The following is a 144,179-nucleotide window of genomic DNA, read 5'->3' as shown; positions in this document are numbered from 1 at the left end:
CTTGTAGGCCGGGCACAGTGGCTCATGCCTGTTATCCCAGCTACTTGGGAGGCTGAGGCAGGAGAATCACTTAAACCCGGGACATGGAGGTTGCAGTGAGCTGAGATTGTGCCATTGTACTCCAGCTTGGGCAGCAAGAGTGAAACTCTGTCTCAAAAAAAAAAAAAAGAAAAGAAAAGAAATAATCCTTGTCATCTAGAACTACTTTGGTAGGGCCCTTCACATTCTAAAATTCTTTACTATGTTTCTAATCCAAGGCAGCAGTGCCATGGTTAAGAGCACATGCATTTCAGTGTCAGAAACTTGGGCTCACGTCCTAGTTCTGCCACCTACTTGCCAAGTGTTGTTGGACAAGTTACTTGACTTTGCCCAACCTGTTTCATCTTTGCTGGGCTGCTGGGAGGTTTCTGTGGTATGATGCAGGACACAGCACAGCACTTGGGACCTGGAAGGTGCTTAGTACCATGGCTATCATTGTTATTATTATTAAGAAATTTATTGAGGCTGGGCATGATAGCTTACATCTGTAATCCCAGCACTTTGGGAGGATCACTAGAGCCCAGCCTAATTCGATACCAGGCTGGGCAACACAGTGAGAATCCTCATCTCTAAAAATAAAAGTAAAATAAAATGTGGGCACAGTGGGTCACGCCTGTAATCCCAGCACTTTGGGAGGCTGAGGCAGCTGGATCACTTGAGGTCAGAAGTTGGAGACCAGCCTGACGAACATGGTGAAACCCTGTCTCTACTAAACATAAAAAAAATTGGCCACGCGTGGTGGCACATGCCTGTAATCCCAGCTATCTGGGAGGCTGAGGCAGGAGAATTGCTTGAACCTGAGAGTTGGAGGTTGCAGTGAGCTGAGATTGTGCCACTGCACTCCAGCCTGGACAACAGAGCAAGACTCAGTTACCAAAAAAAAAAAAAAAAAGTAAGTCACTTAACATCTCTGGGTTAAGCAAGATGCAGTGGCTCATGCCTGTAATGCCAACACCTTGGGAGGCTGAGGCAGGCGGATGGCTTGAATCCAGGAGTTTGAGACCAGCCTGGGCAACATGGCAAAACCCCATCTCAAGAAATACAAAAATTAGCTTGGTGTGCTAGTACATGCCTCTAGTCTCAGCTACATGGGAGGGTGAGATGGGAGGATCTCTTGAGCCTGGTAGGCAGAGTAAGCTGAGATCGCGCTGCTGCATTCAAGCCTAGGCAGCAGAGCAAGACTCTGTCTCAAAAGCAAAAACAAAAATAGATAAAAGAAATCTCTGTGTTGTATTAATGTTAAGCTATTGTTTATTGAGCAATTACTATTTGCCTGGTACTGTGCTCTCATCATCATTCATCCAATCCTTAAAACACCCCATGTGTAAATGTTCTGCAGTCAGCAGCTCTCTGCAAACCTACCCCCAAAGACTGAGGAAGCTGAAAGGCCATAGAAAGAGCCTGACAAATCCAGTTTCTCAGAAAGAAACATTTAGTAGAAACTTATTAACAGAAGCCAAGTCTCGGGATGGTAGATCCCCTCAAGGTTATCCCCCAGATCCAGGGCTTATATGCCATAGAGAATTTGCTTAAGGGCATGATATGGTTTGGATTTGTGTCATGGCCTAACTCTGATGTCAAATTGTAGTCCCCAATGCTGGAAGACGGGCCTGGTGGGAGGTTATTGGATTATGAAGACAGACTTTTCCCTTGCTGTTCTGGTGATAGTGAGTTCTCATGAGATCTGGTTGTTTAAAAATGTGTAGCACCTCCCCCTTCTCTCTGTTCCTCGTTCTCCTGCCGTGTAAGACATGCCTGCTTCCCCTTTGCCTTCCGTGGTGATTGTAAGTTTCCTGAGGCCTCCCTAGCCATGCTTCCCGTACAGCCTGCAGAACCATGAGTCAATCAAACCTCTTTTCTTTGTAAATTACCCTGTCTCAGGTAGTTCTTTATAGCAATGCGAGAATGGACTAATACAGGGCAGGATTTTTGTTTGTTTGTTTGTTTGTTTTTTGTTTTTGAGACACAGTCTCTCTCTGTCACCCAGGCTAGAGTGCAATGGCACGATCTCGGCTCACTGCAACCTCCACCTTCCGGTTTCAAGTGATTCTTCTGCCTCAGTTTCCCAAGTAGCTGGGATTACAGGTGCCCGCCACCATGCCCAGCTAATTTTTGTATTTATAGTAGAGATGGGGTTTCACCATATTGGCCAGGCTGGTCTTGAACTCCTGACCTTGTGATCTGCCCCCCCCCCCCCCGCCTCCCAAAGTGCTGGGATTACAGGTGTGAGCCACCGCACCCGGCTGGGGCAGGATGTATGTGTTTATGCCTAAGGACAGGTTTTTTGTTTTTTTGTTTTGTTTTGTTTTTTGGAGATGGAGTCTCGCTCTATCACTCAGGCTAGAGTGCAATGGCACAATCTTGGCTCACTGCAACCTCCACCTCCTGGGTTTGAGCAATTGTCCCTGCCTCAGCCTCCTGAGTAGTGGGATTACAGGCGCGTGCCACCACACCCAGCTAATTTTTGCATTTTCAGTAGAGATGGGGTTTCACCATGTTGGCCAGCCTGGTCTCCAACTCCCAACCTCAGATGTTGTGCCCGTCTCCGCCTCCCAAAGTGCTGAGATTACAGGTACGAGCCACCATGCCCATCCAAGGACAGGATTTATAGTTAGTACATGAAAGGAGAAATCTTAGAGGCATTCCCAGAACTAGGGTTAATCAGAAGTCAATACGGCAGATTAGCATCCATGATGGAGTTACTTTAGCCTCCACAGTAAGTATCACTTATGCACAGAGAAACATAGGCACAGAGAGTTAATCATCTTGTCCAAGGTCACACAGCCCGTAAGTGGTGGAGTCAGGACTGCAGCACAGCAGTGATCTATTTTAGTGGATACAAGGGATGAGACTATGGGATCTCCAGGGTCTCTGTCAGTGACAAGCAATGTCTCTGTGGATGTTAGGGTTCCAAGGTTTTCTGAAGCATTCAACATTATCTCCCTAAAACTGTGCCTCCATGTGAAGGTGAGCATGGACCCACATCAATGCAAAAAGTGGAGAGGGTGTCTATGTCTTGGCACAAGACTTTCAGTCCTTCTCAAACTAGGAAAGGATGATCATTCCACATCCCTTTCTCACATACAGTTAGATTGACAAGAGGCTTTCTTCCTAGAATATCTCTGAAGATAATGATATGTAATTTATGGCATGGTTCTGAGGAAGCCAGTAAGGTCGAGAGCTCAGGACTGCGCCTAGAAGAGAAGCCCCATGAGAGAGCAGCAGCAGAAGGGCTCAGGGCTGCCTAGCAGAAAGCCTTAGTTCTGCCCAATATTCTTGGCCCAGTTCTTGTGTGCAAGGAAAAGCAGAAGGTGCAATCTGAAGAGTGTTAGTAACTAGTAACTATCAGTAGCTAAAGGCCAGTAGGCTGGCATAGGGGACATGTTATGAGGGCCCATTGTCTGGATTCCAACATACCTGGATTTTAGGGGTTGATGGAACTGTTCTGTATCCTCATTATGCTAGTTTGCATAACTGTATTTGTTTGTCAAAACTGGCAGAGCTGCACCCTAAATTTTACTTTATGTAAATTATGCCCCAATTAAAAGAAAACTAAAACAAAATCCTGCCACATATCTGATCTCATTTTATCCCCATATCTCTATCACCTAGGGCAGATTCTCTGCTTTGTGCTGGGGGAAGGTAAGGCTGGTGGAGGGGAGTGGAACTCAAGTGGCTTTGGGACCCTGGCCCCTTGCCTGGAGCTATTTACATTCTGATTTGGTGAAGCCTCCAAGACTTTAGCCCCTGCAGTTACTTCTCTCTCCCACCCTCTCTTTCCCATGAATATCCAATGTTTTAAGTCATCAGTCTAAATAACACCAATAATTGATAAATTAATTTGTTAACCAGGTGTGGTGTGGCTTACACCTGTAATCCCAGCACTCTGGGAGGCTGAAATGGGTAGATCCCTTGAACCCAGAAGTTCAAGAGACCAGTGTGGGAAACACAGCGAAACCCCATCTCTATAAAAAAATTTTAAAATTAGCTGGGTGTGGTGGCGCATGCCTGTGGTCCCAGCCACTCAAGAGGCTGAGGTGAAAGGATGGCTTGAGCCCAGGAGGTGGGAGAGTGAGATCCTGTCTCAAAAAAAAAAAAAGGTTTGGCAATGGGTGTCTGAATTATGCAAAGCTCCAGAGAGCCACCTCCTTTCAAAGTCCCAAGTTTTGTCACAGGGAGGAGACAAGGAATACCTGTTTGGAGGAACCAACTGCCCCAGGCATGTTCCTCTGAAATAAAAGGAACTTGGAATTTGCAGGCAAAATATTCTTGCTTTGATAAGCAAGAAGCAGGGTCAAAGCTGGGCAATCTGTCACACTTCTCAGCAGTGACTTCTGACAAAGATTCTTTGCTTGGCCATACCTTTTTCAGGCTTCTGAATTTTCTGCTAGGCCCATCTGTGCACTTCCTTGTAAAATCTGGTTTTAGCAAAGAACCCTAAGTCCATTTATCAAGAAGGTCCTATCCTCGATATCATCTTCAATATCTGATCAGGTTCCTCATCCTCCATTATTCCCCAGGCAATGTTTAATCACCCTGGCCGGTCTTCAGCAAGAATCCTATTAGGTATGTTTGGCCAGAATCTCCCTTACCCCTGATGTTTCTTCTTGGTAATTTTCTACCCACTGATCCCTATAGTGCTCCTAGGCTACAAACTCCCATTGAGCCCAATCTCTCTACCCCTGTGCAAGACCCAGTTGCAGTGGTCCCTATACTTGGTAGTCCTGAATAAAGTCTTCCTTACCATGCTTTAACAAGTGTTATTGAACAATTTTTTCTGTTAACACTTCTAAACTGTCTGTTGAACTACATTTTGCCATTTGGAGAGCATCAGAATGGAGACCTTGACATAATTATATTTTAAACAGAAGTTATTGTTCCGGGCTGGGCACGGTGGCTCACGCCTTTAATCCCAGCACTCTGGGAGGCCAAGGCAGGTGGATCACCTGAGGTGAGGAGTTTCAAGAGCAGCCTGGCCAACATGGTGAAACCCTGTCTCTACTAAAAATACAAAAAATTAGCTGGGCGTGGTGGTGCGTACCTGTAGTCCCAGCTACTCAGGAGGCTGAGGCAGGAGAATCGCTTGAACCCGGGAGGCAGAGGTTGCAGTGAGCCGAGATCGTGCCATTTTACTCCAGCCTGGGCAAGAAGAGTGAAACTCCGTCTCAAAAAAGAGAAGAAGTTATTGTTCCATTCAACCTCAAACATCTCCATTAAAGATCTGTGATTTTTTTGTTTGTTTGTTCTTTGTAAGTTGGGCTTTGACTATAGGATGGGACATATTATAATGGGTGAAATATTATTCCATTATATTAAAATTTCTCCTGTATCATATAAAATCTATTGTATATTATTAACAGTAGCCAAAGTGATCAATCAACTTCCATCAACAAACTTACAATGCATATTAGGCAACCAACCCTGGTGTTAACAAAACATCCTCTGCTGGCTTTTTCTTACAAAAGCTATGAACAAATGTCTTTGGTTTTCTGACAAAGGAGTCAAATTAATTCAAGGACTTCAAGTAAGGTATAGACTAAGCACAGATCAGCCCTTGACATTAATCTCCTTCTCTCCATCATGACCCCTAAGTCCTCAGGATTGTCTAAACCCATTTGGAGAATAATTCAAAGCTAGGCATTATTAGCAGGGACTGCCCTGCCAAGCACGCTGTGTGGAACAGGACCTGAACCAACAGCTTCTTTGTTATCCATCAACCCCAGGATGGGTTGCTCTTACCTCCAGGTAGGGAAGCTCTTCTTAGCTCCCTGGCAAAGGTGAAACAATCTTCATGATTTGTTTCCAGGTACTTCTAGGTGTGAATTAACATTTATGCAGTCTGTAAAATATGATGAAATTAAAATAAACATTTGTGAGGTTCAGTCCCCAAGTATTGTTTTAGAACATTCAGGCTGCTATATGACAAAATACCATAAACCAGGTGGCATATAAACAACAAACATTTATTTCTCACAGCTCTGGTGGCTGAGAAGTCTAAGATCAAGGCACCAACAGATTCAGTATCTGGTGACAACGCATTCCTCATGGACATCACCTTCTCACTGCATCCTCACATAGTGGAAAGGGCAGATGAGCTTCCTTGTGCCTCTTTTATTATTCTTGTTTATTTTACTTTTTTTATACAGACAGGGTCTTGCTCTGTCACCCAGGCTGGTCTCAAACTCCTGGGCTCAAGCAGTCTTCCCACATTGGCCTCCCAAGTGTTGGGATTACAGACATGAGCCACCTCGCCTGGCTCCTTGTGCTTCTTTTATAAGGGCACTTATCCCATCTATGAGGACTCTGCCCTCCTGACCTAATTATCTCCCAAAAGGCCCCACCTTGTAATACCACTGCACCATTGCTTGGGGGGATAGGATTTCAACATATGAACTTTGGAGAAACACAAACATTTAGACTATAGAATATTGCCTGCCTACCATGTGCCAGGTACCATGCTAGGTGCCAGGGATATGACTAGGAACAAAATGGACAAGGTCTCTGGCCTCATAAAGCTCTTCGTGGTCTAGTAAGGCAGTAGCCAATAAATAAACAAACACCAAATAATAATCGATGTCAGCCGGGCGCAGTGGCTCACGCCTGTAATCTCGGCACTTTGGGAGGCTGAGGCCAGCGGATCACGAAGTCAGGAGATCGAGACCATCCTGGCCAACATGGTGAAACCCCGTCTCGACTAAAAATATAAAAAATTAGCCGGGTGTGGTGGCACGTGCCTATAGTCTCAGTTACTCAGGAGGCTGAGGCAGGGGAATTGCTTGAACCTGGGAGCTGGAGGTTGCAGTGAGCCGAGATCGCACCACTGCACTCCAGCCTGGCCTGGCAACAGAGCAAGACTCCATCTCAAAACAAACAAACAGACAAACAAATAAAACTATGGCAATAAATGCAGCCTACCTGACAAGGTAAGAAGGCCTCTTGGAGCAGCTAAAAGTGAGCAGACCACTCCAAAGCCAGGGTGACAAGCATCCAGCCAGGGGGAGCTGCAAGCACAAAGACCCTGACTGGAAGGAGGTGAAGGGAGGCCAGGGCAGACCTGGGGGTGGTGATGAGGTGCGGGCGGTGACAGCTGAGGTCAGAGAAGTAGGCAAGGGCCAGATCACACAGGACCTCACAGGCTGGTAAAAAGGTGACGTCAAGGTCATTGAGGGTTAAGCACAGAGCGACATGATCTGATTTATCTTTGTAAACAATCATGCTGGCTGTTTGAGTGGAGAACAGATTAAAATGGGAGAAAGTACAGAAGTAGGAAACCAACTTTTTATTAATTCAAAAACTTTTTATTAAATTCCTACTACATGCTAGGCTCCTTGACTAATATGAGATGGTAGAAAAGGAAGAAAATGAATAAAGAGAGCGAGCTCTGTTCTGGAGGGAAAGCCAACAGGACCTGCTCATGGTGAGAATTCAGGGACCCTGCAGAGAGACAAAAGCAGAATTTCACTCCCAGGTTTCTGGTTTTGGTAACTGAGAGGATGGTGGCACCATCTTGGGAAAGAGGTGGAAAACCAGGTTAGGGAGGGGTGGGAGGATGCAAGAATTGTTTCGGGGTCAGACGTGGTGGCCCACGCCTGTAATTCCAGCACTTTGGGAGGCCGAGGTGGGAGGATTGCCTGAGTAGAGACCAGCCTGGGCCACATGGGCAAGACCCCATCTCTTAAAAAAAAAAAAAAAAAAAAAAGTTGTTTTGAAGAGGTAAGTCTGAGGTGCTATCTCCTAACAGGAGATAGTTAATACTACTGCCTCAGAGGTAGTCTGAGATGATATCTCCTAACAGGAGATATCAAGTGCTATGGATGAATGGAGGGCTTCAAGGAAGGTCTGAGCTAGAAGACCATCAACATATACATGACAGTGGACATGAACATCTAGAGGAAAGAACTGAACCCCAAATATCTCCAGCAAGCAATCAGGTAGAAGAATCAGCAAATGTGGCAGTGAGATGAGAGTAAAACCCCTGAGTGCAAAGCCTTGTATACCTGAATAAAGATACCCCAGGATGCAGAGGGACTAACTTTGAGGAGCTTACAGTCAATCTAGTGCAGGAGAGAGACATGCAAACAGGAAGTCACAAAACAAAAATAGTCCTATGAGAAGGAACGCACCAGGTGTAATGGGAACAATAGATGGGCACCTAATCCAGCCTTGGAGAATCCAGGAGGACTTCCAGGAAGAGGTGATGGATAAGCCCCAAGGATGAGAATAAAATGGAGATAAGTAGGAGGAGTTTGGGGGAGATAACACTCAAGGCAGAGAGTGCAGCACGTGGAAATTCCTGCAAGCAAAAGAAAACATGGTCCTTTGTGGGAAAGGCAAGAAATTCTACACGGCTGGAGTGTGGAGGATGAGAGAGCAGGAGCTGAAAGATGAGGCTGGCACAGGAGTCAAATCATGGAGGTCCTTAAGCACCAGACTAAGGAGGCTAGGCTTATCCCCAGGTCACTGGGAGGGAGTGAAACATTTTATCGACTCGGTGAAGATACTTCATTCTTGCCAGATCACTCTGGCTACTGGTGGAGAATGGCAGGTGGCATGGAGACTCATCTGGGGGCTATGGCCCACGAGAGATGGCGGAGGCCTGAATGAGGCAGGATCTGCAGTGGAAACAAGGGGTGTGAAAGGCCTGGGACATAGCAGGCTTGCTGAGTGACTAGATGAGGGATTGGTAGGTGAGGGAGGGATGTTGAGGTTGAAGAGGGCCAATAAGTAGCATCCAGGTCTCCTACCCCGAATTTGGAACCAGTTCAGACAGAGACACAGTCAGACAGATGGAGACAAAAGTAGTAGCTTCATTATTGATAAGGCTTAATTGGAGAACAAGGTTCAGCTTGTGTGGCTTCCCTGACATTTCTTTTTTTATTATTTATTATTTATTTTTATTTTTTTATTTTATTTTATTTTATTTTTTATTTTTTGAGATGGAGCCTTGCTGTGTTGCCCAAGCTGGAGTGCAGTAGCACAATGTCAGCTCACTGCAAACTCTGCCTCCCGGATTCACGTCATTCTCCTGCCCCAGCCTCCCAAGTAGCTGGGACTAGAGGCATGTGCCACTACGCCTGGCTAATTTTGTATTTTTAGTAGAGACAGGGTTTCTCCATGTTGGTCAGTCTGGTCTCCAACTCCTGACCTCAGGTTATCCACCCAACTCGGCCTCCCAAAGTGCTGGGATTACAGGTGTGAGCCACTGCGCCCGGCCTTCTTTTTTTTTTTTTTCGTTTTTCTTTCTTTTTTTTTTTTTTTGAGACAGTCTTGGTCTTGTCATCCAGGCTGGAGTGCAGTGGTGTGATCTTGGCTCACTGTACAACCTCTGCCTCCTGGGTTCAAGCAATTCTCCTGCCTTAGCCTCCCATGTAGCTGGGATTTCAGGCGCCTGCCACCACACCTGGCTGATTTTTGTACTTTTAGTAGAGACAGGGTTTCGCCATATTGGCCAGGCTGGTCTCGAACTCCCAACCTCAGGTGATCTGCCCGGCTCGGCCTCCCAAAGTGCAATGATTATAGGTGTGAGCCACTGCACCTGGCCTCTTTTTTTTTCCTAACCTTTTTTTTGTTTTAGTTTTGTCTTTATTTTTGTTTTGAGGCAGGGTCTCACTATGTTGCCCAGGCTGGCCTTGAATTCCTAGGCTCAAACTATCCTCCTGCCTCAGCCAAGTAGCTGGGACTACAGGTGTATACCACTGTGCCCAGCCTCCTTAATATTTCTTGAATTAACTGTACCCACACAGTCATAGCAAAACTGGGCAAACATAAGCCCCCTCCCCAAGGACAGCCCCCCACAGAGGGGAGCCTCCTCCCCAAGGACAGCTCCCTACAGCTCAGGGAGAGAAGGCTGAGCCACATGGGACCGGTTTCTCCTTGCAACTCACCAAGTTGATGATTCAGTCACTCACCCACCAATGGGAAATGAAGGAGAGGGCAGAGAGGCCAGAAGTATTCCTCCCATATTTTCCCTTTCCTGTAGAGTAGATTGGAAGTTCTCAGCCTTCTCTAAAAATGTGAGAAGAGGAGGAAAGGGTCCCTCACTGTGCTTAGAGATCTTCCATTTGGCCTTCTAGATCCAACCACTCTGGGCCATGGGTCTAAGTTCTTGTTCTTGGACTCTCTCCACACACACACACAGTCCCCCAACCCCCCAGTTCTGGTCACCACTCTGTCCCCTCTCCCCTGTAGGCTTCCGGGTGAGAACAGATTCCCAATGGTACTGTGCAATCCCTTGAAGTTTCTTTAGAGCCTGCCCACATATTTGCAAACAACCTCTTTATTTAAAACTCAAACGATCCTAATTTGAGTGTGTCAGCTGGTTCTTGTGGGGAACCTTGATAGTCACACCCCTTCCCCCAAATAAAGAGAAAGCAAGCACAACTGACATGGGAAATGATTAGGACTGTCTTCCTACGGGTTATGGCTTGAGAAGTTTGCTGCTCAGGAAAGATAGGGGATTTATTGAGATAGCAGTTGTCTTTTAATAGCTCTACTATTTTGGTGAGAATGATGCTACTCAGTTAAAAAAAATCATTGAAAATCCCACCTCTCGGAAACAAACACTATTAAAATGCTTTCTCTGTGTGTGTGTGTGTGTGTGTGTGTGTGTGTGTGTGTGTGTGTGTGTGTGTGTGTGTGTGTGTGTGTGTAGATGAAGATCTCCTTATGTTGCCCAGGCTGATTTCTAAGTCCTGGCCTCAAGCAATCCTCCCACCTCAGCCTCCAAAGTGCTGGGATTATAGGTGTGAGCTACTATGCCCAACCAGCTATTAAAGTTTTTGATTAATACTATTCTACATATTTCTCTACACATATATGCTCCTACAGATATACTCGATTTTACATGAATGAGTCATACTCTAAATGCTGTATCAAAACCTGCTTTTGGCACAAATGTTCTCAGGATCTCTTGAGGGCTGTGTCACAGGAAATAAAAAAAGAAAGAAAAAAAAGAAAACTTTGCTTTCTCTCACTCATCCATAAGCCTTGTGTTTTGAGTTTCCTGTGGAATAATTCAAGTAAATGTGTCCAGAAGTAAATTGCATATAACAATCTAGAACTAAAAAGAGAGGTGTGGTCTTGGGGTCACCATCAGAGAGCTGGTCACCAAAGCCTCAGGAGGTAGAGGATCCTAGCAGGCAGAGGGTGGAAGACAGAGAGGCAAGTGCCAACCAAAAGGTCCCTGGAACGCAAACAGTGATGGTGGGAAGGAGAAAAGCACAGGAATTCTTGGCCTTCAAGAGAGGAGTAGCCAACAGCGTAGATGGCCAACATCAGGTCAAATAAGATAAAGGCTTTGGATTTGGCAATAAAGTGATAGCTAGTGGCCTGGAAGAGTGATTTTAGTCAAGTGGTAGTGTGGGAGCCAAATTCTAAAAGAGCTAAAGAGATAATGGAAGGAATCCACCTGCTCACACCACCGCTAGTCCACTCCCTCTTCATCACAGCTCTCAGACTCCAATGTGCATATGAATTACCTGGGCATAATGTTATCATGTAGATCTGATTTAGTAGGTCCGGGTGGGGCCTGCGGTTCTGTATTTCTTACCAGCTTCCTTGTGATGTGTTTGCAGTTCAGCCCTGATAAGCTCACCTGGGGCTTTACCAAAGATACTCAAGTGTGGATGAAAATGAGTTCCTGCAGTCCTAGATGCACATCAGAGAAACACTGAAAAGGAACACTAAGGAAACTTCTCATCTGCCTCGTTCTTTCCTGTGTGTATGTGCCTCACTCATGAAAATCCCTACATTTGGGTCATTTAAAAGTTTACTTTTTTTTTTTTTTTTTTGAGACTGAGTCTCGCTCTATTGCCCAGGCTCACTGCAACCTCTGCCTCCCAGGTTCAAGTGATTCTCCTGCCTCAGCCTCCCGAGTAGCTCGGATTAAAGGCATGTGCCACCACACCTGGCTAATTTTTGTATTTTTGGTAGAGAAGGAATTTCACCATGTTGGCCAGGCTGGTCTCGAATTCCTGATCTCAAGTGATCCTCCCGCCTTGGCTTCCGAAAGTGCTAGGATTATAGGAGTGAGCCACTGTGCCCGGCCTAAAAGTTTCTTAAATCCCAAATGTATGAGACTTTTCTAGTTAACTTTTTGTTATTTTTCTACTTCAATTGCACTAGGTCCAAGAATACACTAATATTACAGTCCTTTAAAACTTGTTGAGATTTGGCGGGGCAGGGTGGCTCACGCCTGTAATCCCAGCACTTTGGGAGGCCGAGACAGGCGATCACCTGAGGTCAGGAGTTCGAGACCAGCCTGACCAACATGGAGACACCCCATCTCTACAGAAAATACATTAGCCGGGCGTGGTGGCTCATGCCTGTAATCCCAGCTACTCGGGAGGCTGAGGCAGGAGAATCGCTTGAACCCGGGAGACGGAGGTTGTGGTGAGCCGAGATCACGCCATTGCACTCCAGCCTGAGCAACAAGAGCGAAACTCCGTCTCAAAAAAAAAAACAAAAAACAAAAAACAACTTGTTGAGATTTGCCTTATAGCTAAGTACATGGTCAATTTTTGTAAATGTTCCATGAGTGCTTGAAGACAACATATTCTACAACTGTTGGGTGCAGTGTTATGTCTATTAGGTCAAATTTCTTCATCAGGTTGACAGGTCTTCATATTCTATAGATTCCTAAAAGGAGATGCGTTAAAATCTCCAGTCTCCCTACCAGGAAAGCCTTTCCTCCTCACCTCAGTCCACCTTATTCACGATAAGCAAAATGTTATGTGGTCTTTGGAGACCCAGCCCTTACCCTAATGCAACTGACAACCTAAGAAGACTTCCCTGGTCACCAACACCTCCCTAACCCCACCTCATACCTGGCACTCCTTTTTCCTCCTCTGAGCTCTTACAGCATTCACTGTCTGTACAAACAATTTGACACTTACATAATTTGTCTTCATCACAATTATTTGAGTTGATAATTTACTCCTGTCAGGTTTTAAATTCCACGTGGGTAAAGATTATCTTATTTTTCTTTCATAACAGTTTTATTGGAATATAATTATTGACATACCATAAAATTCACTCTTTAAAAGCATACAATTCAATGGGAAACTATCTTATTTATTCTGGCATCGTCTATAGCTGTGGTTCTCAGTCTTGGGTGCACACTGGAATTACCGGAAGAGCTTTAAAAAATCCTTCAGTCTGGAAAAAAAAAAACCCTTCAGTCTGGATCTCCTCTTCAGAGGTTCTGGCTTAATTGGTTTGGGGTGTCGCCTGGGGATGGGAATTTTTTTAAGCTCCTAGGATGATTTTAACTTGTAGCCGGGGTTGCCCTAGAGTGCTCTGTTCATAGCAGGCACCCAACAACTGTTTGTTGTAATCATCAATTAGCTTTAACTTCTAGTATCCAGTTAATTAACTCACTCAAAAGTGGCCGTCTGTCTCCCCAATAGCCCATCAACTCTTATCACATAATGGTCTGCTTATATCTGTCTCCCCAACTCAGCAGGAAAGGAACACTATGAGACAAAGCATATAGAAAAGGTAAGTTCACTTGCAAAGATGTGCAGACTTCAGTAGGACTGGATCACTGAATAAGAAATACAACAGATATTAGACCGCGCACGGTGGCTCACGCTATAGGCGCGAGCACGTGAGCACTTTGGGAGGCCGAGGAGGGTGTATCACGAGGTCAGGAGTTTTGAGACCAGCCTGGCCAAGTTGGGAAACCCTGTGTCTACCAAAAATGCAAAAATTAGCCGGGCGCGGTGGCGGGCGCCTTCCCCAGCTACTCGGGAGGCTGAGGCAGGAGAATCGCTTGAATCCGGGAGAGGGAGGTTGCAGTGAGCCAAAAAAGCGCCACTGCACTCTAGCCTGGGCGACAAAGCAAGACTCCACCTCAAAAAAAAAAAAAAAGAGAGAGAGAGAGAAAGAAAGAAATACAACAGATATTAAAGGAAAAAATGTCAAGGAAAAATTACCACATTTACATTTGTCTTTTCAGCATGGATGACATGCTCACGTTGAGGAATGTATGTCACAAGAATTGTGTGTGACATATCCCCACATTTCCACATTCAAAAGTCAGGGATAATATGGTATTCATCTGGGAATCAGTAACTCATGGGAAAAGCTCAAGATGTCATTCACTTTGGAGAGCAGATGTAAAGGAGTAGTATGGGTACTTTGTCTCAGGGTGGAAAGTGTCTTTCTTATGGTTTTCTTCCTTCCCATGGGACTTGTTGCACACTCTTAAAATGGCGGCAGGGCCGGCACGCTTGCTTGCACAGCTGCGAGCTGCATGAAGGCAGGGATGGTTTTGGTCTTATCCGTTATGGCATCCCCTTGTGGCACATGTTAAGTGTTCAATAAATATTGGTGGAATGGATGTGATTACACTTCATGCCACAGTATATAAATATGATTTTAACTGGACAGGGAACTGCAAAAGTTTCCCATATTGATCCTTTTTGCAATCTTAATTATGGTACTCTGAGCTGGGATATTGCCTAAACTGCCTGGGCTACAACAAACTCCGAAGGGGCTTTTACTTCCACGTCCATAGTAGTTGAGGGTTCGCGTTGTGTGAACGCTGGAACCTCACGTGAGTAGCTGAGTAGCGAGGATGGTCACTCCCGGATAAATGAATACAGGATTCTCGCGGCTGGGAGCGGTCGCCCGGCGAGGTCGGTCATTCTGCCTGTCCGGTAGCACCACGAAACACCTGCCACTGACACCTCCCCACCAGCCCCCGAGGGTTCGCACGGGCATCCCGAGCCGCGCCCCCTGGTCCGCCGCAGCCAGATTCCCTCCCGGGCGGGTTACGCCCCTAGGCGCAAAACGGAACCACTCCGTATGAAGAAGACAAAGTATAACCAGTCACACCAAAGAGAGGCAGCATTATTTAGACAGCCGGCTACTCCCCCAGAGACTCCACCCAGTCCCCTGCGCCCGGCGTCCAGCACGCAGACGGTGCCCGGCTCCAGGAGCTCCAGCTCCCTCCACGTGTCCTGTCTTCCCAGCAGCCTCCTCTGCCGCCTCGGGAGGAAAATCTCCTGACAACTCGCGGTCTGAGGACTACGACTCCCAGGAGGCGCCGCGCCGCGGCTCTCCCCGCCCCGCCTCCCCGGGACGCGCAGGCGCCTTGGGCTCCGTCAACAAGCCGGGCTGGCGACGCCTGGATGCGGTTTCTTCCGGGATTTGTAGTTTTTCTGGAGCTACCCGGGCCGTTTGTCAGAGGGACAAGAACTACAAGTCTCGGCTGCCCCAGCGCTGCGAGCCTGGTCACGTGGCGGGGGCCGACCGGGCGTGCGTGCCGCCGTTGATCCGGTGCTGCAGTGAGGAGGTGGTTCTTACCCGTGTTGTGTGTGTGTGTGTGAGTGAGAGAGCGAGTGAGTGAGTGAGTGAGTGTGTGTGTGGGGGGGACTCGGCTTGTTGTTGTCGGTGACTTCCCCCTCCCCTTCACCCCTTCCCCTCCCCGCCGCCGCTGCAGTGGCCGCTCCCTGGGCCGTAGGAAATGAGCGATAACGATGACATCGAGGTGGAGAGCGACGTGAGTCCTGGGGCTTCTTCCTTCCCGTGCGGGTTGTCAGGCGGGGACAGCGGCCGGGGCTCTCAGCGGGGCGACGGCGGGAGGGGGCCGGGCTGCCGCCGCCTCCTTCCCCTTCCCCTCGGGGCCAGGACTGCCTCCGTCGCGTTCCCGGCTCGCTCCCCTCCGGCTCCTGGCCGGAGCGGCCTCCTGGGACTGGAGGTTGGGGGAAGACACGCGGCTTCTGGGACCCCCACCTTCTCCCGTGGGGGAGAGTGCTGCGGCCTCCCGCTCCCACCTTCCCGGGCTCAGGATCCGGGGGACAAGGATGGGGGGCGCCCGGGATCCCATTGTCCGGATCCAGGGGAAGGGGACGGCGTTCAGGACCTGCCCCTTCGGACTGCGATCCTCTCCTCCCGTGACCCGCGGATCCTGGGGGACGAGGAAGGGCGGAGAGGGGTTGGGGGTGCCTAGATGCCCGAGCTGGGTCTGCAGGGAGGAGACAGTGCTCGGGACCCCTCTGGCCCAGGTCGGATCCCGGAAGGAGGGGCGGCGCTCGGGACCCCTCTACCCCGCTACCGGATCCCGCCGAGGGTGGAAGGGTGGGGGCAAGGGGTGGGGAGGGAGGAAGGGGTGTCGGGCTGACTCCCCACCCTCCGCTTCCTCTGCCGCCGGCATTTTCTTTCTTATTATTGAATGTTAAGTGTAAAAATAACTTCTATATTTTCTATTTTTTTTTCTCTCTTATTCCAGGAAGAGCAACCGAGGTTTCAATCTGCGGTACGTCTCCTACTCTCCATTTCATTTTTATTTCCGTTCAGTTCTATTTCTTTTTGGGGTCAGAGAGAAAAAGAGATCGTACTATTACTTTTAATATTGTAGTAAACTCTAATGTTAACCACTAAGGTGAGGTGGGGCCTGGTTCTGGAGGGTGGGGGTTGCAAATCCCATTATTCTAGATTCTCAGGTGATAAGTTCAGTGATTCTAGGTGAGTAAGAGGAGCTGTATGCAAAGAATTGAATTGTTCTGTAGTTTTCAGATAGGGGATCCAGATGCCACTATGTAAGTGGAAATGAGAAATGCAGCATTCTGAAGTCAGTGGTAGTATTATTTCAGGGCAAAGTGGTCAGAAGATTTACTTAGGAACAAGTAGATTTTAAACCATATCTGTATAATTGTGTGAAGCTGAAGCCACATGCAATAATCGCCTTTAACCAAGTCATGTGACTGCTATAGACCCGTAGAATCTAGCACAACATGGTATTCTAATGCAAAAATTGGAAATGTAGAGGAGCCAAACGTTACATCATCAAAGTGTCACATAAAGTTATTATGGTCTGATTCTCTGTATTTGAAGAAGAGGTATAAAGAAAATTAAAAAATAGCTGAAGAAAAGTGGCATTGCAGAGACAGCTTTGCTGAAAGGTGATGGATGAGACCATATAATGTTATAAATAATTTCTTAGGGTTTTGATATTAATGTTCTCAGTAGATGGTTCTGTGGATTTAGATAAGCACTAATTTCATGTCTTTGGAGTCTGGGACAGTAATATGGGTGTTTTATGAATAGATTAGAGGGAAAAAAGAATACACACAGAATAAATCAGAATCAGAGAGGGGAAGAGAAATAAGTATATCAGAGTGTTTAATATTTGATAGTAGGGAGCAGTAAGAAGTGTGTAGAATGGGGGTAAAAAACTCAAATGCCCATGAGGGCCATAAAGAATAAAGAAGGAAGAGATGAGGGCTTGGGTACTGGAGAGCAGTGCCTCTTCTAAAAAGTCAGCACTACTGAACTCCAGTGGTTTGTTACGTAGGAGTGAAGGGTCAGTATTGCCAGATCTTCCTATTTTTTATTTTATTTTATTTATTTTTGAGACAGTCTCACTCTGTCGCCAGGCTGGAGTGCAATGGCGCTATCTCGGCTCACTGCAACCTCCGCCTCCTGGGTTCAAGCGATTCTCCTGCCACAGCCTCCCAAACAGCTGGGACTACAGGCGCGTGCCACCACACCCAGCTAATTTTTATGTTTTTAGTAGAGACGGGGTTTCACCATGTTGGCCAGGCTGGTCTCAATCTCTTGACCTCGTGATCTGCTGGCTTCGGCCTCCCAAAGTGCTGGGATTACAGGCATGAGCCACCGCGCCCAGCCGATCTTCCTATTTTTTAAGAAAGATTAGAAATCTAAAACTTTATGTTATTTTTCTGATTTTTAAAACGATGTGTGGAACAACTGTTTGGGGGCTTGTTAGAATTTGCAGGATGTCACTTTGATACCTCTGGTATAAGAACTTGATAACCACAGGATAAAGGCAAGCCATCTCAGTTATACCTGCTCTTCATTAGAGCAAGCAAAGATTGTGCAGGTTGTCTAAGCAGACAGGCATTAAGAAAACTTATTTATTGAGAGCTGATATTTCCATAAAATCCAGGGATGTAGTTGTTCCAGAAGTCCTAAAAATTATCCCTGAGTAATAGTCATTAAAGATAATTTGTTTTATTTTATTTATCCTTGAAGTAGTCTCATATACTTATGCATATATTTGAAAATTGAATTCCTTTTTCTCATTTGCTTTTATCCTTCGTGTTTGGGGCCTAGTCTGTTGAAAACTTTTTTTTTCCCTGCAAGTCTCCAGTTGTAAAATCTGTGCCAGGGCTTGATCAGAGTTGGAGGGTAAGGATCGTTTAGCCTTCCTTTGCAGAATTGTCCTTTGAATTGAAATTATACTGACTTCCCAGTAAGAGAAAGTTGTGTTTTTTTTTTTTTGTTTTTTGGTGAAATTTTGGCTCACAGTTCTTGAAAGCTTTCTGCTTTTCAAAATTTTCATCCATATGATTGTTGATGTAAATTTGTTTATTAAATTATTACAATGTTTCTGCTTTCCTGGAATGCTAATCTCATTGTTTTGTCTGGATGTTTTTAGTTTGCTATTAAGGTGCCTAGGGTTTTTCCTTTTGATTTTGGGGGTAGGCAAGGGAAGTTGGTTTGACACTTTGTTTTTAATTTAACACATCTATTTGTTGAGATTTCTAAGTATTACTCTGCACAATGTAATTACAACAGCATGGAGAGAAAAAGCAGATGTGTTATAGACAAATTTTATAGTATATCAAACAACTATTGTGACTGTGTAGGGTAAAAAGATTCCATTTTTTCCCCTCTGTGAATGCATCTGCTTACTTCTCAATATTTAATATAGATAATAAATATATTTTTTAAAATTTAAGAGGGAGCTATTCTTAAGTTTTGCCTTAGAAAAAAGGTTTAAAAAAAGATGTGGACTGTGAACAACCAAATACTTAGGTATTTAGGACTACAGAAGAAGTTGAAAAAGTTATTTGAAAAAGGTTCTGTGGATCCTAATATAAAACATTCATGTATGTTTTATAATGTCACTACAATATCTAGGCCTTACTACATGAGAAATGTAAGATACTGAGAACAGAGTTAGGAAGTTAGGCTAACTCTAACAGAAAGTGAAACTGATTTGGCAAATATTTTTTTCTATTGCTTCAGTACAAATGGAAAACAGCTTCTGCAGTGACCAGTAAGCTTTGTTAAAGGAAGTAACCCCAAAGAGTATTCTTATTACTAAATTCAATACATCGCAAAATCCCACTGATGTTATTTTTATATTTTGGAGGGAAGAGGTTGCATTTTAAAGATAAATTTCTGAGACAGGTATATCATATTGCAAGGGCTTCCTTTTGCTTTATTTCTGTTTGGGAAATTTCTTTAGGAAAGAGTGAAAATATACAAGAAATGTATGGGTTAGTGTGTTGGTCAGGAAATGCAAGTTTTTTTCCAGTGACCATCCTTGATGGCACCTGAGTGAGTTGCAGTTGCAGTATACCTGTTAGGGGTTTGAAAACAGATTTGTGCAATTCCACTTCTGGACCTTTCTGGTATGAAATATTTTTAACTTCTCAGAGCTCTTTGCTTCTTTAGGAATATTCAGAAGAGAACGAACTTGGTAGCCTCCGAGATTGGAATTCACTCAGGAAACTACTGTCTGTTTTACCTGCAGTCAGTTGCATGGCAAAAGTGCTGCACGATGCATGTACTTTTTCTCCGCTTAGAGTGTTGACAGTGATAACAGAAATGCCAGAGTTAGTTCCTAAATGTGCCTGTGTTAGAGTAAAAGTTGTTCTTATGTCTAAAAGAATTTTTCCAAGATGCCAGTAATGGTGAAATAGTTGGTCAAAGAATTCAGCTTGGTTTTTAATTAAAATTTCCTGACCAAGGCATCCTTCTCTGAAATGGCTATAGTATGAGGCCCTGTTTGGATTATAGCATTTGCCAGTTCTTTTAGGCACCAAAAGAAAAAAGTTTGAAAACAAATACATACATTAGATAATGTTGGAAATGTATACCAGGCAATCAGCTACAAGCAGGACAGGTATTGGAAAATTGAAATCCGTGTCTTTCTCTTAGGGAGCTTGGTGAGTTTATCCCATCCTACCTGCCCATTATTTTATGTTATAATTTTTGGGTTGATTAAAATGAGTATTTTAAGTTGCTTAGAAATTGAGCTTTATCCTATCTTGTTCTTATCTGTCAGAAGTAAGAAATAGATCTTTTCGGATGAGATTTTTGGGTCTGTGTATTCTCGTGTCCTTAGTCTCTAATAAGAATAGCTTGATAAGAATCATAAGCAACATAAGCTTCCCTCTAAAATACAACCTTCACATTTTGTAAAGGTAGTAAATATTTAGTGGGCAACTAATTCCCTATATGCCGAGAATTTTCCGTATTAGAATTGAGATGATTCCCCTTATAGGTGGGGTTAGCTGTCAGGTAGCCTGCAAGACATGGCATTGTTCTGGAGAACCTTGTGCATCCTGGAATAATGAAGCATTTATTTCCCCATGCTATTTGCCCAGAACTTGGAGGAAATAAGATTACTGACTGATGTGATGCCTTGAACAAAGATGCAGTCTCTGTGCAGTAAGTTGGAAGGAAATAATTTCAAGAGATTTCCCTCAATTTTGAACAGACCTCCTTAGCCTAGATGACTTCTTGCCAACGTAGCAACTTCTTGGCTAGCAAAATAATGTTTGCCTTCAACATCTAACAACACTTAAGATACACGTGCTTGGTAGTGTCAAAGATGGACAAATTGTAGGTGAAGATTTTTATTCTGGCTACCAGTGTGGAAAGTTGGGTAGAAATATAACTGAGAGATTGAATAAAAACTTTAGCAGAGATGTCAAAGCTGGAAGTGATTTGGTGCGGGAGTTTCTGTTGAGCATCTGTGGACCACTGCATAGCCCCTTAGTATTTCTGTTAGGGATGCCCTGGAGGAAGGGTTTTCTGGCAGACATCCAGACGTACAAATCCAGCGTACTAGAAGAGTGGGCAGCGTCCAGCCACTGTTCCCATAGGATGTGTAGGGGAGATGTTTGGGAGCCTGCTGTACAGTCCAAGAATACCTCTGTGGTCTAGAATAGGGCCTAATTAATTCCACAAGGGGGCTTTCTGTACCATTCATTTTCATTATTGAACATCATTCTCAGTACAGGCTCATCTGAGTAGAGTTTTATTTGTTCAAGACAATTGTTTGGCCCTGTTTTTTAAAACCAGTTTTGCATTTCTGGGAGGATATTAGATGCCTTACACTGGGAGTCTTCACCCAGTTTTTCTTCTTCAACTCTGAAATCTTGGCCCTCTCAAAAAGGGTTGCCAGCAAGCGAAGACAGTTAACAAGGCAGTGATAAAGCCTGCAAACTAGTCCTCCAATGGGGGTGGGGATGAGGTGCGGGCAGTGTTATCGGTCTGGGTGGATCTGTGGTTTGGAAATGTTTCCCACAGAGAATTCTCAGCCTTGTGTAAAGGTTTTTCTGTTTTTCATGTGCTCTTTCAAAACATTAGTGATAACATTTAATTCAGAGTTGCCTGGAATTAGGCTTGTTAGTTCTGCATGTTTTTAACTTGTTCTTTCAAATCAAGCTTGGGGAAGAGAAAAATACATCCTTGCCATTGTCTCTGAGAGATTTAAAATTGACTCCACTAGTAGCTCAGGGATGGACATGGCAGCAGGGATTGGTGTAAGATTCCACTCTTCTGCTAGTTAAATTGGGCCTGGAACCGCTACAGAAATTCCATCCACTACTTTGAGAACAACAGTCCCCAGCCCAGGCTTTCTACCAGGCAGTGGACTGCTGCCTTTCCTTGTTGAGCCAACTTCTCAAACTTGGCTGGCTCCCCAGATGAGAAGCCAAGATTTCTGCTCATGATCTACAGCCAAGTTCACTTACAATCCTCTAACCGAGAGACTTGTCCATTTGAGTCCTTTCAGAGCTCAGTGAATGGGAGGGGGTAGTGCATTGTGGGGATGATTTTGGTGTTAGATTATACTTAACTCCACCCCTTTAGTGCAACCAAGTGCAACTTCATTCTAGTCGTTTGAGATTTGCAGGGCTCTCCCAGAAGGAAAACAGACAATTAGAATTTTATTTGTATCAACAAGAGGGGTTGTGGGTAATTCTGGTGCACAGCTCTTAGCTGGGAGGAGGGCCAAGAATCAGGGTGATTTAGTAGACAGGAGTATCTTGGGCTGCTCTGGAGACCAAAGATGGGCGATTAATTTGCATGTAAATAAACCACCTTAGGTAGTATATAGCAAACAGGAGCGGCAGACACATGCCAAATGTTGTCTTTTGGCCTTTAAGCTCCTTAGGTATAGTCCCAGCCCAACTTACCTTTATGTAGATGATCAGAGGGAACAACAGTAAGTTCAAAAGGACTAGATACTTAAATAGGTTCAATTCTGTCGTGCTATTTCATGCTACTGTTAGAAGGCATCTATAATTTTGCTCTAAAGTTGTATGATACAGAGTACCTACCTCTAGCCTCAGGTTACGTGGTGTTCCAAACTTGACTGTCCTCTCAGCTTCATATTTCATATGTCACTATAGTTCAGTAAACATTCATTTTATAGTGAATCCAGACTTAACAAGATTAGGACAACTTTAGAAGTGCTCCAGGCATCTGCCCTCAAAAGAGAGATATGCTATGGAGAACCATGGTTGTCATGGGAACCACATGTCCAGTTCAACAGAGCTGTAGGTGAGGTATTATGTTTAAGAGACCAGGAAGTAACTCAGATGACCACAGGTGCGCCCAGCCTCCTCTTCCTCTGTAATGACTAGGACTTTTAGGATTAAATAACAGGAGAATTTCAAGTCCTTTCATTCTCACAACTCTTGATAGATTTTTGTCTGTACATCTTCTCTAGTACAAGGATTCATGTGAGGCAGCATTATTCTTGTGCTAAGCCAAGTTATTTACTCTTGTTCCATTTTTTGAATTTCTGGCCCTCTCTGTGTGTAGATTTAAGCTACCTGAACTTCCCATGTACAGACTGGCTCTCTAGGTTAACTCAGTGCAACCTTGTGCATTCAAGGTGAATGTTCAGAGCATAATTTCCATAATTCCTAGAGTGTAGGTGCAATGAAGTTCTCCTTGCTTTGGGTTGTTTGTGTTCCATTTGGAGGGAGACCCCTCTAATGGGGACCTGCTGAAGTGCTCTTACCATGCTGTCCAGCGCTGTCTCTTCTGCCTGAAGCCAGAGCATTTTGCCATTCCTGATTTGGTGTTGGCAGTTTTGGTCCATCTCCAGCTGACTGTTCTTTGTGATTCCAAGCAGGCTAAGACTTAGACTTGGATATTTAGATACTGCCAATTAGCCTGACCTGCCACAGGTACCTGAGGGAATTTATTCTGAGTATGTGGTATCAGAAGTTGTGCCCTCTAAGAACTGCCTGTCTGGCACTGCCTGTGTGCAAGGAAGCCCTTGGCAGGATAGCACCTTGGATCTACTTTTAAAAAACAGGAACTCAGAATTCAGTTGTCATCTTATCAGCTCTGTCATAATGATCTCAAATTCATGCATCTAGGTTTTATAGACATTTTAGTTTCTGTTGTATTATTTGGTGAGAAGGTCTTACACTAGTGCCTTTTAGTGGGCTTGGGACTCACGGTGATGGTTTCACATTAAAGAAGCACCAGTGACTTAACTCTTTCTTCCTCTGGACACCCATCTGGGGAATCTCTTACAGTGGAGGTGATCACATCTTAAGAAGGGGCCACTGGAGCTTTCTCTAGTCACTTCCTAACCACAGACTGGTGGCTCTTCTGTCACATAAGCAAGTTGGGGGGGGGGACCACTGATGTTACAGGAGAGTCACACTTTGTCCCCCTGAATAACTTTTATTTTACTTATGCATGAGCTGGATGCATCGAGCTACTTTGGATGTTCCTGTCGCAAGCGTTGCTCACCCCTTTCTCCCCCTTTAGCAGAGCCTAATTCTGGAGACTCCTAACTGCCCACCTCGAGAAATCCTTCCCAGTCCACTCGCCAGGGACATTGCTGACAGCGTGTACTTCCAGGCTGTACCCCACCCACCTTGTACCAAGCAAAAGGAGTGACATTCCTAATGTGTTCTTTCTCCCATTCTTCTAGGCAGACAAACGGGCTCATCATAATGCACTGGAACGAAAACGTAGGGACCACATCAAAGACAGCTTTCACAGTTTGCGGGACTCAGTCCCATCACTCCAAGGAGAGAAGGTGAGTTTCCTGAGAAAGCTGAGTAGCTGGCCACTACTAGCTTGGAACTTGTTGCAGAGCTTAGCAGAGCACTCACCTATTGGGAAGGAAATGTAGTCAGAGATATTCAGGTAGCATGGTTGCCTTATTTTTTGACTGTTTGGAGGATCACTGCACACCTTACCTACTCCAGTTTATCCTTAACAAAATATGTCAGATATAATGGAGCTATTTGTGAGATAACGATAGGAGTTATCTTTCAAAATTTGTATTATTTGTAATAAATTCAAGAAATTATAACTATACACTATAGTATAAAGAGTGGCCAAGAGTTCGTTTGGGATAACAGCAAAGATTCCAGAGGTCATTAATACCCTAGACCTCCATGAGAATTTCTTTCCTATGGTTCAAAGTTAATACTTATTGTAAATGAGCACTTGCAGAAATGTATGTAATGTATGTGAAAAACAACCTGGGCACCACTGATTTTCCAGCCCCAATAATTGTTATTTCCAAGGCATATAAAGAGCATTTTAAGCTGTGGGACAAAAGACTTGAGTGAAGAGACATGTTCATGTGAAACAGAAAAAAAATAACCATTCTTCCCCACTCCCTTCTGGAACCTAGCGTTTTCCCTGGAGGGCTAGGCACCAGCTGTTTCTACATTTGAAAAACAAAATTAGAAGCTTTGAGTAAAAGCCTATGGGTTAGGGTCACTCCCTGGAATTTGGAGAAAACATCTGCACAGCTAGTTCCATCCTTGACAGAGAGTGTAGTTGTCTGCAGCAATTCACTGGAATAACTGGCAAGCTGGGAAGAGGACCTGTGTTTTTGCTTTAGTGATCCAGTGTTTTATAAAGAAGGAACTATTCTGTTAAGAACAATCTTTGCTTTTGGGTGCACTTTGATTTAGTTCTGTGGTGGGGGTCCTGGATTTGTTTGGTTATCCAAGATCAAATTTGGAACCCTTATGCTTTCATTTTTTATATTGTCACTCTGATAAGTTATGGCCTCTATACTTTATCTAAGGTGTGGCTTTCCATGTGGTGTAAACATGGAGAAGGTCTGACCTTTATAAAGAACAAAACAGGCCATGTGCATACCTGGTATTGCAAAACCAGAATTTGCCATGGGTTAAGCCTACTTAGTGTGGACTTGATTTAATGACCTTAAACCAAGGTACTTACCTGGAATAACAACCTTCCTGGGTACAACACTAAGTACCATGGAAATCTTTATGACTAGAGACAGACTCACCCCTTTAGTCAAAGTAAACACATGCCAAAGATTATCTCTTAGGCTTCTTTGACCTGTTGACAGTTGGTGCTTATTCCTGTACCAAAGTATCAATTAAAATTGCTTTGGTAAACTATATGGACAAGAGCTGCCTTCTCCTAAGTCTCACATCTAACCAGGAGTAGCACTGGGGCAATGTTTCTCAAGGGGTGAGTTGCGGACCACCCACATCAGATTCACTACTGAATCAGCCTTTCTGGAGGGAAACCTGGGAATCTGTATTTATAACAAGCAGTCAGATGATTCTTAGGCATTCTTAAGTTTGAATACATTGGGAGAGGTGGGTCGTAGGATCACAACTATACCTTTTCCTTATCCAGCCTATTTTACAATGCCATAACATTCTTCCTTAAGTCCTTATAATTACATTATTCTAAATCCTATTTTCTCCTTTCTTTCTTCAAGGAAGTTGAAGGTTTGAATTTGGTAGTCTTACAAATGGAATAGTTTGTCATTTGTTGTGGCTTATTTATTTACTCATTCATGCTGTTCAACACATACTTACTGAGGGTCTGCTACATGCCAGGCACTATCCTAGATACTGGGAATACAGCAGTAAACAAAACAGACAATAACAGGAGCTCTTGCTCTGATGAGGAAATGATTAAAAAATGAAGTAAGAATTTAAAATATATGTATTATGTCAGGTAAGTACCATGGAGAAAAACAGGGAAGAAGAGTTGCAATTTTAATTATGGCAGAGAAGAAGAGTGTTGCTGGCAAGGTGACATTTTAGCAAAGCTTTGAACAAAGTGAAGCAAAGAATAGTGCATCTGTCTGGTAATGAGCATTCCAGGCAGAGGGAAGGCAAGTGTGGTAGCACTGAGACAGGAACCTGTAAGCATTCCTGGGCCAGGCAGGGAAAACAAAGAGGCCAGAGTGGGTAGAGTGGAATGAGTGAAGGGATGGTGGCAGGGGATGCCGGCAGAAAAGTAGCAGGACTAGGAGAGAGGAGTGGTCCAGGGGAACCAGATTCTAGAGCCAGTCAACAAAACCCCAATTTGAGAATTTACTAGATACCATTCTAATTTCAGAATGCTCCTATCCTGTGTTATAATCCAAATATGTCCTACTGACAGTGAATGAAGGAAATGTCTATAAGCTCTCAACCTCTTCCTCTTTAAAAAGCGAGCTGCCAGCGCTATTTCCTAAGTGCCGTGAGTCTAACGGAATATTTTGGTCCCTCAGACTTATGAGTTCTCACTAAACCTGGCGTTTTTTTAAGTGTGGTATTTGAACCAAAGGAAATAGGCTCATTCTTAGATTGTGGTAATTAAGGTTATGACATTATGTAAATAATCATGAGATGATTATTTTACCATGTGAGTTTTGGGAAACTTAGATTCTTAAAGGGAAAGCCTTTGATTTGGGTCTCTCTGTGTTCCAGTCTCCTTTGACTTAAGCATCTTTATGTTTCAGCTGACTTCTCCCTTAGCATTTGGATTATCTGTCATATGCGTCCTAAGCCTTTTGTTTTTTAAAGAGAAAGCAATATGTTAATTGAATTGGATCCTAACCAATAATAGGGGATACTTGTGTAAAAAAGAAAGAAGGCTTTAAATGTGGGACCCAAACTCTATTTACCCTTTGTTTTCTGTATTTCTACTATAAATTAAACATTTTAAAAAATGGTTGGCCGGGCATGGTGGCTGATGCCTGTAATACCAGCACTTTGGGAGACAGGCAGGTGGATCGCTTGAACCCAGGCATTTGAGACCAACCTAAGCAACATGGCAAAACTGCATCTCTACAAAAAATACAAAAATTAGTCGGGCGTGGTGGTGCTTACCTGTAGTCCTGGCTACTTGGGAGGCTCTGGTGGGAGAATCACTTGAGTCTGGGAGGTCCAGGCTGCAGTGAGCTGTGATGGCACCGCTCCAGCCTGGGTGACAGAGTGAGACCCTGTCTCAAAAAAATAAAAAATAAGAATTACCTTTTTCTTGAGGAAAAAAATCAGTAATAATTGACATTGTATTGCAATGTAAAATTAAATCTACACAGCAGTTGTATAAGGTATGGTACTGTTATTTAACAGTTAGTTATTACTGCTGTTGCTGCTGTCAGTGTTGTTAACAGGCGCAAGATCACTATCCCATCTGTAGCAGGACAGGGGCTAGAACTCAGGATTGCCAGTTGCCAAGTTCCATCTTTTTCCTGTACCATATGGGTAAGCAGTTTAAGGATATTTTAAAGAAATCTTGCTTAAATACTTGTATCTTGTCGTTGTCCTGGGAGCTTCCCCTGGATTAGGCCTATTAATCTTGGCAGTGTGTCATACCACAGCTACTACAGAAATGCTATCCTCTGAGGTGGCATATGTAGGTAACACTGAAATGCAGGGTATTAAGGATCATTTAAAGCCTATAATTTCTTCCTGAGTTCACATAGTTGCTCTGAGCCCAAGAAAATAGACCATTACAGTTGGTGGTTCATTTGGGTTTTGCCATAGGTCCCAGAGTTAGCAAGTAGACCCTTGAACTCTGTTGTGTGAGTCTTTTGTGTTCCTTGCAGTTTCTCAGCTGTACATGGAGTTCCACTATTGTTCCACTGGGAACAATAGGATGGAATTAGAATCATCAGCCAGCCAACCAGAGTAATGGAGTAAGGGCAAGATCAACTGTGGCCCCCTCCCTGCCCCCCCACCCCTTTTTTTTTTTTTTTTTTTTTACAGAGATGTTACTTTTACAGAAAGTATTATTTAAGTGTCCTTGCTTGGGTACTAGGGAGTATTACACAATGGTTCACTGGCACTAAGCTCACCGTATTTATGTTGGGGGGCAAGACCTGATAGCCAGCCTTTACATGGGAGTATAATTCTGTCCTCCATCTTATAAGCCCCAGTACCTGAGCCAGAATGATTATAACCAATCACACTGTCTCTTTATCATGGATGGCTTTAGCAGTAGGTTATTTTCATCACTGCCATTTGTAGCTCTATAGTGGTTTATAGTAATTTCTCATCTTTTAAGTCTCTCCCTCAGTGCCTGTTATAAAACTCATTGCTCTCTCAGTCAGTAGAGCTCTGCATTTCTCCCTTATGGGGAGAGCTGTGTTGGAGAGAGAGAATATAACTTCAAATGAAAATAAAGAAAAACAGAATTTCTTGATTTTGAGGTGAGAATTTGAGGGCACTGCCTCTGTCATTTCCTATCACAGATTCTGGCACATAGTAGGTTCTCAGTAAATTGTGGTGGAGAGAGAGAGCCAGAGGAAACAGCAGGCTTGCTCAGCCATTAAAGAAAACAGCAACAGTCAATATTATGTGCTCAACTATATAAGTGAGAACTTGTGAATGCTGTAGAGGTTAAAAAACATAATAGATGGTGTCTACCCTTGAGGGTCTTGCTCTGTTGTTGGGAAAGAGGATTACATCTAACAATTAACAATAATGAGATAACATGCTGAGCATCAGATAAGAGCTTTACATTGAGTTAATCTCAGTTTCATTTCCATTAAAATCTGGTTTTCTTAACAGGTAGATGTTGAAACCAAATATTAATAGTTCCCTTATGGCAGGGAACATGATTCTTAAGGATAAAGGCTCTCATAGCATTTATACTTTTATGTACACACATTTATATATTATACTTAATATATGAGGTTTTACATATATTTGTGTGATTATTCAATGACTGTCTGCTGGCACTGCACTACAATAAGTACCATGAAGGCAGGGAGAATGTCTCCTTTTGGTTATATTTCTTCCCTCAGTGCCTGCACATAGTAGGGAGCATAGTGAATATTTATTAACTGAGGGGAGGAATCCCCCATCAACCTGGCCACATTATTTTGGGAGATGGCTCATTCCTGTTGATGCTTTTAAGGCTGACAATTCATTTGGTAACCTATGTCTATAGCATATCTGAGCTGCTGGAGGGATTGTCTTTTAAATGAAATGTAAACTGCAGCCCTATCTAATTCTCCTCATTACTCATTAAGGTTATATTAGCTAGCCAGACTCCAACTTGGGCAATTATCTTTTTAAAGTTTCTACATCTTAAATTGTTGCCCATAGTTGCCCAAGTCTACCTTAGGCTCCAGGCTCAGCAATTGTAAATGCATTTAATTTCTTATAAATTATTTGCATGCTGCTGAAAACCTCCAAGGGCTTTTCATTGCCCATTTAGGTAAGGACCGGTATTCCATGTTCGGTAAATAAGATACCCAGCTTGCCTGTCTGCTTTTTCGCCTCTTTCCTGACATTAACCTTCCAGTTACTATACACCCTTGTGTTAGTCCGTTTTCATGCTGCTGATAAAGACATACCTGAGACTGGGCAATTTACAAAAGAAGGAGGTTTAGTGGACTTACAGTTCCACGTGGCTGGAAGGAAGCCTCACAATCATGGCGAAGGCGAGGAGGAGCAAGTCATGTCTTACATGGATGGCAGCAGGCAAAGAGAGAGAGCTTGTGCAGGGAAACTCCTGTTTTTAAAACCATCAGATCTTGCAAGACTTATTCACTATCACGAGAACAGCATGGGAAAGACCTGTCTCCGTGATTCAATTACCTCCTACCGAGTTCCTGCCACGAACACATGGGAATTGTGGGAGTTACAATTCAAGATGAGATTTGGGTGGAGACACAGCCAAACTATATTATTCTGCTCCTGGCCCCTCCCAAATCTCATGTCCTCACATTTCAAAACCAATCGTGCCTTGTCTTAACTCATTTCAGCATTAACTCAGAAGTCCACAGTGCAAAGTCTCATCTGGGACAAGACAAGTCCTTTCTGCCTATGAGCCTGTAAAATCAAAAGCAAGTTAGTTACTTTGTAGATAGAATGGGGATACAGGCATTGGATAAACAGCCTTTCCAAATGGGAGAAATCGGTCAAAAAAAGGGGCTACAGGCCTCATGCAAGTCCAGAATCCAGCAGGGCAGTCAACTCTAAAAGCCCTATAATGATCTCCTTTGACTCCATGTCTCACATAGAGGTCATGCTGATACAAGAGGTGGGTTCCCTTGGTCTTGCATAGCTCTACCCTTGTGGCTTTGCAAGGTACAGCCTCCTTCCTGGCTGCTTTCACAGGCTGGCATTGAGTGTCTGGAGCTTTTCCAGGTGCACAGTGCAAGCTGTCAGTCAGTGGATCTGCCATTTTGGGGTCTGCAGGATGGTGGCACTCTTCTCATAGCTCCACTAGAGAGTGCCCCAGTAGAGACTCTGTGTGGGGGCTCTGACCCCACCTTTCCTGTCTGCACTGCCCTAGCAGAGGTCCTCCATGAGGGCCCTGTCCCTTCAGCAAACTTCTTCCTGGACATACAGGTGTTTCCATACTCTATCCTCTGAAATCTAGGCAGAGGTTCCCAAACCCCAGTTCTTGACTTCTGTTCACTCCCAGGCTCAATACCATGTGGAAGCTGCCAAGGCTTGGGGCTTGCACCCTTTGAAGCCACAACCTGAGCTCTGCATTGGGCCCTTTCAGCCATGACTGGAGTGGCTGGGATGCAGGGCACCAAGTCCCAAGGCTGCATACAACATGTGGACCCTGGGCCCAGCCCACAAGACCAGTTTTTCCTCCTAGGCCTCTGGGTCTGTGATGGGAACAGCTGCTGTGAAGATCTCTGACATGCCCTGGAAACATTTTCCCCATTGTCTTGGGGATTAACATTCGGCTCCTCATTACTTATGCAAATCTCTGCAGCTGGCTTGAATTTCTTCTCAGAAAATGGGATTTTCTTTTCTATCACATTGTCAGGCTACAAATTTTCTGAACTTTTATGCTCTGCTTCTCTTATAAAACTGAATGCCTTTTCCAGCACCCAAGTCACCTCTTGAATGCTTTGCTGCTTAGAAATTTCTTCCTCCAGATACCCTAAATCATCTCTGTGAATTTCAAAGTTCCACATATCTCTAGGGTAGGGGCAAAATGCTGCCAGTCTCTTTCCTGAAACATAACAGGAGTCACCTTTGCTCTAATTCTCAACAAGTTCCTCATCTCCATCTGAGACCACCTCAGCCTGGACTTTATTGTCCATATCATTATCAGCATTTTGGGCAAAGCCATTCAACAAGTCCTTAGGAAGTTCGAAACTTTCCCACATTTTTCTGTCTTCTTCTGAGCCCTTCAAATTGTTCCAACCTCTGCCTGTTACCTAGTTCCAAATTTGCTTCCACATTTTCAGGTATCTTTTCAACAGTGCCCTACTCTACTGGTACCAATTTACTGCATTTAGTCCATTTTCATGCTGCTGATAAAGACATACCTGAGACTGGGCAATTTACAAAAGAAAGAGGTTTAATGACAGTTCCATATGGCTGGGGAGGCCTCACAATCATGGTGGAAGGCAAGGAGAAGCAAGTCACGTTTTACATGGATGGCAGCAGGCGAAGAGAACTTGTGCAGGGAAACTGCTGTTTTTAAAACCATCAGCTCTCACGAAATTTGTTTACTATCACAAGAACAACATGAAAAACCAACCCCCATGATTCAATTACTGCTCACTAGGTTCCTCCCACGACACATGGGAATTGTGGAAGTTAAATTCAAGATGAGATTTGGGTAGGGACACAGCCAAACCATATCAACCCCTCTTCTGTTTGCCCAGGAATTTCATTCTCAGCTTATCTGAGTTCTTTGTTTTTCTCAAGGTCCAACCCCAGCCACACTGCCCAGGTGACTTGGGGGTTCCGTATTGATGAGCCCTGCTCACAAGGCCTACCTGCAGCCTATCCTCTATTTCCTGCCTGAGTTCCCCCCTTCCCTCAGTCTCCAGCTCCTTGCCTTAGAGGCCAGTATCAAATACTGCCCCACCCTTAGAACTCTCCCTTGAACCTCTGTGGCCTTTCGTGGGACCTCTTCTCAGTGTCCCTAATTTCTTATCACCTAACTAAATCACCTAACTAAATGGTATGCTCCTGTAGGGCAGAAATCTAATTATTCCTTCTGGGAGACGGTCATACAGAATGAGAGAGGTCTCACTCCCCCAAGAGTACTAGAGAGCTCTTCACCTAACGTTTTTCACATCTTGAGATTCGGAAGGATAGAGATTGATAACTAGGCCTTGCCTTTAGCATTTTTTGTTTTCTCCAACAAAATTGCAAAACTTTAGAAAAATGGGAAGAAGAAAAAACATGAATCCCTCCTTCCTCTAACACAACTACAGCCTTCCCTTTGGCTATGACAAATGCTGCCCAACAGAAATTTAGCATGAGTCACAAATGCATTTTAAATATACCTTAAATACAACTAAATTTTCGAGTAGAACCAATTAAAAAGTTAAACAGATGAAAATTTGAATAATATAATTTATTTAGCCTAATATTCAAAAATAAGTATGATCTCAACATGTAATCAATATATTTAAAATTATTTATTCACCAAGTCTTAAAATTCAACTTAACAGCACATCTCAATTTAGAGTACTCACATTTCAAGTGTTTATTAGCCACATGTGGCTAGTGACTATCAGATCAGATAGTATAATCCAAAAATAGACTCTCCGTACCCCCCTGCCCCATTTAATGTGAGTAAAATTAGACATCGTCTTAAAGTGGATGTGAAAAGAAACCTGCCTCCTTTTTTTTCTCCCCAAAAGCTGCTGTTGTTCAATCCATGGATTTATTATTGGAGTCTAAGAAGCAAGGAAATATAGTGTTATCAATTTGTGTATTCCTTCCTGGTCTGTTCATCTACATGCTTCCCACAGGGAAAGTACTATTTATAGCTTGCTGCTTTTATATAATATATTTTTTCCCCAGGTCATACAGTGTGCTCATGTTTAGTCATTAGGCATGTTTCTTTTGGGCAATTGGGGTTGCATTCAGTTTTTAAAATTTAAAATTTATAATTATAATATGGGCATCTCTGTATATGTAGCCATTTCCATAGACTCCAAGAAGTTGGATTTCTGGGTTGAGGGGTGTGAGCATCTGACCTTTTTCCGTGTATTGCCAAAATGCTTTCCAAGAGGATTGTTTTTATATCCTCTTTCTTCCATTTCTTTCTTTTTTTCAAGCAAATTCTAAAGAGTAGTCTTTTGGTAGTGTTTTGAGAGTACCAGTTTCATTATCACTGGAATTTTTGTTTTGGAAGAAGGTAACTAATTCAGTAAACAAAAGTTAGTAATTTCGTATTCTATTTATTACTTGTGAAATTAATTGCTTTTCCACATGTTTATTTACTAACTCTGTTTCCTCTTTTGGAAATTGTGTACTCCTGTCCTTCATCGTCAAAGTTTGATGCAGAAATGCCACACCTTCATTTCAAGCTACCAAGTGCACAAGAAAAAAGAATGCAAGATTTAAAAAATGATTGTTTTGACCCCTTACACAAATGTCTTGCTCCTGGCTTTAATTAAGCTGCTTGAGGGCTGATAGCTCTGCCTTTCCCTGGTAATCAGCAAAATGGTCCTGTGGCTGGGGAGGCCCTGGCAGCAGGAAGCCTTCAAGGAGCCACGGGTCTGTGCTGACTCTGGCCTTAACAACCTTCCAGCCTCCTTTGCTGGCATTGATGGGGTTCCATTTTTGAATGAGCTAGTTTAATGTGGATCCAAATTTATTGTGCATATTCTTTCGTTTTGGTTTTCAAAAGATGGCTTATTCACATGGAAATGTACACCAGTTTAGCCCTGGGCCCTCCCTTTACCTTCGTATATGTAAAAGCTTACACAGGTTTCAGAAAATAAACGGTTTCATTTTCTCTAAAATAACTAGTACAAAATAAAACAGATGTCAGTTGTTGAGTCCAGCAGTACCTCTTTTTTCGCCCCTCCAGATATGGCATTTTGGTTCTTAGGGAAACAAGACAGCTGTAACATCAGCCCACTGGCATCTGTTTTTGGCACTGAAGAGGAAAAGTGTTCAGTAGAGTTAAGATTATTGTTTCTCACGTCAGCATTGGGACCCTAGGGAAGGGCAGTGGTGTTCCTAATGTTAACAATCTAGCACTACTATTCTTTTCCTCACCTCTCCCCACCCACTTTCTAAAACAACTTGAAGTTTTACAGAAATCCAAGTTACTGTGATAAAATTTATAACTCCAGAAATGTTTGGAACTCTTGCCTTACATTGAAAAGTTTTGAGAACCATTGCCCTAAATGAGATTTAATAACCTTGGACTTCATCTGAAGCATCAGTGCTAACAACTTCAGGAGTCATTTGGGGCCTTAAACGGTTCTATTTAGAATCCAAGTCTTTTGGGTCTGAGGCCTTTTGTGACATATGTAGTCAGTTCTTGCTGTGATGTGTCGGGTGGGTGGATGCTGTTCAAAAGCAGAGGTCTGACAGTGGGTGCCTCTGCTTGAGAGGGTTGGCCTTCCCTCTGTCTGCTTACTACCTTGGGAGGGAATGCAAATGGACACGTAGCTGCAGCATAAACAGTAGGAGGGACAGGAACCTGGCAGACCCTCTGCCACACCCTGGGTCTTCTACGTTGTTCATTTTGCTTTTATCCTTCTGGGCTGCCAAGAGGTAATGAAGCCAGCAGTACCGTGGGAAGCTGACATCCCCCACCTAACCTTCCACTTCCGCCCTCCAGACCAGATGGTTAGGTCAGTTCTCTCAAGCTAGCTTGCATCTTGAGGCTTTTCCTCTCAACGTGTTTCTGCTAGAAGCCTGTTTAATTCTCACCTGTCTTTAAAATAGAAAGAAAAATAACATTCCTTCAATGCTGCTATCCTGCTATTTACAAACTACCATTTTTCACTTTTTTTTTTTTTATGCAGGGTCTCACTCTGTTTTTCAGGCTGGAGTGTGTTGGCACAAGCATGTCTCACTGCAGCTTCAGCCCTATGGGCTCAAGAGATCCTCCCACCTCTGCCTCCCAAGTAGCTGGGACCACATTCGTGTACCACCATGCCCAGCTAATCTTTTGATTTTTTTATAGAGCCCAAGTGTCTTGCTGTGTTTTCTAGGCTGGTCCCCAGTACCTGAGCCCTAGTGATCCTCCCATCTCAGCCTCCCAGGGTGCTGGGATTACAGGCATGAGCCACTGCAGCTGGTCTACTTCTTACTTTTCAACCAAATTCTGAAGACTAGTCTTCATCATTGCCTCACTTGCAACTCAATTCCTACGCCTGTTACCAGGGCAGAGACAATTTACCATTGGGCTTCAGCTGTCACTCCTCCAAGAAAACCACCTTCACTAGGGTCTTCCTTTGACGTCCTTGTAGGCAGATCAGGTGACTTTCGTAGTCCTTTTCCTCCTCCAACTTTCCCCTCCATGACAACACTGTCCCTGCAATTCTATTGATCTTTTTAAATTAGTTCCATAGCTTGCCCTGTGTTCCCAAAATATGAGTGTCCTGGAGGCTTGGATTCAAATCCTGACTCAACTTCCTATTAGTTTACATAACATTGGGTAAATTACAGCTCTGTGTCTCAGTTTCCTCATTTATAAAATAGGGAAAACATCAGAAGGTTGTGTGAGGATGCCTGACACTTAGTAAGTACTCAGTAAGTGTTAGCGCTGCCATTGTTACCACCCCCATCATCATCATTGTCATTTGTGTTGCTGTGTGTAGCCATGGCTTTGGAGCAAGATCTGGCAAGGCTGCCCAGTATCCTTTTGTGTGGCTCCCAGAGGTGAGAGAGAGGCCTGCTGAGCCCTTTGCGTTTACTCACATGGCTACATGGGAGGCCAGCTACCTCTTCAGTCCCTTCAGCCACCATCCACCCTATCTCAGGGCTCCATCCAAGCCATTTAAAGAGCCATTTCTGTTCACAAAGACAGAATCAAAATTATGATTCTGCTAATTATAAAAACTATCAGGAAAAAAAAATTTCAGGTTTTTACTGAGTACCCAAGGCAGCACTTGCTCTGTGGACACGTTGACTTACCAAGTTCTATCTGATCAGTCACACTCACATGAAGATAGGCAGTTGACTCAGCTGACTTAGAGCAATTTTCAGAAAACAGAAACTGAAAGCCCAGGGTTATTCCATAGTCCATGCCATAAATCCCAGGGTTTCTTGCTGGCTTCATGTTTACTGGTCACATATTATAAACTCATAAAGACAAGGAAGGCCCTCCCCCCACCTTCATGCTGTGTTTGGCCACATGATCTTGTATGGAATGGAAAGATGGGAGGGGAGGATTGCAGGTGAGTCTAGCATTTTTAGCTTCAGCCTTTTGCTTTTTCTTCCCTGGACTACATGCACATGCAAATTTGGGGTATTTCTATATTTTGTGCTTAAAATTTTTTTCTTGTTGGATGTTAATTCTTGTTGGGTACCCTGGGAAGAGTAAAATAAAGTTAACTCTGAACCATTCTTTTGGACTTGCTGAGGGATCAGGGCACCGTAAGTGACCTGGGGCACTTCTGCTTCAGCAGAGGATGGAGGAAGGGCTGTGCTTAGCATTCGGAAGGCCTCGTTCTGAGTTTAAACCAATCCAGCCTTCTTTGGACTCCTCTTGTTCCCAAGACACTATGTTCTGAACATCTATGAATTTTATCTTCATCCAAAAACTACCCTGAAATGGAAACTGCCATCCCTCACAGATCTTTTTCTCTCTTCTGGCTTGTTTTGCTATGCTTACTGCTCACTTTTCACTTCTTGATCCTAATTCCCTGGTTTCATGTATAAATATTTGAAGGAGAAACTGGTAGCAAAAAGGCTGTTACTCAGTCTGGTCATTCATTAAAAGTTATCACTGAACATTTGCAAGTGCTCTCTGGTTTCAGAGATTGTGCATTTTTTCCCTTGTCCCAGGTGCACATGGGTAGTTAAGAGCTAATGTTGCCTTCTGGGAACTGTTAGTTGAAAAAATAGCTTTTACATAGGCAAATTTAAAAAGAGGGATGTAAATATGCATAGCAATTACGTCAGTGATGAAAAGGGTAGACTTTGGAGAGCTAGATGGGGTCTTAGAGAATTTCTAGTCAGATGAGGAATAGGCAAGGTGAGAAATGTGTCTGCAGCCACAGCACCCATTAATGACAAGCATGTAGAGCACTCCTCTGTCCTCTAATTCCCAAATTCTTCTTTGCCACTCTACCACCTCTCATCAATACTAATCATTTTTCATTCCATCTCCAGTATCCAGAGAGGAAGTTATTTTAATTAGTCCCTCCTAATTATGTGCTCCTTTTTTCCACCCCATTTTGTCACCTAATAATTAAACCCTAATAAGGCCCCTTTGTAGAAATGGGTAACAGTGTCTGAAGTATCCATTGCTAGGCTAGGAACTCTCATTCCTTCCACATAAGCTGACTGACTCAACTAAAGAAACGCATCTCGCTTTTTCCTCATCCCATCTTGCCTGTGCTATTCCAAACGCCACCTTGGTCTAACACAGGGCTCACCATTTCAGATAGGAGCGCGTTGCATGCACACATGCAGCACCAAGGCCAGTGCCTGGCACACAGTAGGTAATCACCCCAGCCAGAAGCCATCTTTCCCTTGGTGTCTCTAATCTCTGCTAGTCAGGTTACACTTGTCAGCACTGCCCTGTGATATTTCTGTGTATAGACATATTTATCTCCTCAACTAGATAGTAAGTAAGCTTTGGGGCAAAGAAGCCATGACTAGTACATTTTGTTTCCCTACAGTATCTGCCTAGTACCTTGTACGTAATTTGCACCTGATAAAAATGGTTGATTATGAACAGTTTCCTTGAGGAAATTACCTTAAGGGTGTATAAGAGGAAAGCCTGGAAATTCTAGTACTTGTGAGGACTTATGAATAAGCACAGGCCTTACAAACCTTTCTGAAACTCAGCCCAAACTGAGGCCTATAAATTGAGATTGTTAGGATTTAATATGAGTAGATCTGGTTTTGCTAGCCATGGTGTACATGTTTTCTTTGTCTTTCTCCCGCTGTTGTGTTCTGGTTGTTTAGGACCCATTGGGCTTGTAACACAGAATTGTCAAGCACTCCCTACCCTGGGTAAGAAGCTTTCCGGCTGCTCAGGAGTCTCTAGCTGGAAGGCCATACTTAAGCTACTAGGCTACCCCGCCTTGAGCTTCGCTTGGCTTTGTACTATTCTAACAGTTTGGCTGGCTGCCTGGCCGTAAGTAACTCTGACTATGTTTGTAGCCTGGAGAGAATCTCCCAGACAAGTTTGATGTCTAGGGGCACAGTAACATGACATCCATGTTATTGACTTAAGAACTTACTCTAACAAGGCAGTACCAAGGCAACCCACAGCCATTGTAGAGGTGTGGTTGTTTCCTGAAATGGCCCAATCTCATGCTCTTCCTGTGTTGACATCAAGCACCGACAGCTTTTTATGAAAGTCTCTTTAGCCAGGAAGGCTGAAATAGTGACACAGCAGCATCGTTCAGTTGGGAATAGTTAACAGTGGTTTCAGAGTTTGGCTGGAATCTTGGGTCTTGATGAAACACATTGTACCCATTTCCGTCTCAAGCCAGGCCCTAGCAGAATTAGTGACCTAAAGCTTTCGTTTAAGTAGTATTTTAATGTTTCCAGACATAGCCAAGCTAAAGACTTTAAAGCAACCTAAAGAACCAGAGGGGATGGGAGGAGTACAATTCAGGAGTCAGATGGCTCTGAGTTTAAATCCAGGCCATGCCACTGTCCAGCTGGTGATTTTGAATAAAGCGGTGTACTTCTCTGATCCTTGGGTTCCTAGTAGAGCTACCTCTGAGACTAATCTTGTGAGGTAAGCTCTGTAAAGCACTTGGCACCTTGTATGTCACAAAGAAGGCCTTCACGGATGCAGTGGCTCACGCCTGTAATCCCAGCAGTTTGGGAGGCCGAGGTGGGTGGATCACCTGAGGTCAGGAGTTCGAGACCAGTCTGGCCAACATGGTGAAACCCCATCTTTATTAAAAATGTAAAAAGTAGCCAAGCAACGTGGCATGTACCTGTAATCCCAGCTACTCTGGAGGCTGAGGCAGAAGAATCACTTGAACCCGGGAGGTGGAGGTTGCAGTGAGCGGAGATCACACCACTCTACTCCAGCCTGGCAACAGAGCGAGACTACATCTCCAAAAACAAAAAAAAAACAAAAAAAAAACAAAAAAAAAAAAACAGGCTGGGCGCAGTGGCTCACGCCTGTGACCTATAATCCCAGCACTTTGGGAGGCCAAGGTGGGCAGATCACCTGAGGCCAGGAGTTCGAGACCAGCGCCTGGCTAACATGGTGAAACCCCATTTCTACTAAAAATACAAAAAAATTAGCTGGGTGTGGTGGCGCACACCTATAATCCTAGCTTCTCAGGAGGCTGAGGCAGGAGAATCACTTGAACCCAGGAGGCGGAGGTTGCTGTGAGCCAAGATCATGCTGTTGCACTCCACCTTGGGCAACAAGAGCGAAACTCTGTCTCAAAAAAAAGAAAGAACGAAAGAAAGAAAGCCTATAGTAGCCATTACTGTATTTCTTCAGCCTTTTCCCACCTTACCCTCTCGTTTCCAGCCACCCAAGCAGTTGCTGCAGGCCAGGTTCCCTCACTGCCTGGATTCGGTTTTTATTTTGTCCCCTGTGCTTTTTCTCATATTGCCACAGGCATCCCGGGCCCAAATCCTAGACAAAGCCACAGAGTATATCCAGTATATGCGAAGGAAAAACCACACACACCAGCAAGATATTGATGACCTCAAGCGGCAGAATGCTCTTCTGGAGCAGCAAGGTGAGCACCCGAGCTCGTGGGGCAGCTGGCCCTGCTGTGCTCCAGCCAGGTCAGGCTTTGGCACCTGGGCCTGCAGAGTCAGAGCCAGTCATGGAGTATGTGCTCAGTAGCAGGCTTGGTCCTGCTTCTTGGGGCCTGAGTAGCTGAGTGTTAGAGCCGTCCTGAGGAAGGACCTGAGGTGCCAGTGAGGAGACAGTGGAAGCTAGGAAGTTGGACGTCTGGAGACTTGTATCTTTTCTGGCCTGATCTCTCCCCTTCTTGGGGCTCAGATGCTCTGCCTGCAGTAGGGATCACACCTGGCATCAGGTGTCTGAAAAGAGCTTTGAGGTCCTTGGAGTGGAATGTGCTGTGTAAGTACCAGAGACTCCAGGTGTTCAGGAACAGTGAGCCCTCCCCACTGTCAATGGTAGTCCAATCAGGGCAGCCTATGGGCTAGTCCCATGCTGTTCTCAATGCTCACACCCGCCTTTTCCTACAACCACAGGGGAAAGCGAGAGCTGATCAAGTTCTTTGTTCCTGGGGAATTCACTTCTCTTCCTCCCTCATGGAAGATGCAAGTAAAAGGAAATGCAAGTAACCACCTGGGTTAGAAAACCTCAAATAAAATAAAATAAAATAAAATAAAATAAATGGGTTGAACTTCCAGGCTCAAGCTGAGCTGAACCAAGGGATGGGCAGTGGGTGGTGTCAGTGGGTTGGTTACTGGGCCAAGCAGCCTGCATGTAGGGGCTATTTGAAAAGCCCAGGTATTTTATGTGTATTGGTGACTTGCTTCCAAGTGTCCAGCTTGTCATTCCAAGTGGATCTTGTACACGAGAGCTAAGCCAAAACTGTTCTTTGGCTGATACGTCTTATGTCATCCTTTCCTGCTGTTGTGAGGCCTCATACCATGTGGAGCCTCATGCTCCTGGGCCAGCTTCTTCTCTGTTATTGCACTGCTGAATCCCACAGGGAGCTCACGCTCCAGTCTCTCCGCGGGGCTTCCACGGCAGGACGGTGACATCACAAGCCTTCTCTTCAGAGTTAGGTGGGATTGCAGAGTGTCTGCTGGCTCCCAGGTCCAGCTGGGAAAGGCGGGAGGGAAATGAAGTGTGTGAGTGAACAGCCACCCGAAGGGAGCTACTTCTGAGCATCTTGAGCCTCGGGGGCCAACAAGCAAGCCCTTAGGAAGAACAGGCTGGACCCTGAGTATGAGACTCGGTTACTCCCCAAGTCTCCAGAAGGCAGTAACACACTCCCTTGGTTGCCTTTTAGTCCGTGCACTGGAGAAGGCGAGGTCAAGTGCCCAACTGCAGACCAACTACCCCTCCTCAGACAACAGCCTCTACACCAACGCCAAGGGCAGCACCATCTCTGCCTTCGATGGGGGCTCGGACTCCAGCTCGGAGTCTGAGCCTGAAGAGCCCCAAAGCAGGAAGAAGCTCCGGATGGAGGCCAGCTAAGCCACTCGGGGCAGGCCAGCAATAAAAACTGTCTGTCTCCATCGTCTCATCCTCCTTTCAGTTCATCGGTAGAACCCTCAGAACCATTTAAGAGACTCTTTATTTTTCTCTTTCTCCTTTTTTTTTTTTTTAATTTTTATTTTTACATAGAAGCTCTTGGACAACAGCTCTCGTTTTCCTTCCCCATTTCCACTGTATATTTTTTTTTAATGTATTCCCTTCAGGGATTCCCTGTCCCCAACAGGAATTTTTAAACCAAAACACCCCAACTTGGCAGCTTTTTCTGTGGAGGACAGACGGCTGGCCGGACCTCTGAGCACAGTGTCCTGCCCACCCTACCAGCTCCTCCAGCCCTGCCGGGCACATGCCCGGGGGACGCCTGCCCTGCCCAGGTGGCCTCCTGGCCTGCCCTCACCTCTGATAGACTTTGTGAATCTGAACTGCTCTACTTTGAGAAGATGACCAGTTTGGAGTAATCAGAATGAACCCTCCTCCTTTTTAAGGTTTTTTTTTTTTCCTTTTTCTAAAAAGCTATGTATCGCTCCTATTGAAAGACCAGATCCTTAAAGAAGTTTGTAGTATAAAAAGAAAGTGGGGACAGATTCGCAGCACAGAGTCGCTGGCATGTTTCACTCCTGCTTCTCTCAGCCAGCTGTTTAAGCCTGCAGCGCCAGCCTCACGGAGGGCCGTGTGACACTCTTGTGGTATGTATGGGAGATGGCAGCAGTGAAGCAGCAGCCACCAGGTAGTGGCCATTTGGGGTTGGGACAGGGAGGGTGTTTTGGGTGGCATAGAGGTTTTGTATTGAGGGCCAGTGATGATGTTTTGATATTTATTTCCTGCTACTTAAATTTGAATCTGAGTGAATTGTACCTATTTCTGATGATGTCGGTCTTGCAAAGCGACAGATTCATAAAGTAATGATGAAATCTTTCTTTCTTCCCGTGTGTATTTCTAAGAAATAGAGCCAACTGATTTTGTATGTAAATACCAAGAGCAATTTACCTGGTACTAAACCCGCACCCCAGTGCGGACCCTTCCCAGCCCTCACCCCACTTCCTTTCCTACTGTCCTGGAACCTGTCTCCATTGTGTGATCCAGCCCTGGTTCTGGCTGTGGTCAGCAGATCCCAGTGAAGGGTTTTGTGTGTTTAGGCTTCATTTCTTTGTCTTTTTCCTACTCCGTTCCTGGCATTTGCTGATTTCTAGTGTATACTCTGTAGTCTCAGTTCGTGTTTGATTCCATTCCATGGAAATAAAAAGTATGTTGTACATACTGCCGAAGAATTGTCTTGCAAGTTAAGGCTTCCCCCTTTACTATAAGACTATAAATAAAAACTTATTTTATCCTTCTTGGTGGTGGTGTCTTCTTGCCCTTGTTAAGGCCAAGGTGGTTGATGAGAGACCCCTCTGGAAGCTGTTAGGGCCTCAGTGTAAGTCTGAGTGAGAAGTGGAGGTGGCTTACCTGGTCTTGCAGAACCAGGAGCAGCCATAAGCCAGAGTTGCTTCCCCTTTCTCAGCTCAGCCTGAGAGAGTAAATGGGTGGTGATGGCTTTGTTCATTGGATGAGGCTTTTGAGGTTCAACAGAGATGTAGCCTTAGCTGTGGCAACATTTCTAGATCTAGTTTCTGCTAAGCAAGTGACCTTTGGGGGAATTGGTAGCCCAGAGCTGTGGTTCAGGTTCTCCTGGTAATGAGTGCCCAGTTCAGAGGTGGCTGTTCTCCAGGACCTTTCAGTTTCTAGATAGTTCCCGTTTATTAAGAGGAGGCAGCAGAGCTGCCAAGGACTGGAAGTCAAGAAGGCTCCAACTGCACCGAGTTAGCTCTACTCAGACTGGGACCCAACACCAGCCTGAACTTGTTTGACCTTGGAAGAAAAAGGAATTATGGCCAGAACGCAGCTCAGTGTTGGTTTTCCTGTCTGGCTGACAGGAAATACTGCTGTTCCTAGACCCAGAGAGGAAGTCAAGTCAAATCAGTTCTTGGATTTGTCACCATCTTTAGAGTGGTGGAGAGCACTGTGGCTCCTATCAATTGTATGTCAAATCCGTAATATCTTTTTTTGTTTAATGGGAGCTGGGGCAGATGGGTCATGTCTCTATAAGAGGCAGTTTGAAACATGATCAAGCCTCCAAAGGCCATGATTACATTAAGGGAAAGAAAAATGCTGGGAAAGCAAGATCCCATTTATTAAAGGCACTTCTTTTCAAGATAGAGGAAAGAAACTGCAATAAGGAAGAAATGGAAATGAGAATCAGGTTATTGCCTAAAGCCCTCAAGGTTAACATGCTTTCCTCTTTTTCATTGCCCTTAACTATATCTCTTTGTATATCTGGGCTTAAGTATACAGTTGGTTTGCTTAGTATTGGTGTTAGAAGTGAGCTGTGGGTGAAGCCTTGTTGATGCGGAGATGGAAGGCATGTGAAGCTGGCACCCAGTAGGGAGATAGCAAACAGGAAGGGGCAGTCAAGCCAGCATGAAGACAGGTGGTGGCCCTGAGAGCCAGTCCCTGGCTCCAGTATATTGGTGGACAAAGGATTGAGTTTAGCCTTCTCTAGATTTCAGTAAACCAGTTCAGACAAGGGGCACTGTGGCTAGGTGGCTGGTTCCCCTAGGAAAATCCAAACCACCTGATTGGCATGGTGAGCGGACTTTGGCACAGGGTGGAGGTACCACTGGAAGCAGCTTCCTGGACAGGAACACAGGGCAGGGGAGCTCCGCCTGGAGACTGCTCAGCTGAAAAGGACAAGTCAAAGTCACAGCCAAGCAAGCCCCTTCTGGTATGTGTGTCTAGGAAGCGAGTGGGAGTATTCCCTCAGGATACCAAACTCTGAATATAGCTTACTCTCTCACAGTAATGGTGATCTCTGGTTTATTTTTTATATTACTCTGGACACTCACTTGCACAAAGCCAGATAAGCTGTAGATTTGCTTGGTCACTGTGGCAGGTGGCTTCACTGAGGGGTCTGTTAAGCGTGCTATTTCCCTACCTTTACAGTTGCCCCAAGTGCAAGGTATTTAAAATGGCCCAGTTTTTAAAGTTCTTGATATGCTAACCCCATTGTAAAACATCGACAACTTCTTAGGTAAAGAATCTAAGCTCACAGAGCTGTCATCTTAGCTGAGATAGGTTTAAAAAACAAGACTGAGTAGACAATAGGAGCCAGAGCCCTGAACTGGGACTGAAGTAAGCAGAATTCTGTTTCTGATAGTATCATGTGTGTTTTATGCTTGGCCTCTGAAAGCAGACTGGCTGGGTTCACAGTCCTGTCTCTGCCACTCGGTGGCTGTGTTACTTCTCCCAGCCTCAGCATCTTTATCTATAAAATGAGGATAATAATAGCACTAGCCTCATGAGATGGTTATGAGGATTAAATGAGATAATGCTTATAATGTGCTTGACCTCAGGACCAAGCAAGCACTGAGGTGCCTCTGCTGCCATTATCTACACAAAGCATGTAACCAGGGCTGACTCAGCAAGGTGGAAAAAGCCAGCTCCTGGACACCTTCCTTAAAGTGAGTAAGGGTTGACTTCTTGGTATATCACAAATGCTTCCCACTCCTCAGAGATGTGCCCCATCCTTACCAGGCACAGTGACTAAAGAGAGCAAGGTGACACCAGGACTGGACTGACAAACTCTTCAAGACTAAAGCAGCCCCTGTGGGTACATTAATTAGATCTGGTGTCAACTCGAGCGAGGCTATGCCCATTCCCTCCCACCACGATTCAGTGGCATCCCTCAGCTTTGGACACTTTTGGAGGCCCAGGCAGAACTGCTCAGAAGCCCCATGTGGTGTTACTCAAAGTGGGATCCTTGGATCATGCCCAGGGCTGCTTGTTAAAAGGATTCCTGGGCTCTAACCCCTCTGATCTAAAGTGTGCCGTGGCCCACCAGTCAGTTTAACAAGCTCTTTCAGGTGGTCCTCAAGTCACTCAGGTTTGACTCCCAACAGTAATATAACCCGGGGAACCAAAAGGACGCTATTGGGGAAGTTAGGCACAGCTGAGCTGAATTAGCAACGTGGTTCTGAGGTCAGGATGAAGGCGGGGGAGGTGGGCTTGTTAAATAGTTCAACCCTTAGAGCTGCCTTGATGAGTCTCCCTGCTCCCAGCATGCCTCCGATGCTCTAGGGGGCTGGCTGAGCTACCAAATTTTTAAACTTGAGAAGGAAGAAAGCTGAGGGCTGCCTACACCAGCATGTTTAGAAGCCCCAAGCAGGGGTAATGACATGGGGCAGCACTCATTTCTGTATCATGCCTTGGCTGCCCTCTGGTCCCCAGGCAGGTTTTATAATCCAGCTAGAGCAAGGCTCTCTCTCAGGCCTGATCACCAGGATGCGTTCTCAAAGGCCTCTGGGAACATGAAACTAGAGCATTCCTTTCTTCAAAACTGTTTCTCTAGCCTGAAGAGGAAACCCAGGTAGGAAAAAAGAGTTTGCCAATGTCTACACTGCTAGATAGCGAATAGAGAATTTCCTTCAGTGTCTAGGGTTTACTAGGGCAGCGGCTAACTCATACATCCCCAAAGTTTCCTTGGGAAGGGAATAAAAAATATTTTCTAGTTAACTTCCTCAGGGAGAAAACCAAATTTGGCTAAGCCAGGCTTAACTATAGGTAGGACTGGGTGACCGCACCAGGGAGGCCTGTGCATGGGTTTTGGAGGCTCTCCTGGCAAACCCTCATCACGCTGCTGGTAAATGTTGTCATTGCTTGGTGTTTTGTTGGGGTCAGTGTTGGGAAGGAGCCCAGGGAGCTTCAGAATGACTGCCAGAGTGGGTAGGGCTAGGGGCTCTGAGCCCGCCTGTCTGGACTGCCATGCCAGCTACAACCTTACCTTTGGGGTGACATTGCTCTGGCTTCCTGTGCCATAATGTGAGGACAGTAATAGCACCAAGTGCCATTGTGAGGCTTAAAGGAGTGTGAGAAGCCCATGAATTGTTCCTGGCATTTGATACTCAATAAATACTGTCAAATCTTAGATGTGTCTGCCATCAGATGTCCTGGGTAATGCAGCCATTTTTGAGTTTTGTTAAAATGTGGAATGAGGCTGGGCGCGGTGGCTCACACCTGTAATACCAGCACTTTGGGAAGCCAAGGCTTCCTGACTTGAGGTCAGGAGTTTGAGACCAGCCTGGTCAATGTGGTGAAACCCCATCTCTACTAAAAATACAAAAAAATTAGCCGAGCATGGTGGTGCATGCCTGTGGTCCCAGCTACTCGGGAGACTGAGGCAGGAGAATCGCTTGAACCCAGGAGGCGGAGGTTGCAGGGAGCCAAGATCACGCCACTGCACTCCAGCCTGGGTGACACAGCAAGACTCCTCAGAAAAAAAAAAAATGTGGAGTGAATAAACTGTCCTTTTCGCTGATGTAATAAGAGTTTGGTATATTAAAATCCTTGAAAGGGGAGGTAAATGTATGTTAAATGCTAAAAGGCAGTAAAAATTTGCATGTTTTCTGAAAGAACTTGAGCAAGACCACAAATCTGTTACCTTTTGGAGAAAAAAAAGGAGTTGGGGACTGAAATATACCCTTGCAGGCTGGCTCAAAGCCATTAACCATTAACATACTGGTGACTTTGCCCTGTTCTTCATTCCAGTTTCAGTTTGCGTTTCTGCAGTGCCGGGTGGCAGGCACTGTGCCAGGTGCAGATACTGCAAGCGCATCTGGTGCTTGCCCCGTGTTTCTTGCCCAGGGCTGGTTATGACTGGTCAAGCCATCGTTTTTCAGCCTTCCCCTTCAGGGACCCCTTGAGCAGAATCTGCCTGGTGGGTGAGGTAGAGCAGATGAGCCTCATGACTGGGCCGAGGGGCCCGCATGCTCTAGCTCACTCTGGATCCCATGTGCACGCTCGCACACACAACACACCCAGCAGGATGGGCGTGTCTAGAAGAATGCCAGCAGGTGGCCTTGGACAATTCACAACTAGCCGAGCAGGTCCCCTCCTGCGCCCTGTGCTAGATGCCAGCTGCCCCAGCAGGCCTGTTGTGACTGCCAGGCCCCATTTAGGATTGTTTTCCTCTGCTGTCCTTTGCAGGGTGGGGCTCTTGTATACCCACAGCCTGCTCTGGGCAAAATTATGTAGCACGGTCTCTGCTATTAATTTTTTCCAGTAAATTAAAGGCTAGAGAAGAAGAAGAAAAAGAATCAAGGATCTAATATTAAGAAATCTGAGCCCAAACCTTCTACTCCAGTGCTGAACGTGGTGAAGGATTAAGCCTCCTATCAAGAAAAACAAGCCTGACAGCCTGTAGGCTGATAGAGGGAGGTGTGCCTTCTCTCCAGAAGCCTACTTCTGCAGGAACCCAGGAGTATGGAATGAGCCATGCAAAGTCTGATTCAAAAAATAACCCGATGGGCATGCACCCCCGGTCACTCATCCGGAGTCCGGCTGGCAGCCTGGCAGCCCATGGCTCCCATGCACAGTGCTTGAGAGCTTCATTGTTTCCTGTCTGCTGGTGCCATCAACAGCTCTGGGGTAGCAGGGGCAGATCTTGGGCTAAAGGACAGTGGCCAACAGCTTTGGGTCAAAAGGCCACAGCAAGACCAGGCAGCTAAGAGGAGGAATGTCATGTCCACAGCGAATACCTACTGCAGCAAAGCTGTAGGAGACTTTGGGGAGGAGGGACCCTGTTTCCAACAACTTGACCATGTTTCCCATCCAGGGCCCTCTGTGCAGAGAGTGGTAGTGAGCAAGTATTTCCAACTGGGAGCGCCCACAGGGTCAGTGGCTGGTCTGTGCACTTGCTACTGGAGTCCTAGCACTGTGCTTGGCTTGTGGTGGGCACTCTACAAATGTTGCAGGCAGATGTGCATGTGCCAGTGGACTCCAGCCTCGTGATGTACCTTCATCTCTGTGCCCTCGATAGGGCGGTTCCAGGGTTGCCTCTGCATGAGTTCAACCCTCAGGTATTTGAGCAGCACGTAGCCTCAGCCCAGCACTGTGCTGGCTACTGGGGCAATCTAGGCAGCTTATAAAGGCTGGGCCTTGCCTTGAAGAAGCTTAGAGATGAGGTTAGGCATTTAGCACAAATGTGCATGTCTGGGCTCCGAATGCCAGAGGAGTTCAGGAGATGGGCCCTCAGTGAGAGCGGTTTGGCACTATGGGAGGGGCAGGGCCACCAGGTCATCGCTTCTCAAGCTCTTGATGGGCTCTCCTGTCCTGCCCACAAGAGCCCAGCCTTGGGCTCCCCATCCAGCTGTCCAGAGAGGCTGAGGGTGGGGGGCTGTTGGTTAAGGGAGGGTGGGCCAGAGCCACCTGCTCTGCACAGGTTGGGTCACCATTCTATTCCACCACTTTCACTGGTCCCTTGGTATCCAGGCACATGGCAGCCACTGCTCCAGAGAGTGAGGAGAGGGCCTGGGGGGATGGAGCCTCGCAAGGAGCATGGACACCCAGCACTTGTGTCATCACCATCACCATCTGCATCTGCCTTACCTGGCCTCTCCATTCAGCACACCTGGGAGCAGCGCCCTTGCAGCCCTTCTCCCTTGACAGAGCTGTGACATTGAGCCCTGCCCTGGTCTGGTAGCTGAGGGCCCAGGCTCCCCTTGCCTCCTTTGTCCCATCAGCCCAGGTCATCATGGGTAAAGAAGGTAGCAATGAAATCTCACACTCGGGATAACCAACATGCAATACTTAGGGAAAGACTGTGTGATCAAGGGTTGAGAGAATAGTATACTGAACCCAAATGTACGCATTACATAGTGTGAACAATTATGAACATGCAGTACTCGTTGAAAGAAAAGGGATGATAAAAATGCACTATTATTGAAAGTAAGAAAGTGTGGGGTCTGTTAAAGAGACAAAGGAGCCCACTGAGAAAGCTCCCAAAGGCCAAAACTGCAACAATTTGAGCAACAAAATAAATAATGTAGCATTGGAACATAATATGAAGTATAAAATAAATGAGTCCATAGTGAAAGAAATGGTTGAATAAATTGAGAATAAACATCTCCCATGTAGAATTCCGGGTAGTTTATGCAGGTGCTCTGCCTTCAAACATGGAGCATAACTCCCCACTTCTTTTGTTTGTTGTTTTGAGACAGAGTCTCGCGCTGTCGCCCAGGTTGGAGTGCAGTGGCACGATCTCAGCTCACTGCAACCTCCGCCTCCCAGGTTCAAGCGATTCTCCTGCCTCAGCTTCTCGAGTAGCTGACATTACACGTGTGTGCCACCACACCTGGCTAATTTTTGTATTTTTAGTTGCTGTGGGGTTTCATCATGTTGGCCAGGCTGGTCTCGAACTCCTGACCTCAAGTGATCCACCTGCCTCGGCCTGCCAAAGTGCTGGGATTACAGGCGTGAGCCAACTCCCCACTTCTTAAGCGTGGACTGCATATAGTAGCTACCTTCTAAAGGATACATTGAGGAAAGGGAGAAAAAGTAACCTTATGGAGGAACCTGACAAACAGTACCACAGCCAGGCGATGAAGGGTAACATCAGCATAAACATGATGAAGCAGGTTGATAGTATGTATCCTTGATGTGTGATGAGAATGGTACTTTACCTCTGTGGCCTTCCTCCAAAAAACTGTTGCGCATGGTCTCCGTACGGTGGCTCATGCCTGTATCATAGCACTTTCGGAGGCCGAGGGAGGATGATTGCTTAAGTCTAGCAGTTCAAGACCAGCCTGGGCAACATAGCAAGAGCCTGCCTCTACCAAAAAAAAAAAAAAAAATTTAATTAGCTGCACATGGTGGTGTGTGCCTGTGGTCCCAGCTACTCAGGAAGCTGACCAGGAGGATTGCTTGAGCCCAGGAGGTTGAGGCTGCAGTGAGCCATGATCCACTATACTCTAGCCTAGGCGACAGAGCAAGACACTGTCTCTTGGAAAAAAAAAAAAAAATCTAGTCATAAGGATAACATCAAACAAATCCTACCTGAGGGATGTTCTACAAAATACCTGGCCATACTTTTCAAAACTGTCAAAGTCATCAAAAACAAGGAAAGAATGAGAAACTGTCAAAACCAAGAGGAGTCTAAGGAGACATGAGACATGACAGCTCAGTGTAATGTAGTGTCCTGGGTGGGATCTTGGGACAGAAAAAGGCCATTAGGTGAAAACTAGGGGAATTCAAATAAGGTATATGGACTTTTGTTAGTAATGTATCAAAATTGGTTCATTCATTATGGCAAATGCCACCTATTAGTGGAAGATGTTAATATAATAGGGAAAACTGACTAATGGGTCTGTGGGAACTCTGTGTACTATCTTTGTAATTTTTCTGTCAATCTCAAACTATTCCAAAATGTTTATTTTTTAAAATGCTTTTTTTTTTTTTTTTTAAGACAGGGTCTTGCTCTGTCACCCAGGCTGGAGTACAGTGGCATAATCATGGCTTACTGCAGCCTCGACTTCTCAGGCTCAAGTGACCCCCCATCTTAGCCTCCCAAGCAGCTGTGAGCACAGGTGTGTGCCACCGCATCCGACTAATTTTTTTTTTTTTTTTTAATTTTTGTAGAGACAGAGTATGGCTATGTTGCTCAGGCTGGTCTCAAACTCCTGAGTTCAAGTGATCTTCCAGCCTCGGCCTCCCAAAGTGTTGGGATTACAGTCATGAGCCATCACACCCGACCTAAAAAATACATTATTCTTTTTTTTTTTTTTTTTTTTGAGACGGAATTTCGCTTTTGTTGCCCAGGCTGGAGTGCAAGGGTGCAATCTCAGCTCACCGCAGCCTCTGCCTCCTGGGTTCAAGCGATTCTCCTACCTAAGCCTCTAAGCCTCCCGAGTAGCTAGGATTACAAGGCATGCACCACCACTCCCGGCTAATTTTGTATTTTTAGTAGAGACGGGGTTTCTCCATGTTGGTCAGGCTGGTCATGAACTCCCGACCTTAGGTGATCTGCCCGCCTCGGCCTCCCAAAGTGTTGGGATTATAGGCGTGAGCCACCGCGCCCGGCCATGCATTATTCTTATTGTTATTTTTGTAAGCGCCGTATTTCTTCAGGGGGAGCAGAGGGCAAGGGAAACTTTCCATTAAGCTGGGCTCATGATGAGCGCCCTGTCCCTGCCCTGCCTGGTTTTGTTCTTGGATGTGCCAGAGAAGCGGGAGGGAGGAACGTGAGGCCACCTGGCCCCAGTTCCCCAGCTGGTGGAAAACAGAGGCAAGGAGGGTTACTGCAGGAAAGTGAGAGGATGCACAGGAACCTGTTAGATGTGCCTGGGCCAGGTTGGAGAAAGCTGGCTGCTGTCAGGCTGTGGTCAGCTCCTGGGAAGACGGACTCATCATGGCCTGAGCCACACGGCATCACACTCTGCACTGGTGTGGCCACACACTTGGCAGCAAGTGGAGACCTCATTAGAAGGGTGAGGGGCCTGCCCTGCTATTTGCTGTCACCATCCCTGACCTATGACAGATGGCAGCTGGTATTCAGGGCCTCAGTCGTGCAGCCTAGAGGTAAACCAAGCATGTTTCACCAGTGCCCCCTATTCCCCGAGACCTCTCACCTTCCTTTAGAGGCCTGCGGTGGTGGAAGGGCATGGGCTTTGGAGGCAGCAGATATGGGCTCAGGCTCAGGCACCACCACTTGACAGCTGGGAAACCTTGGGTGATTCACTTAAGCTCTCCAACCTGTTTCTCCAGTTGTAAAAGGCAGGTGATACGCCTGCTTCACCCACCTTACAAGGTGAGTCAAGGATCAAATGAGAGGCGGTAGACCAGGAGGGACTGTCTTAGGGGTTATTGTTTGGGTAGATGAGGCAAGAGTGGTCAGCACTTTTTAAGCAGCAGGTAAAGCGTTGGTCCTGGGGCTAATTGGTGGTAGAGTTTTGTATATAGTCACGCCACATAATGTTTTGGTTAACAACAGAATGCATGTACGACAGTGGTCCCGTGAGATCATAATACTGTATTTTTACTGTACCTTTTCCATGTTTAGATTCACAAATACTTAACCACTGTGTTCCAGTTGCCTACAGTATCCAGTACGGTGACAAGCTGCATAGGTTTGTAGCCTACGAGCAACAGGCTACCCCATCTAGCCTAGGTGTGCAGTAGGCTAGGCCATCTAGGTCTGTGTAAGTGCATTCCGTGATGTTCACACGACGACGGTATCACCTGACTGCTTTTCTCAGGGCGTATCCTCGTCATTAAGTGACATGACTGTATTAGGTTGCTTTCAGTTGCAGGTAATAGTAAGTCCAACTCACACTGGCTCATATAACTGAAAATCCAGAGGCCACATGGGCCTCGGGAGCTGTGTGATCAGGGCCATGTTTCTCGGTCTCAGAGCATATGTGTGTGCTGGCTTCTCATGCTGGTTTCCTTCTAGGTAGGAAAATGGTTATAGGAGGCCCAGGCCACACATTCTACCATCCCCTAATAGGAAAGAGCTGCTTTTCCCTGTCGTACAGTGTCCACGACGTCTCTCTCTTTAGACTATTTTAGGTCACATGCTTGTGCTCTGAATTGATCACTGGGGCAAGGACAAATCACGCTGACTGACTTAGGCCTGAGTTACTTCCAACCTGAACAAATTACTGGGGCAAAGATAAATGAAAATTATTGGCTTAGCCAGTCGGGGCCTGGGCCTGGAGGTAGGAGGGCATCAAGCCCAAGCAAACCTTTTGGCTGCCACAGGTGGGGAGGAGTGGCATGGATGCCAACAGTGTCCCTACAGGCTTCTATCCCAGTAATAATCCACTGTTTGAGAGCAATGGCCGTTTGCCTCTCTAGCATCCATTTACCCCTTTGGCAACAATCCTAATTTGCATTTGGAGCTTTGTTCCTTCCCCGTTCCCAAAAACTATGTGCTTCTAATGAAGCCTCATTTCCCTCTCATGGGAGAGGCATGTGACTAAGACTTCGGCCAATTGGTGCACTGTATTCTCCAAGCCATTGGACTGCTTCTTGGAAAGGCATTTGGTTTGATTAAAGCCAGCGAAACACAATGATACTCGCTGGAAGGAAGGCTGGGGTGGAGCCAGGTGTGCCTCTCTGCTGAACCTGACCCCAAGAGGATGTAGGGTCTGGAGCTATTGGTGCTGCCATTTTACAACCCCATGGAGAGCCTGAGATTGAGGCTAATGTAGAGAGATGGAGGGAGGGTGAGGAACTTAATAGGGCCAGCCTAATTCCTGGACTCTGCAGTGTGAGTCAACAGATTGCCTCTTTGCTTTAAAAGCCAGTTTGGGTCAAGTTTTCTACCAGTTGCAATGGTGTCTTAAATCATATTATACTCTCCTTCCTATTCAAAGGCAGTAAATGCCACCAAGCAGTGCATGTGGGCGACTAGAATGCTTGGTCCAATCCTTACTATTTGTCACTTGCCACTAATATTACATGAAAAGCATCCCAGTCATGAAAGATATGGAAGAATGCTCAATAATACCAAGAAGGGAGAGCAGTGTGGAACTATTGTTTACTGGTATTATCTCAGGGGTGTTTCCCCTGATTATCCATGAGGTTCTCTTTATGCTCCGCTCCCTGTAGGGTCTGGCAGGCTTCCCAACTTATCTGGTGTTCAAGGTGGGTCTAAGGATGAAACTGGAGCCCACCTGGATACAGAGATCTGTATTAGTTTTGTATTTATTGATGGGAGAAAGTATTTGGGGTCATCCACCTTGAATGCTGCATAAATGTCTTCTCCTCAAGGAGTCACATAATAAATCTCTCCAAAGGTGCGGTGGCTCACACCTGTAATCTCAACACTTTGGGAGGCTGAGGCGGGAGGATCGCTTGAGCCCATGAGCTCGAGACCAGCTTGGGCAACATGGTGAAACCCCATTTCTACAAAAAATACAAAAATTAGCTAGCTGTGGTGGTGTGCACCTGTGGTCCTAGCTACTTGGGAGGCTAAGGCAGGAGGATCTTCTGAGCCCAGGAGGTCGAGGCTGCAGTGAGCCATGATTGTGCCGCTGCACTCCAGCCTGGGTGCATTTGAGCAAGATCCTATCTCAAATGAGGGAATAAACAAATCTCTAGGACTCACCTTGAGGGCTGTCAGGAAACCCTCCGGAAAAGGATGTCTCATGGATATGCCAGTGTAAACTCTCCTGAAATAACCCTTTCTCTTCTCTACCCAGACTAACTTTACCTACCCTTCGGGGCCCAACTCAGATCCCTCCTTCTTGGTAAAAAGCCAGTTCAGACTGAAGCAGTCCCTTCTATTAACCACACTAATTATTACTGCAATTAATCTCACAATACCTTGAGGCACCTGGTGCTGAGAGGATTTTGCCTTTTGTTATAGTGATGGAAAGGATGCATTTCAATATGTTGCCTTGCAATGCAAACCTTTGTTAACAGGGCAAAAATAGCACAGGGGGCAGGAATTACATTCCTGGATGCACATTTGGCTTATTTACATGGATTTGGGTGTCCTCTAAGGACACCATCTTCTCTCTCCTCCAAGAGGGTCAGGCCACAGGACATCCATGTTCTTGGCCTCCCATGGGAGAGGGTCTCTCGCCAGACGAAGGGAAAGCCAAGTGGCTACAGAGTTCCAGCCTGTCCCTGTGACAGCCCCTGCCTCTGGCCAGACATCCACCCACCCTCGCTAAGTCAGCCTGCTCTGCGGCTACTAGGCTCAGTCCTTGCTCTCTGTCGGAGACAGACCATGAAGTGCAGTGTGTGGAGGGCTGAGACATAGCACACCGAATTGCCCCAAGGAGCTTGGAAAACAACTCTTCCCACTCTCTGTTAGGCCCACGGCTTCCTCTACTGGAGGAGACAGCATGTAAGGATGGAACTCGGTCATTCCTCTGTCACCACCGATACGAACAGTCTGGAATCCTGCACACAGGAGACTGACGATCCCCGAGCAACCTTTAGTAGCTCCTACCATTGGGCATTTTCTTGGTACAGATCACAAATAAGAGACATCACAGAAAATGTTATTCTTTTATTATTTCAAGGAGGTAATACATAGCCCAATATGTCAAAGCAAAAGGGAATTAGAGGCAGCAAATGGCCAGGTTTTTCTAAGAGCCTCATGCTGCACCTCTGAGCTCCTGTCTGCCCGCAGCCCACAGCTACTTACATGAAGGCCAGGTCAGTGGACAGATGGCCCAACTCGACACTCCACTGACCGAGAAAGGGCTCAATGTGCAGCACAGCAGAGGCACTGCCAGGACCCAGCACGCTGGGCGGCACCCCGCACTGCCACCACCAGCTCCAGAGGCTAGTGCCTTAGTGGCAGCCAGTGTGTCTGGCACTTGATTTTATTCCTGTGAGCCTAGAGTGGGCAGGACGTGAATAAATCCTGAGTCATAAATTAAGGTGAAAGACTTAGTAGTGTTAATACTCTGGGTGAGAAAAGACAACACAGTCTTGGAGGAGAGTGGGCTTGGAGTCTGGTGGAAGATAGATAGAAACCCCCAGAAGGGCCTCGACCTGCAGGCACTGCCTTGAGGCCATCAGAGGGGGTTTTCACGGTACATGACAGGGAGGAGTGAGGCAGGTGGGCACTGGAGGGCTGCTTCCTCTGGCACAGTTGAACTAGAGGTTCATTTTCCACTCATAATTGGTTTCCTAGGTCTAAGTCACCACACCTGGGGCTGAAGCAAGTCTTGCCTGTGCACCAAGGGTGGCCTTGGACCCTGGAGAGATGCAAGGCTCAGTTCTCCAGTGTTGAAGTGGAAGGACTCCCAACTGAAGGAGATCTTTCTACCCCCACCTCCAGCTCTTTTCCCTTGCAAATGACCAGGGTGCAAGTCGAGAGGCAGAGGCACCTCCTGGTGCAACCCCACCACAGTCTTACAGAGAATTCATCTTGGTGGGACCCAAAGCCCAGCCTTGGCATGGAGCAGACTTCTTCCGCCCATGGGAGGGCACCCAGTCTGGTGACTGAATGGTGGCGTGCAAGTGGGAGTCAGCGGTGGCTCTGGATGCTGTAATACTCAGATGCCATTCATCTCTGTGTGATCGTCCTGGCTGGAGAGCTGGTGAGGAGGGGCTGCCTCCTCCTGGCGTGCACTGTTCACCAACCACACCACGTGGGCTGATAGATTTTTGGTTTGACAGGTGTGGAAAGAATTTTTAAAACCAGCCACTGTGTTCTCCAAACCCAGAGCCATTGGTTTTGTTTGACAAGAAAGTACCAAGAGAACCACAGCTCCACTGAGGCTAAGGCTTGTGTAGCACAGAATGCAGTATGTATTGAAACGTATAAACCTTGTCTGACTGGGGAGATGGGGTGTGCAAAGAGCTGCGGGGACCCAGGTCCTCTAGTCGGTTGCAGGCTCTGCCGATGTCTCATCCTTAAGCTCCTCAAAACCTGGGACTGGCTTCTGCAGAAAGTATGTAGTGGCCTGGATCACCTTGTCTGGTCCAATGTTGTACACTGGGTGAGTGGGCTGCTGCAAAGAGAAGAAAAGGTGCCAGTTAATCATCCCGGTGGTCCTTGAAAACATAACACATCCTTTGCTCCATGAAAGGCACTTCTAAGAATTTAGTATAAGGAATCAGAGATACACACAAAGATTTATCACACAAAGTCCAAAGGTTCAAAAACGGTGTATTTGCTAAAACTATCTAGTACATGGGACACAGGTTAATATACAGCCATTGTAAACATGCATTTAAATATTTAACGATATAGGCAAATACTTACAACACATTATGTGAGAAAACAGTATGTACAATACTATCTCAAACGGTTTTTTTTTTTTTTTGAGAGACAGTCTCGCTCTGTTGCCCAGGCTGGAGTGCAATGACGCGATCTCAGCTCACTGCAACCTCTGCCTCCTGTGTTCAAGCGATTCTCCTGCCTCAGCCTCCTGAGTAGCTGGGATTACAGGTGTAAGCCACCACGCCTGGGTAATTTTTGTATTTTTAGTAGAGACAGGGTTTCACCATGTTGGTCCGGCCGGCTGGTCTCGAACTCCTGACCTCAGGTGATCCACCCGCCTCGGCCTCCCAAAGTGCTGGGGTTACAGGTGTGAGCCACCGCACCTGGTCTCAAACTTTTTAAAAAGTGTATTTGTACCTATGATGCATATAAATGGCAAAAATCATACCCATACCAAAATATTAATAGTGATATGATTGTTTTTAATTTTCTTATTTATATTTTATGTATCCCAATTATTAAAACAATAAACATGTATTTACATTTATAATCAAGAAAAAGGGGGCCAGACGCGGTGGCTCATGCCTGTAATCCCAGCATTTTGGGAGGCCGAGGTGGATGGATCACCTGAGGTCAGGAGTGCAAGACCAGCCTAGCCAAGATGGTGAAACCCCGTCTCTACAAAACTACAAAAATTAGCCGGGCATGATGGTGGGTGCCTGTAATCCCAGCTAGTTGGGAGGCTGAAGCAGGAGAATCGCTTGAACCCGGGAGGTGGAGGTTGCAGTGAGCCAAGATCGTGCCACTGCACTCTAACCTGGGCAACAGAGTAAGACTCTGTCTCAAAAAAAAAAAAAAGAAAAGAAAAAAGGACCACAACCCTGATATGTAGTAAGGCTGTCAGATCATATTTAAATATATAAACATAATTTAAATATGAAATTTAAATTAAATAGATGTTATTCTAGTACATCACAGAAACCCAAAAGAAACTTTAGATTTGACATGGCATAATCCTAGGCCAATATTCAGGATTCTCCCACTGTGGGATAATGAAGAAGGGGACACAACTGCAGGAGAGATTTAAAAAATTTTGAGAGAATACTATGAGCAACCTCATGCTAAAACATAACAAAAATTCAGATAAACAGTAATTTTTAAAAACCAGGAAAACTGTCAAAATTGACTTAAGGAATTTTTAAAGGCCTACTTGAAGAAATTAGTAACAACAATTGCTTATTCTGCCACCCCCACATACCCTAAAAGATACTAGACCTAGATGGTTTCTTAGGCAAGTAGTATCAAACCTACAAAGAAACAGATAATCTCTGATCTATACAAACCTTTTAAGGACTGAAAAAAAAAAAGGGGGCCAGTGGGGGGCCAGGTACAATGACTCACACCTATAATCCCAGCACTTTGGGTGGCTGAGGTAGGATAGCTTGAGGCCAAGAGTTCAAGACCAGACTAGGCAACATAGCAAAACCCTGTCTCTACAAAAAATTTCAAAATTAGCAGGTTCTGGTGGTGTGCACCTGTAGTCCCTGCTACTTGGGAGGCTAAGGAAGGAGGATAGCTTGAGCCCAGGAGTTCCAGGCTGCAGTGAGCTATGATCACAGCACTGCACTCCAGCATGAGTGACAGAGTGAGATCATGTCTCTGAAAAAGAAAAGAAAAAGAAAAAAGGTAAGAGGAGCAGGAAGCTACCCATTTAATTTTATGAGGCTATGATATTATCCTGAAACACTGGAAAAGGACAATACAATAAAATTTTAGATCAATCTTTCTTATGAACGCACATGCAAAAAAATCCTAAATAAAACTACTAGGCAAACATACTGGCAAACTGAATCTAGCAGTATACTGAACAAAACACACAGACACAGACACACTGTGTCTCTGCGATTACCCAGAAGGGCTTATCCTGGGAATATGAGGCTTAACATCAGAATATTCATGAAACATACCATGTTAAAGAAGAAAAATCAGATGCGGAGAAAGCATTCAATAAAATTTAACACTACCTTATGATTGAAACTAACAAAAACAACCTAGCAAATCAGGAGTAAAAGCGAATATCACTAACTTGATATAATGTAACTATCACAACCCTACAGTAAACATCATGCTTAATGATCAGATTATAAAAAGCCTTCCCATTACAATCAGGAGCAAGACAGGAATGCCCTCTATTACCTTTAGTCAGCACTATGTGGGGATCTTAGCCAACAATACAAGGCAAGAAAAATAAAATGGAAACTAACTTAGACAAACTTAAAACTATTAAGAGAGTTCAACAACGTGGCTGGACACAAGATTTATAAGTATTATTAGCATTTCTATACACTAGTAACAAACAGTTACAAAATTGAAAATAAGATTCCAGTCACAAGAGACATAAAAACTGTAAATTAGACATAACTCTAACCGAAAAAAAAATGCTAGTCCTTTATGGAAAAAATTATAAAAAACCAATGAAAGACATTAAAGAAAAGAAAAATTATGTTCATAAATGGAAGCCTAAATATTGAAGTCAGTTCTCTTTGTACTCCTGGGAAGACAGGAAGAAAAACAAACAAGTTGGTTCTCTCTTATTAATCTAAAATGTAGTGCAATTCCAATAAAAATCCCATTAGAACGTGACAGGCTGATCCTACAATTCACAGGAAAAAGCAAAAGGCAAAGAATAGCCAAGGCAATTTTGAAGAAAAACAACAAGGCAGACAGGACTTGCCTACCTGTTTTCAGACTTGCTTAAAAGAGTGCAGATAGGCAAACAGACCAAAGGAACAAAATAGAGAGTCCAGAAACAGGGCCCCTTCATGTATGGAAACTTGAGGGTGTGGTACACATGAGATACACATCAGCAGGAAAGGCTGTAGACTTCTGTAAATGGTGCTGGTCAACTGGTTATCCATATGGAAAAAAGATAACATTATATCCAAAGCCTCACCATACACAGAAACCAAATCCAAGAGAATTAAAAATCTAGATTAAAAAAGCAAGCTTTAGACTATTTAGAAGTTACACTTAATGACTTGCTGCATTGCCTTGTTCATTCCCTTCATAGCACGCATCACAATTTGTAATGTATTTGTTTAATGTGTGCCTCATTTTGTCTGCTTCCCTCAAAAAATGGTAGAGATTCCTTAAGTAAATCCTCACCTACCCTCCCCCCAAAACAAACCCCTGAATGACAGAAAAGACAAATAGATTTGACCACTTCAAAATTAAAATATTAAAATATTTTTGTGGGGAAGGGGTGCTGGGGGCAGGGTCTCACTCCATCTCCCAGACTGGAGCAAACAGAGCTCACTGCAGCCTTGACTACCTGGGCTCGAGCGATTCTCCCACCTCAGCCTCCCAAAGTGCTAGCTTTACAGGTGCAAACCACCATATCTGGCCTAAAATCTTCTATTTAACAAAAAAACACTAAAAACAAAATGCTATGGTTTGGATGTGGTTTATTTGTCCCCACAAAAATTAATGTTGAAATCTGATCCCCAAGGTGGCGATGTTGAGAGGTGGGGTTTATGGAATGTGTTTGGGTTGGAGGGGTGGATCCCTCAGGAGTGCCTTGGTGCTGTTCTTGCAGTAGTGAGTGAGCTCTCTCTCTTGCTCTGGGGAGTTTGGATTAGTCCTTGAGGGAATGGATTAGTTCCTGCAAGGCTAGGCTGTTATAAAGCCAGGATGCTCTCAGGCTCTCCTCCCTTTGCATGGGTTGGCTTCCCCTTTGATTTCCACATGTTATAATGCAGCAGAACCCTTGCCAGAAGCCAGAGCCATGCCCTTGAATTTCTCAGTCTATAGAACCATAAGCTAAATAAACCTCTTTTCTTTACACATTACCTAGTCTCAGGTATTCTCTTATAGCAACACAAATCAGAGTCACAAAATGAAAAGACAAGTCACAAGCTGGAAGATATTCATTACACACATGTAACTGACAAAAGATTAGTATCAAAAATATACAGAGAACTACAAATACTTAAGGGAAAACAACTGAAGTTACCCATCAGTAAGAAAATGAGCACAGAATATGAACTGGCAGACAATTCGCAGAAGACAACACAAACGGCCAACAAACATTTGAAAATATTCTCAACCTCACCAGTAATCAGGAAAACACAAAATCAAACAAATACCATTTCACACCCATCAAATTGGCAAAAAGGAAAAGGTCTATGGATCAATTCATCTTACACAACCACACTGGGGAGCAGTTACAGAGCTATCTATCAAAGATGACAATATGTGTCCCCTTCAACCCAGCAGGTCCCCTTCCTGGAGACATTCTAACATGTGAACCCAATGAGACAGATACCAGAACGTTCACTGCAACACTGTAATAGCAAAAAATTGATAACTAGCAGGAGAACAGAGAAATACACTGGGGTACATTTATACAAGGGAGTATCATATAATAGTTAAAATGAATAAACTGGAGCAACACATGTGAACACAGATTAACCTCAAAAATACAATGGTAAGTGGAAAAAGCAATGCAGAATAACTGGTACAGTAGGTACCATTACAAAAAGTTTGAAAACATGCAAGCAACTGTTATATTGCTTATAAACAACTATATATTGCTTATAGATATGTATGTAGCAAGAGCACAAAAACATCCACAGGCATGATACATGTCAAATTTGGGACAGGGTTACCTCTGGAGAAGGAGGGAGGAAAAAAAATTGGAAGAGGGCTACATAAGAGGCAAATGGGGGAAATAATTAGGGCCTGGAAAAGCTGGGTGGTTGTTTTTCTGATTAAGAATGAGGTTGAGCATCTTTTCAACTATCTGTTGGCCATTTGTGTTTCTTCCATTTGAAATGTTTCCCAGTTAAAAGAAACAAAGATGGGGCCAGGCATGGTGGCTCACACATGTAATCCTGGCACCTTGGGAGGCCAAGGCAGGCAGATCACTTGAGGCCAGGAGTTTGAGACCAGCCTGGCCAACAAGGGGAAACCCTGTCTCTACTAAAAATACAAAAATTAGCTGGGTGTGGTGGTGCATGCCTGTAATCCCAGCTACTCAGGAGGCTGAGGCAAGAGAATCGCTTGAACCTGGGAGGCGGAGGTTGCAGTGAGCCAAGATCATGCCACTGCACTCCAGCCTGGGTGACAGAGTGAGACTTTGTCTCACAAAAAAAAATTAAAAATTAAAAAAAATTTTTTTTAAACAAAAAAGGAAGGTTAAAACGACACAGATGAGAAAATAAGGCAGTGACCTAGATGGTAGCAGCAGGCCATGTTTACACTGGTGGAAGTAGGGCTTAGTAAGAGTAGGGAACTGACACACAAATTCATGACAGTCTGCATGGGCCCTGTGATTTGATCACTGGGGACAGTCTCCATTGGATTCATGTCCAGGCTCACGTGTAGGCTCAGAGCACCTCCAGGTTGTCCTCAGCTGGCTGCAGCAGTGAGCATCCTGCCCTCACAGGGCTATTGTTTTTTGAGGAAAGCAGACAAACACACATTAAACAACATACCACCAACTGAGTAAAGTACTACAAAGAATATGAACAAGGCGCTGAGGCTGAGCATTCTGGGGATCTCATTCTCTGAAGAGATGGCATCTAAGCTGAACCTCTGGGGGAGACATGGCAGGCTGTACAGCCAGTGCCACGCGGCTGCAGTGCTATCATGAGCCTGCTGAGGCTCAGCCTCAGAGTGACATGTAACTGTGGCCTCCTCTAGGGGAAGCTAATACCAGCAGTGGGCTAGGTCCTCAGCCCTGGGATAAAGGCACAACAGCTCCGTGACAGATCAGACCGCCCATCTGGAACCCTGAGCTTGCCCAGAGGTGCGTCTCCTCTGCGGTCACATCCTCACTAACGGCTGCACAGCTCGAAGGGCAGAGGGACCACAAGCTTCCGCCTGTCCACACAGGAAACGCAGAGCCAGTTCTGCTTGCTTGGAAAGCCTTCTGTCCGCGAGGTCCCTGTGGAGAAGGGGTGTGAAGCCCTGCACCCGCCTTACCAGAGCGTTTTCGGGCACACCCAGGACCACATCATGCAACATGGCTCCGCTGCCGAAGTGCTGGGCTATGGACAGGCCGCTCAGGCAGTAGCAGGTGTGGTAGAAATCACGCGACCTGTAAGGACAGGCAGCTCTGAGCAGGTGCTCCTCTGCTCCGCACACATCTACAAATGCAGCCACACCAATTCAGAGACCACTCGTGCAATGACACGTCCCCCCCAACCTCCATGTGGCTAGAGGAGGCATGGTTTTCCCAGCAGTGTTATTTAAAGCCCCACTGGCTGAGCACAGTGGCTCACACCCATAATCCCAGCACGTAAGAGGCTGAGACAAGAGAACAGTTTGAGGCCAGGAGTTCAAAACCAACTTGGGCAACATGGGAGACCCCGTCTCTACAAAAAATTAAAGATCAGCTAGGTGTGGTGGCCGATGCCTGTAATTCCAGTTACTTGGGAGGCTGAAGCAGGAGGATCACTTGAGCCCAAGAGGTGAAAGCTACAGTGAGCCGTGATTGTGACACTGCACTCCAGCCTGGGTGACACAGTGAGACCCTGTCTCAAAAAAGTAAGATACAGTAAAATAAAAGCCCCATCCTCCAGCCCTGCCCAGCAGTGGGAACTGTATTTTTTTTCTTTTCTTTCTTTTTTACGTTAAACTATTAAAGGAAACTGTAATTTTACAGTCAGTCTCTCCAGCTGTCTTCTGGAAAGGGCTCTCCAGGGGCAGTACTAGTGATAAATTGATACACTTCTCTAGAAAAGTACCTAAATACCTAGAAATGGGCCACATTCTTCATGATAAATGGCAGGACCAGGTCTTCCCCTGGATGCCAAGAGCAGCAGGACATGTGCTGGGGTGGGGGGAGACAGAGGGTGGGTAGCAACGGTTAAAGGACTTATTTTATTTCCCTTTTTCTTTTATAACACATAAGCCATCTCAGATTTGAGCTTAATCATTTAATCCACTCTGTAACAGTTGTCATGATTACAGTCTCTGTTTACAACACTCAGGGGTTTTAAAATCCTGTATCCTATTCTATTTAGATCAGTTTTTTGTTTTTTTTTTAAAGAAGAAGAGTTATCTGCTCAGCAATCTGTTTCCCTGTCTGAGGGAAGGGGTTGCATGCAAGCTGGGGGACAAGACGGGCAGCTGGAGATGCCAGGATCAATGGCCTCAAGGGGTGCTCCCAACTGGGTGCTTTTTCCCATACAACCTAGCGCTACGCAGGTGCTAAAGGTGACACCTCTGCTCTTGAGGTCTGGCTCTGAGTAGGCCTGAGGTGCACACCCCTCTGCTCTCTCCTTTCTCCCTTCCCTCCCCAGAGAGAAAACACTCACTTGCCAGGTTTATCCAGAAGCCCCCCCGCAGGGCACTGGCAGCACATCAGGATATACTCCTGCAGGGCCTGCTGATGGAACATCCAGTGGCTCATGCTAAGGGCAGGGTCACCTGTTGAAGGGCAAAGGGTCAGTAAGGGCCCAGCAGATCCAGCCAAGTATCAATGACCTAATTCTGCTTTCTCACCTGGGGGAATAATCAAGGTTTCCTGCTCCCCTTCCTCTTCCATTCATTCTTGGTACAACTGCTATCTTCCCCATTTCCTACGCACGGCATGTCCCTTCTCCTGAACTTTGACATGTGTCAAAGAGCAGCAGTTCAAAGTGGCACTTTCACTTTCTTGAAATGCACCCTGTTAACGTGGATGGTGATCCTCAACCACATCTCTGGCAGGCAGTGAACCAGCCTAGCTGTTTAGCTTACCTTCCCAGACTGACCTCGGTAGCTGCTCCCAACTTGGTCCATAAGTCTACCCGGGACTTCCAGAGACCTTCCCTCCAGCGTATCTCTATAACTTGTTAACCAGGCTGATTAGCCCAGAGAACTCTTAATGGGCCATAAAGCTGTTTCTTCTACTTTTCTAAGCCTAAATTTAATTGATCACCAGAGGGAATTCTCTAACTTGTCTTTCAGCTCAAAGAATTTACCTAAGAAACATTACTAGTAACTGCCCTCCTGTATCATATGATACCCTAGCAAAAACTGGGTATTCTGGCAATACTACTAAGGTACTGACAAGCAACTGGACTTCTTCACCCTGAAGTTCAATCACTAGGGTCAAAGAATTCTGCGGGCCACGCAGTTATCAAGTGGGAAGGAGGGACAAATCACGGACAGGTGTGCAGAAACACATCTGCGTAGAAATCGATTAAAAATATATATAAATATAGGATGTATATTAAGTCCTTGGTCAATTTTATACTTTGATACCTGCGCTAAAAGATGCCCGACAATAAATCATTAAAAAAAAAAAAGATGCCCAATAATTGGTAAATGGCACCTGAAAGCTAATTGTTCTTTCTTCCAATCTTTTTGGTTCTATGCATTTTTCTACCTAGTTATTACAACTGTGTAGCTTATGTTTTTCACTTACCATTATAGGCATACAATTTTCTATTCTACTACATAATCTGCATAGCCATCACTGTGAATAGCCATATAGTATTTCATTAAGTGGACATATAAGGTAACTGGATCATAAAAATAACTGAGTTAAAAATCTTATATATATGTGAGTATATAAATTTCTATGGTGGGCCGGGCGCGATGGCTCATGCCTGTAATCCCAGCACTTTGGGAGGCCGAGGCGGGTTGATCACGAGGTCAGGAGATCAAGACCATCCTGGCTAACACGGTGAAACCCCATCTCTACTAAAAATACAAAAAAATTAGCCAGGCGTGGTGGTGGGCGCCTGTAGTCCCAGCTACTCGGGAGGCTGAGGCAGGAGAATGGCATGAACCCAGGAGGCGGAGTTTGCAGTGAGCTGAGATCGCACCACTGCACTCCAGCCTGGGCGACAGAGCGAGACTCTGTCTCAAAAAAAAAAAAAAAAATTTCTATGGTGAAAATTATAAAAGTTTATGGTATCAATAACCTTTCACCTTTTGGAGAAAATAGCAAAAAAGAAAAAAAGGGGAAAGATTTCTAATAAAAATGAAAAGTTTATGATAACAGTCTATAAAGAGATTGAAGCAAAATATTAAACTGTTGAATATTTCCTTTTTTTTTTTTTTTTTGAGACGGAGTCTTGCTCTGTTGCCCAGGCTGGAGGGCAATGGCACGATCTTGGCTCACTGCAACCTCCGCATCCCAGGTTCAAGCGATTCTCCTGCCTCAGCCTCCTGAGTAGCTAGGATTACAGGCATGCACCACCATGCCTGGCTAATTTTTGTATTTTTAGTAGAGACATGGTTTCACTATGTTGGTCAGGCTGGTCTCGAACTCCTGACCTCAGGTGACCCACCCTCTTTGGGCCTCCCAAAGTGCTGGGATTACAGGCGTGAGCCACCGCACCCAGCCTAAATTGTTGAATATTTCAAACAGACAATAATAATTTATTAAATTTCTTTAAAAAGAGACAAAGAGGAAAAGGGTTTCCAAGGTTGAACACCATGTGAGGGACAGTGGCCAGCTGACATTTAGAGTCCAGGGACAAAAGCTTCTCATCTTCAACCCTGAGTCGCACTCAGCCCTGAAACACCCATTAAGAGACACAGGAAACTAAGTCCAACCTAAGGAGAAGCATCCAGTCTCCCATCTCAGGCTGGCTGCAGGCCACATGCTTTGATACACTTGCACCATTTTAATTCCCTTCCTTTCTTTTCCTCACCTGTAAGCACAGTGGACTTTGTTGTAGAAGATACATACATATATGATGGAACTTCACTCTATCTTCTTTTACTCATTTCCAAGGTTGTTTCCAGTTCCTTGCCATTATGAGGAATGCTGCAGTAAATCTTTGTCAATATTATGTATGCTTAGGATTATTTTGTTCAAATAGACTGACCTCGGTGGAATTATTCAGTTAAAGGGAATAAACATTGTTAAGGCTTTTAATAGATACTGATAAACTGCTTTAAGAATTTATAGACTACTCTCAGCACAATCCCTGTGGAGTAGACCTGCTCTGCAGGAGCTGTCAAAAATAAATACATAAATAAACTAAAAATAAAAACAAAGACTTTATATAGCTACCAGCAAAATTTAAAATTTTGCTATACCACCTCCAGCATTAGCACCTTTTTGTTGTTGTTGTTGAGATGGCATCTTGCTCTGTCGCCCAGGCTGGACTGCAATGGTGCGATCTCGGCTCACTGCAACCTCCGCCTCCCAGGTTCAAGTCATTCTCCTGTCTCAGCCTCCTGAGTACCTGGGATTACAGGTACAAGCCAGCACACCTGGCTAATTTTTGCATTTTTAGTAGAGACGGGGTTTCACCATGTTAGTCAAGCCGGTCTCGAACTCCTAAAGTGATCTGCCCAACTTGGCTTCCCAAAGTGCTAGGATTACAGGCGTGAGCCCCACGCCCAGCCAGCTTTAGTTACTTTTTAAAAGTTATCAGCAATTAAAATGGTAAAAAGAAATAGTACCTGATAGTTTATTTTGATTTGCATGCCTCTGATTACTAATTAGGGTGAAATTTTTCCATAACTTGTGTTTAATATTTGCATTTCCTTATGACGGTGTCTGTTTGGCCTATATCTTCTGAGATCCAATAGCCAATTTTATTAATCTAGCTTTTACTTATATTTGCCCCTTGTCTACATCATATGCTGCATCTATTTTCTCCTTTTTGCTCCTCTGTTTTGGTTATGTGAGTTTAAAATTTTAAAATTAATTTTAAAATTTAATTAATGTAAAACATATATATGTTTTATACTTAATATTGTAATCATACTATTGATTTTTCCTTTGCGATTTCCTTTTTAAGAAAATATTTAATGTGTATGGAGATTTTTGGCGGGATGAGTGATGAAAATGTTCTAAAATTGTCATGATGGTTCGCAACTGAACAGGTAAGTTGTATGGTATGGGAATTATATCTCAACAAAGCTATTATTTAAAAAAGCATATTTATTAAACTTTAGGAAACTGCATTACACATCTGTACAAAATGTACATATATTTCATATCCTATAACAAATAAAGACTATTATTATAAGGTAAATGATAACCTGTGGCTAAAATTAGAATCTGAAAAGAAAATGCTATGTTTATTATATAAAAAACTACAGACTGTTTCAGTGACTTTCTATATTATTAAAGCGTAGAAGCTCAAAGTTCAAAAACTCTACAAGGAGCTTCCAGAAATCCTGAATTTGGACCCCAGCACACATAATCACAACAAGATGAAAGCAGATATGATTATAGGGTGATAACTGCACACTGGAATCGGCCTTTTAAATCCTTTCTACCTCTTCCTGAAATTATAGGTCTCCATTCTAATCTCATTTTGCATTTCAAAGGTTCCTTTTATCTAAAAAAATCAAAAGTCTTTCCACACCATAACTGATAGGTGCAGCCATCTGTAGCTCAATTTCACAGGTAGGCAAGAAAATTCCAGGGTATGTCCCAAAGAACATACAAGAAACCAGTAACTACCAAGCCAAGTGGAAACTCACAGGCTGCTGCTTTCTTATTGCTCCACAAAACAAAAAACAAAATAACTCACTGATTTAGTCAGCATTTGAGATTTCTTAAGCCTTTTTTTTTTTTTTGGAAACAGAGTCCCGCCCTGTCACCCAGGCTGGAGTGCAATGGCACGATCTCAGCTTACTGCAACCTCCGCCTCCGGGGTTCAAGGGATTCTCCTGCCTCAGCCTCCTGAGTAGCTGGGATTACAGGCACGTGCCACCACGCCTGGCTAATTTTTTGTATTTTTAGTAGAGATGGGGTTTCACCATGTTGGCCAGGCTGGTCTTGAACTCCTGACCTCATGTTCTACCCGCCTCGGCCTCCCAAAATGCTGGGATTACAGGCTTTTGTGTTTTGTTTTTTTTTTTTTTTTTGAGACAAAGTCTTGCTCTGTCGCCCAGGCTGGAGTTGCAGTGGCACTCTCTGCCTGCAACCTCTGCCTCCCAGACTCAAGTGATCCTTCTAACTCAGCCTCCTGAGTAGCTAGGGCTACAGGCATGTGCCACCATGTCTGGTTAACTGTTTTTAATTTTTTGTAGAGACAAGCTCTCACTATATTGCCCAGGCTGGTCTTGAACTCCTGAGCTCAAGAGGTCCTCCTACTTTGGCCTCCCAAAGTGCTGGGATTATAGTCATGAACCACCATGCCCAGCGTTTTCAGCTATTAATTCCTTCTTCTACTCAAATACTGTCATTTACACATAGAAGGTAGTCATTGGCATGGAGCCACTGATGGTCACTTGCTGGGTCAGGGCATGGCCTAGACCCACGTGCTGCACTATGTAAAGCATTCTTTTTGCTTTTTAGTTAGCAATATGATCAATGCCTTTTAAAAAATGTATTTGTACATTTACCAAAATAAAATTAGTAATGCACATGGTTTTTTTTTAAAGGGCAAAGTATAATACAGAAGGATATAAAATCTAAAAAGTTGGCCAGGTATGGTGGCTCATGCCTGTAATCTCAGCACTTTGTGTGGCCAAGGAAGGTGGATCACTTGAGGCCAGGAGTTTGAGACCAGCCAGGCCAACACAGTCATACCCTGTCTCTACTAAAAATAGAAAACATTGGCTGGGTGTGGTGGTACACGCCTGTAATCCCAGCTCCACAGGAGGCTGAGGCAGGAAAATCGATTGAACCGAGGAGGCTGCAGTGAGCCGAGATTGCACCACTGCACTACAGCCTCAGCAACAGAGTGAGACTCCGTCTCAAAAAAAAAAAAAAAAAAAAAAAAAAAAAAAATCTAAAAAGTCTCCCTCCTCCTATCTTCTGTCTGCTTCTCTTCTCCCAAAGGTACCCATTGTTAAAGGGGTTTTGCGTAGGGTTCCAGGAAAAGCTGTGTACATCTCAGGCTGTGTGCCCAGGGACTGCTCCAGGCCCCGCCCCCTTACACTTCATGTTGTATCTTGGAGAGCTTTCTATATCAGCCCATGGTATGCAGCTACTGTTTGGAGAGATTTTTATTATTTAACCCTTAACCTTTTGATAGGCACTTAGGCTGCTATTAAAACTCCACTTCAATATACATCCTTTGCTAATATCCCTGCAGGCAAATTCCTGACAGTGCACTTGCTGTGTTCAAAGGGTAAGTGCCCTTATAATTTAAACGGATGGCTCCAAACTGCCCTCCAAAAAATGACTTACCTATTTACATCCCCACTAACAGTATCAAATTACCTGTTTTCTCACACTCTCCCCAACATAGGGTATCAAGTTTTTTAATCTCTGCCAATCCAATAATAAAAACAAATAGTGCCACTCTTCTGTTTAACTACAAGTGAGCTAAACAATTTTTCGTTGGATTAATGGCCACCCACTGTGGTTATGAGCAGGGCAGGGTTCAGATGCCAGCTAGTCTGGATTCACACAACCACATACTAACCCTTGTGAGTGCCAATCAGGTATTATAAAGCAGTCACTTAGTCTCACTGTACTTTGTTTCCTCATCTGTAAACAATGGTACCTATTTCATAGGGTTGTTTTGAGAATTAAATAAGAAAATATATGTGAAATGCTCAGTACAGCCCCTGGTATACAGTGACGGCTTGGGGAAGACTCTGCTACCAGTAGTAGTGGCAGCTGTAGTAGAAAAAGTAAGAAGGACAGTTCTTTCTCTGGGACCTCTTTCTTCAGCTCCTTTGCCTGTTTTTCAGCTGGGTTGTCCATCCATTTCTTACTGGTTCTTTATGATTTTTTTTTCAAATTAAAGAAATTAGCCATTCATCACTTGTTATAAATATTTTTCCCACCTTGCTGCTTGTTTTGTTTGTAGAATTTCCCTGTTTCTGTAAAATAACTTTTGTTGTCTTTTTTTATGCAAGAAATACCTATTAACTATAGAAAGATTAGAAAATACAAACAGAGGAAACAAACATCACCTGTAATTTCACATCCTAGATAGATACTTTCTATGATTTTGTAGTCAACTCTTCACTAAAAATGGGATTCCACACATATTGCTTTGATATGATCACAATGTATTGTGACTATCTTTCTACACTGCATCCCCTTTTGACTCCCAAAGTCAGTATTTTGCCCTCCTTTCAACACACTTCCCTTCTTTACAGACTCCTGTCTGTTCCAAGTTCAAGAGATGCCCTGTGTCTGAGAAGACAACACAGGCCTTCTCCCAGCCCATGAAAAAAGCCGGAAGCACCAAGATTCACAGGAACCCTTTTCCATAGACAAAGCTTTGAATGCCACCAAGCCCTCTAGAACATGTGCTACAAGAAACAATTAACCAGCACCCCCTGGAAGACTTTGACAGGTGGTGCTCCTGTTATGTGGAAATGCTCATTCCACATTTCCCTGGGATTGCAGAATTACTGCGTCTTATCCATGCCAGGGACAGGTTTGTAAAAGACTGACGGTTTTACCAGGGGCTTGACCTCACCAGTTCCAAATAAAGAGATCACCATGACCCCAAGTTTTTTTCTATCTTAGAAATGTTGGGCCAGGCACGGTGGCTCACGCCTGTAATCCCAGCACTTTGGGAGGCCGAGGCGGGCAGATCACCTGAGGTCCGGAGTTCGAGAACAGCCTGACCAACATGGAGAAACCCTGTCTCTACTAAAAATACAAAATTAGCTGGGCGTGGTGGTGCATGCCTATAATCCCAGCTATTTGGGAGGCTGAGGCAGGAGAATCACTTGAACCCAGGGGGCAGAGGTTGCGGTGATCCATTGCACTCCAGCCTGGGCAACAAGAGTGAAACTTCGTCTCAAAAAATAATAATAATAACATAAAAAATGTTTGACTTGGGGAATTCCTGACTTCCCTACTGGTCGTCAAGGCAGAGACTGTGCAGGCTCCAGAGTCAGCACACTTGCTGACAGTACACTTGCTGTGTTCAAAGGGTAAGTGCCTTATATGCCTTAATACTGACACCTAAAGCCCAGTGGGCCCAGGCTGGGAAAATGAGACAGAGACTCTGCTTACTTTAATTCAGTGTCAGAAATGGTCACAACTCAACAACTCAAAGGAAATTAAGAAACTAAATAATGAGGCTCAGGGCCGGGCGCAGTGCCTCACACCTGTAATCCCAGCACTTTGGGAGGCCAAAGTGGGCGGATCACCTGAGGTCAGGAGTTCAAGACCAGCCTGGCCAACATGGTGAAACCCTGTCTCTACTAAAAATACAAAAATTAGCCAGGTGTGGTGGCACGCGCCTGTAGTCCCAGCTACTCAGGAGGCTGAGGCAGGAGAATTGCTTGAACCTGGGAGGTGGAGGTTGCAGTGAGCCGAGATCGCGCCACTGCACTCCAGCCTGGGAGACAGAGCAAAACTCTGTCTCGGGGGCAGTGGGGAGGGGAGAAGATGGGGGGTGGGGGGCTCAGAAACAGGAGAAAAAAATATGGGGAGGGGCAGAAAATAATCTCATCTTTTACATTTGAGCAGTTACATTATCCAACTAAGTCCGAAGAATAGCTTCTCTCTGGACCCAGGGATCTCATTCCAAAAACAGATCAGCAACCAGCAGGGCCCCATGACTTCCTCTCTCCCACAGGTCTACTCAGAGACACCTGCTCTCACATCAAGTACACCAGAAAGATGGTGCAGGAGTTAGCAGGCAGACTGAGGTTTCAAGAGATAGATAGAGAATGTTCCCAGAGTTTTTGTTCGCTAACTACTTCAGTTTTGCATTCCCATTTGAGACCCCACAGAAACGAACGTGGATTTCTCTACTTCAATGGTGCAGGTGGAACAAACTCCCATTTAGGCTTGTTCAATGAATGTAAAATAAAACATTTCTAATGGTGACAACTCTGCAGCTAGTCAGACATGGCGAGTCTCTTCTCCATGGGTTCTGGTTCTCTACCTCTTTACGCAGTTGCCTTTCCTGTTGCTGTTGTAACAGTGACTGTTGCAACACTGAGGGTTTTCAGCTCTGCCCTGCACCCAGAGGAGGTGGCAATCACCACAGAGCCCAGGACAGGAGTGGGCTGCTCCTTCCAGATAACGCAGAAGCAGCGCCCACTTCCTCCCCGCTCCCCGCAGCAATTTCAAGGAAGTTCATTCTGTCGCAGCCAATTTGAAGAAGCAAAGAATGACACTAAACCAATGAAACTAAATCTTACTCTGCATTCGCATGCCCCATGGCATGAGGTTCCACACTGGGCACTCAAAATCCAGGATAGACAGAGCTCATTTCAACCCCTCTAAAAAAGCATGCTGGGCTTCCAGACTTTGTGAGTAGTGGAGGGAAATCATCCAGCCCCAGTGAACAGCTCCCCAGGCTCACCTTGGGCGTGCAGTGCGCGGTGGAGCAGGGGCAGGAGCCCCGCCTGCCAGAAGGAGTAGCAGCCATCCACCAGCTTGTTGCAGCGGCCCTGAAATCCTCCTTCAAATCGCATCTGCCGGCTTGTCACCCATTGCTGAGGAGACACGATGGGAAAGGCAGTTGTAGGCTAAAAGAGACAAAGTCCAGCCCGACAGGATCTCCAGGAGTCAATCTGTAGGATGGAGGGTTTCCCACCTCATGGCTTCTCGGCACTCTAGTTTTGGTGCTCTGCTTTTCTTTCCTTCCCTCCCCACACTGCCATAGACACAGTGAAGCATTTAAGCCAACGCTGTAGAGGCATCCAGCACTGATCTCTGCTCAATGCCTAGCAGACAACTACCTTTTCCTGGGTTCCAAAGCAGTGCCAGTGCTGAGAGGATAAAGAGGCCAAGCTGGTTTGTAAGGAGACCTTCCAAGTCTCTTAATAAACATGGCTTAAGTTGGAAATTGAAGGCAAGACTACCAGTAGCTCATTTCTCATTACTTCCCTGCTCCAGGGAGTTTATTAAAAGCAGATAAATGGAATTTGGTACTACATTTCATCAGATGATCTCAAACTGCTACTGACTTTTACTTGGCACCTGGGGAAATTTACCCAAGGTCTCTTAGCAAGTCACCAGCAGGCCTGAAAGCAGAAGCCATTCATTCTAATTACCAAATGACAACTCTGCCCAGTCTGTGGCTGATACAAGAAAATCTTTTACTTTGAAGCTGTAAAATAGGTCTTGATGTCACTCAGTGGTCACACATGATACCACCATTCCTTGCTTATCTACAAGTTTTCTAAACACGCTCTACTACAGAGATCAAGATAGTCATGGGTTTGGTCCCTCGGAATGAGCAGAACCAACTGGCTGAGCAGATATGACATTTCCATTTCCCTCCCTAGACCACCTAGGCCATTCCAGCCACGGACTTACAGAGCTGCCTCACTCAACTGAAAGGGTACAGGGGAGGGTACTTCCTGTTTCTAGAGTCTTACTAGGTAAAGGTCCTCAAAGGAGCCACTGGGACCCTTGATGGAAGTGGGAGCCAGCCCTCCCCTGAAAGCTGTTGTTTAGATTATATCCCTCTTCAAGGCAACACCTGCCCATAGAGAGTCACAGTCACAAATTCTTAAAAGAGACAGAAAACACTGTACTGCAGGTTCAGGTACTAATATATCCTCAGTTGATCTTAAATGAACCAGGGCTTCCAGCATGTAATGGAAGTGGGCTAAGCATTACTCAGGCAGAGAGAAAGCAGGCACTGCAGTGGGAGTCGGTTCCTCATTTCTACTTACCGCAGGGCTTAAGTGTTTTTAAGCAGACTAATTTACTTTTTCCAGTGCCTAAGCCCATGGATTTGTTCTGTTTCCTTGGGCTATAGGAATTCATACTTCAGATATGGGTCCTACTTCTCCCAAAGCAAATGGAAAGGAGTAGTTTGGGTTAGAGCAGGGGTCCCTAACCCCCGGGCCATGCCAGGCTGCAGAGCAGGACATGAGTGGTGGATGAGCCAGTGAAGCTTAATCTGTATTTACAGCTGCTCCTCACTGCTCCCATTACTGCCTGAGCTCCACTTCCTGACAGATCAGCAGCAGCATTAGATTCTCATAGGAGCGCAAACCCTACTGTGAACCGTGTATGCCAGGCTTCTAGGTTGCACGCTCTACATGAGAGTCTAATGCCTGATGATCTGTCACTGTCTCCCATCACCCCCAAATGGGACTGTCTAGTTGAAGGAAAACAAGCTCAGCGCTCCCACTGATTCTACATTACGGTGAGTTGTATAATTATTTCATTATATATTACAATGTAATAATAGAAATAAAGTACACAATAAATGTAATGTACTTGAACCATCCTGAAACCATCACCCCCTGTCCCACCCCCAACCCCAGGTCCATGGAAAAATTATCTCCCACAAAACTGGTCCCTTGTGCCAAAAAGATTATTACTCTGGGTTAGAGGAACACTAACATTTATTAAGTACCTACTATGTGCCAGGCTGTTTATAAATGTTCTCTCCTTTAACCTTAAAAAAATAAGGATTGTTATCCCTACCTTATAAAAGAAAAAAATATCAAGCTAAAAGAGATGAGACAATTTGCCCAAGGACTCATGTCTCAAATGTAGTAGGGACAGGGTTCAAATCTAGAACACTGTCATCATAACTGAGGCACCCCCTCATCACATTCCTTATTTCTGCCTGGGAGATGGGACTTTTTTGTTTCATCCCTTATTGGTGTTCAGATTTTAAAACATCTGAGAAACTCTTAAGTTCAGCATACAAAGTTGGCTGTTTCAGCATGAGCCTTCAAGCCTTCACGAATCTTTAAAACGACTACGCCGGGGGAGGCTTTCTGAAGGTGGAGGCAAGACACTGCTGGTTACATCTCTACAGGGTACAACAGAAACTCTCTAGGAAGCTCACGATGGGCTGAATAACGGGAGGCTGGCATCTGAACTCAGGGAGAGGAGGTGCATGTCAGTTGCAGCTGGTTTGCTTTGAGGTCATGGTCAGGGGGTACATGCTCCCCAAATGACATGACGGGGAATGCCTTCTCCTTGGTGGCCGTGGAGGTGTGTGTGTTTGTGCACCCACTGATCATTTAACTACAATCTAGTGACTCCCTGAAGCTGACTGCTTTCTGAGTTTCTTCCGAATACTGGCCAGGAGCTTGGGGTCCAGACATAAATGTTGGGCTGCCTTCTCAATGCAATTAGCCAGCTCTGCCTAAACAACTCATTTAAAATGTAGGTACTAAATGTTTACACACTGCAGCAGGTAATAGAAGTTTGGTTTCAAAATGCTGCAAAGCTCTTCTTGTAACTTTTCCTCTTAGGGGGTTCTTTCTATAACACACGATAACCTCTAATTCTACGAAACTGAAGTATAAGGAAGGTACTCTGGTCACACCAGATGTCTGCAGGACACAGTCTATGTAGTCTACACACTATGTAAAAAGCTCTAAGCAGGAAGACAGAAAGGCAGAAGGGGGAGCCAAGACAGAGCAGCTGCTCACTCCTTCCTCTGTGTTGGAACAGAGCTAACTCTGTTAGCCCTTCCCATAGCCAAACTCTCCTGAAGCCTGCGTGTCTGAGTACAATCACATCACCATGACCTGGGGCCTGAGAAGAGGATGGATCAAAAGATACTTACTAATAAGCTCTTCAAGTTCAAGGAACGTTCCCTCTTGAGGATTACCAGTGCGGCCAGGCCACAGAAGGTATAGCCACCATGGGCTTCCATCCCTGGTACCCCGCCAATGCCACCTTCCCAGTTCTGACACCTAAGAAGAGAATGAGAAAAGCAGAATGAGTGGCCAGTGACTGGATGTACACAAGACCAGGACCATCCTAGGTGGCAGAGAAAAAGTTCACTCAGATTAATGTGTGAACCATCACAACTATGAATGAAAAGATGCCAACTAATAAACTTTTGGAAATGTTTTTTCAAAAAAAAAAAGCTGGGCCTGGTGGTGCCCATGTGTAATCCCAGCTGCTCAGGAGACTAAGGCAAGAAGATCACTTGAGGCCAGGAGTTCAAGGCTGCAGTGAGCTATGATCACACCATTGTGCTCCAGCCCGAGTGAAAGAGCAAGACTAGGTCTCCAAAAAAATAAGTACAATAAAAACTGTAAAATGTTAAAAACCCAGACACTTAGAAACAGCCTACTTGTGTAAGAAACATAATAATTCAAATTATTACTTTTTGGGAAAAAGTTATAAAATCATATATATACATATATGTACATATATACATATATATACACACATATATATATAGTGATAACGATCAAGTTAAAATAGAATTGAAAAGTGATTGTTGATTCTAGTGATCTTTTATTTTTGAAACAGGGTCTTAACTCTGTTACCTAGGTTGACTGCAGATCACGGCTCACTGCAGCCTCAACCTCCTGGACTCAGGCAATCCTCCTACCTCAGCCTCCTGAGTAGCTGGGACTATGGGCGTGCCCCACCATACCCGGACCATTTTTTGTATTTTTTGTAGAGATGGGGCTTTGCCATGTTACCCAGGCTGGTCTTAAATTTCTGGCATCAAGGAATCCTCCCACCCCAGCATCCCAAAGCACTGGGATGCCAGGCATGGGCCACCACACTTGGCCTCTGGTGATCTTTGAGTGCAGGCCTACTGGTAATATTTTTCCTTTTTGTTTTTCTCTTTGTTCAAAAAGTTTTTATAATGAACCTTTATACTATTCAAAAATAAACATTATTTTTAAAAATTATAATTAGGCCAGGTGGCGATGGCTTCTTAAACAGCCTGCAGAACCATGAGCCAAATAAACCTCTTTTCTTTCCGAGTTACCCAGCCTCAGGTATTCCTTTATAGTGACACAAAATGGACTAACACAAGAAGGACAAGAAATAACTGACTTAGTAGAATACAGAAACCTTCCCTACCCTAAGGATAGGGATGGGAGAGGGGCAACAAAAAGCAAGGTGATCTGCTCCAATAAAAGGCTCCAGGATTAGAGATATAGGGAACCTCCACAAAGTGGAATGCATTTGAACCAAGTTTGTTGATTGCAAACTTATATAAGAATCAGACCTTTAAGTCCCCTACTCAAATCCAGCAGAAGATGGGAAGTTTCAGAGGTTTAATCAAAAGGATCTGAGTTCCAGAATATCCAACAAGCTAAGAGGAGGAGGGAGCACTGTACCAAATGGGATTACGCGAGAGTCAGCAATCTCAACCCAATATCCCCAGCCCCATTCCTCTGTGTATTTCACACAAGGCTGCCAGTTTCATACCCCAAATGGGAATTTAGAAGATTCCTCTCTGAGGGAACTGATAAGCCCAAGGGAAAAACCCTACAGACACTGCTTTGAGAATTCCCCAATGAATGGCTTGATCCTGCCCACCCTTGCAGAGCTCCCCAGCAGCTTTTCAGTGCTGGACCCTTAAATATGAACAGACAGCTGTAGACTACCAGACATTTGACCGAAGTCTCTACTATGAAAGAGAAGGAGACCAAAACAAACAAAAATAAATTGGAGGAAATAAGACAGGGAGCAAAAGAAAACTTTTTAAAGTTGTATGTTTAGATAAAATATTATATGAAGTAAGACTATTGAGAGGACAATATATCCCCAGAAAAGAACAAGAGAGTATATAAAGAAGCAGTCAGGAAGTAAAAGTAGTCAGGGAGGAAAACTAAAAATAGGATTACAAAAATAAAAACAAGAGGATTAGAAGATAAATACTAAGAGAATCTCTCAAAGTATAAGAAGAAGGATTAAGAGATGGAAACGAACCATACAACGAAGTATTTTTATTTTTATTTATTTTTGAGACACAGTCTCGCTCTGTTGCTGAGGCTGGAGTACAGTGGCACAATCTTGGCTCACTGCAACCTCCGCCTCCTGGATTCAAGTGATTCTCCTGCCTCAGCCTCCTGAGTACCTGGGATTACAGGTGTATGCCACCAGGCCCAGCTAGTTTTTGTATTTTTAGTAGAGACAGGGTTTCACCATGTTGGTCAGGCTGGTTTCAAACTCCTGACCTATTGATCTGCCTGCTTTGGCCTCCCAAAGTGCTGGGATTACAGGTATGAGCCACTGCGCCCAGCAGTATTTTTATTTTTATTTATTTATTTATTTTGAGATGGAGTCTCACACTGTCACCTGGGCTGGAGTGCAATGGCATGATCTCGGCTCACTGCAACCTCTGCCTCCTGGGTTCAAGCAATTCTCCTGCCTCAGCCTCCCGAGTAGCTGGGATTACAGGTACCCACCACCACACCCAGCTAATTTTTTGTATATTTTGTAGAGGCTGGGTTTCACTATGTTGGCCATGCTGGTCTCAAACTCCTGACCTCGTGATCCGCCCACCTCGGCCTCCCAAAGTGTTGGGATTACAGGCATGAGCCACCACGCCCAGCCTCAAAGTATTTTTAAAAGTCAGACAATCAAATGTACTAATGGGATGTCATATTTTTAAAAGGCTGGCCAGGTGCAGTGGCTCATGCCTGTAATCCCAGCACTTTGGGAGACCAAGGCAGGAGGATCATTTGAGGTCAGGAGTTTGAGACTAACCTGATTAACATGGCAAAACCCCGTAAAAATTAGCTGGGTGTGGTGGCGCACACCTATAATCCCAGCTACTTGGGTGGCTGAGGCAGGAGAATCGCTTGAACCTGGGAGAAAGAGATTGCAGTGAGCCAGACTGCACCACTGCACTCCAGCCTGGGCAACAGAGCAAGGCACCGTCTCAATAAATAAATAAATAAATAAATAAAGAAGAGGCTGGGCACGGTGGCTCATATCTATAATCCCAGCACTTGGGGAAGCTGCGGCAGGAGGATTACTTCACCCCAGGAGTTTGAGACCAACCTGGGCAACGTGATGAGGCTTTGTCTCTACAAAAATTTAAAAAATTAGCTGGTGGTGGATGCCTGTAGTCACAGCTACTCAGGAGGCTGAGGATGATCACTTGAGCCTGGAAAGTTGAGGCAGCAGTGAGCCATGATCATGTCACTGCACTCCAACCTGGGAGACACATAAGACCCCATCTCAAAAAAAAAAAAAAAAGGCCCAGCGTGGTGGCCCACGCCTGTAATCTCAGCACTTTGGGAGGCCGAGGCGGGCGGATCACTTGAGGTCAGAAGTTCGAGACCAGCCTGGCCAACATGGTAAAACCCCGTCTCTACTAAAAATACAAAACTTAGCTGGGCGTGGTGGTGGGTTTCTGTAATCCCAGCTACTCGGGAGGCTGAGGCAGGAGAATTGCTGGAACCTGAGAGGCAGAGGTTGCAGTGAGCCGAGATCATGCCATTGCACTCCAGCCCAGGTGACAACAGCAAGACTCCGTCTCAAAGGAAAAAAAAAAGAGCAAATACAGAAAACACAAGAGAAGAAATTATCAAAGAAATACTATAATAAAGATTCTTGGTACTAAAGTATATGCACTTCCAAATCGAGTGCCCAGCACAATGAATAAAAAATAAACCACATCAAGATTCATCATCAAGTTTCCAAACAAGAATAAAGATTCCAGGCCAGGCGAGGTGGCTCATGTCTGTAATCCCAGTACTTTGGGAGGCTGAGGAGGGCAGATCACTTGAGGTCAGGAGTTTGAGACCAGCCTGGCCAATATGGCGAGGTGGCAAAAATACAAAAATTAGTCGGGCATGGTGGCAGGCACCTGAGGTTGCAGTGAGCTGAGATTACGCCACTGCACTCCAGCCTGGGTGACAGAGCAAGACTCTATCACACACAAAAAGAATAAAGATTCCAAGCCTCTAAAGAAGGACAGGATGGGGATAGAGAAAGAGACAGAAGAAAAAAACATACAGAGAATTAAGAATCACAATGGCACTGCCAGGTAGTACAGCACAGTGGAATCCATTTGATTTCTTTGTATTTCTGCTTAATATAAAATTTAAAGGCTGGGTGTGGTGGCTCACGCCTATAATCCCAGCACTTTGGGAGGCTGAGGCAGGCAGATTGCTTAAGCTCAGGGGTTTAAGACCAGCCTGGGCAACATGGAAAAACCCCATCTCTACTAAAAACACAAAAATTAGCCAGGTGTGGTGGCATACACCTGCAGTCCTGCCTACTTGGAAAGCTGAAGCAGGAGGATCACTTGAACCCAGGACATCAAGGCTGCAGTGAGCCAAGATCATGCCACTGCACTCCAGCCTGGGTGACAAAGTGAGACCCTCTTTCAAAAAATTAATTAATTAAATTAATTAAATTCAGTATCCCACCACTTGACATATAAGGAAACTATGACACGGAGCAGTGGAATAACTTGTCCAAGCACAAAGCTGATTAGAAATGGCAGGCTGGCCATGGTGGCTCACACCTGTAATTCCAACACTTTGTGGGGCTAAGGCAGGAAGACTGCTTGAAACCAGGAGTTCAAGACCAGCCTGGGCAACATAGTGAGACTCTGTCTTTACAAGACATTTAAAAAATTAGCTAGGTGTTGTGATGCACACCTGTGGTCTCTGCTACTCAGGAGGCTGAGGTGGGAAGACTGCTTGAGCCCAGGAGGTCAAGGCTGCAGTGAGCCGTGATCATATCACTGCAAGCCAGCCAGGGCCAACAGAGCGAGACCCTGTCTTCAAAGAAAAAAAAAAAGCCGGGCGCAGTGGCTCATGCCTGTAATCCTTGAACTTTGGGAGGTCAAGGTGGGTGGATAGCCTGAGCCCAGGAGTTCAAGCCCCACCTGGGCAACACAGACAGATCCCATCTCTACATTTTTTTGTTTAAACATTAGCTGGTTATGGTGGCACACGCCTGTTGTCCCAGCTACTTAGGAGGTTGAGATGGGAGGACTGCTTGAGCCCAGGAGATGGTGGCTGCAGCAAGCTGTGATCATGCCACTACACTCCAGCTTGTGCAACAGAGCAAGACTCTGTCTAAAAAAAAAGAAAGAAAGAGAGAATTGAAAGAGAGATAGAGAGGAAGAAAGAAGGAAGAGAAAAGGAAAGAAAGGGCAAAACTGGGATTCAAACCCAGGCTGTCTGAGTTCCGTGTCTAGTCCATGCCTAACCAATCAACCCCCCTGCAAATGACAGCTGTACACTGAACAAAATACAAAAAAACCGCTTCCTGAGGGCTCAGCTGACTGAAAAAAGGCAGGCAGATTTTGGTGGAGTTTGAAACTTGGACAGTTAGTCCCTCCCTTCCCCCACAAATTTTTCTCTCCGGTTTGCCCTCAGGATGGCAGCCGTAGCCCAGGGCGGCAGCAGCCGGCCAGGGGTCAGGGGTCAGGGGCGGGCAGCCAACACTCTAATGGGAAGCCAACCATCCTTCTGGCAGGAAGATGCAGGCTGCCAGAAACTGAGGACGAATCCAGAAACAGGAAAGTCAAAGAAGAAAAATCCCAAATTCTGCATTTAAACTCAGTTCAAGTTTCCACATACGTGCTGGGGAAACAAAGCAACTTCTAAGCAAGAACTGAGCTCTGAGCTGCTGCAGGAGTGACAGTTTGCAGCTTGAGTCTGACCAAGTTGACTGCCTGCTAAACTGAAAACATCAACACCTTTTGGGGCAAACCAACAGAATCCATACCGTTCTGTTGTATGACACCTCCACCATCATATCACAATGTCCAGGACACAACACAACATCACTCAGCACAGGAAGACTCGTGGAGCTGACATGCCAACTCCAGGACACACAGATGTGGAAATTCCCAGACAAGTAATTTAAAGCAGACATTATAATTACATACTTACCACAGCAAAATGAAGAAAAATACACTCATAAAGAATAAAAAGACGGAAAATCTCAGCTGAGAAACACAAAATATAAAAGAGAACCAAACACAGGCAGTGCCTACTCTCCAGCTCTCAACTATAGCTACCTTACCATTGAGCATGACAGTCCTCAATGAACTCTGGTTACTATTATCAGCCTTATTAACAATGACATTGGAAGCTAGAAGATAACGAAGCAATGCTTACAAATTCAGAAAGACTACAGTTTATACCATTTCCAAGTTAGAAATCTCTAACCAAATAATTAAGTGTGATTAGAACACAGATACATGCAAGATATTAAAAATGTATCTCCCAGGTACCCTTTTTTGGGATCTGTTGGAGTACAATACTTCATGAAAATAAGAAAACCAAGAAAAAGGAGGACAGGGACATCAACAAAGGAGAGAAGTGAAGTGAATTTCATGCTGAAAGGAAGCTTCGGGATGCCTGCTGTGTAGCAAGCTGAGCGCAATCTGTCCAGACTGAAGCAGGAAGGCAGAGGGCTCCAGAAGGGGCGACTCAAAACGCACATGTGCACAGAGACAGGTTTCCTAAAGGGTTTGACTATGTTTAGAGTAATTTTTTATAGTTCTGACAGACAATTTGGGAAGGAATTCATAAGTACATTCATGATATATCCATTAACTCCAGGAAAATGAAACTCATACAAAAAAGTAAATATGATCTCAGCATATCATCTGGTATCACTGTAAATTATATTTATATGGTAATACATACTACTTTGATAAAAATAAAAATTTTTTAACTAAAACTATCTCAGCGGCTATCATTCCATCATAGTATATATGTGTCTACTATACCTTTTGCTTTTTTTTTTTTTGAGACAGAGTCTCGCTCTGTCACCCAGGCTGCAGTGCAGTGGTGCCATCTCGGCTCACTGCAAGCTCCACCTCCCAGGTTCACGCCATTCTCCTGCCTCAGCATCCCGAGTAGCTGGGACTACAGGTGCCTGCCACCACGCCCAGCTAATTTTTTGTATTTTTAGTAGAGATGGGGTTTCACCATGTTAGCCAGGATGGTCTCGATTTCCTGACCTCATGATCTGCCTGCCTTGGCCTCCCAAAGTGCTGGAATTACAGGCGTGAGCCACCACGCCTGGCCTGCTTTTTTTAAATTATGAAATATTTGAAGCATCCAGGAAAGTACAGCAAACAAAATATTGAACATACATGTATCTAATACCTAGCTTAGAATTAGCCATATACACTTCAGGTCTTTGTTGTTGTTGTTAACTATTACAGCTGAAGCATCCTATGCAGACTTATCTCATTTCCTTTGCTCTCCCCCCAGCAGGAATCACCATGCTAAATTTGGTGTTTATCTTTCGTATACATGTTTTTATATTATTACCACGATTCTTCTCAGAACCAATACAGAATTCTCTTGCATGTTTCAAATTTCAAGTAAATGTGCTAATCTGTATGGTTTTTTGTATTTTTTTCTTTTCATTCTTTCAACTCAACATAGAGATTTTTCCATATTGATCCATGTAACTCTAATTCATTCATTTTGACTGCTATATTATATTCCGATGCAACTATACCACACTTACCCATCTTGTGCTTATGAGCACTGAATCTGCGTCCAGCTTTTGGCTCTTATAAACAAGTCCTGTGCTCCTCTCTCCCATTCCTGTGTGCAAGGGTTTCTGTGGGAGTGGAATTACCGGGTCCTACGCAAGGGCACCTTTGACATACTGTCAGATTGCTCTAAAAACTGGTTAAATCAATTCAGGCTCTCACTAATATTGTTTACCAAAGTTTTTTATCTTTGCCAATCTAAAATATAACATTAAAGAAAGTTTGGAAAAAAGAAGACATTTTAAGTATTTAAAAAAATCATTAGATAACCCTAATGGATCTCCTGTGATTTTTGTATCCCCTTCCAAGTCCCTCTGCATTTTCTTTATTTTTCTGAAGTAGCGTCGTGACCGCCTGCTCTCCAAGAGGCCAGGAGAAACTCTGGCTTCTCTCACCTTGCTATCCATTCAGCAGTGCCCTCAAAGAGGTCTGGAGTGATGATGTTGGTCAGCGAAGCTACGGAGGCAGCACAGTACGCGCTTCTGGAAAGACAGAAACGGGAAACACATTAAGCTCTACGGAAGAGCTAATGAGGCTCAGTGAACTCCGCGGGCGGACTGCTCGCCTTGCCTAGTAAGCTGTAATCACCTCCTGTCCTCACTCTTGGCACACGGTCAGTCCTCCTGGGTCTCCAACTGAGAGGTGTGACATTCTATTTGGATAGAGCTGCTCACGGCATGGCTTCAGTGAAAGAACATGACATTCTATTCTCCCTACCTCCACACGGTCCAATCTACATCAGAGGAAATAACAGCCGCATCAATTCATGTCAAAAGTGGATTCAGCTCTTCTTTCAAAGACCTATGATGGTGGCCATCAATCTATGGTATCATTCAGGTACTTCTGATATGCTCATTCATTTGGATGTTAGTACTGTTTCAGATCCAGGATTTCTGTTTACAGCCTTGACACATTAAAGATTAACTATACTTTTTCTGCAACAGATAAACTGCAAAACAGGCCACCAATTTGTAATAGATCAAACAAGGATAGGAACAGGTGAGTCCACTCCAATACAGTCCTTAAACCTCTAGAGGGAGAAAAGAGCCTTGATTTCAAACCTCTCACCAGTACACACACAGACACACGTTAAATGAAAAAGGCGCACGTCTATATTTTTTGTTTTGCTTTTGTTTTGGTTTTTATTGAGACAGGGTCTCACTCTCTCGCCCAGGCTGGAGTGCAGTGGTATGATCTCAGCTCACTGCAACCTCCGCCTCCTGGGTTCAAGCAATTCTCCTGTATCAGCCTCCCAAGTAGCTGGGATTACAGGTGCATGCCACCATGCCTGGCTTATTTTTGTATTTTTAGTGGAGATGGGGTTTCACCATGTTGGCTAGGCTGGTTTCGACCTCCTGACCTCAAGCAATCCACCTGCCTTGGCCTCTCAAAGTGCTGGGATTACAGGCATAAGCCACCGCGCCCAGGCTATTTTTTAAAAAAATATTATTAGGCTGGGCACAGTGGCTCACGCCTGTAATCCCAGCACTTTGGGAGGCTGAGGCAGGCGGATCACGAGGCCAGGAGTTCAAGACCAACCTGACCAATATTGTGAAACCCCGTCTCCACTAAAAATACAAAAATTAGCTGGACATGGTGGCGTGTGCCTGTAGTCCCAACTACTCGGGAGGCTGAGGCAGGAGAACCACTTGAACCTGGGAGGCGGGGGTTGCAGTGAGCCAAGATCGTGCCACTGCATTCCAGCCTGGGCGACAGAGCGAGACTCCATCACAAAACAAAACAAAACAAACAAACAAAAAAAAAACCACACACACAAAAAATTATTATACTTGATTTAGGATCATTCTTGCTGTTCCATCCTCCCAGCCCTACTTCTTCTCGGGGCACATTTTATTTCAGCTTCTCCCTCTGTCATGGAATACACACATAGACTGCCTTTCCTTCCCCTCTATGGTTTTTTCAAATACCCAGCACAGGGAAGACAAAAATCATTGGTTTGAATTCTGTTCAAAAATCCTTCTCCTGGCCAGGCGTGGTAGCTCACGCCTGTAATCCCAGCACTTTGGGAGGCTAAGGCAGGTGGATTATTTGAGGTCAGGAGTTCGAGACCAGCCTGGCCAACATGGTGAGACCTCGTCTCTACTAAAAATACAAAAATTAGCTGGGCATGGTGGCCCATGCCTGTAATCCCAGCTACTTGGGAGACTGAGGCAGGAGAATCATTTGAACCCCAGAGACGGAGGTTGCAGTGAGCCAAGATCCCACCACTGCACTCCTGCCTGGGCAACAGAAAGAAACTCTGTCTCAAAACAAAACAAACAAAAATTATTTTCCTAAGGGCTCCTAAGAAACATAAAAGAAGGGCCTAGTTTCCATCTTTTTTTTTTAAGATACGATCTCGCTTTGTTGCCCAGGTTGCAGTGCAGTGGCGCTATCATGGCTCACTGCAACCTCAAACTCCTGGGCTCAAACTGATCTTGCCTCAGCCTCCTATGCAGCTGAGGCTACAGATGCATGCCACCACACCTGGCTAATTTTTAAAAAATTTTTTGTAGAGAGAGGGTCTTGCTGTGTTACCCAGGTTGGTCTTGAACTCCTGGCCTCAAGTGATTCTCTCATCTCAGCCTCTCAAAGTGTTGAGATTACAGACATGAGCCACTGCACTCGGCCCTGGTTTCCATCTTACTCAGTATAGACATAACATGAAGTCAGACTTACTGAGGTATTCCAAAGAAGTCTCTGCAGAAGCTGCATGCATTATGATCCTACCAGCATTTTTAGCAGCCAAAGGCACAGTGGAGGTTTAGTTCCACCAGCAGGCATTGGGAGCACACAAGAGTCACGAGTGCCAATGCCAAATGTGATCATCTACCATCAGCTAATTTTGAAGATCTGATCTAATTTCCTTGCAATCGTGGGCCTCTTAAAGAGGCTCAAATGCATTTGCTCTTGAATCCTATTGTGACTTGTGAGGTAGGAGGCGACCTGTAATACAGTTTGCCTCTCACAAGTGTGAGGACTAAGAAGTGATGACAGAAGACACAAGTCCCAGGTCTCACGCTGAGATGGGGAGGAAACGTAATACAACCTTTTCATGTATTTCTCCCCCTTTCCCTCCACCCAGTCATCGCAGCTCTCAAATTTGAATTTGTCCACTAACTTTCCATCCTTGCTGCCATCACCCAAATCCAAGCCTTCTTCAACCTGGATCAGTCTTCCTGCTCTCTCTCCCTCCAGCCCTGAAACCAGAGGGCTTTTATTGGAACACTACAATCCATCACTGCAATGGGAAAACTTCTAAGAAAATACAAATCAGATCACATCACTAAACTCCAGACTCCATAGGAGATTTCAGGGCCTCTGTAGCCTGTTCCCAGCCTGTCCCTCCAGCTCCACTCATCCCCTGCCCACCAAGCCATCTACGCTTCAACACTGAACTTGTCCCTTCTTGAGCAACACATGCTCTCACCAAACTTCTGCAAATGCTAGATCCCTGCCTCCACCTTATCCTCACAGAATGATCTAGATTATATAACCTAGATTAAGAGGTCAAGAATAATGACTTCTTCCTTTCTTAAGAACTGAGAAAAAATGGTGCTTGCTATGAGTTCACTGTGATTTGATTTTTTACAATACACTGAAACTATAGACCCTTGAGTAGGCTCATCTCTGAAACTATCAGCAGTGTAACAGAGCAGAAAGATCATCCAGAGACTGCTGTCTATCCCAGAAGGGCAGCGAGCTAGTCTCCAGATGTCAAACTCTCCCCTGTCACTGCTGCTTTTCTCAAAGTCAAATCCAACCAAACAAGCACTCCTGAGGACTGGCTGATGCTTCCAGGCAAAGGACAATGAAAGAAATGCCAAGTGAAAAATGATGGAATTGGGGTACTAGAAACCAGGCAAAGCAAGGAAAATGGATGCAATCTGCTAGCTTTTCTCCATCATTCATATCTTTAATCCTTTATGTAAATAGAAAGCACGGGCACGAATGGCAGAGCATCACCCAAAGAGCAAAGGTCAGGGCTCGGCAGGGGAACCAAGCTGCCTTACTGGAGAACTTTCCTAGCATTTATCTAGAACATATAAATAAAGAGCATAGGGGGAAAAAAAAGTGCTGGAATGAATAAGATAGCAAATAATCATAGCTGCAAAAGGTATATGATAAAATACCAAAAGGATCTTGCTATGATTTGCTTGCTTTTGCCTAATAATCTTAGTAGGTTTTTAAAAGCTACGTTTCAAGACTGTGCATATTTTGAGGGAATAGCAACAGAACAGCAATGAAAATGTAGTGAACACGAGGGAAAAAAACTCTTTTAACATTTTCCTTAAGAAGAATCAACACATACTGATTTACCTCAGTAGTTCTACTGGCTTCACTGGTATACACAGATCCTAATCTAATTTTTTTGGGTGGATTAGACAAGTTAGAGATAGAAGAACATCTTGAACTAAAGGCCTTTGCAGCCTGATTACCTGCTATTATCTGTAATGTATTTTATGCTCCACAATGTTCGTGGTTTTTTCCTCCCCTATAGTTTCAAACCAATGGTTAAACCAGATGCTTAAGCCAGAATATTAATCAACTTGTGTAGAAGCAAACTCATTTACACATAGGCAGTAAGACAGCTTTGCTATAGAAACCTCACAAAATGTATTTGTCAACTAAATAATAAGAAAATGGCATAAAATCTCAATAAGCCACTGTCTTAGAGAAATGGCTTATTCAATGAATTCCCTGTATGCCTCATAAGTAATCTGCCAGGTGAGGAAGCAACTTGCTTGGTACATCAGACACTTATGGAGGAAAATAATAATTTCGAGCTAACTGGCACCAATCAGTTAATGCGATTTTATTGCACTGCACCCTCCTGGCCCACAAGGCTCTCTGCACCTCCCAGAAAAACCCTCATGTGCCTCAGGAGGACCTCAGGGGTTAGACATTCTCATGATTTCATCAAATTCACTCAGAAGGTATTTACTGAGTCCCTGCTGGACCTTCCCCTCCATTCCTATCTCAGAGAGGTGAAGGAATACATTACACCATACAGTTATCTATATTGTGGTATGTCATTTTATACCAAACAAATGTATTTTTAATTTCTAAAACAAAAGCATTTGTTTCTGTCTTATATTTTCACATTTACATAAAATAAGTCAAGTGAACATGACACCTGAGGACATCTGCATCACATCTGAATGATTCTGACGTGTCACTGACATGTCATCCCATGTGTCATCCTGGGACAAGCAGCAGCTTCCCCATGATGTTCCTTAGGCTTGGCATCTCTAATGGCAGATGAGCTCTAGAGTCAACTGATGTGGCAGCCTGTGCAAAACCCCACTCACCTCACATCCACCTCACCTCCGACATGCATGAGAAAGGAGCCGTCAGGTTGCTTCAGGGAGTACAAATACTGAAGAAGCTTCTCTCTGAGAAACAGGGAAAGAGGCAGGAGAGGCAACAGTCAGTGCGTGTCAGCAGGCGGGGAACTCCTCTGGGTTTCTGTCACTGCTGGCTTTCGCTGTACCTGTTAATGATGTCATAGGCCTCCTCGGTGCCAATGATGCACAATGCATTGACTGCTGCATATGTGGGTGCAAGGTGTGGATACTGACCGGGGCCTCCTCCAAAGCCACCTTCTGGGCTCTGACACAGCTCCAGGAACTGACACACACTAGGTACACAGCCAAAGGGCAAAAACAAAGTCAGAGAGCATTCATGTCAAAACACCAAATTCCCACTAGATTCCATGCCTTTCCAATGTTCCCCCCCTCCCTCAAAAGTTGGGGGGAACCTCTCCTCCCACCTGTTGAATATAACCTCTCCCCAAAGGGCTTAATTCTCTCCCCAGCTATCATCATTTCTGTCTGCCCTCCTCTGAGTTTTGTACTTAAGCGCTTGCCTGGTCATGATGCAGGGAACACAAGGCTGGGAAGAAACCGACTTTCGTGGCTATGGGGTAAGAGTCTCCCGTGCTTCCCACACAAACCTTTCCCAGACTTTCCACTCAACTCGCTGCCCTGGACCTGTGGTACCAGCCTCCTCCTCCTTGCCTTTGGGAACCTCCCAGCCTTTGAATTTTGCCAAAACATGGTGCTCAACTGCTTCTTTCCACACTAACCATCCTGGTCAGGATCCATCACCTAGGCCTATCATGAACATGTAAAGAGAGGTCTTCTCACTCCCATTGCCACCTAAGCCTCTGTGGGCCACTGATTTCTACTCCACCAGTAAGAAGCAAGTTTTTTTGTGTGTTTGTGTTTTGTTTTGTTTTTTTTCTTGAGGCGGGGTTGCCGTCGGTCACCCAGGCTGCAGTGCAGTGGTGTGATCTCAGCTCATTACAGCATCCGCCTCCCAGGTTCAAGGGATTCTTTTGCCTCACCCTTCCAAGTAGCTGGGATTACAGGCATGCACCATCACGCCCAGCCAATTTTTTGTATTTTCAGTAGACACGAGGTTTCACCATGTTGGCCAGGCTGGTCTTGAACTACCTGACCTCAAGTGATCCACCCGCTGCAGCCTCTGAAAGTGCTGGGATTACAGGTGTGAGCCACTGCATCCGGCTGAAAAACACATTTTTAATGGAGCCTGCTTCCATGGCTGGAAGAATAGAAGAGAGGCAGGCTGCTCTCATGCTCACCTTAATTGTGGTAAACATAAGAGGAGCTGCACTGACTCACCGTGAGAATGCCTCCCAGTCTGCGGGTTCTTGGAGAATTCTCCACACTAATTCAAACAGGCTCCCATTCCCTCGCTGAGGGGAGCTGTTTTCTGAGGGTTTGTCTCCAAGCCTGGCATCAGGCTGCCCAGAGGTTACAGTCTTGCTTTAGGTGAAATCAAGAGAGCCCTATCATCAGTCCAGGGTCTTCCGAAGTGCACCAGAAAGGGTGCCCCAGGAAAGCCCTGGTTATCAAGCTGTTTCTCCACAGCTCAGCAGGGTCACAGCCTTCCCACCAGGAGAAACCTCCATTTAGAACAAGCAAACTGTCTTTGCAGTGTTCATGGGGCCTTCTTTCCTGGGCGCTTTCACCTCATTATTTCCTTGCTACTGCTGCCAGAAAGACTACATAGCCTACTCTCCAAGAAGACACAAGTTTATAACTGTTTGCCAACATCACATTTAATTACTTTCGATTTCAGAGTTCCCATTATCCGGGCAGGGAAAGCAAAAGCAAACGCTGCTGCCTTGCTCTGTGAGTTCTGAAACGTCACAGGTTAAAACAACACACACTTCTTTTTGCACCTAAAATTTTACTGTAGAAAACACAAGGATTGAAACTGAAGTTGAAGACAATTATGTGGCACTATGGTTTTTGTTTTTGATTTTGAGAGAGGGTCTTACTCTGTCAGCCAGGCTGCAGGACAGCGGCATAATCACGGCTCACTGCAGCCTCAACCTCCCCAGACTCAAGCTATCCTCCCACCTCAGCCTCCCAAGTAGCTAGAATTACAGGCATGAGCCACCACGCCTGGTTAGTTTTTGTATTTTTTATAAAGATGGTGTTTCACCATGTTGCCCAGGCTAGTCTTGAACTCCTGGGCTCAAGCAATCCTCCCACCTCGGACTCCCAAAGTGCTGAGGTCACAGGTGTGAGCCATCATGCCCAGCATGTGACGCATTTTTAACAGCAATTAATTTCTGTAGAGAACTTGAATTTGTTCCTTCTTTCCAAATCGTCGTCAATTCTTACGACATTTCCCAGAAACAAATAGTTAATAAGCTCATGCCCTAACAAAGGCTGGCTGCACTAGCATACCAAAAGGTTTCTGTACCACAAAAACAAAAAGTTTTAGCTGATACAAAACAACACATTTTTTAAAAGAAAGAAAAAGAGTCACCTGGTTATCCACTCCCTTTCCCAGCTCCTAAGATAGAATCGTGCCGAACGCAACACTACTGACCCTAAAGCCTCGAATTAGTTAGGATCTGAATGTACCAGACACCTTGATACCATCCCTCCATGCCAACCTCCCTCAGCTGACATGCTGCATCTGACTGTCTGGAGCTGTGCTAGAGAACTGGAGGTTGGGCTTCTCTTGATCTCAGACACTTCCGTATTACAGAACATTCTGATCCCAAGCCTTTCCAACTTGCACCTTAAGGAACTGGCAAGTTGACCATGAACTACCAGCTGTCGTTAACAGACTTCTTAGCAATTCCGAAGACCAAAATGTTAATGATATTTCTATATATTTAAAAAAAAAAAAAAAAAAAAAAAAAAGCCAGGCATAGTGGCTTGCGCCTGTAATTCCAGCACTTTGGGAGGCCAAGGCAGGAGGATTGCTTGAAGCCAGTAGTTCAAGACCAGCCTGGGCAACACAGTGAGACACCAGCTCTACAAAAAAATAATTTTTTTCCCCACAAAGGTAGGAGGAGAAAAACTTATCATAGAGACAAGAAGTTCACCAACAAATAAAAAATTACAAGCAAAAAACATTGTACAAACACCAAGTGGCACATTTTGTGAAAAACAATATTCACAAAATCATTCATTTAGAATATGACCGAAAGCTGTAATACATCAATTTTCTTTAACGTCAGAGAAGGCATTTCATTCTAGCTTACGTGCCAATTACCAGCAAAGTGGGAAACGATCTTCTACATCACAGATCTTCAAACCCAAAATGTGTGCATCCGAATCTGTAGAAAGCTAATAAAAGAATACAGAGACCCAGTCTTGCTGAGGTGGAAAAGATCCTGGGCCTCTGTATTTTTACCAAATTCTCAGGCGATTCAGATACATGCAAAGCTTGAGCCATCACTAGTCCTTGCTGCACAACTAAAATTACTTGGGGGGTGTTTTAAAAAGCCCAACACCCAAGCCACACCTAATTCCAGTTAAACCGGAATCACTATGGGTGGGACCCAGGTGACAGTATTTTTTTTAAATTCCCCATGTGATTCCAATGTTCAGCCAGGTATCAGTGCTTCTCAAACTTGAATTGCATAGAAATTACCTGTGGATCTTGCTAAACTGAAGCTCTAATTCAGTAGAACTAGATTGGTCTGAGAGTTCTCTCTTTTTTTTTTTAGGAGATGGAGTGTCGCTCTGTTGCCCAGGCTGGAGTGCAGTGGCGCGATCTCGGCTCACTGCAAGCTCCACCTCCTGGGTTCAAGTGATTCTCCTGCCTCAGCCTCCTGAGTAGCTGGGACTACAGGCACATGCCGCCACACCCAGCTAATTTTTGTATTTTTTAGTAGAGTCAGGGTTTCACCGTGTTGCCCAGGCTGGTCTCAAACTCCCGAGCTCAGACAATCCGCCCGCCTTGGCCTCCCAAAGTGCTAGGATTACAGGCGTGAGCCATCATGCCCAGCTGAGAGTCCTCATTTCTAATAAGTTCCCAGGTGATAGCAATGCTCCTGCTCTGGGGACCACATTTTGAGTAGCAATGAGATACATCTGTGCTGTCCAATAGGCAGCCACTAGCCACATGAGGCAATTTAAATTTTCAATTAATTAAAATAGAAAATTGAGCTCTTCAGTCACACAAGCCACATTTCAAGTACTCAACAGCTAACTGTGGCTAGTGGCCAATACAGAACATGTATAGACGTTTATAGACATCTATAGACATTTACAGAATATAGAACATTTTCATTATCACAGAGAGTTCTATTGGACACCACCACTCGATCATTCCATCATTAAAGAGTACGTAAATCTTGTAAGAGGGTCAAGTTCAAAGCAGGGATATCAGCGATTGCCTCTCAGCCTTAGAAGGAGTTTACTGGGACTCTTAGGTGATGGCTGAGGACTGATCTAAAGTGATTGATTCTGGCCAGGCATGGTGGCTCATGCCTATAATCCCAGCACTTTGGCTGAGGCCAGGGGATCACTTGAGCTCAGGAGTTCAAGGCCAGCCTGGGCAATATGGCAAAACCCCATCTCTACAAAAATTATAAAAATTAACCAGGCATGTTGGCACCCACCTCTAGCCCCAGCTACTCAGGAGGCTGAGGTGGGAGGATCACTTGAGCTTGGGGAGGTCCAGGTTGCAGTGAGCTGTGATTGTGCCACTGCACTCCAGCCCAGACAACAGAGTGAGACCCTGTCTCAATCAATTAATCAATGATGATTCTAAACACTGTCATCAGTTTGGATGAAGGATTCAAAGGCATGTACAGTAAATAAGCATATAATACAAAATGAGCAGCAAAACAAATCAGAAACCAATAAGAATAAAACAAATGAAATAGGTACAAACAGCAAGAATTATGCATAGAGATGGCAGGGGTGGGGGATGGGTAAAGCACATGAATACAAGATGGGAAATGACTAGGAACATAGCAGGAAAAGACCAGTAATAAGGGTCCACGAGTTGTGAAGAACAACAATAAAAATGCTTGTTAAAAGCATCATAAACACAGTATTAGTCAGAACTGTATCTGGCTCTAGCCTCCATTTTCCACCTCAAAGGGAATTCACATTAGAGTTGTAAAAATGACATTTTTCTTTTTTTTAAGTATTTGGGTTGGTGTGGTGGCTCGTGCCTGTAATCCCTAGACTTTGGGAGGCCAAGGCAAGAGGATCACTTAAGACCAAGAGTTTGAGACCAGCTTAGGAAATATGGCAAGACCTTATCTCTATTTTTAAAATGAAATAAAAAGCTTAATATTACAGACAATCACAATGGGAAAGCTACCCAGCAAAATACATCAAATATACAAAGGATAATTACATAAACATGCTAGTAGGTAAAAACTGAGACTAATTTGTAGCAAGAAGTATTTAGGTTACATAAAAAACTTCAGCACTAGAACAGGCTATCATAGACAGACTTAAGGCCTAGGATAAGTCATAAAGATTATAGCTATGTTCTGCACAATTGGGCTCTCCCTCTCCCTCCTCTCCCTCTCCCTCCTCTCCCTCTCCCTCCTCTCCCTCTCCCTCTCCCTCTCCTCTCCCTCTCCCTCTCCCTCTCCTCTCCCTCTCCCTCTCCCTCCTCTCCCTCTCCCTCGTCTCCCTCCTCTCCCTCTCCCCTTTCTTCGGTCTCCCTCTCCTTCTTTTTTCGGTCTCCCTCTGTTGCCGAAGCTGGACTGTGCTGCCGTGATCTCGGCTCGCTGCAACCTCCCTGCCTCAGGCTCCTGTGACTCTCCTGCCTTGGTCTGCCAGGTGCCTGGGATTGCAGGCGCGCGCCGCCACGCCTGAATGGTTTTTGTGTTTTTGGTGGAGACAGGGTTTCGACGTGTTGACCGGGCTGGTCTCCAGCTCCTGGCCTGGAGTGATCTGCCTGCCTCGGCCTCCGAGGTGCTGGGATTGCAGACGGAGTCTCGCTCACTCAATGCTCAATGATGCTCAGGCTGGAGTGCAGTGGCGTGATCTCGGCTCGCTACAACTTCCACCTACCAGCCTCCTGCCTTGGCCTCTTAAACTGCTAAGATTACAGCCTCTGCCCCGCCGCCACCCCGTCTAGGAAGTGAGGAGCGTCTCTGCCTGGCCGCCCATCGTCTGGGATGTGAGGAGCCCCTCTGCCCAGCCGCCCCATCTGGGAAGTGAGGAGCGCCTCTGCCCGGCTGCCATCCCGTATAGGAAGTGAGGAACGTCTCTGCCCGGCCACCCATCGTCTGGGATGTGAGGAGCGCCTCTGCCCCGCCACCCCGTCTGGGAGGTGAGGAGTGCCTCTGCCCGGCCGCCCCGTCTGGGAAGTGAGGAGCGCCTCTGCCCAGCCGCCACCCCGTCTGGGAGGAAGTGAGGAGCACCTCTGCCCGGCTGCCCCGTCTGGGAGATGAGGAGCACCTCTGCCCGGCCGCCCCGTCTGGGAAGTGAGGAGCGCCTCTGCCCAGCCGCCCCGTCTGGGAGGTGAGGAGTGCCTCTGCCTGGCTGCCACCCCGTCTGGGAGGAAGTGAAGAGCGCCTCTGCCCGGCAGCCCATCGTCTGGGATGTGAGGAGCGCCTCTGCCCGGCTGCCCTGTCTGGGAAGCGAGGAACGCCTCTGCCCGGCCGCCCTGTCTGGGAGGTGAGGAGTGCCTCTGCCCGGCCGCCCCGTCTGGGAGGTGAGGAGTGCCTCTGCCCGGCTGCCACCCCGTCTGGGAGGAAGTGAGGAGCACCTCTGCCCGGCCGCCCCGTCTGGGAGGTGAGGAACGCCTCTGCCTGGCCGCCACCCCGTCTGGGAGGAAGTGAGGAGCGCCTCTGCCTGGCTGCCCCATCTGGGAAGGGAGGAGCGCCTCTGCCCGGCCGCCACCCCATATGGGAAGTGAGGAGCGCCTCTGCTTGGCCACCCTGCCTGGGAGGTGAGGAGCGCCTCTGCCCAGCCGCCCCCTCTGGGAGGTGAGGAGTGCCTCTGCCCGGCCGCCACCCCGTCTGGGAGGAAGTGAGGAGCACCTCTGCCCGGCTGCCCCGTCTGGGAGATGAGGAGCACCTCTGCCCGGCCGCCCCGTCTGGGAGGTGAGGAGCGCCTCTGCCTGGCCGCCACCCCATCTGGGAGGAAGTGAGAGCGCCTCTGCCCGGCTGCCCCATCTGGGAAGGGAGGAGCGCCTCTGCCCGGCCGCCCCATCTGGGAAGTGAGGAGTGCCTCTGCCTGGCCGCCACCCCATCTGGGAGGAAGTGAGGAGCGCCTCTGCCTGGCTGCCCCATCTGGGAAGTGAGGAGCGCCTCTGCCCAGCCGCCACACCGTCTGGGAAGTGAGGAGCGCCTCTGCCTGGCCACCCCGTCTGGGAGGTGAGGAGCGCCTCTGCCCGGCCGCCCAGTGTGGGAAGTGAGGAGCACCTCTGCCCGGCCGCCCTGTCTGGGAGGTGAGGAGCGCCTCTGCCTGGCCGCCACCCCGTCTGGGAGGAAGTGAGGAGCGTCTCTGCCCGGCCACCCCGTCTGGGAAGTGAGGAGCGCCTCTGCCCGGCTGCCACCCCGGCTGGGAGGAAGTGAGGAGCGCCTCTGCCCGGCCGCCCCGTCTGAGAGGTGAGGAGCGTCTCTGCCCGGCGGCCCCGTCTGGGAAGTGAGGAGCGCCTCTGCCTGGCCGCCCTGTCTGGGAGGTGTACCCAACAGCTCCGAAGAGACAGCGACCATCGGGAGCGGGCCATGAGGACGATGGCGGTTTTGTTGAAAAGAAGGGGGGGAAGTGTGGGGAAAGGAAGGAGAGATCAGATTGTTGCTGTGTCTGTGTAGAAAGAGGTGGGCATAGGAGACTCCATTTTGTTCTGACTAGGAGAAGTTCTTCTGCCTTGGGATGCTGTTGATCTATGGCCTTTCCCCCAGCCCCCTGCTCTCTGAAACATGTGCTGTGTCAACTCAGGGTTAAATGGATTAAGGGCGGTGCAAGATGTGCTTTGTTAAACAGATGCTTGAAGGCAGCATGCTCTTTAAGAGTCATCACCACTCCCTAATCTCAAGTACCCAGGGGCACAAACACTGCAGAAGGCCGCAGGGTCCTCTGCCTAGGAAAACCAGAGACCTTTGTTCATGTGTTTATCTGCTGACCTTCTCTCCACTATTATCCTATGACCCTGCCATATCCCCCTCTCCGAGAAACACCCAAGAATGATCAATAAATACTAAAAAAAAAAAAAAAACAGAAAAAAAGATTACAGCTTTGGAAATAGGAACAGTCATCCATGGGCAGAACGGCTTAGGAGGAGATGTAAATGCAAGATGCATGAGCTGGCATCACATCAAGCTTGTTCTCGTACTAACTGTAAAACACCTTCAGCTTGATATGGTAAAGAGGAAATCTCCTTCCCTAGATAGAGTATAACAATGGACAGGTGAAGACAGGCAGCATCTCTTGTTGATTCCGGGTGGCCTCTGCTGCTCACAGAGTCAGACGTGTTACTTGACTCTTCGTCAAGCACCGGCAAGTCTCTGGATGGCTGCTGTTCTGGAAGAATGGTCAGGTCAAAAGTTGGCTACTATAGGCCGGGCACAGTGGCTCACGCCTGTAATCCTAGCACTTTGGGAGGCCGACGTGGGCGGATTACTTAAGGCCAGGAGTTTGAGACCAGCCTGGCCGACATGGTGAAACCCCATCTCTACTAAAAATACAAAAATTAGCCAGGCATAGTGGCATGCGCCTGTAGTCCCAGCTGCTTGGGAGGCTGAAGCACAAGAATCGCTTGAACCCGGAAGGCGGAAGTTGCAGTGAGCTGAGATTGCACCAGTGCACTCCAGCCTGGGGGACACAGCAAGACTGCCTCAAAGAAAAAAAAAGTTGGCTAGTTTAGAGCAGAGTTTCTCAACTGTTGACATTTGGGACTCAGTAATTCTTTGGTGCAGGGACTGTCCTGTAGAGGATATTTAGCAGCACCCCTAACCTGCACCCACCAAGTGCCAACAGCACCTGGCCAGGAAAAATGCCCAGGAGACAAAGGCCTAGATATGGTGTCCCACTGAAAGGTATGGAAACATACAAACTACACTTAAAAATTAAAAGGAAAAATATTTAAGGGGCTATTCCGGGGATAAGCTACTAATAACCTTTTGAAAGGGAAAGGATACAACACTGAAATAGCAAAATTTGAATTTATCTTTGGAAAAATGTTACAAGCTGAAATGTCCTAAAATGGTTTTTAAGTTAAAGGCAATTTTTAAATCTTACAGAAGCTAAAAACATAACTTTAACAGTGCGATGGTCTCCCTGTGATTTTTATTTTGCTCTGTTTCACTGAAGCTGCTTTCAGTAACAAAGAATGGGATTCTCATTAGAGGATGCTTCCTTCAGTGCCAAAACCATTAAGCAAAGCAAATGTACTTAGTCTAGTTCCAAAATATTAATTCATTTTAGGTAAACACATATAAATATGTGCACATAACCTCTTAAAAGAGGCAAGCTAGGCCGGGTGCAGTGGCTCACATCTGTAATCCCAACACTTTGGGAAGCCAAGGCAGGCGGATCACCTGAGGTCAGGAGTTCAAGACCAGCCTGGCCAACATGTTGAAACCCTGTCTTTACCAAATACAAAAATTAGCTGGGCGTGGTGGCACACCCCTGTAATCCTAGCTACTCGGGAAGCTGAGGCAGGAGAATCACTTGAACCCGGGAGGTGGTGAGGTCAGGAGTTCGAGACCAACCTGGCCAACATGGTAAAACCCCGTCTCTACTAAAAATACAAAAATTAGCCGGGTGTGGTGGCTCCTGCCTGTATGCCTGTAGTCCCAGCTACTCGGGAGGCTGAGGCAGGAGAATTGCTTGAACCCACGAGGTGGAGGTTGCAGTGAGCCAAGATGGTGCCACTACACTCCAGTCTGGGCAACAGAGCAAGACTCTTTCTCAAAAAAAAAAAAAAAAGAGGCAAGCTAAAATCCTACCTATGGACTGGGCATGGTGGCTCACGCCTGTAATCCCAATGTTTTGGGAGGCTAAGGCAGGAGGATCGGTTGAGCCCAGGAGATCGAGACCAGCCCAGGCAACACAGCAAGGCACTGTCTCTACCAAAAATAAAGAAAACATTCCAGGCTATGAATTATTCTTGAAACCTCTGATACCAGCAGTAACAACCTGGCCTTGCTGGCTTTGGTCAGTGGTCATAGCAGCTGACAAAAGTATTTTGTCCACTAGAGGGAACCCAGCTTACCATATTGTTCCCTAAACAAATAGAAGCACAGCAGTGAACAAAATAGGAAAGAGAAACCTTTGTGTAAGTGTAGGGGGCGTGTGTGTTGCATGCAGGGGAAAAGAAGGCAGGAAAATAATAAAACTGCAGAGCTAGACTTTTTGCCTCTAGGTCACCTTAATATATTTGTATGAAGAAAGAAAACAACGCATTTCAAAGCATTTCATTTCCCTGTGCAAGATAAATAAAAAGGCAATATTCTATTTATCAGCTAGTCTAAAAAAAATCTTTTATTTACATAGAAGTCCCTAAGATTTCTCTGTATCTTACTAAAAATAATCTATTTCCTTATGGGTCAGAGCCAGTAGGCTTTGTTCATAACAAGTGTTTTCTGCACCTAGAAGTAACCACCTCCTAGGCACAAAGCAAAATCCATTATTGGGAAGTCTAAGAAATGTTTAAAAGTTCATTAAATCAATGCTTAGAAGAACCACAGGTAAAGCTTTTAAGGCACCTGTGAAGCAGAAACTCTCATTAACTGTCAAGTGGTTTTTGAAATAAGGACAAATCAGCTTATTTTTAAACCATTCCTTTAATTACAAAATAATAAAAGATCATTGTAGAAATTTCAGAAAATGCAAATAAGCTTAGAAAAAAATGTTTTGTTTGTTTGTTTTTTGAGACAAGAGTCTCCTTCTGTTACCCAGGCTGGAGTGCAGTGGTATGATCTCGGCTCACTGCAACCTCTGCCTCCCGGATTCAAGCAATTATCCTGCTTCAGTCTCCTGAGTAGCTGGGATTACAGGTGCCAGCCACCACATCCGGCTATTTTTTGTATTTTTAGTAGAGACGGGGTTTCACCATGTTGGCCAGACTGGTCTCGAACTCCTGACCTCAAGTAATCCGCCTGTCTCAGCCTCTCAAAGTCCTGGGATTACAGCCATGTAATCCAGCCAGAAAGTTTTTCTTTTTCTTTTACTTTTTTTTTTTTTTTTTTTTGAGACGGAGTTTCACTCTTGTTGCCCAGGCTGGAGTGCAGTGGTGCAATCTTGGCTCACCGCAACCTCTGCCTCCCGGGTTCAAGTGAGTCTCCTGCCTCAGCCTCCTAAGTAGGAGGCGGGAGTGCAGTAACAGAAGGAGACTCTTGTCTCAAAAAACAAAAAAACAGCCTCCTGAGTAGGATTACAGGCATGCGCCACCACGCCTGGCTAATTTTGTATTTTTAGTAGAGATGGGGTTTCTCCATGTTGGCCAGGCTGGTCTCAAACTCCCGACCTCAGGTGATCCACCCGCTTCGGTCTCCCAAAGTGCTGGGATTACAGGCGTGAGCCACCGTGCCTGGCCTTTTTTTTTTTTTTAAAGACAGAGTCTCACTCTGTCCTCCAGGCTGGAGTAGAGTGGCATGATCTTGGCTCATCGCAACGTCCACCTCCCAGATTCAAGCAATTCTCCTGCCTTAGTCTCCCGAGTAGCTGGGATTACAGGCATATACCACCAAGCCAGGCTAATTTTTGTATTTTTAGTAGAGACAAGATTTCCCCATGTTGGCCAGGCTGGTCTTGAACTCTTGACCTCAGGTGATCTGCCGGCCTTGGCCTCCCAAAGCCCTGGGATTACAGGTGTGAGACACCGTGCCCAGCCCAGAAAGTTTATAAAATCACTTTTAACCCCATCGTCCAGAAATAACTACTACATGTATCTTTCTGGTTTTATCTATGCATATAATCATCTATATTTTTAATGTATGTAAATTAAATCTTTTAAACTATTTTCATTTCACATCTCTCTATATAAATACATATATTTTAACATACAAATATACACATTCATATATTTATTGAGACAGGGTCTTGCTCTATTGCCCAGGCTGGAATACAGCGGTGCCATCATGGCTCACTGCAGCCTCAAACGCCTGAACTCCTGTCTCGGCCTCCTGAGCAGCTAGAACTAGAAGTGTGCACCACCACACCCAGCTATTTTTATTTTTATTTTTGAAATGGAGTCTCACTATGTCGCTCAGACTGGTCTTGAATTCCAGGGCCCCAGTGGTCCTCTGACCTTGGCCTCCCAAAGTGCTGGGATTACAGGTGTGATCATGCGTGGCCACATTTATAAATTTTTTAATGGTTATATAGTATTTCACAGAATGTACTGCACCATAACTTATGTTTTATTTTTTAAATTTATGTATTTTATTTATTTATTTTTTTGAGATGGAGTGTCACTCTGTTGCCCGGACTGGAGTGCAAAGGCACAATCTCAGCTCACTGCAACCTCCACCTCCTAGGTTCAAGCGATTCTCCTGCCTCAGCCTCCCGAGTAGCTGGGATGACAGGCATGCACCACCATGCCCAGCTAATTTTTGTATTTTAGTAGAGATGGGGTTTCACCATGTTGGCCAGGCTGGTCTCAAACTCCTGACCTCAAGTGATCCACCCACCTCAACCTCCCAAAGTGCTTGGGATTACAGGCGTGAGCCACCATGCCCAGCTTTGCATTAAAAAAAAATTTTTTTAAACATTCTCTACTATTGATATTTAATTTAGATTGCTTCCAATGAAAGGCCCTTTAAGGGCTCCTCTCTTCCTATGTGACATTGTCCCAAAAGTGGCGCTGACACTTCCTCAGAAAAGCCTTCACTATAAAACACCAAGTACACAGCCTAGAAAAAAACTCAGTTGATTTTGGCTCGAGTTCTTCCACCTCAGGCACCCCCTGTGATTCTCTCTTCCAGTTTCTCATGGGTCTGCAGCCTCCTCCGTCCAGCATTCAGATCCAGGCTCACAGAAATCCCCATTTTTTCTTTCTTCTCTCACACCCAACTTTCCCATTGTGCAAGAGTGAAGGGAAAACTTTCCAAATATCCTGATTGTGTAGGAGTGAAGGGAAAACTTCCCAAACAATCCCCAGTCCCCCCGAGCTGGTATTTCAAAAACACACGAGGCTGGATGTGGTGGCTCACGCCTGTTATCCCAGCACTTTGGGAGGCCGAGGCGGGTAGATCACCTGAGGTCAGGAGTTCAAGACCAGCCTGGTCAATATGGTGAAAGCCTACCTCTACTAAAAATACAAAAATTAGCCAGGCACGGTGGTGGGTGCCTGTAATCCCAGCTACTCAGGAGGCCGAGGCAGGAGAATTGCTTGAACCCGGGAAACAGAGGCTGCAGTGAGCTGAGATTGTGCCACTGCACCCCAGCCTGGGTGACAGAGTGAAACTCTGTCTCAAAAAAAAAAAAAAAAAAAAAACCACATGGGCCTTTCTTTGACAATTACATTCCTGTTACTGCAGAAACTGTGTCCAACTCTCCTTCCAGTGCTGGAAGCAGCCAGGCTTGCAGTGGCATCCCGATGATCAAAACAATGCACTTGCCTCTCCCTCAGAAAGCATCCTACGTACCACAAGGGTTAATGGCCTAATTCTTTATTATCTTCCCCATCCACATTCATCACAAGACACCCTGCCCAGGAAGGCAAGAATGAGAGGTTATTGTTAAGACAGAATGAATGAGACAATGTGTAGTTCTGTTCCTCTGACCTGACAATGTGACCGAGGCAGGGGCTCTGTGACCAGAGAGGGGCCCTGGCTAGCCTCTGTGTGTCCCAGCACAGCTGCCTCCTTGTGCTGTGGAGAAACAAACCTGGCTCAGAAGTCTCTCATCCCAGATGCTTCGCCCTCAAGAGCACCAGAGGAAGCTGAGAAATTCAAGAGCACCAGAGGAAGCTGAGAAATTTGAGATGCTGCCTAGAGCCCACACTGCCTCTCAGTGGATCTCTTGGATCCAATTCCTGGCTGCCCTTTCTTATTCCAGGTATCCCTAGGACTGGAGTTATGATCAGTCTTTTCTTCTTTAATATATAAATGGTGATGAGTGTCTGGGAATGAGATGCCAGATCAAGAATGCCATCTGTACAAGGATCTTGGGAAGAAGGTCAGTTGCTTGCATCTCTAATCATCAATTAGGTTTAGGAAAACTGAGTCATGGCATTTGTATGCCACACCAGTAACACATCCAGTCCCATCAAGAGCTACATGGTCCCTCCAAGCACCGAGAGCGGGGAGGTACTTCTATAGAGGTGTGTAGGAAAGGCAAAGGCATTTTTGTTCACTGAACTGGCACATGCTTCCCCACAGAAGCTGTTCAAATGCATACCGTACTTTCTGGAAAAATCTTGTCTCTCAGAGTTGATGATTAAGACTTTTCTCAAAGACCAGAGTCAAGAGCCAAAAGAAAAGGCCACAGAAGAAACCAGAATCCTTCTCTTGGAAGTTCAAAGTCTTGTTCTACCCACCAGCTTACATCAGGTTTCTAAAGGGGAGGAGTTTCAGGAAGTTGCCGGAGGTCATGAGAAGAGCAAAGATTTCTTTATGGCACTGTTTTTTTCCATTCCAAACAAATAAAACAGAAACAAAACAAAATCCCAAACTCAAAATACAACTTCAGAGAACACCCCAGATTTCCCAAAGACAGACTCACTCTGTAGCCACTATCTGGGGGATGGGTTCATCTAGCAGTTCCAAGCTGTGCAGGATCCAATAGCAGAGCCATGGGCGGCTGGCATCCAGACACTGGGAGAGAGACAGGAGAGAAAACATCCCTTATTCACAATCACTCCAAGACACTGCTACCAAGGCTGTATCTGTCTCACTCCCAGCAGCCTGGCAAGGGGGAGGACGGCACCCTTGCTCAAACAACAATCAGTGAATAAAGGACACTTTGCTTTGTGGCCTTAGCCAGGAGCTGAAATGACCATCTGTTTAAAAAAAAAAAAAAAAAGAAAGAAAGAAAGATAACAAGGCCGGGCGCGGTGGTTCATGCCTGTAATCCCAGCACTTTGGGAGGCCAAGGTGGGTGGATCATTTAAGGTCAGGAGTTCAAGACCAGCCTGGCCAACATGGCGAAATCCTGTCTCTATTAAAAATACAAAAATTAGCTGGGCATGGTGCTGTGCGCCTGTAATCCCAGCTACTTGGGAGGCCGAGGCAGGAGAATCACTTGAACCCGGGAGGCAGAGGTTGCAGTGAGCCGAGATGGCACTACTGTGCTCCAGCCTAGGCGACAGAGCAAGACTCCGTCTCAAAAAAAAAAAAAAAAAAAGAAAAGAAAGAAAAGAAAAAAAAGACAACAGGATTAAAAAAAAAGGTGACCCTGAACCCAGTGGATCCCTCCCTGGCAGGCACCTAAGGAAGGCTGAGCAGAGGACTTCCTACAGGCTAGGAGGTTAGGGGCTGCTATTTTCTCGGTATAGAACCAAGGAGATATACACTCTCTGAAGAGATTTCCTAGCTTAACTCAATCACTGATTCAACAAATATTTGATAGTATCTACTTGTGCCAAGCACTGTATTAGACACTGGGGGGATGATAATAAAACTTGGTTTCTACTGTTTATTTTTTTGAGACAGGGTCTTGCTCTGTCACCCAGGCTAGAGTGCAGTGGTATGATCTCAGCTCACTGCAGCCTCAACCTCCCAGGCTCAAGCAGTCCTCCCACCTCAGCCTCCTAAGTAGCTGGGACTAGGGGCACACACCACCATGCCTGGCTAATTTTTGAAGTTTTTATAGAGACAGGGTCCCACTGTGTTGCCCAGGCTGGTCTTGAACTCCTGGGCTGAAGCAATTCACCTGCCTGAGGCTCTCAAAGTGCTGAGATTACAGGCATGAGCCACCATGCCTGACCTGGTTTCTGTTCTTGAGATGCTTGGGATATAGAATGCGTGTGGTTACCTGTAGGGGAAGAGAGCACTGAACAGACATGTAAGTTACCTCATGTCTTTCTGGAACCAACACGTGTACATATACTTGGAGAAATGCTGTAATGGACAAAAACAGAGTTTTGAGGGAGCACATGGAAGAGACCGACTAATTCTGCCTGGGGAGCTAGGAAAGGCTTCCAAAGGCAAAATGCAGACGGCTCTTGATCCTAATTAAACCACAAATGATTACTGAGCATTCAAGGCTAGGCAGGGTAGGTAGGAGTACTGCTCCAGTTTTATAAATTAAAATAGATAAATGAGGTCCAAAGATTAACCTTTTTCAGATTATAAAAATAGCAAATGTCAGAGGTGAAACAAGAACCTAGGTTTTTAGACTCAATCCAGTGTTCTTTCTGTTGGCCCTAGCTGCCCTCTTCAAAACTGTGCTGATATCCCCAGCTGTGGCTAACCCGCCACCTGGAAGGTAGGCTGCTGAGCTACTGAAGACACTGCCAGGGATGCAGCTTAAGTTTGAATCCCAGCTCCTCATCTTACTAGCTATGTGCCTTTGAGTAAATGATTTAATTTTACTATGCCCATTTCATTATCTGCAAAAAACAAAAGATTGATCGACCTCACGTAGTTACAAGATTTAAATAAGAGAATGCAACTGGGCGCAGTAGCTCACGCCTGTAACCCCAGAGCCTTAGAAGACTGAGGCAGGTGGATCACTTGAAGTCAGGAGTTCGAGACCAGCCTGGCCAACATGGTGAAACCCTGTCTCTACCAAAAATACAAAAATTAGCCAGGTGTGATGGTGCACACCTGCAATCCCGGCCACTCAGGAGGCTGAGGCAATAGAATCGCTTGAACCTGAGGCGGAGGTTGCAGTGACTCACGATCATGCCACTGCACCCCAGCCTGGGAAATACAGCGAGACTCCATCTCATAAATAATGAGAGAATGCATGGTAAGCTTTCAGCACACTGTTCAATAAATTGTTAGCTGATATGGTACCAACTGTCACATAACTATTGAGGACTTGAGTCAAGGATTGAAAATTCATAGCCCACAGGCCAAATCTAGCCCATGGATGTGTACTGTTTAACTGGAAGTAAACAGCATTTGTCAGCAGAGTCACATGAAAACGTGATTTCCGGCTTCACTTGGCGAAAAAAAAAAAAAAAGAAAGAAAGATGATTTGGCAACCCTGGATCTGCATTCCTAGATGGCAGCAATGGGCAGGAATGAAGTAAGGGCACGGGGTCTCCAGTTAGCCTCAGTCTCCATGCAGCCCACTTCACTGATTTATGCTGCCTGCCTGGGGCTTACAGGCATTTGAGTTGGCAAATCATTGCCACAAATAATCAAATGTGGAACCCAAATAAAAAACAGATTAAAAATAGAGATGCTGCTCTGTGTTAAGCAGGGCAGAAAGATTGGAGCCTTCCTGTTCACATTCACCCTTTGCCTGCCACTCAATCCCATCCAATATCTGTCCCCCTCCACCGTCACCCAGCCCTGAGGTTGCTCTGGGAAATATTAAAGATCTACTCTTAAATAGTAGTGTTAAATTGCAAGGACCACTCTCTATACTGGTCCTCTAGTCAGTATAGAAATTAGATCTTATTACAAGAAAGGGTTTTTTGTCTCTTTAATGAAGACATGAAAAGTAATGTACTAGAAGGAGTGGTGAAGTTGGAAAATTTGTAACCATCATAATACAGACTTAACAGGTTTGGACAATAGTCCTCAATAAATGAGCAAGAAATTAGATCAGCTTATAGGGCAAAGGGTTAAGGGTGAACAGGTTAACTGGCTTTTAGCCAGCTGTCAAGGAGGTCTAGATAAAGCACGTGAACCCCTCAGTTATCATCTGGTAACAGAAGAAAGCCCCATCCTATCGAGGGTGCTCCAATCACTCTGGAAGAGACTAGGTTCTGCCCTTTCAGGGCTGGAGTCCCAGCTCTGTGACAGCACCCTACCTCCTGCCAGAGCCACAGAGAACAAAGAGTGACTCTGCAACAGGTCAGCCCCAAGAGTCTTTTACGTTTAAATAGAAAAAGGAGGAGGATTTGGTGGATAATTTGACAGCAAGAGTTCCTGGGTAATGTGTTTACCTCATAGGCATCTGTCAGTTGTCGAAGGCCTCTTTTCAGATAATGGAAGTGCTTCTCCCTCTGCAAAACAAGCCTGGAAAGACAAACAGCTTATAAGCCCATTCTAATAGCTTATGCTTCCACCATACACACGTATACGCACGTACACACACACGGGTACACACTCAGCTTCAGGACGTCCCCCTGCAGTCACTGGCTGGATAACCAGCAACTTCTCTGGTTCCAAAGAGCAACTAAACCAGAGAAAAGAAGCTCTTATCTGCATGTCTCTAAAGCATCTGAATACCATGCCAGCTGACATTTTGAGTGCGATTGTCTCCTAAAGGCAGTGACTTTGGGCTAACAGAAAAGCCGCAATGAGCACATGCAGCCAAGCAATGACAGTCCACCCAGAAACTTCCTCCAGCATCTAAGAACAGATATCTTTGTGGCTCCCCATCCTATAAGCAATTTAAATCTGAGCCTCGCCACTTCCCTGCCTCAGCCGCTGTCATTTCAGTCACCCCTTCTGGGAAGACTTCTCCAAGGCCAGTAGTTTACTCCCTGCCTGCCTCTCGGTTATCCATCTATTATTCCCTCCCTGAAATTCCACCTCCCACGTGTGACCCACAGCCCTGGCCAGAGGACCGTGTTCTGCAGCCAGTCGCTGTCCTTGGCTTTCAAGTCAGCAATACTGGCTTTAAGATGGAATGTGCCGCCCATGGCCACCTGCACAGGCCGGGCAAAACACAGAGGCTGCACTTCTTTCTTGGTCTGGCAGAAGAGCTTGTGTGACTAGGGTAGGAAGGAAAAAGCACAGATTGTCAAGATGTTCCCTGCGCTTGCAGATTACAGAAACAAAGGAAAGAGAACCATTCCCTTTGCTAGGTAGTCAATTCCACAATTGTTTATCAAATTCCCACTGTACTTGGCTCAGAATAAGAGCCTTCATGTAGTCTTCTCTTTTTTTTTCCTGAGACGGAGTCTCGCTCTGTCACCCAGGCTGGAGTGCAGTGGTGTGATTTCAGCTTACTGCAACCTCCACCTCCTAGGTTCAAGCTATTCTCCTGCCTCAGCTGCCTGAGTAGCTGGGATTACAGCACGTGCCACCACACCCAGCTAATTTTTGTATTTTTAGTGGAGACGGGGGTTTCACCATGTTGGCCAGGCTGGTCTTGAAATCCTGACCTCAGGTAATCCACCCGCCTCGGCCTCCCAAAATGCTGGGATTACAGGCGTGAGCCACCGCGCCCAGCCCTTCATGTAGTCTTTACCTCAAAAACTCTTCCAATTCAGAAATGAGGTAAGTATATCAATGGCTACAAGGAAAGAATGGGTAGGTTTCCTAAGGGAAAAACATAAAATTCTACTGAGGCTCAAAAGGGAGGGGATATCTCATGAAGAAAGGAATGATCAGGAAAGTTTGTGTGAAAAAGGAGGAATGTGCGATGAGCGGCCCTGGCAGAAGGAGAAAATTTTAATTCAAGTTTAAATAGCTGCAGGTAGCTAATGGCTACTCTACTATGCAGCACAGGTATAAAGCGTGCAAGAGGAGTGACAGGTGGGAGAATCTGACCTCAATACAGGGATGAAAGAGGAATGGGAGGAAAGAAGCTAGGACCCTTTTTAAAAAAAAAAAAAAAAAGGATCTGGGATGCTGACTGAGGCATTTCTACTCAATTTACTAGGCAAAGGGAAGTCCTGAAGGTTTTTGAGATGAGGAAAGAAATGATCAGAACTGTGCTTTAGAAAAACAGTAGGTACTCAGTATGTGTTTACAAACTGAAGTAACTGAAAACACCGCAGTGGGCAGACAGATGGGGTGGGAAGACAGGGTTAGAAGCTCTGAGGAGCTGACCCAGTCGGGGCTACTTAGGGCCTGAACTAGTGTGTGACCCGTGATCAGCCGACTTTTGGATGTGCGGGTTTTAGGATGCTGGAAGTGCATTCAGGTGAGGATGTCAATCAGGCTGCTGGACACACACGTGAGGCTCAGGAGAGGGATTCAGGTTACACACACAGACTAGGAAGCATTTGTCTGCACACAAGTGACAGGTGAAGCCACAGAAGGTGACAGGGCAGAGACAGAAGCCTGAAAACAAAACTGTGGGAAGACCCATCTCTAAGGCTTTGGAGGAGCCAGTGAAGGAGAGAAACAGGAGAGTTTACCTACGCTGGGGAAGAGCAAAGGAAGTGTCATGTTACAGGCCATCAGGGAGGAGAGAATTTCAGGAAGGTGTTTAACAGTGGCAGATGCTGCAGCAAGACAGGGGAAAAGACAACAAACCACAGAAGGGCTGGAGACCTCCAAGAGCATTCAGAGCACAGGCGAAGGCAAATTGTAAACAAGAGAAGGCCAGACTCAGTTTCACTTTCAGGAAAGTCCACTCAGGACGCAGGGAGCACCCATCTGTGTGGGCAGAGTGTTGTCCAGCACTGGGGTAGAGGCTGCTCTGTACCCTAGAGCAACAGTCCAGAGGTGGACACAGATGTGAAATGACAAGCAGAGCCCTGTCCAATAAATGCTGTGATCAGCCACGGGAAGAGATGGAGGGTCAGAAAACTCTTCCCAAAGGGAACAGCATTGAGTTTAAGGCTGGAAGGACATGACTTGAGCAGGCAAAATAAAGAAAACACCATGACACATTTGAGTTAGTTTAGTTCAGCTGGATCAAAAGTACAAGGCAGTAAGCAGAGAAATTCCACATTAGAAATGCAAAAGCTCAGAGGAAATCCATAGGGAAGGTCTGTAAAGAGGATGGAGGAGGGCTGGGATGAGGGTATAGTAGGAGAGGTGAGCCTGGAATAAGGAAGGATGCTACATTCTTTGAGTGAGAAATGATGGGTACAAAGCTAGTGAAATATAGATCTCTGATGTGGGAAGAAGGAAACAGGAAAGTCAGGTGGGTCGGCCTCGATTTTCTCAGGAACTAGGAGTGAAGATGGTGGGAGAGCTGTGGAGTGGCCACAGTGGTGCGTGTGTTAGGGAATCTACATGAGACGAATAAAAGGATTATAAGGCAGTTAGTGAAGGGCCAGTGAAATTAAGAAGTATAACATTTTGGTGAAGCCAGTCAGCAGCCTCAGGAGAAACCAAGCCTGCTGACACCTTGGTCTTAGACTTCTGGCCTCCAGAACTGTGAAAAAATAAATCTCTGTGGTTTAATGCACCCCATCCGTGATACTGTGTTATGGCAGCCCAAGCTGACTAATACCCTCACCGGTCCTTCATTCTCAACTCACCTCTATCCAAAAATCTTTTCTGTGTAGGAAGTTAAGAAAGAAAAGGTAGAGCTCTTCCTATCTTTACCTGAACAATTCAGCCCCAAAACCATTCAATTACATGGAGCAGAATAAGACAGGCTTTGTGCAGGACTTGAGGGGGTGCAGGGTGGGATGCAGGCTGTCAGTTCAAGCGGATGAGGAGGGCACTGTGTCACTGTGCAGAGGGTGACAGGAGAGCAAGTGGGAAAATCTATTAAGGCTATGGGAAGTCAGGTTTCCACTGTCTGAGAAGGAACTTACACATCTGTGTGTACTGGGTAATGATTTAAATAGAATTTCTTATGAGGGGTGAGCCCACTGGGCTTCCAGACTCTTCACAATGTGCCTCCACCCACACTACTCTCCAGCCTCATCTCCGCTCCTGAGCTCTGGTCATGCTGCCTTCTTTGAGCTCCGCTCCTTTCAGTCTCCTGGCTTTAGCACATACTGTTCCCTCTGCCTGGAACACTCTCCCCATCCTTTAAGTTAGCTACCCCTATTCCACCTACAGATTCAGCTTAAATGTCACTTTCTCTAAGAAGCCTTCCCCAACTTCCCAATCCAAATTAGATTCTCCCAGTGATTCTCTCTCTCAAATTATCCCATTGGTAACTGTATATTTGTGTTCATTTGTTTAATGTCCACCTCCCCCACTAGACCAAGAGCCCAGCAGGGGCAGGCCCAGGGCTAGCCTTGCTCACGCTGACTTCCCTGAGCCCAGCAGAGTGTCCTGTCCTTTGGAGACTCTCTAGATACTGCTGCTGAAAGAGAGGATCACACAAAGGCAGCAGAATGGAATGAGAGCAAAGCCACTTCCTCCCCCCAAACCTGGGCCATCCTGGGAAACATGCATTTGATTGTGACAGATGAGAGGACAGGGGATTCAGTCCATTGCTGGTTCCTGGGGACTTTCTAAACTCACTAAAGCCAGGGGCCTCTCTAGTCAAAAATTAAGCACCTGGCATGTAAGTAATAAAGCAGTCGAGGAAAGGTGAACTTATTTGTGAGACCTTGGAAAGAACAACAGTAAGAAGGGAATACATTCTCTACCTGCTCAGGATCTGGGAAATTCTAAAATTGTATCACATACAGGAATGGTAGAAAACACGGCAGCTAAGGTGGTGCCTGCGAGAGACCTGCTTTGAGAACTTTTAACTCAGAGTATTCTGGCTTCAGAGCCATTGTCAGCACTTAACCTCCGGGGCTCTATTAGCACAGGGACATTATCAATATTTCTCACTTCTGAGGAGCACGAGGCTCCTGTGCCCAGGAGAAAACAAATTTAAAAATTACATGTGAGCGAGGTATCTGTAGTTTATGCATTTCAGGTTTCTTATTAAAGCCAAGGTGATAAATGCAAAAGGGTACATTCAAAAGGGTGTGAAACCGTGACAATATCCACAGGGAAGGAAAAATGAATTTTCATGGGAAAGCAGACATGAATAAACAAAACCATGAAAAGCATGGTCAAAAAGCTCCTTGGGACTGACTACCTCACTCCAGGTAGACAGTCACAACCTTAGAAAAGAAAATCATTTCTGGGAAGGGGATTAATTATAGAATGTACTGACATTCAGCTCCAGCCTTGACTTTCAGCCCAGTCTGCTATTCAGCTTTGGCCCTGGAACACTGAATAGGCAAATGCCTACTTCAGCATCATCACAGGCATCCCTGGACCTGTGCGTGGTCTGTGGTCCTGGGCGTGTGTGTGAGTCTGTCCCATTTGATCAGCATCGTGACCTCAGACACACAAACAAGCCCTACCATCTAGATTTACTGCTAACAGCTAACCATGCACTTTAGCTAACAGTGAAGGTTACTTCCTGTATTAAAGTGTCAGACTTTTAAATTTTGATTATTAAGATGTTAAATATTGAGACTGTGATAATAATTTAAAATTCTGATAAATTTTCTAATTTATTCTTATATCCTCGCTTCTTCTATGATGGTGATGTTTGGCTTCAGCCTTATATTGATATGTTGAATTACATACTCAGCCATTCAGCCAAAATGTATAGTATCTCCAATATTAATTATCATCCTTTAAAACACTCAATTTCATAGGCAACAATGATAAAACGGGTAATTGTGAAATTCCTGAAACTAACCCAGAGCCCTGATATATTCTATTTCCACAGGGATCCAAGCCCAGGAGGAACACTTTTTTTTTCCCACCCATACCTGAACTACCATCTATGAATCAGGGGATTTCACTCCTTTAATATCATCTACCACCACTCCCAAAAAACAACTGCTTCCTCCCAGACTATAACCTCCCATTTTCCCTCATATCTCAGTGTGAATAAAAGTCTTTCTTCAGCTCATGAGCTAAGGAAAAACAAATTTTAAAAAACGAATGAAAGAGACCAAGGGCTCTATCCTGATGGTAAGTGAAAAGGGAACGTCAAATAATCAAAGGTTCATGTTGGAAACAGAGGCTGTGTGTCCCCAGAGCCCAGGCAGCAGGCAGTGACTCAGCCCAATCGGGTGAGTCATTGGGGGTACGACCACAACAACAAAGCCCCTCCAAAAGCAATCACCCACACCCTCACCATTATAAAGTCTTGTCCCCTCTGGGGAGGCTAAGCTTGAACCAGCTTGTGCCTAGGGGCAGCGAACTGCCAAGGATACCATTATATTCCATTATATTTAAGAGAGCTCGTTCTCCCAAGCTGTTTAAATAAATGGCATCATTTGCTAATCTCTAGCTGTGTCTCATGACAAGAGGAATAATTCATTTTATTGAGGTCAGAGCATTGGGTTAATGCAGAGATTTGGTTTAGCAGTTAAGGGAAAGACTATACTAGTAAGATGATATTTTTCCTCCTTTCCTTCCCCAGGGAACGAAGATGAAGTTAACCCTCCCACCTGTCTTTCCCTATGAACACTTGCCTTTTTCAACTGTTTTCTGCCATGGCTAATCAGAAAAAGTTTCTTAAGGAAATGGTGGCGAAAAAAAAAAAAAAAGACACAAAGGTAACAAAGCTGTACCCATTTATAATGTTCCAGTAAGCAGAAGTACCTAGAGACTGACTTGCTAGGATTTAGTCTGTTAGGAGATCTCAAGAAGTCAAGAGACATGATGAAGGAGGAAAGGATGAACTTCAGACCTGCAACTTGCCAACCAGAGTCAATCAGCCAGTGACCTAACCACACTTTGTTCAGAGATGTCAAGGAAAAGTGTTCTCTCAGCCAGGTGCCATGGCTCACAGCTGTAATCTCAGCACTTTGGGAGGACTGCTTGAGGCCAGGAGCTCAAGACAAGCCTGAGCAACACAGTGAGACCCCCATCTCTACAAAAAATAAAAACAAAAATAAAATAAGCTAGGCATGGTGATGTGTTCCTACAGTCTCAGCTACTGGGGAGGGTGCACTGAAAGGATTCGCAGGAGTTCAAGGCTGCTGTGGGCTATGATCAGGGCACTGCACTCCAGCCTGGGCAACAGAGCAAGACAGGGCAAGACAGGGCAGGGCAGGACCGGACAGGACAGGACAAGACAAGACGGACAGAAAGGAAAGAAAGTGAGAAAGAAAGAGAGAGAAAGAGAGAGGGAGAGAGAAAGAGAGAGAGAGAGAAAGAAAGGAAGGAAGGAAGGAAGGAAGGAAGGAAGGAAGGAAGGAAGGAAGGAAGGGTTCCATCATTAAGATAAAATGGTGACCACACAGTTTTAGGCTACTGATCAATTCTGACGGCTGGAGATATAACAAATAACGGTTTCAAAAAAAGAATCCATGACTGCATGAGAAGTACTAATACAAGAATGAAATAACCGTATGAAATTCTAGTGTGGCATATTACAAAACACTGGAAGAGAAAATAAAGGTTCAAATAAAATAATAAATTTCTTCCCATAATTCCCTTTTCAAAATACCTGACCTCACAGGACTTAGAAGACTTCAACTTGCTAAGCTCCAAGGAAAACAAAAGGCATTCTATTTCTTGTTAGAAATTTCATCCTTGGGATATGCTACACAATTACCAACAGGGAGTAGGCATGGAGAAACTCAAACTTCCCATGTTTTTCCAGTCAAATAATAATCCATCCCTTGCCATCTCCCTGGACTCTAAATGTTTCAAAGTACAATATGAAAAAGAAAAATCTGGGCCGGGCACAGTGCCTCACGCCTGTAATCCCGGCACTTTGGGAGGCTGAGGCGGGTGGATCACCTGAAGTCAGGAGTTTAAGACCAGACTGGCCAACACGGTGAAACCCTGTCTCTACTAAAAATACAAAAATTAGCCGAGTGTGGTGGTGGACGCCTGTAATCCCAGCTTCTTGAGAGGCTGAGGCAGGAGAATCACTTGAACCTAGGAGGCGGAGGTTCCAGGGACCCGAGATCGTGCCACTGCACCCCAGCCTGGGCAACAAGAGCGAAACGCTGTCTCAAAAAAAAAAAAAAAGAAAAAGAAAGAAAAAGAAAAACCTGAGAGTTCTCATCTGAAGACCAGAGCAGCAGGCCACCACTGAACAAAAACCTGGAATTCCTCTCTCCATCTTCAGATCTCAGAATTGAGGCACTGAGGGGAATCCCCATGTAACACCTGGCAGCTCAGCTCGAGTGGAGAATCGCTCTAAACAGTATTCTACCAGAGGGAGGAGTGGGGGTCTTAGCATATCCAGGTAACCACAAGGACAAGAAACACCATTCTTGCAGCATATGCTCCCCGTGGTTAGATTCGCTCAAGGAGGAAAGAAGAAAGGCTTCTGCATGGTGGTGTTCTCCCAGATCCCCTCAAATTCCTAACCACAGCTTACCTTGGTACAAGGTGGTTGAACTTGTAAGAACTGAAGACCTCTTGGATCTTTTCTTCTACTTTTGCCTGGTAAGGATGCAGGAGATAGGAGAGAGAAAACAAATACAGATGAGACCTCCATCAGCTTTTTCTTCCTATTGCCACAAATGCCTATTGGCAAAGGTTGGTTGGTATGGTCTGGAACTTCACAGTACTGTAAGACAGGGGTTCTGCAGGATGACAGGCTTAGGACAAGGCGAGAGGGAATCCCCTGTACCATGCTGGCATCACAATGGACTTTTCCAGAAACCGAATCCATAATATCCAAACTAATGGCAGTTTTGGTGTTTGGTTCCCTGGCATCAGTTACTCTGGGAGCAGATGAAGACAGATGTCTCTTGCTTGTGTAGGAGAGCATATGCCACCCCAAAATATGCCTCAACAGCATAAGGATTATTTTGAGAAACTGCAGCTACAGGAGAAGCTCTGAAAACAGAGTATACCAGTTTGTGAGGAAAATTGACATCTATAAAGGAAATCTCCATTTGTGAGAGTGTTTCCGTCTCTGTACCAAAAGAGAAGGATGACTAAATCAGAGGAAACTATTATCAATGGAGAAGGCACCTACTGAAATCTGCATAACAAACCTTACTTTTATTTACCATACTTGTCCTGTTCACTTCCCCATAACTAGCTTCCCCCACAATCTTCTCTGTTTTTAGTTGAAAATGCTATAGAAGCTGGAGTTCTAGATCACCTCTTTCAGAATTACTCATTTTCCCCTGGGTATCTCCTATGTATACATGAAGCATACATGTTAACAAACTTCTGCCTGTTTTTCTTTTGTTACCCTGTTGTTTTGTTATAGTGGTTCCAGCCCAGAAATTAGAAGGGTAGAGGGAAAATGATTTTTTTTCTCCCCTCCACTTGAAATATGTATTCTTCCTTCTCTATGAAGTTGTTTGGATGTTCATTAACTCACCACTCTCAAATACATCATTAGTTTCTGCCAACAGTCATGCTTCTTATTACAAAACTGAACAGTTAAAATATTAAAATCATCTGGGAGATTTATAACAACATCAATTGTTGAAACACCAAAACAAATAGCAAATTCTGGTTCTACGTCACACACAGGACTCCACAGTCCCATAAAATGAAGGATCTCAGAAAGTCAGGTCACAAAAGAAATCGGATCTTTCTCTTCTGAAGACCACACCATAATGCTAAAACCGCCCCACATGGTTGACAAAAATTGCATGCTGGGTTCTAGATAGAAATACAGTTATAATTAAGCATGAATCAGGCTGCACTTCAGCCCACTTCCTGGTTGCTAAACGTCTGACCATTTGTATCCCATCATTCCTATAGATCCAGGATCCCTAACATTAGAATCATAAGACTTTTGTTTAAGGATCATCTAAGATGTTTTTCAGACTTTGAAGTCCAGCAATCAGTTTGAAAACCCCCACAAAGGAACAGGATCTGCCTGAGAATACAGCTTCCTTATCTCCCTGTCAATGACTTCACCCTACACTTTTCAATCAACCAACAAACTCCTCACTCCACACTTCAGCCCACTCTAAAACCCTTAAAATACCTAACCCCAAATTCCTCAAGGAGGGATTTGAGGATTCTTCCCATCTCCTCATCAGGTGACCCTATGACTAAACCTCCTTCTCTGCTGCAACCCCCGTCTTTCTTTTTTTTATTTTATTGTTGTTATTTTTTTGAGACGGAGTCTCTGTCATCCAGGCTGGAGTGTAGTGGCATGATCTTGGCTCACCGCAACCTCTGCCTCCCGGGTTCAAGTGATTCTCCTGCCTCAGCCTCCCAAGTAGCTAGGATTACAGGCGCCCACCACCCCGCCCAGCCAATTTTTGTATTTTTAGTAGAGATGAGGTTTCACCATGTTGGCCAGGCTGGTCTTGAACTCCTGACCTCAGGTGATCTACCCGCCTCGGCCTACCAAAGTGCTGGGATTACAGGCGTAAGCCACCACGCCCAGCCAACCCCTTGGTGTATTGACTTGCTGAGTGCATCAGGCAATGGTTGTGGTCACAATGTGGTCTCATGGGAGAGCTCCTGTATACAAGGTATAGTAATGAGGGAGCGTCGGTTAACAGGATTGGGGTTCACCTTCCTTGGCATTCCTAATCTTTGTAGTGAGACATGTTTTTGTTGAGATTTCAAGATACATAAAAATCTCCCTGGGAAACTTCAAAATTGAGTCATTTATTTCTGAAACACCCATTGAGGTAGAGCTCCTAGTCCCTTTGAGAAGCAAGCAAGAATTATCTGTGATGATGAGGCGAGCAGTGATATGAATCATCTAAAATGGCAGCCAATCTAAAATTAATTTACATCTGGTTTTAGAATATGCTTTGATATTTGCTTTTGAACATGAATTTGAGGGATGATCTGTTTAAAAGGTTACAACACTTCAAAAAACAGACTGACGTCACCATGAGAATCTGACTTGGGAGGAATGAGAAAGTTGTCCCAGAATCATCGTAATTCTTTTTCCATTCCCGACACTCATGCAGCTAAAATAAAGCACCAGCCTAAATGAAACACAGACTGCATTTCTCAGTCATGCCTATAAGCTGAATGGGATAGAAAAATATACAAGAAATTGGTAAGATCATTAAATAAAAGATTTGCCTATGATATACCATCATCCCTCAGTATCCATGGGGGATTGGTTCCAGGATCTCCCAGGATACCAAAATCCGTGGATGCTCAAGTCCTTGATATAAAATGCTGGAGTATTTGCACAAAACCTATACAACCCTCCCATATAATCACGAGTAGCTTAACTACAGGGATACATTCTGAGAGACGCCTTCTTAGGTGATTTCATCATGGTGGGAACATCAGAGTATACTCACACCAACCTGGGTGGTATAGCCTACCACACGCGTAGGCTGTATAGTGTGGCCTACTGCTCCTGGGCCACAGACCTGTACAGCATATTACTGTACTGAATACTGTAGGCAAATGTAACACAATAGTAAGCCTTTGTATATCTAAAAGTATCTAAACATAGAAAAGGTAGAGTGAAAATACAGTATTATAATCTTTCCAGACCACTGTGGTATATGCAGTCTGTTGATTGTTATATAGTGCACGCCTGTATTTTAAATCATCTCTGGATTACTTATAATACCTCCTAGTACAATATAACCGCAATTGAGAAAAGAAAAATAGCTCAGAGCAGTCTGAGTTATGTGAGGTATGCAAAATTTATCAGGCCCAGAGAGACCAAGTATAGGACTTCATTTATGCTTCCAACACCCATGTCCGGGGGCAGTTGTTTAAAGGCATTTCATTCCTCCCTAGCTGCCTCATCCATTATCTTCATGTTCCTGGAATCTGTGATACAAAGAATAATGTATACCTTACGTAATTTTAATGTAAAGTCTTGGTAAACAATTTAGGAATCGCCTCTTCTTTTATTTTTCTTTCAGTCAGCTTTTTGGGTAACTATTCTTTTTTTTTTGAGATGGAGTCTGGCTCTGCCAGGCTGGAGTACAGTGGTGCGATCTCAGCTCACTGCAACCTCCACCTCCTGGGTTCAAGTGATTCTCCTGCCTCAGCCTCCCGAGTAGCTGGGACTACAGGCGTGTGCCACCACGCCCAACTAATTTTTTTGTATTTTTAGTAGAGATGGGGTTTCACCGTGTTAGCCAGGATGGTCTCGATCTCCTGACCTCGTGATCTGCCGGTCTCAGCCTCCCAAAGTGCTGGGATTACAGGCGTGAGCCACCTCGCCTGGCCCTGGGTAACTATTCTTGTCCTTTAAAAACCAACTTGTAACTGTTGCTAATTAGAGTGTATATTCAGGGCAACTTGAATCTATGCTCTTGGGTTGCAATCTTCAAGCTTGGCCCAAATAAACTCTCTACTTACGTTAACTTTGCCTGAGCTTCTTCCTTTTAGATTGACATAATAACAAGAAAATAAGTCTGTACTTATTCAGTACAGACACAATTTTTTTTCCAAATATTTTTGATCTGTGGTTGGCTGAATCCACAGATGCAGAACCCACGGATATGGAAGACCAACTGTACTGTTTTATCTAAGTGAGTTAATGAATTCTGAATCACACAAAATCAAGTGGGAAGAAAATTCACTTCCTTTACCCCAATACAAGCCTATTCAAATCCATATGACTTAATAATATTCAAAGGCTAATGCATGAACCCATCTTCCCCTTGGCATTCTGGCACTTAGATGTCTAGGAAGGAAAGCTCCCAGCCAGGAACTCCTTAATCAGAAGTCCCATCTTCAGCTTTCTTGCGGGAAAGCAGCCAAGTACAACGCAAGAAAAATGGAGTTTTATTTCTAAGCTAAGACACCTGACAAAAACATGGAAATATGTCATACCGCAAGGTGGAAAATGCTTAAAATTTTCCCAACTTAGCGTCCTTCTCTTTGGAGTTCCTAATCATTTCTTCAGAATGAACAAGTGATTTTCCAATGCAGTTAGTAACTGACTCATATCTGAAAAGTCAAGTTAGGAATTCTGACGACTACCTGTGTATTACGAGTCAGCTGTTCATAACAATGAATAATTTTCTCTTAAGAACTAGTATATTCTGGTATATTTCTCTTTTTTTTTCTTAACAGGTCCCACAGAGAACTAAGAACTGGTGTATTTTTTTAACAGCTTTATTGAGATATAATTCATATACCATTCAACTCACTCATTTAAACTGCACAAATCAATGACTTTCAGCATATTCATAGATTTGTGCATCCATCACAATCAATTTTAGAACACTTCACTCTCCTGAAAAGTAACCCCACACCTCTTAAGCATCACATCCAATTTATCATTCTCCCCACTGCTAACCACTAATTTACTTTCTTTGTTTTTGAGATGGAGTCTCACTCTGTTGCCAAGGCTGGAGTGCAGTGGTGTGATCTTGGCTCATTGCAACCTCTGCCTCCCAGGTTCAAACGATTCTCCTGCCTCAGCCTCCTAAGTAGCTGGGATTACAAGCACCCACCACCACGCCCGGCTAATTTTTTGTATTTTTAGTAGAGACTGGTTTCGCCATGTTGGCCAGGTTGGTCTCGAACTCCTGACCTCAAGTCATCCATGCGCCTTGGCCTCCCAAAGTGCTGGGATTACAGGCATGAGCCACAGTGCCTGGTCCACTAATTTACTTTCTATCTCTATAAATTTACCTGTTTGGAATTGTATATAAATGGAATCATAAAAGCTGTGGTCTTTTGTGGCTGGCTTCTTTCACAAACATAATGTTTTCAAAGCTCATCTACGCTGTAGCATGTATCAGTACTCCGTTTATTTTTATTCATATTATTTCACCAAATAATATTCCATTGTGTAGATCTATCACATTTCGTTCAGCAGTTTATCAGCTGGTGGACATTTTGGCTGTGTCCATTTTTTTGGCTATTATGAATAATGCTGCTATGAGTCATAGAAACCATTCCTCTTACTCAAGAAACAGGTTCTCCAGAAACTAAGCTAAACTTGTTTGAAATGTAAATTCTCAGGTATTCTCAGTATAGACCTATAGATTCACTTAGCGGGCGGGGTCTACCCAACTTCTTTTAACAAGTCCTCCAGTGGATTCTGATGCAATGCTAACATTTGCGAACATTGTCAGAATCAAAATGGTGTCACTTGTGTTTAAAAGTCCTGACAAATAAAGCCGGGGACAGCTATGAAGAGAGGGTTCTCATGCATCAATACCTGATTAACAAAAACTATCCCAAATGACTCTGCAAAAACCACAATCCTGCACAAAGGTCATCACAACCTTACACAAAAAAATATTTCCACAAGGACATCTGTCCAGCAATTGCCTGTCCAATCTCAGACTGGTCACACTTGTTACTGATCCTTGTAACCAATAATAATTATCTTAAAAGAATTATATAATCCTCATTATTCCTTGAAAAACCTTTGTCTTCCTTTACCTCCTTGAATATGCACATAGTTAACTGCGGCACAAAGATTCCCATTGCAATACACTATTCCCAAATAAGTGTCATGTTCTTTTAGAGGGCCTCTCTCTGTTAATTTAGGTTGAAAGTTTGATAAAACAAGATTTTTTAGTAGTGGCAATGGTCACTAAATTTCAGCTCAGAGGTTGATGTGCAAAGTTTTACCTCAAATAGTACTTTCTTCATTCATAATTAATTTAAAAAACAGTAACTTACTTTTCTTCTCAACTGGTAAAGGATAAACAAAGATAACAAACCTTTTTAAATGTTTAACAAACAAAAATTTCTCTAAATAACCTAACATTTTGAATGTGCAGGAGACCAGAATATGCCACCTCAAAACATGACTGTAGGAGACCAGAATATGTCTTCCCACAATAGGCTTCTCTGGCATAAGGATTATTTTGAGCTGATTATTTTGAGAAACAGCAAAGGAAAAGCTCTGAAAACAGAGTAGACGTTACCTCATTTGTAAGGGAAAATTACATCTATAAAAGGAAATCTCCATTTGCCTCTCTTTCTGTACCAGGGAGACAAGGACGACTCTAAGCCACTAGGAACTCTTACCAATGGAGAAGGCACCTGCCTAAATCTGCATAACAAACCTTATCCTTGTTTACTGTGCTTTTCCTGGTCACCTCCCCATTCCGGGCCTCCCTAATATCCTTCTTTGTTTCAGCTGAACATTGTAGTTAAGCCTGAATTCTATGCCACCTCTTTGAGATTTACTCATTTTGTAATCGCCCAACGGGTTCTTCCAGCTTGCTGCACAGACACAATCAATTCACTGAGACCACAGCCTTGCAATAAAGAAAGACTTTAACTCACATGCAGCTGGCCACACCACATTGGAGACAGAGTTATTACTCAAATCAATTTTCCCAAAGGTTTGCAGGTTTTTCAAGGATAGTTTGGTGGGCAGGGGGTTAGGGAATGGGAATGTTGATTGGTTGGGGATGAAATCATAGGGATGTGGAAGAAAGATGGTCCTCCTGCACTGAGTCAGCCTGTGGGTGGGGCCACAGGACCTGTCTGTGTGGAGTCAGCCAGTCAGAAATGCAAAAATCTGAAAAGACATCTCAAACAGCCAATCTTAGGTTCTGCAATTGGGATGTTATCTACAGGAGTAATTGAGAAAGCTCTAAATCTTGTGACCTCCGGAATAATCGCTGGTTATCCTTTACACCTACATCTTAGCACAATTCAGGACCCTCTCACAATCCTAAAGGGAGATTGTCTTTCCAAAATTATGACCATAAGAGAAATCTGACAAGACTCCAACTGATCAAGCAAGACTCTGTTTCTATTTTTTTTTTACTGTGAAATGAAAAATGGCAAAATGACAGTGTGACAATTTATGTGAATTTTTAAAAACACAAATCCAGTTGTTTATGAATGCATAAAAGGATTAAAAGTGAAGTGGAAGGATGCACACACAACTTATGATAAGGGCTGCTTCTGGGAAGGGTGGGAGGCACACTGAACTGGGGATAGGGTTAAAGGAGGGTTTGGCTATATTTCTAATTGCTTTTCCTTTAAACAAATAACCAGAAGCAAAAAAAAAAAAAAGATGTTAGCAAATGTTAATTTTCGGTTACAGAAAAATGGCTGTTAATTACATTATTATACTTTTGTTAACCATAAATTTCTTAGAAAAATAAAGGTAAAGGATTTCAAAGTGCTTAGTTTTGTGATGCCTCATCCCCCATACCTACATAGATAGGCAGGCCACAACATACGCAGAAGCTGTGTTCTCAAAGTTCATTGGTTTTTAGACCTTATTTGTTTTCCCATCAACACAACGTTATACCTAACTGTTAGGTTCCAAGGCCAGCTCTCCCATTATTTAATGTATAACCTAATAAATGTTAAGCCTAACAGTACCTCTCTCACCTTCTCTAATCATGAGGCAACTGATCACTCACGATATGGCAAAAAGGGAACCCAAGAGTTGAGTTTACCCCTGCTTCTGACAGGGCACAGGCTAGATGTTTCTTTCCTTTTCTTTCTTACTTTCTCTCTCCTCTCTGTCTTTCTTACAATAGAGACGAGCCTCACTATGTTGCACAGGCTGGTCTCAAATTCCTGGCCTCAAGCAGTCCTCCTGCCTCAGCCTCCCAAAGTGCTGGGATCACAGACATGAGCCACGGTGCCCAGCCCAGGCTTGGTTGTTTCTTTTCTTTTTTCTTTTTGAGACAGAGTTTTGCTCTTGTCACGCAGGCTGGAGTGCAATGGCACGATCTCGGCTCACTGCAACCTCCACCTCCCGGGTTCAAGCGATTCTCCTGCCTCAGCCTCCTGAGTAGCTGGGACTACAGGTGCCTGCCACCAGGTCTGGCTAATTTTTGTATTTTTAGTAGAGATAGGGTTTGACCAAGTTGGCCAGGCTGGTCTCAACCTCAGGTGATTCACGTGCCTCAGCCTCCCAAAGTGCAGGGATTACAGATATGAGCCATTGCACCCGGCCGCAGGCTAGGTGTTTCTATGTACAGAACGTTTTCAAGTTTGCTGGTCAGGCTTTATACATACATACGTACATATACATACATACACATATATGCACACATGTATATATATAAAATATATACATGTATAATATACACATATCTTTAAAATATATAATATAAACTAAGTATGTATCAACTTATAAACTATACACACATATATGATATAAACTAATATAGTAATGCGCCACATAAGGATGTTTTGGTCAAGAACGTACCACATATTCCACAGTAGTCCCGTAAGACTATGACGGAGCTGAAAAATCCCTACGGCCTAGTAACACAGCCTTCATGATGTTGTAGCACAATGCGTTACTCACATGCCTGTGGAGACACTGGTGTGAACAAACCTACTGCGCTGCCAGTGTTATAAAAGTATAACACATACAATTATGTACAGTACATAACACTTGATGATGATAATAAACAACTACATTACCAATTCATATGTTTACTATACTATACTTTATATTATTAGAGTGTATCTCTACTTATTTAAAAAATTAACTATAAAACAGCCTGAGGCAGGTCCTTCAGGAGGAATTCCTGAAGAACGCACTGTTATCCTAGGAGATGACAGCTCCATGCCTATTACTGCCCCCGAAGGCCTTCCAGTGGGATGAAATGTGGAGATGGAAGGCAGTGACACTGATGATCCTGACCCTGTCTAGGTCCAGGCTAATGTGTGCGTTTGTGTCTTGGTTTTTAACAAAAAAGTTTAAAAGGTAAAAAGAAAGTTAAAAAATTTAAAAGTAGAAAACAGCTTACAGAATAAGAATATACAGAAAATATTTTTGTACAGCAGTACAACGCGCTTGTGTTTTAAACTGTTATTACAAACGGGTCAAAAAGCTGTAAAAAAAATTTTTCAGTTTATGAAGTAAATAACTTACAGTAAGCTAGGTTTAATTTATTATTGAAAGAAAAAAGCGTATGAATAAATTTAGCATAGCTTAAGCATACCGTGTTTATTTTTATTTTATTTTTCATAATGTCTGCTCAGTAATAAGTGTACAGTATTTATAAAGTCTACAGTAGTGTATACTCATATCCTAGGGCTTCACATTCACTCACCACTCATTCACTCACTCACCCAGAGCAACTTCCAGTCCCACAAGCTCCATTCATGCTAAGTTCCCTAGATAGGTCTATCATTTTTTATCTTTTATAACATATTTTTACTTTACCTTTTCTATATTTACATATGTTTAGATACAAAAATATTTACCATTGTGTTCCAATTGCCTGCAGTATTTAGTACAGTAACATACTGTGTAGGTTTGTAGCCTGTAGCCTAGGAGTAACAGGCTATACCATATAGCCTAGGTGTGTAGTAGGCTATGCCATCTACATTTATGTTAAGTACACTCTGTGATGTTCACACGACAAGGAAATTTCCTACTGACAATGTATTTCTACTATTATTAAGTGATGCATAACTATATGTATATTAGTTTGTATTGTTCAATAATGGAGAGATTGTATTAGACTCTAGGGGCCAGGGATCAAGTAACTGTACTAGAGTCCCCAACACTTAGGTGCCATGGCAATAAATAAATGAAGAGCTAACCAAATGCCTGCATTCTGGACAGCTCTGTTTAAAAGGTATTTCCTGGAGTTTTTCATTTAATCAATAGAAATCCAATCACTAGGCCAGGCGTGGTAGCTCACGCCTGTAATCCCAGCACTTTGGGAGGTGGAAGCAGGTGGATCATTTGAGGTCAGGAGTTTGAGACCAGCCTGGTCAACATGGTAAAACCCCACCTCTATTAAAATACAAAAATTAGCCGGGTGTGGTAGCACATGCCTGTAATCCCAGGTACTTGGGAGCCTGAGGCAGGAGAATCGCTTGAACCTGGGAAGCGGAGGTTACGGTGAGCGGAAATCGCGCCACTGCACTCCAGCCTGGGCGACAAGAGCGAAACTCTGTCTCAAAAAAAAATAAGAATAAAAAAATAAAAAGAAATCCAATCAATAAAAGCAGAGAATAGTTTCCATTCAGTAAGTGGTAAACAACAACTAATGCATTTGGCACTTTCTCTTTCACAGGTTCTATCTAAAGCCAGTCTCATGAGGCACCAACTTTCATACCAGGCACTACCACTTCTCTGCTTCCTATATCTCCCTCCTCTCCCAGAGACAGAATGTTTCAGAAAGTAGATTTGCTGCCTAAGATTCATGTCATTGAAGTTGCAGTAAAAGAGTCATTTAATATATGAAATATAAGGCAAGACTTTTCAAAAAAAATTATCTCTCAGAACATACATGTCACTTTATATTCAAATACTTACAAAGTACCTCTTGCTATAGGAAGTTTTTCAATTTATTTATTTTGAATACAAAGTACCAGCTGGGGATGACACAATATCCTAAAACAACCTCAGTTAAGGTGTGGTTTGGGCTGCTTTGGCTATTGGTAATCAGTGAAACAAGATAAATTAAACACAAATTTAGTAATTATCCCTGGAGATATAAACTCACGCTTCCATGTGTAAACTGCCATTGTAAGGCCGGCTTTTTATTTTGTTTATTCATTTTTCACTTTTTTTAGAGATGGAGTCTCACCCTGTTGCCCAGGCTATCTCAAATTTGTGGGCTCAAGCTATCCACCCACTTGGCCTTCCAAAGTGCCAGGATTACAGGCATCAGTCACCATGCCTGGCCAGTAGACCAACGTTTTAAAGATCATTTTAGCCGGGCGCGGTGGCTCATGCCTGTACTTTGGGAGTCCAAGGTGGGCGGATAGCTCGAGTTCGGGACCAGCCTGGGCAACACAGCGAAACCCTGTCTCTACAAAAAAAATACAAAAAGTAGCCGAACGTGGTAGCACACGCCAGTAGTTCCAGCTACTCAAGAGGCTGAGGTGGGAGGATCACTTGAGCCTGGAAAGTTGCTGCAGTGAGCCATGATCGTGCCACTGCACTCCAGCCTGGGCAACAGAGTGAGACCCTGTCTTTAAAAAAAGAGATCATTTGGAAAAGTAATAAAGTGGTTAAGTTGCAGTGACTACAACTATATACCAACTGGAAACACTGTAAAAAAAAAAAAAAATTCTAGGCTCACATCTGTAATCCCAACACTTTGGTAGGCCAAGGCAGGCCTGTGAGGTCAAGGCTGCAGTGAGTGGTGATTGCATCACCGCACTCCAGCCTGGGCGACAAAGTGAGACACTTTCTTAAAAAAAAAAGTCTAATGTTATGCAAGTGGATACTTGTAACTTGGAATAAACTGTTCAGTGGTAACACCTTATTCATATTCAAAAAGGATGTATCTCAAGAACTGAACATGTGGTCCGGAAATCCACATTGGCTGACTCAAAAAGTGGCTCCAGTGATGACAAAAATAGTGAAGTCAAAGATGCATGTGAAGAGTCTGAAAAGAAACATTTTATAAATAAGAAGAGGAGGAAAACCAGCATTTCTAAATTAGTGTTACTTTATAAAGTAGGTGATTTTAAGTAGGTATATGGACCCAAATTTAAATGTAAATTTTGGAAGCAGGTATTTTTCACTTATATACCTAAAAGAACATGTATTTTCAACTTGACCAAAAACAAGCTTTTGGACTTTTTAATGGGGAAATTTTGATATGCAGGATTACTTTACACTTGGGCAATATGGTATATGCTGAATTTCAATAAAATAAAATGGATTCAGAAAGCTAGCCTACTGACCACCTAACCAAGCAGAGCTCTGGTTCCTTCCATCAGAGGCATAAAAAGTTGGGAAGTTTTATCATATTTAGTGATTTGTTCCACTTCCATTTACTAATATTTTGGATCCTATAAGCTGAAATAAGTCAACAGCAGGTCAGGATTCTGTTCCGCTGGTCCCTCCTTAGGATATGTGGTGGCCCACTGCCCGAACCTGAAGCCAGCACATCACCTGCCTTTTAATACCCTGATGGGGGCCCACCCGCTCAGCTCACCTCGTTTCCTACCACATCCAACCTGCACTCTCCGCTCCTGGTAAGCCATCTTAACACCCCCAGTCAAGCCTGAGTCTTCCCTCAAAACAGCTCTCCCTCCTAGAATGGCTGCCCCAAACTCTTTTTTATAGCCCATCCAGTTCCACGTTCTCCATGAAGTCATCCTGACCACCTCAGCCCACACAGATGGCTTTTCAACTCCCCAAAATCCTTGCGCAAAGCAGTCATAATTTAGCACTCTGTGACTACCTATAGCATATTCTTCTTCTTTTTTTCTTTTTTGAGATGGAGTCTTGCTCTGTCACCCAGGCTGGAGTGCAACGGTGCAATCTCGGCTCACTGCAACCTCCGCCTCCCAGGTTCAAGAGATTCACCTGCCTCAGTGTCCTGAGTAGCTGGTATTACAGGTGCACACCACCACGCCTAGCTAATTTTTGTATTTTTTTAGTAGAGATGGGGTTTCACCACGTTGGCTAGGCTGGTCTCGAACTCCTGACCTCCAGTGATCCGCCAGCCTCAGCCTTCCAAAGTGCTGGGATTACAGGAGTGAGCCACCGCACTCGGCCTTACAGCATTATTCTTTTTTATCTCTCTAAGATAAAAGAATTTTGAGGGCAGGGATCAAGACTAATAATTCTCTTATATTCCCCTCAGAGTTCAAGTCACTTGATTGACAATGAACCATGCCAATGGTTCAATGACACCATGCCATTTAAAGTGGAGAATGCGTTTGCCTCTGTTCAAAGACAAACTCAAAGAAAAACAGTAGTATCTTTTGTAAACACCTGTTTTTGGCAAGGCTGCTACCTCTGAGACTATCAGTATTAACCTACTGGCCTGAATCAGAGTGTTTGCAATGGGATGATTCCAGATGGCACAATAAGGAAGGCAGGCACTAACAATACAACCACGTCTTGTTCTCTAGTGTCATGAAAGGCCCTCCCTGCATTTGCATTAACAAAACAGCTTAGCAAGGTGGAGACCTTCATAAAAATATCCACAGCTGACCATTTCTCATTACCTCCACTACCGTCACTGTGAGCTAAGCCACCGTCACCTCTCCCCCAGGATACTGCAATAGCCTCCTAACTGGTTTCCCTGTATCCACTCTCACTCCCCACCATCTACTCTTGACAGTAACCTAAATGAACCTGTTAAAATGCTAGTCGGATTGTGTCACTCCCCTGCTCAAAACTCTCTGATCATGGATCAGTCTAAGTCCTGGCAGGAAACAGATGGCACAAAGTGGGTGATTTGAGGAAAGTTTATAAAGGAACTATTTACAAAGATGTGGGCAGGTGTAGGGAAACCGCAAGAGAAAATGCAGTATCTGGAGCTGGTAAATCAGGGGTACCTGAACTCCTCATAGACCTGAAGGTATGAAGGATGGAGAGGGAGGGAGACAAAGAGCTCCGCAGAGAAGGCACATGACAGGAAATGTGACCTTAAGTCTAAGGAAACCCCAGCCCACACAAGCCTGCGGGAAGGAAGAAATACAGCGGTCTCATTCTTCTCCTTTTCAGTCACCCCCAGCAATACTTCCCATGGCCCGCAGCCATAAAGCAAGGCAACCTGTCAGTGCAGGGACCTTCCTGGAGCACATCTACAGAGCAGGCTGGAAAACGGCCAAGTGAATCTGGGGCAGTAAATGGCAGGTATACAGCCAAGTGGCTCCCCATCTCAGTCAGGGTATTTTAAAGTACTTCCAAGGGCCAGTGAGACCCTACATGATCTGACCCATCTCCTACTCTCTGGTTTGCTAAGCCCCCTGCTTACCAGGCATTCTGCTGCCTTGGTCCTTTGTGCTTGCTGCTTTCTCTGCCCAGAATACTCTTGCACCAGATCCATGATGGCTTCCTCCCTCATCTGAGACTTCAGATCTCAGATCACATGTGTTGTCACCAGAGGGTTCCCCTTACCACCTTATATGAAGACCTCCCCTGCTTCCTGACACATTCCTGACACACCCTATCCCCTCTATCCCAAGGTGTTACTCTCCACGCGTTTCTAATTAACATTTTATATTGAGATAGCTATAGATATTATCTCTTTTAATTGACTGCCTCATTGGCCTAGAAACAGTTTTATAAAGGCATCAACTTGGCCTCTTTTGTTCAACAACTTATGCCGAGTGTCTAGAACAGTGCCTGGCAGGTAGAAGGCGCTCAAGTATTTGCTGAATGAATGAGAATCAATGAATGGAACAGACGACTCACAGCTAAGGACTCCTTCCACTATTTATAGGTTTAACTCCTATTACCAAATTATCGCTTAACAAATAAACCGAGTCTTCTGATAATCAGATAGGAAGCAGGTAACAAGCATTTATTTTTTGTTTTTTTTTTTTTAATTTAAAAAGTTTTTGTCTTAAATAGACACAGTGTCTGGCTATGTCGCCCAGGTCAGTACCAAAATCAGTACAGTCGTTTTTTGTTTTGTTTTAAGAGACAGGGTTTTACTCTGTTGCCCAGGCTAGAGTACAGTGGCTCGATCATGGCTCATCTGTGAACTTCTGGGCTTAAAAATGATCCACCCACCTCAGCCTCCCAAGTAGCTGGGAGTACAGGTGCATGCCACCACGCTCAGCTATTTTTTTTTTTTTTTTTGGTAGAGACAGGGTCTTGCTATGTTGTCCAAGTTGGTCTCCTGGGCTCAGGTGATCTTCCCGCCTCGAACTCCCAAAGTGCTGGGATTACAGGCGCCAGCCATCAATTTGTTTTTACTGGCAATGGGACAAAATTGAGCTATCAGTAAATGGAAGCTTTAGTCAAAACTGAAAGAGTAATAGTATAACCTCTGTAAACAACTCCTCCTAACAAGGTTGTTACTTTTGATGAATTATCATCATTAACCTACCAATGCGGTAGGTCTCTAAACCTCAGTCTTCTCATCCATAAAAAGTGAAAGGATTGAATGATACCACGTATGGAGAGCATTTAGCACTGTGCTGAGACTCAATAAATGGTCACTAACATGATTATTAAAACAGTGAGGCAGGCCACAAAAATGAGATACAACATTATCTTCCTACTACCTGAAACTGTTCATCCTAGACTCTAATAATGTGTGCTGGAATAACAACATGAAAAAGAAAGATAAGATTCTTTACTGTCTGCCATACCGTTGGGTCTAGATTTGAAAGATGCTCGCACCAGGCGCAGTGGCTCACGACTGTAATCCCAGCACTCTGGGAGGCCGAGGAGGGCAGATCACTTGAGGTCAGAAGTTCAAGACCAGCCTGGCCACATGGTGAAACCTGTCTCTATTAAAATACAAAAATTAGCCGGGCGTGGTGGTGGGCGCCTGTAGTCCCAGCTACTCTGGAGGCTGAGGCAGGAGAATGGCGTGAACCCGGTAGGCGGAGGTTGCAGTAAGCCGATATCGTGCCACTGCATCCCAGCCTGGCAACAGGGCAAGACCCCGTCTCAAAAGAAAAAAAAAAGGCAATCCCATAGTCTAAGGTCAGATAATAAGTAAAACACTTGACGTGAATCAACTCAGCAATCCATCATTTAGGAATTCTGCAAAAATCCTGTAGGTTTTTCATCAATGGGAAATTTCTTTACAATCTTTTGCAGTCAGCCTTCCCTGGGACACACTGGCAGGCAAACCAACTTGGAGAATTAGCTAGATTCGAGAGGTGAGGATTTCCTTTGCTACCCTAAATTCCATGAAGTTTAAATCTCCAGTGAAAATATTCTCTCTGCTACTTTGTGAATCACCACGTATCAAGCCCTTGTTTCTGTTATAAATTTAAAATTCTATTTAGTCATAACTGTACAATAAAACAATTATTGTTACTAATTTTGCCAAAGTACAGGCTTCCAACTACTACTTTAGTAGGAAATACAAAACAGGTCTCTCCAAGGTGAAGCCTGGAGACTGACCTCACTAAGAGATCTTATTTCAGTAAGCAGCAGGATGTTCATTTATTAGTGTTAAGAATCATCCTAATCACTTCTCCTAGCGACAGATGGATAAACAGTTCCTCATAGCAACCATGGGAACAATTCCAATTAGGTATAAGAAGAAAAACAAAACTATGGTTTTGGGCATATGAATATATACTCATTCGCCAAACACTTTTCAAAATGATAGGTTCGATCCTACTTCTAGGCCTTAGGGAATGATTAGTAGTCCAAAATCTATACTTTCTATTAGATCACTTTCCAAACTCTGTTTTCCTGCCTGTCCCCCAACCAGGCTCCTGGTCAGGAGCTGTTTTATTTCCTTGTACTTCCATCGTTTAATATTGTGTCCGACACGTAGCTGGTGCTCAAATGGCTGAATGACTACCAAAATGCCCACCCACGAGGCGGGCCCCCAAACCTGGCACTGTAGGTCAAAAATTAAACAGATCGTGAAACGGCATGACAGCAGCCTGGCCCTCCTCTCTGCCTCCAGAAGCTAAGAGCAGGTTGGGAAAAGTCCACTATGCACCCCAGAACCTCCCGAAGTACTGGCAGAACACAGTGGGCTGTCCGACCCGCCCGGGCTGCCTCTGTCCTCCAGGCATAGAACAAGATTCTTCTCGTTCTTTAGGGCAGAGAGGACCCGGCTACTGCCCTCTCCTCCAAGCCCAACCTTGAAACGACCCTTCCCCAAGCTGGCCGCGCAAACGCTCCACGACGAAGCCCAAGCCTGGGCGCCCGGAGCTTCCCAGAGGGAAGGCGCCGCGGTGCGCTGTGGGAGTCGTAGTTCCCCGGTGAGTTCCGCACCCGGGCGGCCCTACGAACTGGACTCCCGCTCCCAGAACACACCGCGCGGCGCCTCGCCCAGTCCTGCCACCTCACCTGTTCTATGGACGTGACTGTTTCCACCGAGTCGTCCTGCAACCGCTCTCGCGCGTGCTCGGGCCTCAGACTGTACAACGGCTCTGACCAGACGGGGGAGGAAGATGGAGGGCAATAGTAGGTGAAAGAACTCGGAGAAGCCATGATCAGGAGAGCAGCGGACAGTGTGTAGCACTCTGCTTCGTTAAGCAACAGCGCGCATTGAAACTCGAGCGGGCTAAAGCGCTACGGCGAGCGGATAGAGGCAAAAAGATGTTGAACGCGAATTTCTCCTCCCGCCTACACGTCTTTAGAGTGAGTTACTGAGATGCTGCCGCCCCCCATTGGGCAGAGGAGCTGCTGCAAGAGCGCAGAGTCCTGAAGCGCAAGAGTGTCTACATCCGAATTTCATTTCAGAGAGATGGCGTAGGACGCCTCGGTTTGTTACGCAAATTGTTAAAGAACTTTAACATTCTGCTAATTCTCACTTAATTGTAATGCAATCGTTTGCAGTTTCAGGTGCCCAAGAACCCAATGAATGTAAGTTTGAAAACATTTCTGACAGCTCTACTGATTTGCCTCAGTCACGCTATTACTAATAGAATTATTGTGCACCTTGGGGTACTTGACAGCCTCCAAGGAGAAGGCAGCAGCTGCTCAAACGTGCAAGGACGCCGTCTCAGTAACTCAGTGATGGAGGGAGGGGGGCATTATGATTTTCTCCTGTCTCTTAGAGGTTACACTGCAGTAGCAAGAACTGAAATGCAGTAGAAGGAACAAGGATAAGTGAAATAGACAGTCAGTCCGCAGATATTTATGGAACACCTGCTATGTGTCAGGCATTGTGCTAGGTTCTAGGAATACAAAAGTGAAGAAAACAAAGTCCTTGCCCTTGAAAACCTTACATTCTAAGAAAATCGACAGAATTGAATGTATCCAACGCAATAAATATATGAAGACTTGTGATAAATGATATGAAGGAAAATAACAGGGTCTATGAGAGAGACTAAAGGGGTAGGAAACTAATTGAATTGTGTGGTCAGGCCAAGCCTCTCTAAGTGATCTTTCATTTGAGATCCGAAGGATGACGAGGAGTCATCCAGAAGAACAGTATGGGAAAGAACTCCTGAAAAGGAAGAAACAGCAACTTTTAGAAGACATGTGCTGGGCACGGTGGCTCACACCTGTAATCCCAGCACTTTGGGAGGCTGAGGCAGGAGGATCACTTGAGGAGTTAGAACATCCTGGGCAACAAAGCAAGACCTCATCTCTATTAAATATCAAAAAAATTAGCCGGACGAGGTGGCGCATGCCTGTAGTCCCAGCTGCTCGGCAGGCTAAGGTGAGAGGATCTCTTGAGCCCAGGAAGTCGAGGCTGCAGTGAGCTATGATTGTGCCACTGCACTCCAGCCTGGGTGGCAGAGTGAGACCCTGCTTCAAAAAAAAAAAAACAAAACAAAAAAACAAAAACCATAGGCTCAAGTGACCCTCCTGCCTCAGCCTCCTGAGTATCTGGAACTACAGATGCGCACCACCACACCCAGCTAGAATAAAAGAAATTCTTATTGATTCTTATGGAGTGAACTTACTCATCACACTTGCCTCCAGAATAACCAAGTTTAAAGCTGTGATTTTTAGGAAAACGCTGCTACCTTTGGACAAGCAGTAGAAGAGAATTTATTTTAGGGCATGCATCAAAAGTACTACACCAAAAATTATAATACCAGAGATTAAACTGGGGGAGTTGTATGTAGGAGATTATAGAAGGTATGATAATAACAGACATTCTGGGTACACTTGGAGACAAGCTTTACTTCCTGCTCAGAGCATTTCCCTCTGTTCCCACTCCATTCCATGTCACATGTCTAGGATCCAGGGATTATAGGCCAGAGTAACATTTGACAACCAGCCATTCCCCTGTTCTCAGTCTCTGGTAGTAAATAGAAGCACTCACAAAAATTTCAAAGATGAGGCTGGGCTGGCCTAAAGACCTCAGGTGGATGAACACTACCACCGTGTCCATTTTAGTGGTACTGTTGCTGAACTAAGACCTAGAGGCACCAGAATGTTACCAAATCTGGAAATAAGGGGACTGTATGGGTTAGGACCCATGGATATGGCTGCACAGTGTGAAATGGTCTCATTATACTTCTCCGTGTATTGGCATCTTATTGTCTTTCCCTTAGTTATATTTTGGGAAATAAATGGTCTGATAAGGTCAGGGTTATATCTAAGGATTCAGCCTTTGTCACAAAGAGTTTCTTTGCAGGAGAGCTGGAAACTTAACGCTTCAATCCTGAAGACTGTGCTATTGAAAGAATAGCTGAGACAGTTTTGTGACAAATTGTTGCATCTGTCACAGATGCACCTAAAGCAATTGCAAACTGTATTTTAGAAATAAAAATTCATCTCTGAAATTCAGTCTCCTCTGCAGTGGGATCCAAAAGATGTGAATAGGAACATGGGCAAGAGTCTCCGGCAGGATAGTGTGTTTTCATTCAATTAATGTTTACTGAGTACAGGGTAAGTGCCGGGCACTGAGCTAAGTGCTGGGCACTGAGCTAAGTGCTAAGGAGACAGCAGTGAACAAGCTAGACACAGTCTTTGCCATTATGGGTCTCATGATTTACCAGAAAAAAACATTAAACAGTAATGACAGAATTGACTCTTTCATGACAGTTGGGAGAAATGGGATGAGGCAGAAAGAAGCACGGAGTGTTGTGAGCTTGCATGATGGGGAGACCCTCAGGTAGCCTGGAAGGTCTGGCAAGACTCCCATGAGGAAGTGAGTTCATTAATCCAGGAGATGAGAACATCCCAAGCAGAGGAAACCCAGTGACAACCCCAAATCAAGTGAAACCAGTAATGAAAAATATGTGGGGTTTGTACTCCATGTAAGCATCGAGAAGACTTGGATCAAATAGCCCACTAGTTGTCCCTCCTCTTGGTTTAATAAAACCACTCATTCAAGAAGCAGAATGAACATAAATATTAATGGTGCTATAGAGAATGATATATTTAGAGAGGAAACTCTTAGTCATGATAATAGCAACTCCAGCTTGGACTGCAGGTGGTTTATGTTTATTTTACTCAAATGCGTGATACTCTTTTCTAAATTAAACTGATCGAGTTTCTTTAAAAATAATATTAAATGTGCACCGTGCTATTTTATACTTTTAAGAGCAAGAAAAAGAAAAAAGTAGTGGTCTAAATGAACCACTAGAGGTCGCTTCTGACCCTGGAGTGCGTTTAGGGAGTAAGTTTTAAAACTGCTCTCGCCGTTCTCCCTGTTTTCACTCATACAAGCCGTATGTCGGAATGAATTGTTTCCTTTAATATCTTGTGAAACTGTGTAATAATACATATAATACATAATAATACATATAATACATAATAATACATTTGGAAAATGGAAAGAACTCGTCTATTATCCCGCTAGGTAATTAACTTCCTCCCCAAGTTTACTGCCCACCATCATCTGTGCCCTCCTACTCGGCGGTCCTGTCCCTCCTGTTCCCCTAGATGGAATGACTGCCCCATCTCCTACCTAGGACCAGGTCATCTCCCTCCCCTCACGCGCCACCCCCCAAAGACTATCGCGATTCTCTCTTGCCTTCCCTAAAACACCAAATTTTTCTTCTACTTGATCATCCAGATCTCCCTCAAGCATGCCATTTTCTCATTCTTGGCGGCGTGGAGGAGTCTCGCTCTGTCGCCCAGGCTGGAGTGCAGTGGCGCAATCTCGGCTCACTGCAACCTCCACCTCCCGGTTTCACGCCATTCTTCTGCCTCAGCCTCCCAAGTAGCTAGGACTACAGGCGCCCACCACCACGGCTGTCTATTTTTTTTTTTTTTTTTTTTGTATTTTTAGTAAAGACGGGGTTTCACCGTGTTAGCCAGGATGGTCTTGATCTCCTGACCTCGTGATCCGCCCGCCTCAGCCTCCCAAAGTCCTGGGATTACAGGCATAAGCCACCGCGCCCGGCCATGGGGGGTGGGGGGGTGCATCTCTAACCCTCTTGATTCCACTCCTTCTCCAGCTACCCCCCCATGACTCATTGGCAGAGACCCTTGAAAGATTTGCTGCTACTAACATCTCCAGGTCCTCTCTTCCAACTCTCTCAAGCCCATTCTAATCAGGTTTTCCAATCGTTTCTTATCAACTCTCCATTAAATTCCATATCGCCAAATTCAAGGGCCAGGTCTCAGTCCTGATCTTAAGTCTTCCTTCTTGACTTCCCAGCAATATTTGCACAGTTGATCATTTCCCTTCTTGAAACACATTGTCTTTGTGGTGCCTCACACTGGTTTTCCTCCTTCCTTGCCTTTCTAATATCTTGGATACCTTAGCTTGGGGTACCCCAGGGTTCAGTCCTCAGACCTCTAATTGGTCTGCACTGACTTCCCTGTCAGCTCAGGCAGTCTCAATGTTTTAAATAACACTTGTAGGTTGAAAACTTCCTAATTTGTGTCTCCAGCCTGTATCTCTCCTGAACTCGAGTTCATGTCTAACGTCTATTTGCATTTCCACTTAGATCTCCAATAGGCATCTCAAACTTAACATATCCACAACAGAGCTGCTGGTCTTCCCTTCCAAACTTGTGCACTCAGACTCCCCGATCTCTGTTATGATAACTCCATCCTTCCAGTTACTCCAAATACCTTGGAATCATTCTTGCTGCCTCTCTTTTTCTCACTCCTTGTAAGTTCTGTTCTAAATATATCTGATCACTGCTTACCAATCCCACTGCCAGTGTCCTGGTCCAAGCCATCATCATCTGTTACTTGGATTCTTACACTAATCTCTTAACTGTTCTCCCTCTTTTCACTCTTGTCCCCCTGTACCCTAATACAAACTAGCTATAGACTGAATGTTTAGGTGCCCCCAATATTCATATGTTGAAACCTAATTCCCAATATGAAGGTGTTTGAAGGTGGAGACTTTGGTAGGTGTTTGGGTCATGAGGGCAGAGCTGCCATGAATGGGATTCATGTCCTTATAAAAGAGACCCCACAGAGCTCCCTCACTCCTTCTGCCATATAAGGACACATAGAGAAGGCATCACCTATGAACCAGGAAGCAGGCCCTCACCAGACACCGAATCTGCAGGTGCCTTGATGTTGGACTTTATTTCTGTTGTTGACAAGGTACCCAGTGTATGGGATTCTGTTCTAGCAGCCTCAAAGGTCTAAAACAAAATGAAAAAGCCAGACTGAACTTTTAAAAACGTAAGCAAAGCCACCCCTTCACTCAAAGCTCTCTTCTCATCTCAAAGTCAAGGTGGCCTAGAGGACCCCAGTCACCTCTCTGGCCCCTTCCCTTGCACTATCCAGCTTCTTCACTGCCTTGACACTGGCCTCCCTGCTGTTCTGTGTACACCTCTCCTGCTGCAGCCTTGGAGCACTGATGCTTGTGTTGCTTCTCCCTGCAGAGCTCTGCCCCAGACATAGACGTGGATTGCCCTCCCTTCTTATAGTTTTTACTCAAATTCTTTTTTTCTTTTTCTTTTTTTATAATTTCTTTTTTCTAAAAATTTTTATGGTGATGGGGGTCTGCCTGTGTTCCCCGGGCTGGTCTCGAACTGCTGGAATCAAGCAATCCTCCCACATCAGCCTCCCAAAGTGCTGGGATTACAGGCATGAGCCACCACGCCTGGCCCAAATTCTTTAATCTAACCCCAATTTCCCTTTTCTTGAGATCTTTCCTGTCCTCCCCATGTAAAATGGGAGTGCCACCCCCTTTGGTAATAGCTTAATCCCACTCCCCTGCTTTATTTTTCTCATCACTAGATCAGAGACTTTATATTTTGTGTATTGATTTGTTTACTATCTGTCTTTCTCCACCAAAATGTAAGCTTTATGGGGCAGGAATTTTTTTTTTTGGTCTGTTTTATTCATTGCTGTACTCCCTGACATAATAGACATTGAATAAGTTAAATGATTCAAATGATTTCCAGTCATTGTAATGAACATTTGAGTGCTTGTTTGTGTAACATAATTGTAGATGATAATGACAATGAACATAATACTAGCCTTATCCTTCAAGAGCTCACTATCTAATAACTACAGAGACCATGTAAATATAAATGAGTATAAAATAAATGTATAAATATAAATAAATCTACTAAGTAGATAAGATTTAAAATGAAAAATATATATAAATGATAAAAACATAAAATAAGACAATACATATACACAGAATATATTCCCCAAGAATGTATTCTCTTACAGTGGGAATGTAGCTGAAGGAGTAATTCATTCTAATCTATTTAATGAAGATGGCCTTTTATATATAATATTTGTGTTTAGTAACATTTGTAAGAGACTAGTCTGAAGTAATCATTTTTTAATAATTATATTGAAATTTAGAAATTGTGAAATGTATTTTTAAAATGTTCTGTATCACACAAAAGGAAATATAAAAAGTTTCCAATCATAAAAAACAAAAGAATAGCTTTCTAAATGCAGTACAATGATTTTATGGCACAAAGAACAGCTGTGAGCTTCTCAGAAATCAATAAATCATCAATACTACATGCCTGCATTGTTTTATTGTGTTGTATATTGATATGAAATAAATTACATTATATATTATTAATCATTACATATACTCTATTACTGAAAACCTGTGCTAAAGTATTGACTCACAGTCCTGTTTTGGGTTTATCATGGTGAATATTTTACCAGCAGATACAAAATGGAAGCCAACTAAACAACATTGTTCACCTTGAAAACTCTAAGAAATGATTTTTTATTTGCCTGGGCGTGGTGACTCATGCCTGTAATCCCAGCACTTTGGGAGGCCAAGGCAGGTGGATCACGAGGTCAAGAGATCGAGATCATCCTGGCTAACATGGTGACACCCTGTCTCTACTAAAAATACGAAAATTAGCTGGGCATGTTGGTGTGCTTCTGTAGTCCCAGCTACTCCGGAGGCTGAGGCAGGAGAATCACTTGCACCTGGGAGATGGAGGTTGCAGTGAGCCGAAATCGCACCACTGCACTCCAGCCTGGTGACAGAGCAAGACTCCGTCTCAAAAAAAAAAAAAAAAGAAATGTTTTTTTTAAACTGTTAAGAGGCAGTGCCAGAGGTGTACACTGTAGAGCATACCAGTGACTCTCAAGCCTGGCTGTGCACTGGGATCATTGGTGGAGCCTTCAAAAATCCAGATTCTCCCAGGCACCACCCCAACCAACTAAATCAGAATCTGTGGGGCTGGGGCCCAGGCACATGCATTTTGTCAAAGCTCCACAAGTGATGCTGACTCACAGCTAGGGTTGGAGCCACCTTGAAGCTTCTTTGTATGTGGTAGAAACATGAGCTGTCCACCAGAGACTGGCTCCCCTTCCACAGGGAGAGTTGCAGCTGGGAAGTGACTGCTCAGCAGTCTCCTTTGCATTTAGGCAGAGGCTTGTGAGTGAGTACTGGTCAATAAAAAGTGGAAGATGTGATATTCACCACATCTAGACCTGACCCTTTAAAACCTTTCATGCAATCCTCTATTTCCTCACTTCCCCTCTCCGCCAGCTGAAAGTCAATGCCTGGGGTAGCCCTCCATAATCAAAAGAACGTCATGCCACATGTTCTAGAAGTTAAAAACCTCAATTAACGAAGAGGTCTCTTTCAGTGTTTCACTCCACTGGACAAACGGTATCCCTTTGTAGATTCAAAATAATTTTCTGGACAGATTTTGTGACATCTTTCCAATGTGTATTATTACTACTCCTTTCAAACAATCTTTTTCAAGTCTGCTAATTTAGAACTACGGGTCAACTCTCCCCTCTCCTGTTGACAGAGCCCTTCTTCCCCTGCTGTCTACAAGGCAGTCTTAGAGGGGTCTTAAGTGTATACTTAGGTAAAAAAGGAGACCCTGTAAATCCTGATATGTGAGAGACCTGGGGTATGGCGTCTCCTTGCCTTTGGATGGCAGGCACTCTCTCTGATCCTTCCTGCAAGGCAGATCTTGTAAAGAACAACGTTGGCCAGACGCGGTGGCTCACGCCTGTAATCCCAGCACTTTGGGAGGCCGAGGCAGGCGGATCACGAGGTCAGGAGATCGAGACCATCCTGGCTAACATGGTGAAATCCCGTCTCCACTAAAAATACAAAAAAATTAGCTGGGCGTGTTGGCAGGTGCCCGTAGTCCCATCTACTGGTAGTCCCATCTACTGGTAGTCCCACTTACTTAGGAGGCTGAGGCAGGAGAATGGTGTGAACCCGGGAGGCGGAGCTTGCAGTGAGCCGAGATCATGCCACTGCACTCCAGCCTGGGCGACAGAGCCAGACTCCATCTCAAAAAAAAAAGAACAACATCTTGCTTTTAAAAGGAGTCCTACAATGGAAGCAGTCCCTTGTTGAAAATAGCAGAGTTTCTGCCACCCTGGGTGCCTAAATGACTAGGGAACAAAGCCACCCTTACTCCTTACTCCTTACTGCTCATTAGACTTTTCATGAGAGGGAAATAAATCTCGTATATATATAGTGTGAGCCCCTGAGATTTAGGAATTCATCTGTTACAGCAACTAGCATTACCTTAACTAACACATGCAATGACTTTCCTGCATAGATTCCTAACTGCAGTTATCTTGTCCCCCAAAACATAACTTTGACAATACAAGTTGGATATGACATATATCGCATAGTTAGGGGTTGCTAGTCATATCTCTCAATTCCAGTTTCATAAAGGGAAGGATTGCTAATCAGAGGCTTTCATCACAAAATGTTCTACTTTGACCATCTAGACCACCTATCAGGAGGCCTCCAAAAAGACACAACTGTCATTTCCCACTCTATGATAATAATTCCTAAAAACTATCTTTGCACAGGAAATCCGATCTGATGAGGCTCCTGGTTTGGTCCTTGCTGTGGGCTGAGTTGCGTCTCCCCAGCACCCCCCAAATTCATATGTTGAAGTCCTAACCCTTAGTAGCTCAGAATGTGCCCATGTTTTTGGAGATAGGGACTTTAAAGGGGTACTTAGGATAAAATGGCGTCATGTTGGGCCGTAATCCAATTTGACTGGTGTCCTTAAAAGAACAGATTAGGGCCGGGTGTGGGAGCTCATGCCTGTAATCCCAGCACTTTGGGAGGCTGAGGCGGGCAGATCACAAGGTCAGGAGATCGAGACCAACCTGGCTAACACGGTGAAACCCCGTCTCTACTAAAAATACAAAAAAATTAGCTGGGCACAGTGGCGGGTGCCTGTAGTCCCAGCTACTTGGGAGGCTGAGGCAGGAGAATGGTGTGAACCCGAGAGGCGGAGCTTGCAGTGAGCTGAGATGGCACCACTGCACTCCAGCCTGGGTGACAGAGTGAGACTCCGTCTCAAAAAAAAAAAAAAAAAAAAAGAGATTAGGACATTGATAGGCACAGGTGGAAGACCATGTGAACATGAAGACAGCCATCTACAGCCAAGGAGATACCTCATGAGAAACCAACCCTGCTGACACCCTCATCTCATACTTCTGACTGCCACAATTGTGGGAAATAAATTCCTGTTGTTTTTGTGTGTGTTTTTGTTTGTTTGTTTTGAGACGGAGTCTTGCTCTGTTGCCCAGGCTGGAGTGCAATGGCGTGATCTTGGCTCACTGCATCCTCCACCTCCTGGGCTCAAGCAATTCTCCTGTCTCATCCTTCCAGTAAGCTGGGATTACAGGCATGTGCCACCATGCCTGGCTAATTTTTGTATTTTTAGTAGAGATGGGGTTTCACCATGTTGGCCAGGCTGGTCTTGAACTCCTGACCTCATGACCTGCCCGCCTTGGCCTCCCAAAGTGCTGGGATTACAGGCATGAGCCACTACGCCCAGCCAAATTCCTGTTGTTTAAGCCACCCAGTCTCTGGTACTTTGTTATGGCATCCCTAGAAAACCGATGCAGTCGTGAAGGTGGTGGCCAGGACACTGAGGACAACCTGAAATGGTACTGTGGGTCATTTTGTGTCAACACCAATTACCATCAGAATTGTTTCCTGTGGTTCCCAGCCCCCAAATGCATGTGTCTCTGATAATTTGCCTTCTCCCCTCTTTCCTTGTCATTTGAGTATCTTTCCTCCATTCTCTATTTAGTCAGGGGAAAACAAAGAAAAAGCATGTGAATGGAGGACAGTACTGAGACCATGGTAGAGGGGATGTGTCCTGTTTCTTTTAATCATGAGATAAGGAGGAAATCCTTCTGCACCGTGGGCACATCACTAACAGTCCCCCAGAGTAGGAAACACAGGGTAAGTCTAGAAGAGGAGGGCGTTTCACTAACGGGGAGCCCCATGGTCCAGCTGTGTTGAGTCTTGGTGATGGACTGCCTATCGGTGCAACTCTCCAGCTGTTCAGCTGTTGCTATGGCAGGTCCCACAGTGGTGCCTTTGGGTGCATGCTCAGTGTGGCTGGGGTGGGGATGGGGGTGAATGGGGGCAGGCACTTGTCTCCCTGGTTAAAGAATCAGTATCACATAATTGAGAGACTGATTCTAGGAGGATTCTAGTGGAAAAGATGTTCAGCAACCATTCCTCAGATGTCTCCCAGTTGTACTGAAATATTCCCCAGTCCAAGCTGACCACAAATGGGGAGGATGCCAAAATGTTCCGCTGAGTGACTGAGGTAAGGGAATGGAATTTAGGTATTTCATTTACAAAGACCTGGTTAAAGTGAACTTTGTTGTCTCCACTATTTTTTTTTTTTTTTTTTTGAGACAGAATCTCATTCTGTCGCCCAGGCTGGAGTGCAGTGGTGCAATCTCAGCTCACTACAACCTCTGCTTCCTGGGTTCAAGTGATTCTCCTGCCTCAGCCTCTGGAGTAGCTGGGATTACAGGCGTGCGCCATCACGCCGGCTAATTTTTGTGTTTTTAGTAGAAATGGGGTTTTGCCATGTTGGCCAGGCTGTTCTTGAACTCCTGATCTCAGGTAAGCCACCCACCTCAGCTTCCCAAAGTGCTGGAATGAGCCACCATGCCTGGCCATCTATATGATTCTTTTGCTAACATTGTCCCAAAATCTTAGGTCCTCCATCTCACAAAACACACACACAGACATATAGACACACACACATAGACACACAGAGAGATCTGTATGATGGCTCTGAAAGTGACTGAACCCAGATGAAGATGAGGATGAATATTTGAAGCTTGGGTTTTGGTTTCTAAACTATTCCCCAACTCTCTTTTTTTTTTTTTTTTGTGACAGAGTCTTGCTTGCTCTGTCGCCCAGGCTGGAGTGCAGTGGTGTGATCTCGGCTCCCTGCAATCTCCACCTCCTAGGTTCAAGTGATTCTCCTGCCTCAGCCTCCTGAGTAGCTGGGATTACAGGCACGTGCCACCATGCCCAGCTAATTTTTGTATTTTTAGTATAGACAGGGTTCCATGTTGGTCAGGCTGGTCTCGAACTCCTGATCTTGTGATCTGCCCACCTTGGCCTTTCAAAGTGCTGGGATTATAGGCGTAAGCCACCGCGCCCGGCCTTTTCTTTTGAGACAGAGTCTTGCTCCGTCGCCCAGGCTGGAGTGCAGTGGCACGATCTCGGCTCACTGCAACCTCCACTTCCCGGGTTCAAGCGATTCTCCTGCCTCAGCCTCCTGAGTAGCTGGGATAACAGGTGCCCGCCACTAGGCCTGGCTAATTTTTGTATTTCTAGTAGAGATGGGGTTTCACCATGTTGGCCAGGCTGGTCTCAAACTCCTGACCTCAGGTGATCCGTCTACCTTGTCCTCCCAAAGTGCTGGGATTACAGGCGTGAGCCACCTCGCCTGGCCTTTTTTTTTTTTTTTTTTTTTTCCTAACGCAATGTAAGCTACTGAATTTGAGGTCAGTCCAGTATGACTACATACACTCCTTTTTTTT

General features: G+C 44.8%; 2 protein-coding genes across 9 annotated transcripts; one reads left to right on the top strand and one right to left on the bottom strand.

The window, feature by feature from the left end:
• The first annotated feature begins 13,030 nt into the window (after positions 1-13,030).
• On the top strand, positions 13,031-42,697 carry MAX (MYC associated factor X). 8 transcript variants are annotated; one of them, XR_008493834.2, is made up of 6 exons: positions 13,031-15,544; positions 16,274-16,300; positions 23,987-24,094; positions 39,781-39,904; positions 40,389-40,473; positions 41,159-41,288. XR_008493834.2 is itself a non-coding variant. In XM_054449909.2 (5 exons), the coding sequence occupies exons 1-5, from the start codon at positions 15,509-15,511 to the stop codon at positions 41,344-41,346; spliced, it is 483 nt and encodes a 160-aa protein (XP_054305884.1). In that variant the 5' UTR covers positions 13,031-15,508; the 3' UTR covers positions 41,347-42,697. The 8 variants fall into 8 exon arrangements, 6 of the variants coding, with proteins under 6 accessions (XP_054305884.1, XP_054305888.1, XP_054305885.1 ...); XR_010123738.1 differs by lacking the exon at positions 16,274-16,300; XM_054449909.2 differs by lacking the exon at positions 40,389-40,473 and having other exon boundaries at positions 41,159-42,697.
• A 12,483-nt stretch (positions 42,698-55,180) lies between these two features.
• Positions 55,181-135,478, bottom strand: FNTB (farnesyltransferase, CAAX box, beta). Its single transcript, XM_054449900.2, has 12 exons — positions 132,369-135,478; positions 115,185-115,249; positions 107,185-107,257; positions 103,845-103,936; positions 89,417-89,563; positions 89,235-89,318; positions 84,318-84,404; positions 76,246-76,375; positions 73,063-73,195; positions 64,186-64,297; positions 62,849-62,963; positions 55,181-56,651 (listed from the first exon to the last, which is right to left on the bottom strand). The coding sequence occupies exons 1-12, from the start codon at positions 132,510-132,512 to the stop codon at positions 56,520-56,522; spliced, it is 1,314 nt and encodes a 437-aa protein (XP_054305875.1). The 5' UTR covers positions 132,513-135,478; the 3' UTR covers positions 55,181-56,519.
• Between the last annotated feature and the right edge of the window lie 8,701 nt (positions 135,479-144,179).

Source organism: Pongo pygmaeus, chromosome 15 (assembly GCF_028885625.2).
Source record: "Pongo pygmaeus isolate AG05252 chromosome 15, NHGRI_mPonPyg2-v2.0_pri, whole genome shotgun sequence".
NCBI classification, from domain to species: Eukaryota; Metazoa; Chordata; class Mammalia; order Primates; family Hominidae; genus Pongo; species Pongo pygmaeus.
The sequence above is the reverse complement of the archived record's forward strand: the minus strand, read 5'-3'. Positions and strand labels throughout refer to the sequence as shown.

Excerpts from the sequence above, each read along its gene's own strand:
- MAX (XM_054449909.2), top strand. The coding sequence starts at position 15,509 with ATGAGCGATAACGATGACATCGAGGTGGAGAGCGAC. Across the intron at positions 15,545-16,273 it reads ACATCGAGGTGGAGAGCGAC|GAAGAGCAACCGAGGTTTCA; the intron begins GTGAGTCCTGGG and ends CTCTTATTCCAG. Across the intron at positions 24,095-39,780 it reads CATCACTCCAAGGAGAGAAG|GCATCCCGGGCCCAAATCCT; the intron begins GTGAGTTTCCTG and ends ATATTGCCACAG.
- FNTB (XM_054449900.2), bottom strand. The coding sequence starts at position 132,512 with ATGGCTTCTCCGAGTTCTTTCACCTACTATTGCCCTCCATCTTCCTCC. Across the intron at positions 107,258-115,184 it reads TTCAACCACCTTGTACCAAG|GCTTGTTTTGCAGAGGGAGA; the intron begins GTAAGCTGTGGT and ends TTGTCTTTCCAG. Across the intron at positions 84,405-89,234 it reads GGAGGTGAGGTGGATGTGAG|AAGCGCGTACTGTGCTGCCT; the intron begins GTGAGTGGGGTT and ends CTGTCTTTCCAG.